This window comes from Clarias gariepinus, chromosome 14, assembly GCF_024256425.1.
Source record: "Clarias gariepinus isolate MV-2021 ecotype Netherlands chromosome 14, CGAR_prim_01v2, whole genome shotgun sequence".
Lineage (NCBI taxonomy): Eukaryota > Metazoa > Chordata > Actinopteri > Siluriformes > Clariidae > Clarias > Clarias gariepinus.
Window position 1 is genome coordinate 27,216,840 of NC_071113.1, and position 144,179 is coordinate 27,361,018.

The window sequence follows — 144,179 nt, forward strand, 5'->3', positions numbered from 1 at the left end:
TGCCCCTCCAGGGTCCTGGTATGTGTGCATGGACTTTGCATGTTCTCCCTGTGCTTGGTGGATTTCCTCCGGGTACTCTGGTTTCCTCGTACAGTCCAAAAGCATGCAGATTTGTCTAACTGGCGTTCCCAAATTGTGAATGTGCATGTATGTGTGTGCCCTGCAATAGAATGGCAGCTCGTCCAGGGTGTACCCCTACAACAGGCCCCCCACAACCCTGTATACAGGACAAAGTGGTATAGGTGATGAGATGAGCGAGGGAGTCCTGATGGTTCACTGATACAAGTAGAGTTCCTGATAATTCATTGATTCATTATGATCCAGATAGAAGCCCTAATGATCCATAGCTTCTTCTTTGGTTCAGTTGATAGTCCTAATGGTTTCACCAATTTTGATAGGATTCAAGTGATAGGTCAAATGAATAACGGATTTTGATTCAATTAGTGGTCCTGCTAATTCACTGATTAATTATGAATGATATCGGCTGTTCCCTTTAAGGGGTCGCCATAGCGAATCATCTGCCTCCATCCAACCCTCTCCTCCGCATCCTTGCCTTCCACACCAAATGACTTCCTGTCCTCTCTTACTACATCCATAAATCTTCTCTTTGGTCTTCTTCTAGACCTCCCGTCTGGCAGTTCCAAACTCAGCATCATTCTACCAATATATTCACTTCTCTGAACATGTATAAACCTCCTCAATCTGGTCTCTCTGACTTTATCTCCAAAACATCTAACATGGGTTTTCCCTCTGATGGACACATTTTTGATCCTATCCATCCTTGTCACTCCCAAAGAGAACCTGAACAACTTTATCGTTGCTACCTCTAGCTCTGCCTCCTGACTTTAATGATGTAAAGGTTTCTATGATTTACCAATTTTTAGTGATGTTACTATGACACAGAACAGAAGCTCCAAAGCTTGTACCGAGCAGAAAGGAGCCTCAAAATTGAGCCTTGCTTCGAGGCATGTATCAGTTCCCTGGAAGGCACGTGACCAACGAAATTTGAAGCAGCGCATTTGCCTGACTCACAGGACTGAATGATTATATTGAAGTTTTTTGTTCTTAAATTCATAAATCAAGATTCGTGAAAACTTTTTTTTTTTTTTGCTTTTACAATGAACTTTATAATAAATTATAACTATAGAATAAATTTACATTTACTTTTATAATATATGAAGAAGGAAAATTCACACAAAACCTTGCGGCTTATAATGTTACAATCTAGTGGCTAACAAAATGTGTCCTCTTGGTGAACCTTGAATGAAGCTTCATGAAATGGATCGTTTGGTGAAACTATTAGCTGGGAAGTCTCAACACCTAAATGAGGCTTCATCTGGAAATCACTACAAATTATTTATGCTTCAGGTAGAAATCATGATGACTGATTAATTTTTATTAAAGCAGAAGTGCCAAGGATTCTCAGGTTTTTGTATCACTAAGTCATGAAACATCATTAACCAGATGTCCTTTGAGTTGTGGATTAAAGTGAGTGAGTAAGCTGTTATCAAAGGAATCACAAGATATATGAATAAGTGCATTACTGTAGCCTTGCGCTTGAAGAGCTGAAGATTATAAACAATAATCAACGATTTATGACCAATCACAATCAAGCATTTAACAGCACTATGGTAAACCAAATTTTAAACAGCAACACATAAAGGAACACAGATGCAGATTTGCCTTATGGTGACATTTATTCATGCCATTAATCTCCCCGAAACATCAGAGATGTTTAAAATTGATTTTTATAAAATTACAAATGTATACAAATTCATACATTTAGTACATTTACCATGCTGTGAAAAACAGTCGATCATGTCATTCGTTCACAGCACAAATTTCTTTTCTCTTTATTTGTATCTGCATTAAACTGGGAGAGAAATAGGCACAGTTTACACATCCTGTCTGTGTTTTTTTTTTCTTTTCTTTAATTGATTATAAATACTTAAGCATGATCCCAATTTAGCAGCTGTTTGCTTTAATTTATGAACAAGGAGTTAAAAGGTCACATTTGAAAGCATGCCTCTTTGTTCAGTAGCTCAAAAGCAGCCTTAAAGACCCAGAAAGTCCACTTTCACCTGTTTTATGTTCTGGAAACTATGGTTATAAAATGAGACACCACAGCAAGGGAACAAGATTGCTCAGAGCAACTCTGCCTATACATGTTCTTCTCCAGACCGGACCCCGGGGCGAGGTGGACGCTGTGCCGTCAGTCAGTCTGAGCCAATGAGATTGTTCATTGTTGAAGGTCGGAAATTTTCTGAATGACTTGCTGCACCACATCCAGGCCTCGGGCCCAGCTCACCACCTCGTCTGTGTACAGATTTACAGGAGCACAAAGCGCCTGCTTCTTCAGCTCTGTTACACGACAAGCCCCAATCACTGCCGCAGCGCTGATGATAACCAGGAGCAGAATCCTGAGGAGCAGAGAGAAGAGCCGAGAGCACGCAGACCGCCTGGTCTGAGGGGCGCCCCCAGTGGCCTTCTTTTTATCTGCAGGAAAAAGAAATGCGGGATTATTTCTATGGCCGGTGTCATGCCCAGGGACACTGTATCTGTTTGTTTCATATTCATCTCACACTCTACCTTCTCACATAAACGATGCGTGTCCTACCTTGATTTTGGCTGGCTTTCTTTTTCTTCTCCTCTTTCTTCTTCTTCTGTTGTTCCTGTGCGACCTGGGCAGCCATCTGTGCCTCGTATTCCTTCCTTTTCCTCTCCTTCTCCTCGGCCTTTTTCTTTTTTTGTGCTTCTCTCTCCCGGGCCTCTCTCTCTCTCTGCTTCGCTTCTCTCTTCTTTTCTTGTTCTGTAATACAGATAATAAAATGTTTATGCATATAAACATGTACCATATATTTGTAAAGAAGTGCCTCCTTATCTCTACCTTTCTCCTTCAGGAGCCGTCGTTCCCGCTCTTTATCTGCTTCTTCTTGGAGAAATCTCATGTGTTGGAGAACCTGGAGGAGAAGAACATGAAGGATGCTGTATAGTCAGTAAGTCACTCAGGAAGCACATAACAGCAGGGGTAAAAACAGCTTGAACTAAATATTGAATTAAAACAGGTCTCTCACCCTCCCTGCACACTGCCTGCACTGTTTCTCATTCAGACAGTCTCCTGCAGCTTTGGCCAGCGTTGGCTCCAAAGGGTTATCTTTAAGATCCAGCCATTTTAGACTCTACAAACACAAACATACATAAAAAAAATTACATAAATAACACTACTAACTGATGATTTATTGAATACTATACCAGTCAAAAGTTTGGACAACCCTTCTAATTCCATGGTCGTTCCTGACTTTCTTTTACAATGTAAAACAATGCTGAAGGCGTCCAAAATATGCAATAATCTCCTTTAAACAGTTATATACGTATATTGAGATGCGTCGGCTACTTATGCTCTGTAAATCCTTCATAACAACTCTAATCTGAGGTGCTGTTTGTTAATTGGTGATTTCTGTTAATTGGATGTTTTAGATTCAGTAGTATTTTACTTTATCGTGGATTACATGAGCGTTATATTCATGCTATGAAATGACACAAGCTCGTGAACTGACCTTGAGCTGGAAGAAGCTGAGAGGCAGCATGGTCAACTTGTTGTTGTACAGATCCAGATGTTGCAGGCTGTAGAGTTGCCCGATTTCCTCAGGCAGGCTCACCAGCTGATTCTTGCTCAGGTCGACTTTAATGAGATGAGTCAGCATACAGAATTCAGGCTGAAGAAAACGAGAAGAGTGTGAAGACAATGACGTATTACAGCTTCTTTAAATACCTGAATAGAAAACCTTGATCTTCTGAATAGGACACAGTTAACTAGTTACGGAGATAACATCGATTATATCGATTACGAACAAAGCATTGACACTGGAGACTCCTTCCAAAAATGTTAAATGACTGTCTCCTTACAGAAAGGTTCACAAAATGGAATCAAGAGTTAAACACTGTGCTGGTGTAATGGTGTGTAACTCAGGTATCCAAGCTTACAGTTAGAGTGGTAAGATTGTTACAGGAAAGGTCCAGGACTGTGGCTTTGGGAACAGCGGCCTGAAAAACACAATCATCAAAAAGAAATTTTACATTCAGGTAAGAAAAAACATTGTTGGAGCTAGATGCATTTTTCCTTACTAAACGACCACTTAGATGCATATTTTTTTACCGTGGTGACATTTGGACGCAGATTTCTTTCTCGGGGCGACGTAGATGCATTTTTCTTTACTACAGTGATGCTTAGACGCAGTTTTCTTTACTATGGTGGCGCTTACATGCATTTTTCTTGATAATGTGACGCTTAGATGCAATTTTCTTCATTTTGGTGAGACTTGCATTTTCCTTAATATAAAACCCACTTAAATGCATTTTTATTTACTACAGTGCTGCTTAGACACTTTTTTTTTACTACAGTGGCACTTAGACAAAGATGAATATTTCTTAATGACGTGACACTTTACAGGATTGACGTGTAGATACATTTTTCCTTACCGCGGTGATGCCTAGACACATTTTCCTTACTATAGTAATGCTTAGATGCAGCTTTCATTTACTACGGAGGTGTTTAGACGCATTTTTCTTTATTACGGTGATGCTTATATGCATTTTTCTTAATGCCGTGACACTAAGTTGCATTTTAATTTACAGTGGTGACACTTGGATACTTTTTTTTTTTTTTTACACTACAGTGAGACTTAGATGAATTGTTCTTTATTACAGTAAGACTTAGATGCATTTCCCTTATTTCAGTCAGGCTTCAATGCATTGGTCCCTTACTTTAGTGATGTTTTGCATGCATTTTCTTTACTATAATTATACTTCGATACGTTTTTCTTTTGATATAGTGTCTTTTCTTCTTTCTTTTTTTTTTTTACTATATCACAGTATTCCTATGTCTTTACTATCATGCACATTGTCACTCACCAGCTCCTTCACTGGGACCTCTGTGAGGTTACTCAGACTGAGATCCAGCTCATTTCCATCCACCTTGTCTCGAAGACTCTCACCCTTGGCTTTACTCATTCTGTGAGAATATAAATAAAATAGGAGAAAAGGTTAAAAAAGATTGATGTTCTCATAAACCTGAATAAATACAGCACCAAAGAGTTCAGCTAACATCCCCAGCTCTACAGCTCCAGTCACTCTCAACTGTCTCAATTACAAAGTTAGCAAACTAGCTCACTAAGCTAGTCAGTAAATCATGTTGATTAGCAGCACTACGTCCTGAAACTTACATGTTGTTGCTGAGACAGCACACTACTAATGCAGTACAGAGAGCAGCACTCCCACCAGCGTACAAGTCAAAGCTGAAACGTAAAGTGACTGGAAATCCACGTCATTCATTCACTGTGATACGAGTTGGGCTATCAGAGAAAGCCGTCCAACACGGCCGCGTACCAAAAACTTGTATATACCCTACACTGGGATACTACATTACAGTGACACGGGATGGCGCATGCACTCTGATGTAGTGCACTCCGTAAGCAGTAGCAAGCTGTTTGGATTTCAGCCTGAGTCACTGCGCGAACTCGCATTTTACTGCGCATGCGCAACTACTTTTACTGTCCCGCTGTCAGTGACACGCTACTGAAATGCACTATACCGCCATCTTTCGGGTAGGAGAAGACTAGTAAATACTCCTTTGTTTTTTCCCCCCTACATCACAAATAACTTAGAAATAATAATGCAAAACACATTTTGTATATTGCAAAATATGCACTAATCTTCTCTGAAAAGTTGATATTGAGGTGTGTCTGCTACTGTAAAGTCTTCATAAAGGCTTTAATCTGAGGTGCTGTTTATTAATTGGTGATTTCTGAGGCTGGTGACTCTAAATGAAATTCTCCTCTGCAGCTGAGCTAAGTTTTTGTCTTGCTTTCCTGGGAAGGTCATCATGGAGCTTAATGGGTTTTACAAATGCACTTGACAATATTGGTTTTGCAGTTACTGTTGTTACTTAATTACCTAATGCCATATGTTATTTCATTTTTTTTTTTTTTTTAATCCAGTATTGTTTGTTTTAGAATGTAGAAAATAAATCAAAACTTGTGTCCAAACCTTTGACTGGTAGTGTGTATTTACTTTTGATTGTATTATAGGCAGAATTACAGAAAATCAGACAACTCTTTGAATTTGAATCGACTCACCTGCAGGAAATGAACCAGACATGCCAAACCTGTTGCAGTTTTTTTTTAGTTTTTTTTTTTAACTGCAGATGTAAGCTTCTAAACCAATAGCCCCGTAAGAAAAAAATACATCCTGCAGTGTACGCCGAAATGTTTATATAAATGATTTTTATAATGATCCAACTCAACGCAATTTTTTTTCCCATGCTCAGGTTATTTTTGGGAAAGCGTATTTATCTTTTTTATATTAATAATCAGTGAATGAAATAGTTTTATGCTTACAGTCCTCTTGCACGCATTCTTATTTGTTTCATTTTGTTCACTGTGCAACCAAATAGCAAGTAAATCAAAATAATAGGTGTAGAACTGCTCTTAGATGTCCCCTTCTTCTAAGAAGACATGCAGCAGTAGGAAAAGCTATGAAGAATGATTGCAGTAACACACTGATATTATATGAAGGAAGAACAAGAGAGCACCTAGGGCTAAACCCTGAGGAACTCCTATGGTTCTAAAACTGAACCTGATTTACTTCCACACAATCAAAAAGACATCAGTGAGTTATATTTGTTAGAAAGACATGTTTATTGTTGTTAAAAAAGTGATCAGTGTATGGACTCAGTTCAGTGTGGATTCGGTGCATCACAGTCATTGTTACAATGGATGCAAAGTGACAAGAAGACAGAACAAAAGTCTAGAGCAGAAAGTGAACCTTTGTTAGTATGAAGCTGTTTCTAATGTGATGCAGCATCTGAAAAGAGTTTCTCTTCTATTCGACAGATATCTTTTTACTTCATATCTACATGTCTATTGCATTTAAGGACAAATTCGGCTAAACCTGTAGACCTATGTCATCTGTGAGAGCCTCTGCGTTGATCTCAAGGGGCTTCTGTAAACTGTAAATATCTACCACAAACATACACTTCTTTAAATAACACATGTAGGCTAGTGTTACATGCAACACAGATTCATGGTCTAATAAAAACAAACATATTTTGTAGAAATTATTCTTTATGTACATTAAGTAACAACAGTAACTGTCTGTTGTTATTAATATTTCATCAAATACATACAGCACAACTGGGTTGCTAGTTTTTTAGCTAATTAAATTGGTATCACTAATAAACTAGCGACCTAGCTTTTCACAACTAAATAAAAATTCTAAACTGGACAGTTTTTTTGAGATCACAATTAATTCAAATTAGAAATCCCGATCCAGATTTGTTGGCCATGAATCTTGCCTCAGATTATGTCGATTATTATTTTATTTTAGTTTTTTTTAAGTTTGTCACTAAGCTATGCAGGTTATCTGGCTGACACTAGCACTTCAAGAGAGCAATCTGATATAATTCAGCAGGAATTTTAGTTGTCAAAAAGGTTTGATGATGTTAATTTAGCGACTTTGGGACAACTTTGATATTAAGTCGTTTTTGAAAGTTTTGAACGACTTTAATAAAATGACGTGAGAACAGCGTTAAATACATGATGATGGGATAATGTTAAACAAATGTGACAAACAAATGTGTAACAAAATGATGCAAAAATGACATTAAAAAAGCATTAATACCAAACCGATGGCCTGAACTGGACCCAAACTCAACAAGCTTACCACTGGACGTACTGTTGATGTTAGTAATTGAGTATTGAGAATTCAATTATGAGTCAAAAACATAATTTTGAGTACCACAACAAAATAATTTTAAAAAAGGCCAACAATAATTAACTTCAATATTAAATTAAACAGCAACAAGTTGTGTTTGGGTGGTTCAATCAATATTATCTCAGCAATAAAGATTTATCAAAGTCATTAAATTTTAAAAACAACATTGTCCCAAAGGTGAATGTCATTACAACATCGTCTTAGGTATATTAAAACGCTCAGTCGGCATAAGTGTTCTTGCTGGGACAACATTTGTTAATGGGAAATTGATTAATAATCATGCATTTAATGCAGTTTAAATTAGGCTTCTAGTTCAATTTAATCTATCCATCCATCTAGGAACCATTGTAGTTTAGTTTGGGACGGGGAGGCCAATGGTTATTCACTATTATATTTATTTTTAATTTATGACCGTGGCAGGTCATAAATTAATTTGCATGTCTTTGGATTGTGGGAGGAAACCAGAGTACCTGAAGGAAACCCACCAAGCACGGGGAGAACATGCAAACTCCATGCACACAGACCCGAGGCGGGAATCGAATCTGCCCCCCCAACCACTAAGCCATTGTGCCGCCGTTTCAACATTAAATATAAAAAAGTCACAATCAGTTACAAAAATGGTCCTATGCAAAACTGCATTTTGAAAACCATTTAGAAAAGATGGCAGAAATAATCTTTTGGTTTAGGCCGCACAGATTTTAGGTTTAAATCCGAATACAGATACAGATATTTTATAAGCACTAAATAGATAGTGGCATTTTCTGTTGTAAAATGTTTGTAATCTTCAAGGGCTGATTTATGTTTTATCAGCATTTGGTTCTTTATGTGTAAAAACCTAAAGCAGCCAAACACACGTTCCAACACTATGGAAGACTGTTATGTTGTACAATCTACATCCCAAACCTCACTATCATCCTATATACAAACTAACAACCTGTGGTGTAATTATGCCAAACAGAGATTGAGCCTGTACTATATCTAGCCTCTACTTTGGCAAGACGGGGAACCATATTTAGTCATGGAGACTGAAAAAAGTAAGACCTGTTACAGAATTGCTACTGTAAATAAGTTTTGAGATTTAAACTCACAACCTTTCAGCAGTCATACAATTGTTTACTTTAGAATTAAGATGACACGAACACAAAAAAATGCCAGATTTGTTAGGGGTTACTGAGCAACACATTGCTAAATCAGGAAAAAAAAAAAAGGTTAAGCCACTTTCAAGTTAAAATTTTTGGTCTAATACTGAAAAGCATGTGGCACATTTTTATTTTCCGAATCAGTAAACATGTCTTTAGGATCTTATAGTGTATAGTGCACAGTGGACCCATTGTCATGTAGAAGAAAAAGAAGAAGGAAAATTAAAATATCGTATGACCTGGCATGCCAAAGTCACACTGGCGCTTTTGCCCGGCAAATCCGTCCTGCCGTTTCCTACCATCTGCTCCCCGCATTACGCGAAATGCAGCTATCCGTAAACAAGCTAAAATGTAATCAGTAAACAGATATGATTGTACTGTTCTGGTTTTAAAGGTGTTATGAGACTGTTATAATGACGTGATGGAGGATTTCTTCTTCATTAGCACTGATTTGGCCAGTCGGATATGGACGTCAGGTGAGGCAGCTTTGTAGCTTTAGGTGATTTTGTGGCTTTGTAACATGCACGATGATAAGAGCAGCTCAGTGACGATGTCTTATTGCTCTAAAGTCCAGTTTGTGACGTCAACGAGCAGGCGGAAGGAAAAAAATCGCCTCGTAAAATCCACCTTATGTTTGTTTCACCTGTCAGAGTGATACAGGAAGTGCAACATGTTGATACTGACATTCAGACACAGACAATTCTGAAGTGCATGTGGATTCAGAAAGGATTGGCTGAGCATGCAAACGTTTTGTTAATTTATGTGTGTGTGTGTGTGTGTGTTTGTGTGTGTGTGTGTAATTTCTAACAAGATCTAGCCATAGATCTTCCAGGTGGTTTTGGATATAGACAGTGTAAGTGACATTAGACGCATTTCCACTGACTACAGAAACAACAACGTTACTCATTAGCATTAAAACAGTAGTTTGTAATTTTTTTGCAGACGTCCCCTGAATGGAAGGTGTATTGCTTTTACAGTGACAGCACTCGTGCTAATGAAAATATGTTGAGTTGCCTTTTGAGGAAAAGAGGGGTATACCTGAGCAGCTGTGTTGCAGCTAGGAATGGAGCTTATTTCTGGGCTGGAAAAATGCTAACAGTAAATATTATTATTATTATTATTATTATTATTAATAATAATAATAATAATAATAATAATAATAAATTACATTTTTCATTGTATGGAAATATTTTTTTTACATTTTTTTGGTATGTGCGTCATTGAAATTATGTAAATATTATAGGGATAGGAACTCTTACTAAAATTCCAGACAGCACCTTTAAGGTACAAAATACTATATATGACTGTAATTCCTTAAAATTTGTTGCTTGTTAATCTCTCGAGTGTTTTGGGTGAATGTGAAGTTTGTGTTTTATTAAAACCAAAGTAAGGGCTGAATGGACATTCATCTTAACAATACTAATCCCCTTCTAGACTACTGAAGCTTTTTAGTTCCAGTATGGATATAGTTCCATAAACTAAAAAGGTTCTGGGAACTAAAGTCCAGCCCAGGAATTATTCTTCCTCTAGTGGAAATGCGCCTAAAGTAACTGAGTTCCTGTGGTTTAAATACTTCTAATTAACACTTAACTGCAAAGTCAGGACTCTAGTTTGATCAGATGTTCCTGAAGCTTTTCATTTTAATCAAATCCACCATCATGTTTTTCTCCACATGCATTGGTAAAGGAGCAGGGTGAGGTCAGAAGACAAAGCCGTTGCTGTGCACCACTACTCTAATTTAAAGTTTGAGGAACAAGTTGTTCTGCTTTTAAGATCTGAGGGTGCGATGATGAGTCGATACGGGGGTCAGATGCTGGAGGGACGCCTTTTACACAGGTAGCGGTCCGTGGCGTGTTTTTGGTGTGTTTTTCGGGCTCGTCCCCGTGTTGGTGACACTCTGCTCGTCCAGATTGATGTTGCTGTTGCAGGCATGATGAAGCAGAGACTCCTGGGAACGCCAGCTGGCTTCCAGGTACAGCAGCTCTGTGGATCACACAGATCAGATATGAGTGCTGGAACGTTAATGCTGTGCAAAGAAAAGGCAGAAAATGGATCAAAACATTCCTTAAATTTGGCGTCCTGATTTTCATCTGATATTGGTCAGAAATGCTGAAGCAGATATGACATGTCTTACAGTACAATAAGGTTTATAGTGTTCATAAACATGATACCTGAATCTACTGTATGAGGGGCATTCAAGTCAATTTTCATGATGATGGTGTAAAACCATTGACATTTACAAAACACTTCAGGCACAGGACAGTGATGAGACTTTTAACTGCAATCGGGCATTTGAACCGTGCAAACATTTCAAAGAAAGCTGTACGTCTGGGAATTAAGATCCTGGGTGAGGTGAATCAGAGCCCGCTGCAGTCATTCCCGTGAACATTCAGCAAGTGGAACGCCTGATTTTTGAAAATCGCTGGATAATTTATGGAAGACACGCATCTGTCATACACATCATGCACCAACACCACTTGCACCATATGGGGAACTCAGCTGGGAGTCATTGCCACATCCCCCGCGCAATCCTGACCTCGCTTAAGCCATTTCCACATGTCTGGGTCATTAAAGGAGTTCCTGGGAGGCTAGCGTTTCAGACGTAAAGCAGTCAGTCCGATCATGTCTCCGGCGTACTGAGACAACTTTCTACCTTGATGGTTTCCAAGCACTAGTGATACACTGGGATAAGTGCACTGGGATAAGTGTAGCAGAGGATTATATAAAGAAATACTGTGAGTTTTAACTCTCATACCTACTTGAACCCCTTAGCTACTGTCTATAAACCCAACAGGACAACTTTCAGAAAGTATAAATAGGTGACAAATTAAAGGAAAAACCAACATGACGTGTGTTAGTAGGGTCCTGTGCCACCACAAGCCTCCTAAACATCTCCAATGGAACCAGTTTTGGAAGTGTATTGAGGCATTTAACATCATTCATCCAAATTAATTTCCCTCAGTTGCTGTTTTGATGATAATGGTGGAGAGTGCTATCTGGAACATCACTTTCTGCTACAACTAAGGTGAGATATAGTGAATTTGAAGTGCATGATGTATAAAACACGTCATTTTTTTATCCCCAGTATAATTTCCAGTAATGATTCATGCTAAGAGACAAGTGGAACCAAAACATGGTGGCAAAACAAATAAGTCCCCTCACAGCATACCCCCTTAGAATGACTTTTTTTTTCTTTTCCTTTACTTTGTCACTGTCTCTGAAACATGCTCTTAGGTAACACATAATCAGAACTTTCTATGCAGGAAAGTTCTACTTTTAATGCAAAGGAACCCATTATTTTCATTGTAAGCCCATCATGTAAATGGTGAAAGACTTTTTTAGAGGACTTAAAAAAGCTAAATATTGGTTCAGTATAAGGGATCAGCCCATACTCCGGGCTTTTTCCCAGTATTTTAAACTTCAAAAATAATAATAACAGCCTTAATACATTCCTAAAAGGCTGAAAAAAGCAATGTCTTACAGTGTTTTTGTTACACTGAAAATCTTATGAAATCCAGATCGTTTAGACCTCCAAGGTTTTCTTGACCTTTGTCTCTTTTTAAACTCATGTAATACATACATTTCTGTGCAAAAGTTTTGAGTTCCTGCTCATTTCTTGAAATTAAAGTTATATAAAGTAACAGCAGCAACCTCTTGTCTGTCTTAGCCACTCATCATTCAGCATCACCAGTAAACTAATCACCGGCCTGATTATCTGTCAGCATCTGCACCTGTTTCTCACTGATTCATTCCGTATGTTAGATTTTTTTTATGCTTGAGTGATTCATAGGTCACTGTGTGGCTTAACAAACAACTAAAAAATTATTCCTCTGAAACTGTTTAGGTACAGGGACCGGACCGAAAAAGAAAGACAAAAACGTCCTTTAGAAAGCCTGGAAGCCTTAAACGATTTCTCAAGACTACATTAAAAGGGTCTTCAAGTAAATTTGCCTCTTTGGAAGCCAAATAAAGAAAAATGCGAGGCTCAAGACTTTTGCACAGTACTGTATAGTGTATCTATTTCAACTAGTATGTCTAATGTGATCATTTTTGCAAACTAGGTCCTTTGCCGTGCACCCATACCTAATCCTCAACAGGAACAGGGTACGAGTCCTCATCTGTCCATTCCACAGACATCCAGGGAGAGAAAAAGAAAGAGAGAGAGAAAGAGAGAGAGAAAGAGAGAAAGAGAGAGAGAGAGGGAGATGGGGTGATGAAAGGAAAAATGCAAACACACGAAGAAAGAACAAACACATTTACAGCACAACAAGCATTTCAATCAGGCATTCACACACAATAAAAAAGAAGTTGGACTAAGAGAGAGAGGCTGAGATGTACAGAGATGACTAAAGACAGGGATGTGCACAGGGTGGACTGTAAGCGATATAAATATATAAAGCTATTTCCAAAATGGAAAGAAATATTAAGACATCAAATGTGACTTAAACCACAGATCTGTTGAAATCTTGAGTGATCTGAAGGTGTTGATTAAATACCACTACTTTCTATAGTGTTAATTCATAGGGACCTGTATGGTGGACGCACCACATAATCAGGTTAGCTAACCATGGGTAGTTCTTGATCTGGTGACGTCTTATGTAAGGAGTCTCCAGTGTCACAGCTGGATTAAGTGCTCTCAACAAGAAAAGTTTTTTTTTTCTTTCTTTTCTTTTTTTAATAATTACTTTTATCTTAGCTTCCAGACAGACCAAAAAGAGAGGCTGGTGAGGGAACGACTGTAAATAGTTGTAAAAACTAAATGAAACCATAAATTATATGGTTATAAATAACCCTTACAGGTTACATAATCAGAAAAGATTTTGTGTTAGTTCATAATACAGCACTTGCACAATTTTACTTTGGAAATCCACTTTGTTTCCACTGCTAGTTATTATTTAATTCATATTAATGTCTTACAAAAGTGATAGTTTTTAACATAAATCTGGCTTACTGTCCTGTACTGTATGAAGCTGTTTGTGTGTCATCTTTTGTGAGGGGTGCTAATACTTTTGCAGTTGCCCAAATAGACCACAATCGCACCGTTTTTTCTTTTTTTTGGTTGTTGTTGATCTTTTTTTTTTCAGTAAAATATATTATGACATTTCAGTAAAAGATCACAAATATTTCTTAATTCTTTGAATCTTAATATTTCTTAATTAGGTTAAATGAGCTCACAATTGTTTTTTATTTGTATTTTTTTGCTCAGCAGTGTGTTAGTAGTTTCGTACTGAATGATGATGAGGTAAGCAAGAGACTGATGAAATAAAGAAATGAAATGCAAAGCACATAGGAACTGGCACATGATGGAGAAATGATCTCCTGGCTCTCCTTTTAAAATCGTCATGTTCAGTTAAAAGAGCTCACTCCAGCCTGTCCTGTCACAAACGTTGCCACTCACCAGCGAATTGGCCATCAGGAGCCTGTTCATTGTCCAGGCCTGTCACACAGTGGGTGTCAGACCGCCCCTGATTGTTATTGTCAAACTCTGGACAAGGCACCTCACTCCTCCTGCGCCCACCTGCAAGCGAGGTCAGAGGTCAAACAGAGCAGCCAGAGGCACAGTGGAGCACGGCAGAGTGTAGGTTGGGGATGGTGATGGGGATACAGCGACAACATGCAGGATCCTAGCATGTGATAACAGATGCATTCATGGGTCTCTGTTTGTAGTATCATAAAATTAGACATGATCTAAGAATATACTAAGAATTTACATCATATTATATACTCTGTTTCCTTCTTTAGCCTGCATTGTCTGTTCATTGTGAATTCATCTTACAGACATGTCTATTTAAGGAAAATCTGGGAGATGTGAACTACACGCAGCTCACAAGTTGTCAAGTCTATAAATCCACTTATATATTATAGTTAAAAAATAATATTACGTAGTATTATTACGTATTACATGATCAGAAAAGATTTTGTGTTTGTTGGTTAATGCATCACTTGCAACAATTTTACTTTGGGTATCTTGTAATTAATTGTATTTATGTACATTACACTTCTAGTTAAAAGTTTTTTGTATCCATATTAATGTATTACAAAAGACATTTTTTTTATGTACAACCTCATATTTAGCACCATAGTTACTGTTTATAAATTTGACGAACTGTGTTTACTTTAAATAGTCCTTAGGGGTGTTATTAGTTTGATCTTTTTTATTTTAAACTGTGCCAAAAAATCTGGCACCATATAAGATGTGAGCTACATGCATTCGGAAAAGTGTCATGCCTATAAAATCTACTTAAGTGCCCAACATTGAATATGAGAAATATATACATATTGCATGCCGTTTTTGGAAATATCTGAATCTAACCGCTGGAAACAGCAGTGAAAATTTTGAGCCTTAAGGGTAGATGGGGATATACTGTAAAATGATCCAAAACAGATACTGAAAACAAGTTGAGAACAAGCTTTCAGGACTATAGTACCAAGGGGAGAGTATTTGTATAGTATGCAAGCACAAAACAATAGGGTACAATGTAAGAGCATAATATTTCCTTTGTATGTTAACGACTAAAAGCAAAAATGATAAACTTGCAAAGAGGATAAGAATTATAAAAATGCACAAGGATAAAACGAATACAGTAAGAGACATTTATGCTTGTGACACTTTTCCTCACAGTAAAGCATGGTGATGGTAGCATCGGTTTCTGGTTGAAATAACGGTCTTAATGGTTTTGATATTAACATTCAGCATCTGAACAAGTTATTTGCTCTCACTTGGACTAATAACACAAGTTGTCCATTTTATGTCAAACCGGGGTGATGAATGGGACGTGGCATTTGAACGGCCATGGATCTTTTTGGTAATATAGTATGTGGGCTCAGCCTCATTATAATAAGTATAGGGTGATTAATTATGTAGTAATACTGGGTGGATGAAACGTATCTAGGCATTATAAATTTTTATAAATTCTATATTTCTAATACAAATTTATTGAAGCAACTTATACATGTACTTTATTACATAAGAAAATAAAAGCAAATTTTTTTTATTTCAACGTAGGCACTCATGACATCAACCAGTTTCCTTAAATGGCTGGGGATGGATTGCACAATCTGGCAATTTTTTATTGTCTCTGGACACAGTGTTGCATTTCATACGATGGAATTCCACACTTCATAGCATGCTGCAATCTTAGCTCACTCCTGCCTGTACCATCGGCACAGGAAATATTGGGAAATGTCTATTTGGATACTGTTTTTATCATGACTCCTGTAATAATACAAGCTCTATAGCCATTAATTATTGCCTAGTTCATTTTCACCCATGCTGTTTATAGAAAATGTATAAATATATAAAAATTTTGGGGGAAAAATCCCCACATGCTGTACATTTATGATTAGGGATGGGAATCACCAGAGCAATGACAAGCTGCAATAAATTGGAAAATGTAGCAGGAAAATGATGGTATTGAAGCACATGCAGCCTTAAGGGTTCACATATCAATACAGAAATCCATATTAAGTTTTTTTTATCATAAACATAGGCATGCAATAACAGAACAGCCACACATTTAAGAGTTAGAAAGCGGGCGGACTAATAAATAAGGGCACATCATGCAATTCTGTCTGGTCTGGGTTGGTGTGGGGTTAACTGGGCTCTCAACTGGTGCAACAGTCTCAGTGTTTGCCTTACAGTTGAGAGACTGTGACCTCAAGTCTGTGATGTCACTGCTGTTTGTGGCCAGCAAGCCAAAAGAGCAAAGCTGTCCAAGCTGCCCGTGTGAGAGGGACAGGGTTATTCCATTACAGTCAATAAGTGCTCCAGGTGGTGCGATTAAAATGTCATGACGCTTTCCACAACTACAGAAAGGACACGGAAATGTTTATGTCACAGCTCTCTGGAAACTTGTACATGTGTCACATCAGACTGGTTTTTAAAAGGGGGACAATTCCGAGTTTTCAAGTGTGGATCTGTTTTGACTGTTTATCCCTCTGTCTCTTAAAAGCTATGATTAATGGCTAACTGCTAAAGCTTTCTTAGTTGTTTTTGAACTTTTATGTCGCTGAACAATTGTCAATTGTCAAATGTCATTGTGACTTGTATTTATGTGAACGTAGCCATAAAGAAAAGCAGGATTTGAGTTGTATTTCAGCTGGAAAATTAATAGACACATTTTGGAGACATCTAAGACGAATATTGTTTAAACATATATAAAATATAAATGGTGAGCTATAAAAAGATATTTGCCATAATATACTGTAATTCATATATACAACATAATTTTTTACAAGACAACAAACTATATAGCTTCCATTAATATACAGTACAATAACAGTTGTGTTTGTATCTCAGCTATGCACTGGATCCATTATGCAATTATTATCTGTAAATCTCAAAATCTGTGCAACACACACACCTTTTGCATGCATCATTTGTAGTACCTAACACCAATTAACGCAATAGTGTGTAACAATTAAGATCTTTCAGCACATGCTTGAGTGATGAACACATGCAACACATGCAGTGAATCACACAGAGGGGTGATTAAGCTCTTATCTCAGGTCACACCTATACATTTTTGAATGGGTATACAAAAAACTGTGTTTTATGAAGAATGGGCTAGCAATATGATGCTCGCTCTCTCTCTCTCTCTCTTTCTCTTTCTCTCTCTGTCTCTCAATCATTATGCACAACTGGATCTTGATTCATGAATATAAAATCGGTTTCAAGCAGTGTTTAGGTTTACCCTGGTCTTTAGTAGGGGATGCACAGTCCTCCTCAGTGACATCATTTCCCTACGAAAGATAAACACACTGTTAAGTCCAGAGCTGATATCCTATAAACTTTATATCACTGCATAATGAGAGTCAATTTGGACCTCACCTCTGAATCTTGCTCTTCAACCACCGCTACCATAAAGCTGTGGTCATGCGATTCACTTGGGGTTTTCTGCCCATAAAATGGAAATAGAATAATTTCTGTTTAACAGACAATTGTTTTCAAGGCCCCTCCCTTTATGTTTACAGGTAGTCCCCGATGTACGAACAAGTTCTGCTCTGGGAGCATGTGCTTAAGTCAGATTTGTTCTTTAGTCCAATAAAGTGAGACTTATAGGCCTTTGACACAAATATACAATGTAAAACATACCAATCCACTTAACTAAATCTCTTTCCCCTCATCATGTGGCCAAAAACAAGGAAATGAATCTCAACGTCAAATGCGACTGTGTCTCTGCACCTTTAAATCCCAGACGTGTCAAAGGTGTTTTGCACTGTATTGGACTGTGAACTCACTGTCTGAACATGCACATACAATATACCAGACTTTAGACATTTTATATATTTACTTATATATTACTATTTACTGAAAATATTGTACTGTATATAATTGTAAATATTAGTATCTTGTGCGCTGCAGTTATTTTTTGTTCGCATCTACGAATGTTCATAGAAACCACTGTGGATCATATCTGTGGATCAGTCAGGGACTACCTGTATACCTTAAAAAATTAATATGAGACGATAGATGAGAATTTCAGTTCTCATTTCCTGATAAATTTATATTGTGTTTTAACACATCTATCGGTAGTTAAACCACACAGGACTAAACCATTTTTAAACATGCACAATTATAACATTGTCTATTTGCACTTATCCTGCACATTCATGCACACTTACATATTTATATTTCATTTCTTAGATCACTGCACAGTCGCTTTAATAAGACATCATGCATATTTGCACCCCTTAGTCAGTTTTTTATTTACACTAAAATTTCTATATTTTCTATATTGTACAGAATATTTCAATTTGGATTCTAATGAACTTATTTTCTATTGTATTTCTTTTTTTATTCATATTTATTTCCTATTAATAAGATTTTGTTCTTAGGGTCATGGGCGGTTGAATAAGCATTTCATTGCATATTGTACTGTGTATGATTGTGTATGTGACAAATCAAATTCGAATTTAAATTTGAAACTTTCTCCCCACATTTTTTAATGGATCAAAAATACTGGAACAAAAATTACACCTGTTAGGTGTTACTTCTTGCCCAGATGTGCCCTGTTAGTGTGATTGTTTAAACAATTAACAGCCCTCTTCTTGTTTTAGCCTTGAGTTTTGCCTGTGAAGACTGCATTTGTGTTTAGTGAGGATAAACCATTTAGAAGACCAGAGAGCTATCTGTAAAGAAAACAATCAATGCCACTGCAAAAGCACTAATGAAGAATGGCCAATAGAACAATCAGGAATGTATCTAAGATAGATGGTGTACTAGAAACACCATGAAAGCAGTGAAGAAAAAAAAAAAAAAAACCCGGCCCCTGGAGGTGCAAGGTGACAGTGCTAACCACTAACCCACTGTCCCGCCTCCAAATGTTATCAGGGTGCGGCAAAAACAAAAGAATTGCTCTTATAAATCCAGTACTTTTGGTCTTGACTTGATGTGCCCTCTTGAAAGAACATCGAGTCTCACCTCGCTCTCCTGCTGGGAGCATGGCCGGCTCTCAGGCGTGTTCTGGTGGTGTTCATCCCCCTCTGCACCCAGCAGGTAGGAGCCAGACATGGAGGAAAGTGTGTCGGTGCTGATGCGAGAGTTCTGACTCTGTGAAGACGCCATGGACATGACAGACTGGGCCAAACTGCTGCTCACTGGGTCTGTTGGAGAAAGCAGAGATGGTGTTAGGGTAAAGGGGGTTAGTGTGTGTGTGTATGTGTTTAACATTATTTATTCTGTGATATTTCTGAGCTGTGTTTGGTTCAACCTTCAGGTGAGGTGATGGTCGAAGACAGCGGCGTGCCGCTACATGAGGACTGCTCTATCGCTCCACATGAGGACAGGGTGAGATTGTCGCTATCAGGGGTCATGCCACACTAAAGTAATAAAAATAACACAGCTAAAGCGCACAAACATCACGTCCGTGTTCGCAAGGAAAAAGAAAAGATATGAAATATTTTTATTCCTCTTGTGCACCACTTCAGTTCAGTACCTCCTGCTGGTCCACCGGCAGTTTCCTCCTGCACACCTGAGCCTCTGACTCACTGCACGATTTCTCATCCTCCTCCTCAGGCAGCACTGAGGAGTTCTGGGAATTCTGGGAGAGAGACCTAGAGGAGACACAGATCGATGATTTTAGAAAAAGATTGACAGGCAGACGGACAGACAGACAGACAGACAGACAGGCAGAAACACATAGAAAATTAACAGAATCACATACATAGATACATAAAAATAGATCAGGAAGCTGATAGGCATATGGACATGACATATACAGAAGATAGATAGATAGATAGATAGATAGATAGATAGATAGATAGATAGATAGATAGATAGATAGATAGATAGAGAGAGAGACTTAAATAGGGAGACAGCCAGAGATAGCAGAGGGTAGAAAAATAGATGGAGGGCGCTCTCATGGCATGGTCACTCACTTGGAGCTGCTCTTCTTGACCTTGAGGCCTTGGCTGGAGGTTATGGAGTGCTCTAAGTGAGAAAGCGAGTGTGTGGCCGTGTGATGGCTCGAAGTGCCGTACGCAGGCAGAGTTCCAGAGATGTGAGCTTTTGTCACGCCGTGCAGTGCAGGAGCGCGTGGTGAAGGATTGAATGGGCCGTTTAGAGCCTCTAAAAGAGACACTGCCTCGAATCCCTGGGGAACGTTTTCAGCTGCCTGAAACAGAGGAACATCAGCAGCAGCTGTAACATACACATACTCTCACCTCACCTACCCTACGTACTGTTTATTGTAATCGATGCCTCTTGGACCAGAAGAGTATTTTAGATTTATAGTTAGCGATACAGGTTTGAAATGTGTTTTTAAATATACTATCTTTATTATTAGCATTATTAGATGAAGACGTTTTCATGCATGATAGTTCTCCTGATTTAAGCACCACATGCATGTCATTTTAGCCACAAAATGTGTCTACTGTAAATATTGAGTCTACTCCAGAATTATTGGCACTCATCATGAAAATGAGCAAAAGAAATAATATTCTGTGTTTATAAATTATTTGAATCTTTTTTTTTTTGTGTTCATAAAATTAGCATCTTGTGTTTCCTGAGTGCTGTTTCATCTACCGAGCAGATGTTAAAGAAGTATCGACATGCTATAGTGTTAATATTTGATGATGTCTCTCTTCTGGAAAGTAACACAACACTGAGAGTATTCCTGGAATGTCCAGCAAGGTTACTCGCTTCTCCATACACATTACAAGCTCCTTTAGTCACGCCTGATCAGAATACATAAATAATTCGTTTAAATTATAGATACACAGTTACAATCATGCTTGGTGATTCTTGCTTTAGATCATGTTTTATTGTGCATTGCTGCTCTCAGGTTTGCATCTATTCTAAGAAACAGCTTGTTATAGAATAACAGGCGTCCCCTTTTCATGGTGGATTATTCCTTCAGATTCTCTTGGGTGCTAAAAATTCTGGAGCTGACTGACCTTGTGTAACAGACTGCTGTAGAATAAGATTGAGTCTCCGAGCATGCCACAATGAGTCAGTGAGAGTATTTAGGTAACAGCATTAACTGGGGTTTGAAATGTAAGGTATTTTTTGATGCAGTGCTTTCAGAGATGCAGTACAGGTTTGCTCGAGTACCGAATGCTCCTCAGAGTCTGAGGACTGGGAAGTGATGGCTGGATTGAAGCCGGTAGTGGAGACGGGGCTTAACTTCCTCCTCAAAGCCCGGATCTGAAGCAGAGCTCGAAATGCTGTGGAAAGCAGCGAATAACAAAAGGTTAAGGTTTTATGTTATATTTGCATAAAAAAGAGCTAGTTTAGAAGTTTGTCTTAAGTGTTACATGAATTAGACTGAATACACTGTAATTGTGTGATGAAAATGTGTCTTTACGCAGTCGGCAGATCGGGCAGCAATTGGCTTGGTAGCGCAGGGTGTCTGCGCAGGCGTTGCACAAGCACAGGTGTCTGCATGGAAGGATGAGCGTGTCGCGTACATCAGACAGACACACCACACACTCCGCACTGTTATCGCTGATCTCATCATCAGCTGCCTGGTGGACCACAGACCAATTTTCACATTGTAACAGGTAGTGATAGTATACAAATAAAATCAATAGGCAGAAAAACTTACATTTTGTACGTATTACTGTATGTATTGGAAACAACAATGTACTAGAAACTTTCACAAAATGATCAATTTCCAAAAGAATGACTTACTTTAGCTTCCTGGCTGTTGTATTTGTTTTCTATGCCATAAATCTCCTGAAGTAGGTAACTAACACCATCCACCTGAAACACCATCAAAACATTACTATCAGAACGTAAAAACATGCCTAGCATGCCTGTTTTCTAATAGTAACAACAAAAATATGCACTATATAGACTAAAGTATTTGGCCAAATCTTGTTAATTATAGGAATCTTGTGCTTCAATCAGACCCCTTGTCCCCAATAAAGGGTAATCTAATGATTCAAGAAATCAAGACATCTTGGACAATGCTATGCTTCCAAATTTGTGGCAACAACATGCAGAAGACCCTTTTTATATTTTAACATGACTCCGCCCCAGTGCACAAAGCAGGACTATAAAGACATGGTTTGATAAGTTTAGTGTGGAAGAACTTGACTGGTCCGCACATAGAGCCCTGACCTCAACCCCACCGAGCACCTTTGGGATGAACTGGAATGGATATTGTGAGCCAGGCCTTCTCGTCTAATATCAGTTAATATTAGTATAATATATAAATATATAAATATATAGTATAATGTATAATATAAATGCTCTACAGAATGAAAGAGCACGCGGACAAACTGATAATTATAGTTTATACATATTTCTTCACTCCATTCGTACTTAATTCCATAATTCTGTAAAGCACACTTTGTAACAATGACCATTTTTAAATGCGCTTTATAAATATATTAAATAGAATTAATAAATCATGACTCTGTACATACACTATATGGCTGAACATTTGACACCTGACCAGCTTACAGTACTTATGTGCTTATTGAACTTCCCATTCCAGCCTTGTCTTCCTTTGCTGTTTTACCAACCCCCACTCTTCTGGAAAGGCATTCCAATAGATTTCAAAGTATGGCTGTGAGGATTTGTGTTCGTTTAGCTACAAGAGCGCTAGTGAGATCAGGCACTGATGCTGGGTGGCGAAGATCCAATTCTGTGTTCCATATCCCTAAGGTGTACAGTGAGGTTGATTTCAGTCAGGGCTCTATGCAGGACACTAGAGTTCTTCCACTCCAACTTTAACACACCATGTCTTTATAGAGCTTGCTAAGAAGTTTGGGCATCTAAGTTCCAGTGAGGGAAGACTGTAAGTTCCTTAAGGTGAAGAACCACAGGAAAATGGGTGTGATGGTCTGGGATTCATATTTATTTTTGCCCATAAAGTGTAGTTTATTACCCTAATATAAAACTGTCCAAACCAATATTATTATTTATTGCAGTCCAATTATTATGTCGTTTTTTTAAATCATATCTTAAATATTGAAATAAACATGGCTTAGAGTGGGACCGTATATAGGACCTTTCCACAGTGATATTAAGTCATCATTTTAATAACTGTTTTAAGTCATTTGGAGATACGCAACCAACAAAACGAAAACCTAATGAACAGTGAAATAGGGCCTCTAATTTTTGTACTTGGTAATATTTAGTAGACTGGTGACTGCTGTATTTCTGGTTTTGCATTCCTTCCAATTGTTGAAGCGCATCATTTTTAAAACATCTATTAGCAGTTAGACAGCAAAACGTTATAAACATCATTTTTCTGACTTGGCAAATTATTATTCTCTGACACATAAGGTTGTCTATAACAAAACGTTTAATTTTTAGAAGCTTTACACTTCCACATTTTGAGCAAAGCATGATACTTTCTGTGAAGAAAAAAGAACACAGCAGCTGCTACAAGTCATTTAAATGTGTTCCAAGGCTTGCAAAAGCTAATTTAAGAAGAGACATGCCTGTAAGAAGATAAGTTAAGCCTTTATTTGTTACATATACATTACTGCACAGTGAAATTCTTTCTTTGCATATCCCAGTGTAACTTGGGTCAGAGCACAGGGTCAGCCATGATACAGTGCCGCTGGAGTAGACAGGGTTAAACGCCTTCCTCAAGGGCCCAACACCGGCAACCTGATGGAAGTGGGGCTCGAACCACCAACCTTCCGATCAGTAGCTCAGTGCCTTAGCCCTCTGTGCTAACATTGCCCCCAATAACAATAACAAGATAACAAGCTATCATTAACTACTGATGTGAAACTAAAACTGGAAGTGAAACAGGCTGATGATGTAAACTGAAGTAATTCTTATAATGTTTATCATGATCTTCCACAATCTTTGTAATTAAAAAGGTTTTGTGTACAGCAAAACTCAACAATTTGTTTCTTCATCTTATTTGCTGCCACTACTTTGATTAGTTTGATTAGTGATTGCCACTACTAAAAGATTTTTTATTAAACCTCAACCAACATATCACTGGTACTAAAGTGTATTCTTAAATAACCACAAACACAACCATACACTGATTTATCTAGTGTGCCAAAACTGTGGGTGGTTGAGTTGTCTTTTTTGAAAGATCACAAAAAATTCATGCTTACTGTATGAAACTTTTTTTTTTTTTGACATTTTTTGGCATTTGTGCTTTTTAACACACTATGACTGAAAGCCAAAAAGCACAAAATATTCTCTATCACTTTGCAATACTTCTTGCTTCATTTGAAAAAATAAATGTTATTCTCAAAGGTACAAAAATCAAGTTATCTTGTTTTGCTGAAAAAATGTTTAAAAAAATTTTTGCATTAGGCCAGTGAACAAAAATCACAATGTATATATTACCTGCTGTACAAAACAGTGTAGATGTGTATATTACATGTATAATTATATGTAATGACATATATAATTAAAATAATTACATAGTCAGGGCTCTTACCACTTGCTTCTGCTTCAGAGGTTTGACACAGTAGGTGCCATCCATGTGCTATTTAAAGCGGAAAAATACAAGTCATTGCACTTAACTTATTTTATTTTGTTGACACTAACGTTACTGTGAACTATAAATTACACGTACCTTCTCAAAGGTGGCAAGAAGAATGTGAGCATGTCCTAGATGTTCTGTAGAAACATAAACGAACAAACTAAAAAAGTAATGTGTGTGCAAAAGAGATTCAATAATATAAAGATAATTGGAAACGACTCGACTCACCGTCTCCCTCATCCACCACGGCCTGAATCACCATGGGAAAAACTTCTTTATCCATGTCGAATAAGAGCTGAAAGATAACACTCTCGTGTCACTACACACTCTTTGTGTGCATTTTTGAGTGTATTAAAAAGCTCTGTGCTTGGATTGGATTCCACAAAATGAATAAATATTGTAATACTGTACTTTGAATTTAAAAGCCAGAGAACATGCACGCCTTAGCAATCACACTGACTTGTTTTAAATTGACTCTTCTGATAGTTTAGCAAGTTTGGCCATCTTAAAAAAAGAAAATTAATTGGAAAACCGCATAGTGAACCGTATTAAAATAGCACTGAATGCCGTTGCTGGGGCTCGAACCCCCAACCTTCTAATCAGTAACTTAGGAACTAACTGCTTTAAGCATTTATCACTGCCCTCATGACTCAAATCAATATGAAATTAATGCTCCTTGGATGATTATTGAGGATGATCCACATAAACTAATACTACTAATGTTCACATTCTTCTGTTTAGTCATCATTTGTGGAAGTGTGCCAGCCGGTAAATTTTCCATTGATTTAACAATGGCAATTTGAAAGCATTTGTACATTATAATGTATTTTTACAGCATTCCAAACTTAATGTAATCAAGTCAGTCCAAATGGACGCAGACCCAAGTGTGAAAACGATCTTTACACATAGACACACCTAAGCAAAAGTATTTTTGATAAAAACCTCACCTCCTCGTCTGACCACTCGGACAAATTGACAGAATGCGAGGGCAAGCAGAACTGCTGGCAGACGCCTCTCTTAAAATGCACCGTCTCCGATTTCAGAGAGCTGTCCTGTGGCAGGTATCTGTCAATATACAGTACAACAAGCAGAGAGCCTCAACCCAAAGCACCAAACATCAGACTATTATTATACCCGATCCATCTGACAGCTAAGCATCAGTGAACAGTCCTTACATGTCACAACCAGGTTTTCCCTTTTTTTGGGGGGTAAATACAGTATATTTTAATTTTTTACCCTCTATTCATTTCACTCACACTGGTACACCATTGTGGAACTCCTCAATGGCTTGGTAGTAAATAGTGATGGCGACTGGTGTATCAGCATCGAAGGTAAACTCAATGTTGTAGCAACTGCGGCTCTTTCCGACCTCGTGCCCGGGCAGCTTCATGTCTTCGCTACATCTGGAAATAGAATCTCAGTGTTTTGGACTCGCCAAAAGAGGTTAACTTTACAACTGCATAAAATGTGTTGTCTGGATGGGGGTCCCACCTGACCAGTCGAAGAGTATCTTTTCGGATGTTGACAAGACTTCGGAGGGTCTTCACCGGCTCGTGAGGTGGTGGGGCGGTATAAGGGAACTAAAGACGAGTCGAAAAAGAAATATTAAAACAGGATAGGACCTGCTTAGGTATCCTAACAGAATTAAAGAAAAGCTAGTATACTACTATCACAGAGTATTCAACAATACATTCACTTGTCACCACCATTGAGTTTAATAAATGTAAATAACCAGTAAATATAGCTCCTTTAAGCTCACTTCTTTACGTTCCCAAAGTCAGTACACTGTACAGAACTCTACGTTCCCAGTAGTGTACAGTTATTTTTATTGTCCGTCAGTACATTCAGATCATCAGCTGACCTGAGCAACTAACCCCAGATCATAACACTGCCTCCAGAGGCTTGTACAGTGGACAATCTGCATGATGTGACCCTGACACACCCATCGCTCTGGAACAGGCTCAATCTGGACTCGTCTGGTCACATTACCTGTTCATTTTTCCTTCAGCCTCTGCTCTAGTTCTGTCTTGGAGAGTTGGATTTTTTGCCTAAACCCTTTTTTGTCCTGTTATAGTGTTAGCACAGTTAGTATACAGTAATTGTCGCTTTGCTTTTAATGTTCCTTTACAGTCTTGCTTCTGTTAAACCTGCAATCATAAGGTTTCATTCTCATGTTCCTCACTTTTATGGCACGTAAAAGTACAGAATGTACAGACTTTTTGGAAAAGCACTGGGTTTACATCCTGTATCCTGTAGTTTAAAATACACATATTATATTGTGCGTTATATTAATGCACATTTTCATCCATCTACCCTGTTTAAACAGAAGAATTGACTAATAAAAACACGAATAATGAATTATACATTTGTTTTGCACAATGGATTTATGTCATATTTTAATATGATTTATGACTAACCCTATCTATGACTGTGTTTGTAGTTTGTTGTAGAAAAACGCATTTGAGAAATTTAATTGTAAGGCAGTGAACTTGTGAACTTTTAGGTCAGGACCTGTCCTGTCTCACTGCCTGTCGTAATTCATTTTTGCATGATATACTGCATCCATAAGTAGCTTCCTCGGTATTAGAAAACTGTAGTGCAAATAGGTTATTATATTGGACGTCTCCAACATTATACTATATTAATATCCACTGTATTTAATATAGGCGGCACGATGGTGTAGTGGTTAGCCCTGTCGCCATGCACCTCCAGGGTCTGGGTTTGATTCCTGGCCAGGCTGAATTCCTGGTCCCGCTACCCTGAATACAGGATGAAGCGATATAGAAGATGAGTAAGTGAGTGTATTTAATATAAGGTAGCTGGTATTGTGCAAATCAGTTATTATAGTGCCGTTATCCCATATTATATTAATACATTTCATATATCAGTAATAACATAAAATATATACCAATTAGCAATAACACTTATAAGACATAAGGCGGCTAAGGCTCTATGTTGTTGGTTTAAGGATCTGAAGATCTGGGTTCAAGATCAGGTCAAATTACAGAGAAAAGTCTCAAAAAAATCACTGGAAAAGTCTACGCTACCAGAACACCCAGTGCACCACAGCCCATTGCACACAGGGCACAGCGGACAAAGAGCCCAAGGCTGCCAACTCAGCCTCCAAACTTCCTAAATCCCAGTCCGATTAGGCTCCCAAGGAATGTGCGGACAAACAAGTCTGATCTCCGGAGGCCCTTCCCCACATTCCACAGCACCCAAAGGATCCACTGCCAGCGTCCTGGTAAGACAGCCCTGAGGGCCCGGAGCCACATAAAGAGAACCAAAAACCTAGGTGGTTTTAATGTTAATGGTTTTAATGTTATGGCTGATCGGGGTATACCAAAAGCCTCCATGAGATAATAAGCACTTACTGTAATGATGTTAACTTTGATTATATCAGTAATACCTAAAAGGTATCAAAAGAAAGACAGGGCTTTATTTAAAATATGCTGCCCTTTTTTAATTAATTGACTAATCATATAGCCCTCATTTTTCTTTGTAAGCTCATATTCCCTTTAACTTTATCTCCACCTAATTATCTACAAATTACTGTGATATAACTGTGAAAAAAGACACATATAAAAATAACTATGTTTGAATATTACATCATTAATTAAGAATTTCGTAAAATCAGCAATACTTTTCCTGCTGTATATAATCCAAGAAAGCATTTTAAAAATATACATTTTCTGCATGTTCAGATGTCGTTAAAATGCTTTGTATTAACCATCATCAGGAGCGGGTTTTCCACAAAATGAAGCAACCAAAAAAAAAAGAAATTTAAATAGTGAGTTAGTAGTGCCAAATTAATTTAAGTGTAATTTTAATCCCCGTCCAGGAATGTGCACCAGAGCTGCAGATATTTGCAGACCTGGCATGTGGGACTGATTAAATTATCACTTACTCATAACATTTGGCATGGTCTATAATAGATCCTTTCCTACTTAAAATTGCACTGGTAGTTACAGTAGCTTTGAATATTAGAAATACATAATATATGTTAATTAGTGCAAATGTTTTTTTGTAATATTAAGTTAGAGTAGTGTACATTTGAAATAAATTGATTATTTTATACATATATAAATAAATGATAGATTATTTATTGATAATTTACAGAGTGTAACTATAAACCACATAATTATTGTTATCATAGCCGAGAAATTATTAGCTGCATTTTTCCAACTTGCTCCTCCCAGGTAACTGTGTTGTAGTTAATCGTGTAGAACTGTACAGGATAATGGAACTGACATAAACAGAAAGCTAAGTAGTCGAGGCTAGATCATATTACTGAAGCCATTATCTTTGTAATCAGTACTGATTCACATTTTTATCTTTATTTACTGACTTAAATAATAAAACACTGAAGCAAGATTGTGCAGAAAAACAGGTGATAAAATCCATGGTGAATGGAATGTTTCTGCCCACATGATAGTGAAATACTGCAATGTATATCCACCTTTTTATTCTTATTAAACTGTATTGCAGTCTTCCTCCTGTCTATTATTACTGTGCTGTCTTGTTTATGTCATTATTAAACATCTTACTGTAACTGGTCTGGTTCCCAGGAAATTGAGATCTGTGTTCTCTCCAAACAAGTAACCCTCAGGATGGGTCGAATCAAACTTTTCTCCTCCCATGATGAAATGGCTGGCGAAGTAACTTCCTGAACAACAATAACAAAAAAACATCAGACTCATGAAAAATACTAACAGGCCAAAATTAAGCAAGTGATTTATTTTTGAAATATAATTTTAATAAGGTTAATTTGAACACAAGCATAACACTGTCGCAACGACACACTTTCCCGAAAAAAATATTATTTGATGTAATTTGTAAAAAAAAAAAAGTATTGTAATTTTATTTTAATATAAAAAACTCCATCTTTTCCTTTAACTAGTTCAATATTATTTAATAAATTACAAACTAAATACAGTTTTTATAGTTAAAACAACCTCAGGGACGTCAAAATGTCTGAGTATGTTGTATACTAGTTAGTGTACTACAACTCTACATTAGTGCTGCACAATTAATCACAAAAAAATGGAACTGCGCAATTATTCAACTGCAAAAGTCGGCAATTTATTACAGGTAACATATGCAGAGCTGGGAATTTATGTAGAGTTTGTCAATAATTTAAGTATTTATATTATTTTGAGGTGCCAAATAAATACTGGCAAAAATGATGTGCTAGTTGCTAATAAAATAGCAAGTTATTTTTTACTTATTTTCTTTATATAACAGTACTATATTCTAGTTACTATCTAACACATTAATGTTGCATTAGTTTTACTTAAGTAGGCTATAGCTAGCAGACATAATTAAATTTTACATTAATGTTTTTTCTGTCATTAGTAATTCGTTTAAAGAATTGTGTGCACACAAATTCTTTAAACGAACTTCGACTTTCCATTTGTAATTAGTCATTATTAAATACTACTCTAAGCCAAATTGGAAAAAAATAACTACGTGTGACGATGTCACCATAGAGTAGACAAAAAGTGCATATATATCTTAAGAAATGTCTATGATAGAGTGACTTTGATCATGCTATAAAATTTAAAATGAAACAGTCTGCTTTCAACAGGATGCACCAAAATGCAGAGGCTTGATCCACGACTTCCCGAATATTAACACAAAATTTATGGACATTTGCGCTACTTATTATTTATGTTAATATTATATTACTAATTACTAACATTACTATTGCTGCACTCCTATATTAAAAAAGTTATGAGTTATTTTACTAATTACTAATAAAATATTACGATAACATATTATTCCCATCACTTGAGGCAAGTGCATGTTTATTAGGGGTGAATTCACTGATCATAACAGCAGGAGTCAAAATACAGACAATCAGTGTTAAATGAGGGTAGTCTATTATGTGTCTCAAAATAGTAAAGGCAAGATGTTTAATGGCACAAAATTGTGAAAAATTAAAGCTTAGACATAAGCAAATAAACTGCATGTTATTCGTAGACAAACTAGTCAAAGAGTAATGGGGCTTTCCATCATTACAGACATTAGCTTTCTGCTTGAGCATGCCAAACTGAATTGGCCATGCATTAGCTACGATATAGTCTGATGTACTAATAGTTGTAACCACCTATGATTCGCACTAAACCCATGCCGAACTGTCAAGAAACATCAATAAACCTTCAAAGAACCAGCTATACCTTATAATTTGCTATGCATTCTAAATGTCAAAAATTGCTATGATTTCTCACCTGTATCTGGATGTCTGGTTTTAAATACCTTAAACTTAAGTTTTGAAACTGCCCTTCACTTCTATGATTACAGCATACTATTAAGTAGTTACTATTCTAGTTACTAGTTTAGTTTTCAGGGTTGGATAGTGTGGAAAAGAGTTAAAGAGGCGTCTGCAGGCAGGTTGGAACGTGTGGAGAAAAGTATCCGGGGTGTTGTGTGATAAAAGAGTATCAGTGAGAGTGAAAGGACTGGTGTTCAAGACAGTGGTGAGACCAGCAATGCTCTATGGCTTAGAGACATTGGCACTGAAGAAAAGCCAGGAGGCAGAGTTGAAGGTAGCAGAGCTGAAGATGTTGAGGTTTTATCTGGGAGTGACAAGGATAGATAGGATCAAGAATGAGTCCATCAGAGGGACAACCCATGTTAGATGTTTTGGAGATTCAGTGATTCAGAGGTGGTTTGGGCTTGTTTAGTGGAGAGATGGTAAATATATCGGTAGAAGGATGCTGAGGTTGGAACTGCCTGGCAGGAGGTCTAGAGGAAGACCAAAGAGGAGATGTATGGATGTAGTGAGAGAGGACATGAAGTTAGTTGGTGTGAGAGAAGAGGATGCAGAGGATAGGGTTAGATTATTCGCTGTGGCTACCCCTGAAAGGAAACAGCTGAAAGACTAAGATGAAGTTTGCAGGGTTAGATTTAGCCATAGATTTAGTATCTACAGTATAAGGACACACTAGTCAGTACTGCACAGGAGTAAATTTAGCCATTGTCCACATCATGACTAAACAAGAAATTAGAGATGTTTTTGGACTCTACAATCCTACAATCGTGTTCTTAAAACTAATCCAATCCACTTTCAAATACCATACAAGCTGCTACAATGGTTTTTAGTCCCTCAAGTTCAAATTTGACCATGGTCAATGTTTTTGGTGTTGCTTAGGATTTCTCCCAAACTGGTATATGACAAAAAAGTCATAAAAGTTTGCGACGATCTCTCTAAAAAATCGGCATCATACCACTTTGGGATCATATTCGGAAAATTGGGAAAGCCCCTATCACCCTATACAGAACGGGTGATCACAAATTCAATTTAATTCAATTAAAATCAATTCAATTCATTTCTATTTGTATAGCACTTTTAAAATAGTCACTGTTGCAAAGCAGCTTTACAAATAGGAAAAGGATAGAAAACAAATCAATGAGAGGACACTGGCACAGACAGAACAAGGACAAAAATAACCTACTATAAATAAATTTTAGGAAATAAGATACAGAAAAACAAATCCGGTTGAAAATAGTATGCAGTGCTAAAATGACAAGTGATACTCAACTTGAAATCAGTGTCAAAACTTACTCTTACTGCATTTGACAGTTAACTCCTCTGACTAAACATTTATCTATATATTGGAAGTGAAGGAAGTGCATAACAATGAGATACAAGAACAATACATGTGAACAAATTTATTGACACTGCATGCTATGCTTATGACAAGCCTTAATCACTGTGCGCTAAGATTTCTTGAAAAAACAAAACCATGTGCAGGAAAACAAAAGATAATATGCTGATAGGATTATTCGGAGTAGGTATTCCTGTTTCGCCATCTGCTAATTCTCATGCTTTTATTCTAGTACATCTGTTGAGATAGCAGTGACTTTTGCAAAGTAAAAATGTTCCCCCGGGAATATTACTGCAAACTGACGTGTGCTTAATACTAAATGAATAAAGCACACGTCAGTTTGCAGTAATACTATTACAGATATTTTGTACCATAGTTAGAATGTGATTTATAGGTTTAGCAGCACTATCCTGGGGGGAAACAATTTGTTGTTTAATCAGCCACAGAGAAGCTGAAGTGGGAATTGAGTCATAGGACAGCACAGATAGAGGATAAAGAATGAACTGTCATGGAGAAGAACAAAGAGACGGATGAACGAGCAGGTAAAATGGATCACGCCCCAATGGAGCAAGGCTGGTAGTTTAATACACACTATTGCCCTGACATCCCATTTAAGATCATGTCTGAGCGAATTAATTGCTTCTGAAAATAGTTAACAAAATACAGGACAAAACCTTTTATTTCGTTTATGTAAATTAGTAATCTGCAGTCCGGTACAGTATGCAGTATCCATGCAATCTCTCACACAGTGTGTGAGCTAATAGTCTATGAGTCACACACATTCACACTGACATGTGACATGACAGCACACTGCTGTCACAACAACGAATAACAGTAATTACATGAAATCAGTATTGTAGTGACACTAGCGTTTAGATGCTCTGATGTACAGTTGAAGGTAAAGTGGTAAAACACACCACCACTGCGCTGACTGTTACTTCTGAATATTTGAACCGTTTCCAAGTCAGGGAATGATTCCCGTCAAAAGCAGCTGGTACAGAGCAGTCCGCTTCAATTGTGACAACCTGACTAAGTGTGGTGTGGTGTGGTGTGGTGCGGTGCGGTGCAGTGTGGCGAGGGGGTGGCATATGGTGGGGAGTAACTTCCATCTGATTAGTTCTGGTGGATTATCAGAGTAAGAATTGAACCAAATATATACTGGCGTCATTCCTTTGTTTGTTTTTTATTATATCTACAATAATAATAATAATAAAGATTGTGTTACGATAATCAATTATGTAATAATTAGTTCAGCCACATATGACAGAAAATAGCAATAAAAATCACTGATGCTAATAATTCAACAATATTAATAATGATTTTAAATGACACTGCATTTTAAAAATAAAAAAAATCCATTTACGATTACAAGTTCACTGCCACTAATACTAACATGTATTTTATTTACTTTCCTTTATTTATTTTTTGTTTTAAATATTTTATAATCATCGAAATTAGTTTTAAAAATGAAGTCTATCATATAATAATTATTATATTTATGTAGTTATATCATTATTAATAATTAATATTACTCTTACTAATTAATAATAATAATAATAATACATGTATTGCTTTTCAATTTTTTTATTATATTGTTCTGTAGGTTTATTTTTATTTAAATTATTTTTTGCATACATATAATTATTAATAATATAAGATGATTACTACTACTAGGTATTATTAGTAGTAGTAGTAGTAGTAGTATTAAAAAAGAGTATCCAGTATCTGTGTGGGTATATGTCTATATGTAAGGTTTATATGTTATAATAATAGATTTAAATGTATGAATAAGTAACAGTCATGGTCTTTTCTTTACCGCTCTTGGGTGGGTATCTGTACACTGAGTTGGATGGGATGTCCAGCTCCTCCACTCCAGCGTTCTGTCTGCTGGTTAAAGCTCCCATTATCTCTGCTGCAGATGAACATTCAGGTGGAAGCCAAAACGCAGTCTGGTGCTCTCTTCTCCCTTCAGAACCGAACCCCTGATTGCGCACGGCTTCTGAGATGTCCTCGGTCCTGAGCGCGTCCTCGGAGACCTCCGGCTCCTTGTTCAGCTCCTGTCCCTAAACCCCTGCTCTGCTCCTCTCTCTCTCTCTCTCTCTCTCTCCTGTCTCTCTGCTCCTTTATAGCTACCTCTTGGCTCGCAGCGGCATGCTTCAGTCCGCCTGCTGCTGCGGAACAAAGCCGCTTCTCGGTAACAGAGACGGGGTTCCGCGGATCAGCCCGTTCTCTTGTTCATCGTGTCCGGTCCGGACTGCGCGCGCTGATGCTCGGGCTTTTTACGCGCTGCTTCCGAACCCTAATGGCCGCTTCTCCTCCTGACGTCACACCGTGGAGCCGACCTTCCCAAATCTGTAGAGCACTGCAGTGCAGCCAAGCCACCACCACCACCACGATCACACACACACACACACGCACACACATACATATACACATCATCCCTTCATTATTACACATCACCAGTCATACTGTATTTCCTCAGTTCTCACAGCTGTAAAGACTCCGATATTCTCTGATATATTTATTTATTCCAGACTTCATTCCTTTCACTGCAAAACGAATTAAATCAATTCTGTTAAAGAATAAAACACTAGTACAAACTGATAAATAACATTTTAGGCATGGTTTCCTTAAGTCAAATGTTTCCTATAAAACCACAAATATTATATAACAATATATGTAAGAGTATCAGTATGATTTTTTATGCATCATTTTTGCAATATGCTATAAATCCATCTCCCACAGTTTGGCTACAATTAATAAAGCAGCCTGCAGCTGGGCGGCACGGTGGTGTAGTGGTTAGCACTGTCGCCTTGCACCTCTGGGGTCCGGGTTCAATTCCCAGCCAGGTTCGATTCCCATGGAGTTTGCATGTTCTCCCCGTGCTTGGTGGGTTTCCTCCGGGTACTTCAACTTCCTCCCACAGTCCAAAGATATGCAGGTTAGGCTAATTGGATCCTAAAATTTCCAAATTGTGTGTGAGTATGTGTGTGTGCATCCTGCGATGGATTGGCACTCTGTCCAGATTGTACCCCGCCTTGTGCCCTAAATCTCCTGGTATAGGCTCCAGGTCCCTGAGACCCTGAATACAGGATAAAGCGGTATAAAAGATGAGTGAGTGAGTCAGAGCCTGCACCTGTGTTTGTGGCATCTATATTCATAAACGAATGATATTGTCTGTACTGTACATTGGTCAGAATTTGATCTTGATGTCCTAATGATGTCCTAACGTTTCATACATTGGAGGACAGTCTCAGAAAAAAATTCTGTCTGTCCAGCCAGATTTTGTCACAGTGTCACAGATAACTGGCTGGTCAGAATTTAATGACAGTCCTAAGGTATTTTAATTTTCAATTAAAATTTTGAGTAGAAAGGATATTATGAACAGTTATGTGCCAGATTATTAACCTCAAGTTTTGACAGCATACTGCACATGTGTCAATCTGTGTCATAAATCGACCGCTGGATAGAATGTAATGAAACTTTTGCAGTACTTACATATTTGACTGAAATTTAACCTAACCCATAAGTGAAATTAGAATGGTGAGTAAAAGTCTACTTTAAAATAAGCTATTAATGAGCTACTTGTACAATGTAAACAAATGCACCAATAGATATTAATTAGAAATCTAAACTACATATTTTTACTGGAATAACTTAATATTTTTACTGATGAAATAACAGTGCTGAAGTGTGTTAATCATGGCAGTGTTATAATGTTAGTTATTTACTGTAATCTAAAACAAAACTTAATCTTTATCTGATTTACTTTTTCGATTTCTCAACTGTGATTTTCTCTCCGATTACCAAACAGGGTCACCATCTGAGTCTTCTCTCCTTCCACACCTCTTCATTCTTCTGGTCAATTGTCGTTGTTGCATGTTGGAGGGCAGGCCTCCCTCAGTCTGTTCAGACCATGTTCAGTCTGTTCAGCCCATTTCCATAACTTTCCATGACTTCGGCTTGATGTCAAAAGCCACATGTCGCCCTCGTGGATATCATGGTAATGGCATGCTGGTCTGTTGACATTTCAAGAACCAACAGGCAGTTACATCATTTGGGAAGTGATCATTTTCCATCCTGTTGATATGTTCTTTGTAAACAGCAGCTCTCTAATCAGAATTTTCATCTCTTTAGCCTTTATTTAAAAGTTAAACAGCTCTCCACTGCTTCTTCCATTGCTGGGGAGTCTTGAAATGACAAGAAAGTTGGAGCCAGTTCATAGCTCTGCTTAACTCCACTGTTCATTTATAAGAGATCAATGTTGATTTTTTGGGGGATAGACAGTGCCGTTCATACAGTATCTTGACAGATATTATGTTTAGCAATCACTACTATATGTTTTAGTACTGGGCTCTTTTTAGCTAGGAGCCTGCTTGGTCCTGTGAACTAAAAAGGGTTTAATCCTGACTTGAGACACTCAAATGTTCTCTTGGTGAAAAAAAAAAGAATAGAAACTTTTAGGGCTTAAAAAAAAACTAATTTAAATAATGATCATGAAATAAATCTGCACTGACATCTGAGTTTATTTTACGGTTTAAAAGTTCTATTACTATAAAAGGTTTACGAATGCATGTTATGGAGAACCCAGCTGAAATAAATCCAGCTTGAGCTAACCAGCTGCCAACCAGGTGCCAAATCTCATAGTAACCTAGTCAAAGATCATCTTTGCCAGCTGGTAAATTATTTTCCAACCACCTTATAACTTCACTAAAGTAATCAGTAACTGTTCGAGATGTTCTATTCAACTTATAATTGGTATTCTCCTAACAACAATTTGTCTGTGAAAATTAAATATATTAATCTTTCAAGCAGTGCAGCACATCATAGTCACAAAAAAACCCCTCATCTCCTCTTCATTACACCATCACAAGTTTTCACATCATGCATTCACATATAATTTCTTAAATTATTATTATTATGATTATTTTTTACTTTTTTAATTCTAATTAACCTAAATTTAGCCTGTACAACTGCATAGGGGACCTCTAGAGTAAATTAAAATCCATGACAGAAATCAAAACTTGGCTGGCTCAGGCTTACTGGGGAGCTAAAAAAAACCCCTGCACTGCAGGGTTTGTCAGTAACTATAACAAAACCAAGAGCCAAATAAAATGAAGCCTGCTGTGCTGCATCACTGTAATCATATTCATAATTTAAACCCAACAAAGCACGCTTTTGCATAGTAATACAGCAAAAATCGTATTGGGCACAAAGCTCAACGGGGCAGTGAGGTGTAATAGGTGATGCCTAGTTTGCGCTACAGTTATCATTAGCCATAATATCAACTTATTATGAAATAATATTTGCCTAGGCATCTCACATTTCAGTAAACTTTAAAGAAAAAGTGAATGTGTGCATCTAATTTATTCAGATCAGAAATACAATTTAATGTCTATAAGAGTTTTGGTTAGGCATGAGAATACAAGGTCAGCTTTAATCATGGCAGCAATGAACAGAACTAATATTTAACCACCATGTAAGTGGAAAAATGCATGGGGCAACCTGGGCAAAGCAGGGTAACTCTAACATACAATTCGCAAATATCCAGCCTTTTATACCACATGAATTTGCCAATGATTTATTTTCTGTCTGTCTGTCTGTCTGTCTACATTCACAAGCACATACTCATTGCTGCCACAACACAATTTAAATAAGTTTAGAATTACTTTTAATGTTGTAGAATATGTGTGATTCAAGTTACTTCCTTTGATCTTTTTTACTTTCATGAAAAAAGCATTTTTTAAGGATTGATACTTACAACTTTTTTTATGATTACAGTTCAATATATCATATCAGTTACATCCAATATTTTTTAAGAAAGTCAAAATGTAAAACCATACAGGAAATTGGTTAAACGAAATGGAAAATTATGAAAGAAGAGAGTTATTTTTCTAATATTCAAAACAGCAATATTAAAAAAATATGAACATAAAGTGTGAACTGATATTTATTTAAATCTGATTATGCATGTGCAGGCTTTGAATTATTTTGATTCTTATCTCATAGGATCATAAAAAATCTGCAGATAACAAAAGGTATAGTCTACACTGTAAAATTAATATTGGGTGAATATGCAGGTTATATATTTGTATCATACTGTTGTGCTACCATTATGTGGATATTATACGTATTTAGATATTATAATTATGTACCGTGCCAAGTGTCAGACGTAAATAATTAAAATCGTCAAACAATTTTTTATGTTACACAAAGATAGATACAAATACAGTTTGTAAATAATGATTTCATTTATTAATGAGAAAAAAGCTGTCCAAACCTGCCTGATCCTATGCAAAAATACAAACCCTAAAACTAATATCTGGGTGTCCCCACCCTTGTTGACAACAACTGCAATCAAAAGATTGTGATAACTGGCAATAAGTTGCTCACATCGCTGTGGAGGAATTTGGGCCCACTCTTCTTTACAGAATTGTTTTTTAACAACTAAGCCATACTCTAGTGTTTTTGAGCATGAACAGTCTGTTTTATGGTCATCTCAATCAGATTCATGTCCAGACTTTAATTAAGCCACTCCAAAACCTTTTTTTTTTTTTTTTTTTTTTTTTTATCATTCAGAGGTGCACTTTACTTGCAGGTGTGTTTCGGATTATTGTCCTGCTGAATAACCCAAGTGCGCTTGAGCTTGAGGTCAGAAACCAATGTCCGGACATTCTCTTGCAGGATTGTCTGGTAGACTGAAGGACTTATGGTTCCTGAAAAGCAACCCCAGATACTTTTTTCCTTTAATAAATAAAACAATCACTTAAAAATTGCATTTTGTATTTAATCTGATTATCTTTGTGCAATATTCAAATTTCTTTAATGATTTGAAATATTTAAGTGTGAACAATATGCAAGAAAAAAAATCAGGAAGTGGCAAATACTTTTGCCACTGGGTATACACCAATCAGCCATAAAATTAAAACCTCTTTTTTATTTATCACAAAAAAATTACAATACAAAACTCAAAATATGATGCCCAGTAAGTCTGACATACCGACATGCCCCCCCCCCCCCCCCCCCCGACTTCCGTTTGCTGTAATAGACCCGCCCCGGATGTCTGTTTGCCGCCATTTTAGGTTTAGGCGCGCAGCGTGTTCGTTTGTGTGTCTCGAGCAGGCTGACCGTGTTTGTCTACTACGTGGTTTTTCATTCGATGATATTTACGCTTTGTCAGTTTTAAAAGGTGAGTAAAGAGCTGAAAAGCAGAGATGAGTTACGGTAGGCCTCCGCCCGACGTCGAGGGCATGACCTCGCTGAAAGTGGACAACCTGACTTATCGGACTTCGCCCGAGACGCTTCGGCGCGTTTTCGAGAAGTACGGTCGCGTCGGAGACGTGTACATCCCGAGAGACCGGTACACGAAGGAAAGCCGCGGGTTCGCCTTTGTGCGCTTTCACGACAAGCGGGACGCCGAGGACGCGATGGACGCCATGGACGGCGCGCTGCTGGACGGGCGCGAGCTGCGCGTGCAAATGGCGCGCTACGGAAGACCGCCGGACTCGCACTATGGCCGCCGCGGGGGACCGCCTCGCAGATACGGCGGATACGGACGGAGGAGCCGCAGGTCGGTAGCTTAATGACAAACATGTGGCCGCAAACACGAGGGGCTTTTTTTTGTGTAGAACGGTTAACTAGAGAAAGGCCAAAATCCAAATGGCCGCCTGTTGAACATGGCGTGGTCATAATATAAGTATTCATTCTTATGCTTCATTGTTATTCGTGTTATTGAATTAAATGTAGCTTTCTAGCATTATTTTCATTATAGTAATTATTTCGGAGACATTTAATGCAGGTTTGGCCCAGTAAACAATTTCGATCCTCGGGGTTTCCTGAGCGGGCGACCAAACCGGAGCGCCATTGAGGCGGTTTCCTGGAAACTACCAGCGCGGTGCGAATGCGGCCTACAAGGCCGAGTCGTACTTAAGATTATCCACAAAAACACTTGTCATGAACCGATCTAGGGGTAACACAGCATGTCAGGAGCAGTGTCTCCTTGTGGTATTTTTTTGAAACGTTGTTTTTCTCCTATTCCGATTATTATTTTTTTCTTTTAGCAAATAATGCTAACTAGACAGCTTCGAATGCATTGTGTCGCGCGCTATAGTTTAACCACAGGGCTAGTTTTAGTTTTATTTCATTGTTGTACTGAGTGTATTTGTGTGTTTTCCAGTCGCAGTCCCCGGCGTAAGAGAGGACACAGCCGATCCCGAAGCAGGAGCCGCTCTCGATCCCGAAGCAGGTCTCGTTACAGCCGGTCCAGATCCAGGTCCTACTCTCGGTCTCGCTCCCACTCCAAGAGCCGCACTCCCCGCAGGAGGAAGTCTAAGTCCCCTTCCAGGTCCCGATCCAGATCTAAGTCCAAGTCTCCGTCTAGGAGTCGCAGTCCCCGCTCGAACAGAGCGTCCAAATCCAAGTCGAGGTCCCGGTCCAGGAGCAGACCCAAATCTCCCGAGGCCAACGGAACCGCACAGGAGTCGTGAGCCCGAGTTCAGGTAAACGCACATCTGTAGGAAAGTGAATTCGGGGTCTTAAATTGCACAGGTTTAAATTTATGGGTTTATTGGAGTATTCTTAATCCAAAACCATATATCGAAGTAGTAAGCTAAACGTTGTCATTAAATTCCCCCAACCAGAAGAACATTCCCAGTTGCCTTCAAAGGATTATGGCTTAGTTTACTGATTTGCCTTTTAGTCCAATTAGGGTTCTTGTTCTGGTCAAAGAAATTAATCTGTAAACTGGAAAAATACTGAAACATAGAATATAACTAATAATATTCCCTGTTTCTGCAAAAAAAAACAAAAGAAAGGCCAAGAACCCAGACAAATTTCTCAGCAATAATGAGCTATTTTAGGGAGGAAAGGGAATGTGTAGGAATGATTAAGGTTTACTTTGGGGTAGTGCTTTGTGCCTTGGCAATGCACTAGTAAAAAGCGTTAAAATGTGTATATATATATATATATATATATAAAAAAGCACAACTGGAACCTGGTTTCAGAGCCATGGCAGGTAAACCCGTAAGTATTTTTTTTGTTTTGTTTTTTTATTTGCAATAGATTGTGGGTGGTAAACGTTTTTACCTTAATGTGGAATTCTTTCCTCCAAGCTGCTGATTCCTGTATGCAAAAGAGGAGTTTGGGGGCAGTTTGAGAGCAGTTAGTGTGTGGTCCGACCATTGGCTGCCTGCTGCTGCTTGGCGGTTGCTATGGAGCAGGTCGGTCTCATTGAGTGTTGAGGTGGTGTTGAGGTACGTTTGAAGGACGACGGACCGAGGCCTTTTTCCATCTTCCTTGTTCCTAGACGGAAGCAGGACAGACCAAAAAAAAAAAAAAAGCTGGATGCTTTCTCAAAGCCCGTGCAAAGGAGTCAGCAAAGTAACACACGTATGACACTTCTACAGTAATTTCATTTATTTTCAGCATTTGCTGACGTCTTAGAGTTGCTTTCAGAAACGCATCCCCTACCCCCCAGGTTTTTCTCATTTTGTTGGTTACTCAACGCCATTTAGGGTTAACCCATTAAGTTGAGCAACTTTACAACACAACTCGTTGTTCACTAGACGAGTGTAAAAGGTTTTTTTTTTTTTTTTTACCTTTCTCTCCTTTTTTTAAATATACATTTGAAGGTGGGCAAAAGTGAATGCAACTAATGCTGCTTTTATGGAAGTATTGGAAATACACAAGCTATGAGCCTTAAATAATGCCCTAAATTCTTTAAAACTCACTGACTCTTTTCTTTCCTAGATGTCAGATGAATGAGTCTTCATTCCGAGGATCACACCGAAAGGAAAAGTCCATCTGAGGATTAATAAATTCACCTTATCAGACCAAAAGGTTGTTGCAAACTCGGTCTACATCTTTTTTTAAAAAAAACCTTTTTTTTCCCCTTTTTTTGCATTTCTTCAGTTGACCAGAATTTTCTGTACCGTGTTTTGAAGTGTGTGATCATATTGAATTGAATGTTTGCGCTTAAGTGAGATTCTTAGGTGGATTTTTTTTTTCTCTCTCCTTTATGATTTTTAATTTTTTTCTTGCTAGTTTGTGCATTTGTTTAGTACTTCATGTAAGTAATCTCTCAGCCAATAAAGTAAGTTCATTTTATTCAATCCATTACGTCTTTTCTTTAATGCAGTGTGTACTCAAATGTGTAATGTAATAAAGCTGATATATTTTTTTTTTCATGTCTGTATGAAGACTCTGGTCAGGTGTTTAGCCCTAACACATGCAAGTAACTCAAAATTTGGACAAATGCTTTTCATGTGAAATCTCATTCCCCGCCTCTTGAGTCTGGATTTTTTTTTTCTGTGTAACTGCTAATTTGACATATGTCATTTTCTAATGCTCTCCCTTGTGTATCTTTTGTGCACTAGGCGCAGTTGCGCAGCAGTTGAGTATTGCTGGTTAGCTGTTAAGGTGGCGTGTTGCAGTGCAGAGTGCTTGGCTGTTTCCAGTATTCTCCTGATTGCTCCCGTGTAACGCCTTGATTTGACGGTTTTTAAAGCTGCAGCAGAATGACCTGCGCGGGTCCTTCCTGCAAACCTTTCGTTCGATTAATTTACGCATTGGGAGGTAGTGCACCAACATGATCACGCTTTCAATTGCAGCGTTTGTACTCTGTGGAAACGTATCAGCTGTAAGCTCCGTGAATGCTAATAAACCTTTTTTTTGTGCTAATGCTTCAGTGTGCTTGTGGTTCTTACAATAATGATTTAGCACAGGAAAAATTCCACTTTGGTGTATTGCGTGGACAGATGGCACATTTTGGTATTTATGGTAAGTTTGTAATGTGAGACTTATTTTTATAGATGTGTTGGGTAAGATGAGTACACCATAACCATAGATTTCTGGGTTTGTTTGCAGCCCCCCACAAGAGTATAAGTAGTGTCTATAAAGTGCGTTATGTGACTTTTTTGAAGCCACAGCTTAGAAGCCATGATCGTTTTGTGGAACTAGTAATCCCCACCCCCCCAAATGATGTAAATCTTGACCTTTTAATGGCCCATGTTACTATAAGACCAAGAAGTTACAAAGTTTCATTTTGCTATAAAGTATATTGATGTGTATATAGTTCCACCCAGCTTTTTACATAAAGGTCTATAAATTCTACCAAATAATGAAAAACATGTTCATGGATGTATGTGCTTTTTTCCTCTTGTGAAACTGATTTGTGACTTTGATCTCAGTTTTTTGCCCTACATAACTTGCACTATTGTGAGCATGCAAGTTACAGGTTCATGATTAAATTTTTTTTTTTTTTTTGGTCAATTATCAGAATTAAAGCAAAAGTCCTCTACTTGAAGTGACTTTACATGACAAAACATTTATTAGCTGTATATTGTATAACTTTTAGCTAAATACTTAAGTCTTTAAGTAAAGCTTTTTGAATACTTGCTAGGTACTAGTACATAAAATAGTTTTAATGTCCTAAGATAAGATTCGATTTTTGTGAAGCTGCTTTGAAACAATGACTATTGTTAAAAGCACTCAATAAATAAAATTGAATCGTCATACCTTACAGCACAGGGAAATTTTTTTTTTTGTCCCCCCCCCCCACATATTCCAGCTAGAAAGTCGGGGTCAGAGTCCAGGGTCAGCCATGATAAAGTGCCCCTTGAGCATATAGGGTTAAGGGCCCAATATTGCACATTTGACAGTGCTGGGGCTAGAACCCCTGACCTTACGATCACATATTTTTGGGAAAATGTGCTGGAATTTAAATCTACATTTACTTCATCTTTCTATAACGCTTTATCCTGTATAAGGGGTTCATGGGGGACACCTTGAACGGGAAGAAGAATCCTAAGATCATTTTCAGAACAGGTGGACTTATGGCCTGCGCAGTGATAGGCTGTGGCTGCGCAAACGCAGCGCGTTAATGACGCGCACAAACGCATTGTAGGATTAGGCTTTGATCCCGAAAGCTACACTTCATGCTTTTGTTGTAGGTAACGGGTAAAACAAAAAAACATGCAACATCATTAACGTCACTTCTTTTATCGCTTATAAAGGCATGCTTATAGGCTTTTAAATCTTAAATCACATATTTGCAATTTATAAGCATAAACATCACGTTCGAAAGCTCGAGATACAACCTAGCCAGCTCTCTCCGTCTGTAGCGGTAAAAGTTTAATGGACGCCTGGGTGGACATGTGGGTCATCCTGCTTTCTCTGCTTTTCACCGTCCTCGCTGGATTTCTCACAGCTCATTTATTCGCAAGAAATAAAACAGTTCCTGGAAAGACAGATTCAAACCCAGCATCCTTCACAGAGCAAAGCTCCAAGGTACAGTGTGTGTGTGTGTGTGTGTGTGTGTTTGTGTGTGTGCGCGCGCATGCAGCTTGACCACTGCTTATCTACAGTAGTGTTTATAAAAAAAAGTGCTTAGTCAGACTCATATTGTGAGTTTGACTTTTTCTTGTATTAATTGTATTTATTGTAAGTGTGTAATTTGTAACTAACACTCTTGATGTATGCAAGGAAAAAAGAAAGAGAAAACAAAACCCTCCTGGTTAATAATAAAACTCACTTCCTCTCTCCCCCCCCCCCCCCCATGAGTGTCAGTCAAGCCTAACAACTCTTACAAATAAAACCTGATCTTTGAAATCCAATTTTTAAATACGGCATCAAAGAAAAGTTATTCATCTTTGATGCGTCATTAATGGATGAGTTTAATGTTACTTCTTTCTTTGATCTCTTAACTTAAAACAAAATGATATTCATGTTAAAGATGTGACTCGTGGGACACCGGTGGCACTTCTTCCAGGGTTAGGTGTTCAAACCTCACCTCCAGTCTGTGTGTGTGTGTGTGTGTGGATTATGCATGTTCCACAAGTTTTCCCTTTAGGTAGTTTGGTTCGTAGACACTCCAAAGACACTTTAAATAAATAAATAAATAATATCCCAGCCTGGTTAATAACAAAACTTGCTTCCTTTTTTCCTCCTGAGTGCCAGCCATGCTTATAACCTAATTTTAATGCCTAACTTTAAACATCGATTTGAAGAAAAAAAATCATTAGAAATGCACTTGTGTATTCTCATTAAAATATCCCATCTCAAAAAGAAGTAAAGTAACATTAAAATCCATCAATAATGACACTTCAGCAAATGCATGAGCATGACATACTTTTCCCTAAGATGCCACCTGTGCCACCCCTACGGTTGATTTTGAACATCCTACACTATGGCACTGTTGGGGGTTCAAACATCATCTCCAGTCTATGTGTGTGTGTGTGTGGAGTATGCATGTTCTGTTTTTTCTTCTTCTTTTTTTTTCCTTCTACAGTCTAAAGACTGTTAGCTTACATGCCTTAAGCTTAATATTGTGTCACAATATTCAGTAAGTAGGTAACAGCACTGAGCGAATTAACTACAGATTTTTAAAAATCTATTTTAACAATTACATTTTGATCTAACGTGTAGTTATGATCAGCAGGCCAGGTAGATTTCAATGAATCCTCTTCTTTAAACATAAACATTTTATGTGGATCAGGAAGCACTCTCAGGACTTGGGGAACCCCAGACTGAGTCTGAACATACGCCACAGACTATCGAAGAACTTCCGGACAAGCAGTGGGCAGCAAACCAACAAGAGGTAGCTGGCGATTGGTGCGAGAAAGGCAAATCAGAGCACGACTTTTCTTCTTCACACTGTCCCTCAGGTAAATATATCAGGTGTATATATATATATATATATATATATATATATGCAATGTATATATAAACTCATGGTCTAGAAGTGGAAGCGCTATAAAGAAGGAGTTTAAATTAGCAGAGATGGGAATTGCCGATATAATATTATCACAATACCGAGGTGCCGATGCAAAAAGCATTTGCAAGCTGTGGTATCTGCCAGAGGAGGTGTTACTAGGTACTTATTATGTAGGGTGCACTAATAGTAATAATAACTATTATTAGTGGTTATTTATGTTTGATTACTTTTATTCTATACATGTGTGTGCAACTAGAGATTTGGGAGGAAAATCATTTCAGTTACATAAAGTGGCAATTCATGTTTCCCCAAACTGATTCCACAATTGATTTTTATATATGTTTGCCGTTGTGTAATCCCACTGATCGAGTGCTTTTAAACTGTTCACATGGCTCAGCATCTTGTGTGGTAGTAGGAAATTAATTATTATTTTAGAATTGTAGCACAATCTGAAAAGGAAAAAAATCATCAAATCATGATATTATATAAAATCGTGATACTTCTAAATCATATTGGCAACCAGGTGTCATGATCATATTGTATCAGGTCGTCCCTGGACCCATGCACAGGGAACACTACACATACTGTAAATGTTTTTTTCTTTGTTAATTGTGCTACTGAATAATCGTGGATTAAAATATATATATAGGTAAGTAAAAAAAACATTGGTTGTTATCATTAGAAAGAGAACAAAATGCTGATCTTAGAAAAAAAAAAAGTCTAATTTTATTTTTTTGGCATGGCATGATTAAAAAAAAAAACTGGTTATCTCCTGGGATTTTCTTGCACAACAATTCACTAGAGGTGTTAAAAGCAAAAACAAAACACACACAAGAACATCCTGCAAGTAGGAGTTGTGTGTGTATGTGTGAGAGAATGAGGCTTGTTAACGAGTGTGATCAAAAGTGAATAGCCAGACTGATCCAAGCTGACATGAAGGCTATGGTAACACACTGCTTGTTACGGGTAATATGAAGTGAAAAGGATTTTAGAACACACAACAAATCAAGCCTTAATTGTTTATGTAGTGGATGCTAAGAAGGAAAAGTTTAATGTAAAGTCAGTACAGTAGTTGCTATGGTGATAAATCCGCTGTGGTTTTCTTCCTGGGAACATTTTCACACCTGAGGAACGTTTCTCACCATTTGTGAGCCCTACTGATTTAAATAAAACCTTGTCCTTATTAGTTATTTCCCTGAAACTGGATCGACTCTCTTTACTACCACGTTGTCACTGATTTTTCTCATGTGTTGTGCCTTCTCGGTAATCATAACTGGCAGACATATAAATGCACTTTTAGTGTGTCCTTTTCATTTTCATCAACATGGCATGGACCAACATTCAGTCTCCACTGCAGCGTGATGGTGTTTTTTTTTTGACCAGTAAATACTGTGACATTGTAAAGGAATATTATTATCTGCCAACTGTATGAGACCTTTCCTGTTCTTTCAGGTTGGCTAAACAGACAAAAATGGAGTGAGATGCCATTCATTTTTATTTGTACTAATGAAGTGTACTTTCTATAAGTCTTTAAAATGATCGCATAAGATTTGGCTGATATTACCCTGGGGGTTAGCCTCTTCAAGGTGGCACGATGGCTTAGTGCTTAGCACTGTTGCACTGGGTTCGATTCCCACCTGAGGTCTATGTATGTGCATGGAGTTTGCATGTTCTTTCACATGCAGATGAAGCGTTTCTAAATTGGCAGTAGTATGTAAGTAAATGAGTATGGATGGGTTGACACCCTGTCCATTGTGTACCTCGCCTCTGGGATAGGCTCCAGGACCCCAGCCACACTGTATGCATGATAAAGCAGTATAGACGATGGGGGTGAGTGAGTAGCCTCTTCAAAACTCATGTAGAGCTCCATGGGAGGGATGATCAGATGATTTTGTTTGGGTGGATTCTTTTTAACTATGGTTTAAGTATGTTGTCACAAAGCAACTTTACAGATTTTGAATATTTATGTAATATTTGGGATGATCGTGTGGGACCATTCTGAAGATGCAGTTACATTGTGTTGAAAGTAGATGGAGCTGACAGCTTAACAACACACTCGGCACACACACATACTGTACACTCTTACTTGTGACTTAACACTTGTTTGTATTGGGGGGAATCTTCAGCCCTCTACACTACATGATGCGATTTTGATCTTTAAAGCAACGATTTGATATGTTAAGGATACATGATGGCACCTTTCAATACTTTGTTTAGTATATATTTAATTGTATGTGAATTTGACATAGCCTTCTCAAATGATGATGTACAGAAGGACTAGTTATGGCCAAAACTATATATATATGTGTGTATATATGTATGTATGTGTATATATATTAATTACATTATTTTTTTTGCTATGGTAGATCAAACTTTAAGCACTAGTTATTGATTTATAAATGTTGCCTTGATTAAATTCAGTTACTGCCCTTTCCATTAATGCTTCCATCCAAATCTAAATACGGAATCCATCCATACAAATTTAATATGTAAAATTGCATGTTTTATTACTATGCTTGTTCTATGCGCACACACACAAGAGATATTAAAGTTTCTAAGAGAGAAGTCAGGGACAGGTCAGTGCTTAAGGCATTGGACTACGGTTTGGAAGGTCCCACGTTCAAATCCCACAACCATTAAGTTGTCCCGGTTGTGCCCTTAACCCTCAACTGCTTAGATGTATAATGAGATAAAAATTAAAGTTGCTCTGGATACGGGAATCTGCCAAATGCCTAAATAGGTATGAAGTCTGATACATTACAAAGTCATTCAGGATTATTTAGGGCAATTTACATGTTCCTTCTCCTGTTAAATTCCCTACTCAGATATTTATCTCAGCTTTTTTTGTCTTTGTTATAATGAAGTTTCGGTGTATAGTATAACGACTGTCCTTTTTTTTTTTGTTCTCAAGTACGTACATTCAGGCCTTTTCTCTGATCGATGACTGTCATTTAGCTTCCTGGAAACAAATGCAAACGTAGCACCAGAGGTGTGGACCTTGTTCTTTGTCGTTATGGAGATTTAATTGTTGTGTGTAACAGCTCATTCAGCTTGAGAGACATGAAGTGTGAACTGTCCAGGAACACACCTATGATTGGTGACAAAACCACACGACCAGATGTGGTTAGAGCCACAGAAACACCCTAAAAAAAACATCCCATGCCCTGTTACAATGCAAAGTAAATGCATCGGAAAATCTCTGCAGTGGTTTCTGTCCTCTGTTTCTCTAAGAATTAAATGTTCAAAGTGATGGAACTTTAGGATTACAGCAGAAGATCATCTTGGGACATTTACTTATAATCTGCTTTTACTTAACATAGCGCAAACTAATGTAAACCATTTTTACTGATCTTTGCAGACGTGTGAATGGCAGACGTGTGAATGTCCCATGACGTCTGTCACATCAACGGATATCTCATTAATAAGTAACTAAATATTCTGTGGTTAAAGCCCAAACAGCCTAAAATGGTGTGTTAAATCTCTTGTTCCACAAACCAAGTAGTACCCTCATTCAGGGGTTAGAGAGGGATTTGGGATTGAACTTTGTGTCAGAATCTAGTTAGATTTGGAGCGTGCGCTTGCCATGACGCACAACACTGATGGTTCAGAGGCAATAGAGAAGCCATGACAAAGTGGTGTTTTGCGTTATCAGATGTGTTCTCTCGCTAAAAGGGCTACAGTAATGTTTTTTGTATGTTCTTTATATGGTAAATAATGTCTCTTTTGACATCCAAAAGTGGGCGGGATATAGGCATTTATGTCAGCTGTGAAAGAGCAATAGAATATTTACACTCTTAGATGAGCAAATATTTACAATCATTAAAACTATTGGAAAACTTCTAAGCAACAGTTGCCTGGTTAAACAGGAGCTACCTTGTTAAACATAACTTTGAATGTCACATCCAGTAAAATATTTAAATTTCAAGTTCAAATTTTATTTTTCACACACAGTCATACATAGTACGATATGCAGTGAAATGCTTATACGACCGCCCGTGACCTTAAAAAAAAAAAAAAAAAACAATTAACAAGAAATGAGAAATAAATAGCTAAAACTATATTTAAAAAAAAAAAAAAAAAAAATATATATATATATATATATATATATATATATATATATATATATATTTTTTTTTAAGTTGCTATAAATATATATATGTTTAAATAAGATTAATGCCTGGATTCTAAATGCTGTGTGCACACAAAGTGCTTTGAAGTTTCCATCACTGGATAAATACTAGCACTGGGTTACTAAGTTACTAACTTATATACAGTATTATCCTATACTAATATTGTGTGCCATTATATTTTTGCCATCTTCTTCCAAAATACATACATTCTTTTGAACATGTTCTTAGACTTTAATAATAGTTTTAGCTATAGTATTTTTTTAATTTTAGCATTAAACAGTATTACAACATATAAAAATGTTGCAGTATTCAATATTTAAAAAGCATTTGAACAAGGATGAGGCTCTCATTGCTTACATGTTTGATCAGGTTTACATTTAAATAATAAAAATAAAGAAAAATTAATCTGTGATTTGAAAAAATCTGGGGTCAGAGCACAGGGTCTGTCCCTAAAGCAGATAGGATTGTTAAGGGGCTTGCTGAAGGGTTTGACAGTGGCAGCTTGGAGGTGCTGGGGCTCGAACCCCCAGCCTTCCAATCAGTAACCTGTTAACTCACAGTCTTAACCAATTGAGCCACCATTGCCCTTAATAAATGCAGGTTAGGTTAATTGGGCGTTCCCAAATTGGTTGGTGTGTGTGTATGTCCTGCGATGGATCCAGGGTGTACCCCGGCGTATACATAATACATTTTTTAAATATATAAACAAAGTCTTAATAAAATCTTACCCTCTCTTTATGCAGTCATACCGCATTTGTTGGCTTTTCAAACTTTGCCCTATATTTTTGCAGAAATTATATTTTCAGCAGAAGCACTCAATCAATAAGGCAATGGTGCGTTAATGCATCCAGCATGCATGTATGGCAATAATGCATAAACTGGATGATTACACTATTTTAGCTGATTCCCTTTAAGGGGTCAACAGAGCACATCGTCCAGGTTCGCATATTTGATTCGATATAGAGTTTACAATTTTTAGATCTTGAGACCGGCACTTGACTAGGGTTCCATGTCTTCTGTAAGAAAGCTAGAGATACTCTCTTTATACTTTCCCAGGCAAAATTCATCAGATAAGTACAGTTATAAATATGTAAAGTATGTTTTCCTGTAAACAAGTCAGCTGTAAGCAGCATTTCTGCCAGGTTCTAAATATTCGCACTCAAGTTTTTCCAGTCAATAAATGTTAAACAAGTCAAACAGGATGTATGAGTACAGTGGAACACAAAAACCACAATTAGCAAATAGATCTTGTATGGTTGAAGGAAATTCTGTATTTCGATCGTCATTAGGCGGTTATGAAAGACGGATGACTGAGGCTTTGTTTACACACAGATATCTCTCTCCTTTATACACACACACACACACACACACACACATACACTTTACCGCTCAAAAGTTTTGGATCACTTTCGAACTTTATAGTTGTTTCCTGATTTTTTTTTATTTTCTTTTATTTTTTTATTTTTATTTATTTGATCAGGGACAATGCACAAACAACATTAGTCTAAAATGAGAAGAGATGTCATGTGCCAGGTTATAGCAAAAATGCTAATTTCCACCCGCAGTCCCTGGACAGGTTGTTGTTACACTTACAAAAGCTTATTAAATGTATACAGAAAAATACATAGAAACTCATAAAAGCACTTTCTATCATCATTCAATTCACTCACTCACAATTTACAGCATTCATATCACAATCATTTAGTGCATACAAATTTGCTTTGATAATAACCACTGTTTGGTCAGGCGTGTAAAAGTACAATAATTTGTGCATGAAATAATTTCATTTGGAAGAGTGTTCCAAAGGCTCACTGCTTTATAGGAGAAAGATTGTTGACCATATGCAGTTTTGCATCTTGTAACGCTGCACTCTCCTCTAACTGTCGACCGTGTAATTCTAGAAATTCTCTCCGAATTTAGTGTGAAAAAGTTTTTCAAAGGGGGAGCAGCAATGTTATGGATTATTTTAAACAAAGCAGAAATTTGATTATATTTAATAAGATTTTCGAAGCTCAAAAAATTATATTTACTTTGTACTTTACAATGATGATATAATCGAGATTTTTTATCATGAATTTTTATGGCCCTTTTATATAATGATTCAAGTGGTTTTAACGATGTTTTACACGCCTGAGACCAACTAGACATGCAATACAAAAAATGTGGAACAATCATAGTGTTAAGATAGGTATTTGACGCCTCTGTACTTAATGAATTTCTAATATGTTTATAATTCATCAAATTAAATTTCACTTTATTACCAAGGTTTTTTATATGACTTTTAAAACCAAAGTTCGAATCAAGTATTAGACCTAAATATTCTATTTCGTTTACATTTTTAATTTTTTGTCCATTTACTTGAATTTCTAGAGTTTGTTATAATTTATGTTTATTTGAAAATAACATTGAAACTGTTTTATCAACATTTAAAGTAAGACATGACATCTGCAACCATTCTGCAACTTTTTCCATCTCTTTTGATAATTTATCAGCAACCTCCAGCTCGTTTTCCCCAAAAGTAAAGATAACCGTATCATCGGCGTACATAATTTCTTTCTACATTGTAAAACAATACTAAAGGCATCCAAATATGCAATGATCTCTTTTTGAACAGTTAATATTGAGATTTTTCTCATTATCTGTAAATCCTTCATAACGGCTTTAATCTGAGGTGCTGTTTGTTAATTGGTGATTCCTGAGGCTGGTGACTCTAAATGAACGTCTCCTCTGCAGCAGAGGTAATTTTTGGTCGTACTTTCCTGGGAAGGTCTTCATGAGAGACAGTTTCATCATGGAGCTTAATGGGTTTTGCAAATGCACTTGACACAATACTGTTCTTGCAAGAACTATTCCAGAACAGCTGATCTCTGTGTTTTATAATAACAACTGTTGCTGTTGTTGTTATATAATTACCTAATTCCATATGTGTTATTTCATAGTTTTGAAATTCCCAGTATTGTTGTAGAATGTAGAAAATAAATCACCAAACAAAAACAGAAATTTGCGAATGACCTCAAACTTTTGAGCAGTTATGTATGCAAGTTAAAATAAATTTTACCCTAATAAGCAATTGAGGTCTTGATATACGAGTAGTACGCATGCATTTGGCTGCCGAGCATTACGTGGTCACAACTGAGCTAATGGTTTTCTCTCTCTCTTGCTACGGGATTGTGGGTTATCATCTCCAATTGGCTTAGTCTCGGTGTGCATGCGTTACTTATATAGTCAACATCTGAGTGCGTGTTTGATGTTTACTATAACATTGTGACCATGTCTGTGTCAACATCTGAGTGCGTGTGTGACCAAGGTCAATCCATGCGATGCTCAGACAAATACAAAAAGAGTGATGGAAGTGGAAGTGTGACTGAGGTTCACAAACCTGCATCTGATAAAGCATTTATAAAGCTTTATGCTTTAGGTGAATGTGTATGAATCAAAATTATAAGATTGTTTCTGATGAGCAAGCCGAGGCCGACGGGGACATTAGCAAGGAAAAAAAGCTTTAAGATGGCAGTAGGGAGAAATCTTGAGAGGAACCAGACTCAACTCGGAACCCATCCTCATCTAAGTGATAACGGATAGCGGGTATTGATCTGCAGTCATACTATGTACTATGGCTGGAAGTTCAGTATAACAGAAGATTTAAGTTAATATGGAGTCCAGGTCGTTATTCAAGGCTCAGGTAGACTGTAGGAAACTGCAGTCCTGAACTATTGAGAACAGAGAACCTCAGAGAACAGCTGTCAGCATCAGCCAAGGCCAGGCCTGTCTTCGTGGAAAAGTAGAACCACATGCATCCCAGGCAGACCATACGGGGCATCCATGCGACGAGATCTCCAACCAGAAGCGGGACACCAGGACGAGTCAGACAGGTCTAAAGGAGCAGACGGGGTCTGGATCACTGGCCGCTCAGGAGCGACATGTATAGCTTTTAGAGAGAGAGAGACAGGTAGAGGGGGAAAAAGAGAGAGAGGGAGAGATGTCCAATAGATGAGACCAAAGTGCCAAAAACCAAACAGCATTCAGCAGAAACATATACCATGTCAAGCATGGGGGAGAGGGGTGATGATTTGGGCTTGTCTTTGCAGCCACTGAGCCGACCATGAACTCCTGTGTATACCAGAGTATTCTAGCTTAATGTAAAGCCATCTTTCCAACAGCTAAAACTTGGTTGAAATTGGGTCATGCAACAGGACAATGATCTGAAAGACTAGTAAATGTAAACCAGTAAAAAAGGCGGAAAAGAGATAAGAGAGCTGTGCATAAGCGAATGTCAAAACCTATATGTAAAATACAGAACTTACTTGTGTACAAGTAGAAAAGGACAAATATTAAAGATCAGTGTCAGCGAAAGTTTTCTTCATGTGTGTGTGTTTGTGTGTGTCTATGTGAACAGTAAACAGGATGTATGATGCGGATCAAGCACTAAAGTACATGCCTGGCGTGTTGCGGACAAGCCAGCTTGAGAAGATGATGAGTAAAGAAGAGCTTGAGGAGGAGCAGAGGTAACTATATTCCTGTTTCTCTCTCTCTTTCTATCATGTGAATTTGATGAAAATGATAACCTTATTCTGTGCACACAAAAGATTAATGTAGCTTACTATGAAGGTGTGTGCATAGTAGAACTGTCAGAACCAGTTTTACTGTGCGAGTGCATATAAAATTTTCATAAATGTTTATAAATATTCAAGAATTTTTTTTAAATAATAATTATATAACACTTTCCATTTTTCTTCCTTATACACTTGACCTTAAGTAAACTTCCTTCAATGTTGAAGGTGGCTGGGTGGGAATATTTGAATAAATAAACTTTTTGTTTAATTTGAATTTTTGTTTTTATTTGAATAAATAAACTTTTTTGTTTATTTTGTGCAGTCTCTTGGTACGTAGTGCTTTTTATTCATTTATTTATTTATTTATTTATTATTTTTTATAGTTATTTATTACTTTTTCTTTCTACCAGGTAACAACTGGGAGCAACTGTAACCAAGAATAAGCAATTTTTCCTTTGAGATTAATAAAGTTCTTTGAATCTTGCATCTTGAATTGGAGCTTGGAACAGGTTGAAAATACAAACCCAATATCTGGAGAAGTTAGGATATTTTCTAAAATGCAATAAAACAATCTATGATTTATTTATTTATTTATTTTTAAATTCTTTTAGACCTTTATTCAACGGACAGAAGTGCAAAGAAAAGCTGTACAGTGTTGTTAATAGAAACAACAATTAGAATTTTTGCACGGACAATACTAATTGTTGCAATTTTACAGGTGTTATTTTTGCTCATTCTTGCTTGATACTTGAAGACTTCAGCATTTCAGCCGTCCATGCCGAGGCTGCTGATGCCCCCCTGTAGCATTATACCCTCAGCAGTCACTTCGTTAGGTACAACTTGCTAGAGTGTACCTAATAAGCTGCCTTAATTCAGTGTGGCATAGATTCAACAAGGTGCTGGAAAATTCCTTAGAGACTTTTTGTTTCCATATTGACATGATAGCATCACGTATTACCTGCTGATTTATTTGATGATGAGGGTACACTCTCACCCTCTCTCACACTAATGGCAATATAGAGATGCCTAACCTGCATGTTTTTGGACTGTGTGAGGAAACCAGACTACTTGGGGAGAACATGCAAACTCCATACATTTATCGATTCTATAAATTAATACAATTATGTGTTAAGATGTTTATTTAAGGGGAAAGGAAGATCTATATCTATCTCATTTAACAATACAATAATAGTAGTTGATTACCAACTGTACATCAGCTAACTGTTGACAGGATCAAGGGCTTCCACGGCCCACACATGCCTGTGGGGATCAAAGGCCAGCCTGTCTGGTCTGATCCAGCTGAAAAGCCAATAGTGACCATGAAAGAAAAGTATCAGAACACACCCCGTGCACCATAGCTGGCACTAGGGCATAGCAAATAAAAAGTAGACAAAGAGGCCAAGGCCACAGACCTGTTCTCCAAACTCCCCAGATCCCAATCTAATCGATCACCCATGGGATGCACCTTTCAAATAAGTGAAATTTACACCCCACCCCGTAACCCACAGCGCCCAAAGGATCTGCTCCCAATGTCATTGTGTCAGACACCACAGCCCCAGAGGACCTAAGGTGCCACACCCCCAAGGGGCCAGAGTTGCCTCTGTGTCACAAAGAGAATCCAAAACCTAGTTGGTTTTAATGTTCATGTTTTAGCTGGTTAAGGATAATGTTATAGCTGATAGGTGTACCATTTAGTACCATTTTACTAAATTGAAGATGGATAATAAGGATGGTTTAGATATAGTTTACCTAAATGCCATCATCCTAAGGCACTGAAAACTCCAGCATCTTCCAGGAGGTGTTTCAATCTGAACATGTTGGCCCATTGCTGCTTCGTGTTCAGCTAGGAACTCTTCCCATACGGTACATCTCTGTAAGGTTAAAAGGTTAAAATGGCATTTAGGATCTCTGGGATAAAAAGTGCAAAACATGCATTTAATATTAAGAACACTGCATGAAGGTAGTGCATACATGAAACACTAATTACAATCAGTTACACTAGTACAGCTAGTATTCAAAACAAGGTACATTGTAAAATAATATTTGGAATAATTTTCGAAATTATGCCATAAGCAGTTGTGGTAAGGTGAGCTCTCTATAAAGCTGTCAGACAGACCCATGAGGAACTGTGTTTAACGAGCTAGTGGCTTCTATCTCTAGTGCTGTGAAACCTCCTGCCAGTTCGCAGCGGGATGGAGAAGTGGGTGTGGCTGGTGTTTGGCATTAAAAATATCAACCGTGGTGAAATGTTTCAATGAAAGGTCGGGAGACTCTTCTTAGAATAAAGGATAGATCCTGGACTGATTCACTGAACGGGTGAGACTGATTCTCCAGTACCCCCACACGAACACACGTACAAAAGCAAGCACCTAGGCATGCAGACCACTTTCACAAACATTTGGATCGCTCTCAGGAGCTTAGTGAACTCCAGCATGGTACTGTTATAGGATGCCGCCTGTGCAAGTTTCCTCTCTACTAAATATTCCACAGTCAACTGTCAATGGTATTATAACAAATTGTGAGCAATAGGGAATGACAGCAACTCAGTCACAAAGTTGTAGGACATGTAAAATCACAGAGTGGGGTCAGCAGATGCTGAGACACATAGTGCACACAGCTTGCCACTTTCTGCAGTTAGTACCTTCTGCAGTTAGTAGCTACAGGCCTCCAAACTTCAGATTAGCTCACGAACAACGCGTAGAGAGCTTCGTAGAATGGGTTTCCATGGCCGAGCAGCTGCATCCAAGCCTTACATCACCAAGTGCAATGCAAAGCATCAGGTGAAGGGGTTGGTGGGTTGTTTTTCAGGAGTTAAACTCGGCCCCTTACTTCCAGTGAAAGGAACTCTTAATGCTTCAGCCTACCATGGCATTTTGGTTAATATGCCCACAACTTTGTGTGAACAGTTTAGGGATGGCCCTTTCTGTTTCAACATGACTGCACACCAGTGTACAATCCAAGGTCCATAAAGACATGGATGAGTGAGTTTGGTGTGGAAGATCTTGACTGTCCTGACCTCGACCCGATAGAAGGCTCTTCCAGTCCTGTGAGTCAGTCCTTCTCGTCCAATATCAGTGTCTGACCTCACAAATGTGTTTTTGGAAGAATGGTCACAAATTTCCATAAACACACTCTCAAACCTTGTGTAAAGCCTTCCCAGAAGAGTTGAAGCTGTTATAGCTGCAAAGGGGGTGGGACCAGCATCATATTAAACCCCATGGATTAAGAACTGGATGTCACTTAGGTTCTGAAGGCAGGCAAGCGAATACTTTTGGAAATATGGTCTATAGTTCTATGTGTTCATTGCATCTTCCGTAGATTGGTTGAGGGAGTAAACAAACTGGATTGGATCCAGAGGCATGGGGAGTCTGACTGCTGTGAGCACCTTGACAAGGGCAAAAGGATGTTGAACATTCGAACATCCTGCTACTGGTTTCTGTGGTACTGGGTTATTGTGTGTAAACAGCCACATTTAATGAGCACGTACCGTGAGATGGTTGGCATTTGGCAACGAAAAGGCCTTCAAGCAATGAGCAAGGCTTAGCAGCTACAATAGAATTTAAACAATTTTGTTGACTTAAGTGACCAAGATGTTATCACGAGATTCCTGTTAAGACAATCCCTTATCTCCCATTGTGTTTTTCTCAGCAAACAAAAGTTACTTGTTTTTGCCAAGTTAGACACATTCTACTAAAATTTTTAATTCATACTTTGTGACGTACACAACCATATGACATGCAGTTTAATGCTGCCTGTCTGTGACTTAAATGGAAATAGAATAGAATATAAAGATTTCAGTACAATAAATAGAAAATTGCATTAAAAGAATATAATTGAACTGAAGATAGAATTTCCAGATATTTTAAATAAAAACTTAGGAAAATAGATATGGAATATACAAATTTACAAAAATAAAATAAAAAGGTGCTTGGTCTAGCACCAATGGCTGTAAATTAGGTGCAGGTGAGGGAGCTCGTTGCATGTAGCTGATCGCACCACCCTCTGTAGAGATCATCTGTCTTGCATAGTGATGTTCCCACCTTCAACAGCAGTCTAAAGTCTTTGAGTCATCTAAGGTGGCAGAGGCGCTGCCTGGCCTTCTTCACCATGTGACGGGACCATGACATCCTGTGAACGCCAGTCAGATCTGTATCTTTTGATCATTGCCATACTTTTAAACCTTTACATATCATTCAGAAGGCCAACCATCCTTAAATGTGTTTGTTTTTTTAATGGAGCAGACCTGTAAAATAAAATAAAATTTAGCACATGCACATCTTCCACGTGTTTCTTAGCTTCAGCTAACATTAGCCATATAAAACATAAGCGAAGAAAGAGACCCAGTTGAAACTTATCTTGGTGCATTTGTTTGCAGAGGGCAGAGTGTCAACAGTGCCAGCAGAATATGGACCACTAAATAATCTCATGATAACTTTACTGTCCACATTTGTACACAACTGTTTTTATTGCTCTCACATAGATCCTGATGTCTAAATCACTCATACACTCTGTATTTCTCATGTTTCTTATAGTTATACTTTATTCTTGAACCTTTTTTTCATTTCAGAGTTCAGCGGGAGCAGCTCACCGCAATCTTCAAGCTGCTTCAAGAAAACCAGGACACATTTGGGGAGGTGACGGAGAAAGACATGGAGGAACAGCTCAAGCTTTACTCTATCTAATAGATAAAAAATGTGGTTTGTCATCATGGATCTGGAACGTTAACACTAATACATGCTGTTGCTATGGTTTAGAAGTAGGGAACACAACAACTCCCAAATTTTGGAAAGGTATGATAAACAATTGGGTCTGTCATGATGTGAGGAAAATCCTGAGTCATTAATAAAGCTTAATGTGGTTTTGATTTGAACTGAACATAAGTCACAAACTTGTGTCTCTAAATGTAGTAATGATCTATTCATATTTCTGTGTTTGAATAGGGTGGCCCAATAGTCTGGGTCCTATGTTATCTTCCTTATCTTATCTTATTGATTTCAGACCAAAGATTGCTAAAAAACTTATATTAGATGATGGAACAGAACCAGACCCAGTACCAGTCGTCTTTTTTTTTTTTAGGCTCCTCTGAATCGGAAAATCCCAAAACAATCAAAATCTCTCTTTTTTTTTTTTTTTTGGTTTTTTTCAATTTTCTCCCCTAATTTAGTCGTAGCCATTTCCTCCCCGTCACTAGGGGGCTCCCACATTAAGGCTACTACTACCACTCAGCCGGGAGGGCCGAAGACTATGGCGTGTTTCCTCCGAACCGCGTGACGCCAGCCGACCACATCTTTTTCGAACTACTTGCTCACGCACCATTAGGGGCGGAGTAACACACTCGGAGAAAAGCGCTAGTCGCTCCTTCCGCGTGCGCAAGCTCACAGACGGCCCTGATTGGCTGTAGAGCCGTAATTAATGTGGGAGCGCGAGTACCTCTCATCCCTCCCCCCTAAGAGAGCTCGGCCAATCAGCTCTCTCTAGACCTCCGCCTGAAAGAGGAAAACGGCATTACCCTGAGTTCGAACCAGCGCTCCCCGGATGATAGGGCGAGCACTTTACCACTGCGCCACTTGGAGGCCCTCAATCAGAATTACTTTTGATAATTTAATAAATGTCCAACTTTCTTGTATTAAGCCATGGTGGCACCAAGTCAGAGACTGTAAGTTTGATCATTTGCCCTACTTGATATTGAATTTTTTATTTTGACCCCAAGGGTCAAGACTGTATATACCCACGACCTCCCTGAGTATGTGGGTATATACAGTAGTCTACAGTATATTAAATATGACATCAGCATGAGAGTTGTGTGACAGGAGCTTCATAAACTTGTTTTGGCCAAGCAGCTACCACACAATTCCAATCGTGAGCCGGAGCCTTTAGTGTACTCTGGGACACTGGACACATGTTCTCTAGAGTAAGGAATCACACATCACTGATGGACACATCTTGGATTGGAGTATGTCAGGAATAGTAACTGTCTGGGGGTATTTTTTATGCTCTATTCTTCTTATCTACAGTTTGTAGATCTTGTGCAAATGTATAAAAAATAAATAAATAAATTGCCTATCTTGTCATGCAAAATAAATATTAGACGATGCTAACTGTTAACACGTCAAACTTGTTTCCTGTAGTAATCTTATGTCTGGAAGTTGTATTTGTCTAACAACAGCAAGGTTTTAAAGGTTTACAATTCATCCATTCACAAATCAGACATTTTATTTATTTAAAGGTACATATGATATTGTGGATTAAGCAAGTTTCTGTTGTAATTTATATACCAACTGCTGTAACCAGTCTTTTCCTCACTAGCTTTGTGTCTTGTCATCTGTTCTTGATGTTTTCGTATTAGGATAAGAGAACATGGAATATCTGCCAAACAAATCCCTACAGTATGTATGTTGTTATTGTATTAGACCTGGGGTAGTAATACCATATATACATGTGATTTATCTTGTAATCTAAACTGCGTTCCTTGTTTCTTGTTTTATTGTGGTTGGCATCCAATGAGTTGCATTACCGGCAAACTTACTCACTCACTCACTCATCATCGATACTGCTTTATATTGTATTAAGAGTCGGGGAGGCCTGGAGCCTATCCTAGGAGACATAGGGCACAAGGTGGTGTATACCCTGGATAGGTGTACCCCATTCATCGCAGAGCGCACACAGACCAAGGAATTTGGGAACGTCTAATCTGCAGGTTTTTGGACTGTGGGAGGAAACCCACCAAACACAGGGATAACATGCAAACTCCATGCACACAGAGAAGGGAATCGAACCCGGACCCTCGAGGTGCAAGGCTACAGTGCTAACAAATAGCAATCGCTTTCATAGAAATTTTTTTTTTAATAAAAACTAAGAATACATAAAATGAATGTGTGTATTTATGTATTGGTTAAAAAGCTATCACTGATGTGTATGTCAACTTTGCAGCTTTGTTATATTAAGAAAAGAGGGGGGGGGGTTGAGGTGGTAAAATGTTGAGGTTCCTCTATGATCTTGCAGGTGGTGCGCTGTAATTAAAAGCAAACGCATTAGCAAGCAGCACAGCGTTCTGTGTGGTAAGAGAAGTTTGTTTAGACTTGGTTCCCATCCATAGTGTACTGCATAACAGTGCTGAAGTGCATGGGTTATTCATGTTAATTAATGTAAATCGTTGCTAACATATTCTTCCATTTCTGTCACATTTAGGTTGGTCCAGAAAAGAAAACATACTAGGTATATCAGTTCAGTTTGTTTTACACAGACATGTAAGGGATAAAGTAAATTTTTAAAAATAGCTTTTAATCATTTTTGTATATGTTTTTTTGCATGTCAGTGTGTGGTTCATTTATTCGGTATTTATATATGAATAAAACATGTTTAAATAAGATATATTTGTGTTTTTTATGATGCTAAACAGTATTACAATACACATGTTAAATGCCTTTGAAGAATGGGCGGGGCCAGTATTTTATAACAATGTAACGTCTCTTTTTACAAATTTCCTGTGGTGTCGTAAACTCTTGTCCTCGTATCAAGACCGTATTGAAGCCACTCATTGTCACACACCCTCATGATCAAACAAGCTTCATGTCAAGACAAACCTGAACGATGCAGAGCCAAGTGATTTCTCTTTTTGTATTTCTGCTTTGCTGTAGTTTAATTTACGTCGTAATTTGGATCATGATCCCAGTTAAAGGGCCAAGGTATGTCCATGGATGTGTTTTTGTATATATTGTGATTTATAATACCTGATTAAAGATAAAGATTGATATTTATAAAGGAAGTATCTTACAGATATATCTACCAGAAACACTCATGTTTTTCTCTTTTTTTCCATTCAAAGATACCAATTAATTCAGTTGGATTTTTTTTGGAGTGATGAAGTCAAAGTAATGCTAAGAAACATTTCTGGAACATCTTCATTAAATTTGTCTTCAGGAAAACCCACAGAGGGAAAGTCAAAGCATCGTGTGACTTTAGAAACATCACAGCTTAAACCTCAAACAGAAATAACTCCTATTCCCATCCTTTTTAAAAAAAATTTCACTAAGCTCCCCGAATGGGATTTCGAGGATGTTTATATGAAAACCAGTGAAGTACAACGGCCGGTGTGATTTTTTGTTTTTTTTTATTAAACAGAATCTGTGGTTTACGGCTGTCTTGTGATGTGTGACACATCATTACTGTCTGTAGGTCTGTTCAAAGTCTCTCCAGAAGTCCAAAGACGAAGAGTTTCAACATGCAGTGATGTGGAACATCCAGCTTTGGCTCCACAATGGTCACCTGAATATGAGCGAATGGAACCGTCTCGCGCACTTTAACAACCCGTTTGGGTTTATGGAATATAAATATACTGGTGAGTAGTTTGATATATATATTTAAAAAAAAAAGATTCAGGATGTATCGTAAAATATTCACTGGCTGCAGTAAGTGTGTGTTCTGCCTTGTAAACATCATCAGGGTATAGTATCATGCATATTATGGTCTAGTTTATGGTTCTGATAATGTCAAAAAAAAGTTCTGGATTATTGAATTTTTCTTTCCTTAGAAAAAAATCTTAAGCACTAAGCCTAATTTGATAAAGATTACTTATTTTTCGTCCTTTAATAAAAAGGTTTCTTTAAAGAAATGTTAAAATGACCCTCGATTTCTGTGACAGTACAATTTTAATATTTTGGCTTTTTCAAAATTAACTAATGCATACCTATATCGGTATTTGTAATTTTTATCTGTATCTGAGTCAGCGTGTCTTTAGGTAAATTTCTGCAATTTATAATAATACATGCCCTCTCTAATGTACTTTCTGCACCACCATATGGTTATGTTCAATCGGACTATTAAAAGTTCTACTAATTCAGATTAATTTTTTTTTAAACAACTGCATTTTTTAATATGTATATACTGTATATAGTCAGTCTACACACTGCAGGAAAATAAAAACTTATATAAATATTTTAAAACAAAATAATAATTTGATATACTGTATATAGACAGTGTATTATATACATCATATATCATTATGATTATAATATGGTAATATTAATATGATTTCAAAATAATATACATCATACATATTTTTCTTTTCCTAAATTTTTTTTTTGTGTTACTGTGCGTCTGTGTGTGTGTGTATATATATATATATATATATATATATATATATATATATATATAAAATTAAATTTTTTATTCATTTGAGTTTCTCTAAAGACATCAAAAAGTCAGTCGATTTGATCCCGAAACCCAAGCACTACCAGCTTTTACCAGTTCCCACTGGTTCAGTGGATGGATGTATTCGCTGCGCTGTAGTCGGCACCAGTGGCATCCTCAACGGCTCCAGAATGGGCAAAGAGATCGACTCTCATGATTACGTCTTTCGGTCAGAGAAGTACCCTCAGCACCTGATTTTCTTACTGAAATGATTTGCTACCTGTAAAAAGATTCCAAAGTACACCACTAGTGAGGGCTGGTATACTGGGCTGATCTTTATCTATTGTTTTTATCAGAATAAATGGAGCAGTCACTAACGGGTTTGAGGAAGATGTCGGAAATAAAACCTCAGTATATGTACACACATCATTCTCTTTAACCCAGTCACTTATAATCTTGAGAAAGTATGGTTTCAAACGCATTCCACATGATGAGGTAGGTACTGGATTCTTTTTTTCCAGCAATATTAACATCTGATTAAATTTTTTTTTCATTTGTGTTTGTTAACAACCATTGACGTTAACAATTTATTAAGCAGTGATATATATGTGAGATTAATTTTAATATTAAAATCCGACTATTTTTTTGTCGTACACACAGGGAAGTAAAACAAAACCAAATTGAACAGAAGAGCAGTGTTTACTTTTAGCTTTATGTTTAGTGTTGGAAAAGTATTTCTTCTTTCCGACATTTTGTCATCTGCTATAGAAACTCTTAAGCCACTTAAAAGACCTCCTCTCTACGTTAACATTTTTTTACTTTAGGAGCCTGTTTTTAGGGCTAAGATGTTTCGTGAATCATTTTTATCTTTACTAAAATTTACTCCTAAATGTAAGGGAAAATTCTAAGAAAATGTCATAATTCTAAGAAATTCCTTAGAAATGGTGCCAGATACCACAGAAGACCTTCTGAGGTCTTGTGAAATCCTCTATGGCTCAGGGCTGGTTTATTGGCACCAGGGGATGCTACTCAATCCAGTCAGATATTTTTACTTAATATCTTAATATGCAGTATTTTTTCAGTTTTCTCTTTTCGCTCTCTACCAGAGCACCGCTCCACAACCTGGTGCTTCCTAACTCGGACATCTACTGCTTTGTCTTGGGAACCTATATAGCCATGCATCCAGGTCTCAGTGCAATTGTCCTTAATTTCCATCCACATGTAAGCGTTGCCTAGTGACAGCTTGAGAGGGTGGCACTGGTCCTGCCTGACTGGAAACCCGTGGCGCAGCTGACTGTGGGTTTGCCTGTCGCGAGACCTGCAGCAATACAACATTATTTGACAGATGATCTGTTTGTGAAAATGGAACAACACGCACATGAAACATAAACTGTCTTTATATAAACAAAACTCTTTTATTGACTTAAAAATAAAAAGGGATTAAAAGTGGTTTAACTTAACTGTCTATGTCAAGCTTAAACTAATCATGGATGTTTGTTTAAATGTGTTCCTGTAATAAAATCAACAGTGATTAAACTAAATGATTTTCATTTATTTCCAAAGGGGATTATATATCTGATGATTCCAGAGGGGATGAGAGATTTCGTGTGGCTTGAACACCTCCTGAACGAAGCGAAAAAGATAAACGGATCCTACAAAGGACAAAGGTAAGATCCTGTTCCTAAGTCACTGAGTTCACACAGTGGCACCCAAAAGTATTGAGACAGAAATTTTGAATTAAAATTCAATGTTTTAATGACATAAAATAATGACAATCAAGAGATTACATTGATTGACAAGATCTTGAATCTTGATTGCTGTCCACTCCAGAAGCGGAACACCTTAGCCACGGAGCCAGTTTTCAGCCACATTAGCTCAAACTAATCACCTGTTTTTTTACTCAGACCATGGACGTACTACAGCAACCGCTTCCAAGAGGATAAATTTTATGTGCTTCATCCTGACTTTCTAAGATACGTCCGGAACAGGTTTGAAATGATGACTTTGATGCACTTCTCATTGTTTATAACAATTTAAAGACTAGTAGGAAGAAAGCAGTTCTTTCTCTTAATAGTAATATTGCATTAATATAGATTTATTTACTGTTTATTTAAGGTTTATGCCATCTGAAACTCTAAAGAGATCATCCTGGTATTTCTACAGACCCACCAATGGAGCATTTGCATTGTTCTTAGCTCTTCACGCCTGTGATATAGTCAGCATTTATTTATTTATTTATTTTAAATTTGATCTCTAATCAATGATCAATCAATCAATTGTATAATCATAAACTAATCATTACTGTCTTTATTTCCATTCTTTTTCTACTTGATAATACTGATATTACTATATATTACTGATATTACTATATTGGTTATTTTATTATATATCCTATTATTATTATTATTATTATTATTATTATTATTATGAGAAGAAGAATGATGTACTTTTAATTGTTCTGACTTTTATTTTATTTATTACTATCAAAATAATTATTATTTAGTCTTTTATGTACCATATTATATTTTTTAATGTATGACATTATTATTCTTTTGAACATGTCACATTACAGTTCTTATGATTATTCTTCTTCTTCCTATGTAATTATTAATTATTAATTGTTATTCTTGGCCTACCATATAGCTAATTTCTCTTCTTGTTGTAATTCAGGTTGACGTGTATGGATTCATCACTGAAGACCACAGAAAATACCCTAACTATTACTATGACAGAACCACAAAAACTCGGGTTATTTTTTATGTCAATCATGACTATAATGTGGAGATAAAAACCTGGAAAAAATTGCATGATGCCGGGATAATCAACCTTTACCAAAGACATGAAGACCTAAACCAGACTTCAGGACCTCTTTAGTTTATGTATTAATAAATATTTAGTATATACACTTAGGTATTTGTATAATATGTTAAATTCAAATTCAAATTCAAATTTTATTTGTCACATACACAGTCATACACAGTACGATATGCAGTGAAATGCTTATATAATTTTTTTTATATTCAATTCAATTCAATTTTATTTATATAGCGCTTTTAACAATGGTCATTGTCTCAAAGCAGCTTCACAAAGATGAAAGAAAAAAAATTAATAATAATAAAAAAATATTGATAATAAATTGTGTATGTGTGAGAAAAATGTGTCTAGATAATAACGAGATGAATGAATGAAATTTCTCTGATGAGCAAGCCAAGGGTGACGGTGACGGTGACAAGGAAAAACTCCCTGAGATGGCAATAGGAAGAAACCTTGAGAGGAACCAGACTCAACAGGGAACCCATCCTTATTTGGGTGATAACAGATAGAGATGATATAACACCATGTGTGTTATGCAGCTGAGAGTACAATATAACAGAAATTCTTTAAATTAACATGAAGTCCAGTTCAGCACAGGGAGTCAGTAGGTGCAGAGGGCAGATGGGGTCTGGATCACTGGGAGCACAGGAGCAGGATGTGTAGCTCCAATCATAATAAGGCAGAATTCAGCTGGAGCTGGTCCTTCTCTGGATGCCTCAGGATCCTCACAGGGTTGGCCTTTATCTACTGAAGCTGGTACAATCTCCAGATGCCTCGGGATGGGTAGAAAAGTACAGAACAGATGGAGAGAATTAGCGTAGTTGCCATTCAGGATAGATGTACTAGAGTATGAGGTTATGGAATGAGTTACGCGTATGCCAGATTAAAGAGATGCGTCTTGAGTCTACTTTTAAACTGGGAAACTGTGTCTGAGCCCCGAACACTGTCTGGAAGGCCATTCCAAAGTTTTGGAGCTAAATATGAAAAAGCCCTACCCCCTTTTGTAGATTTTAAAATTCTGGGAATTACAAGAAGTCCAGAGTTTTGTGATCTTAAGGAGCGTGGTGGATTATAGCGTTTCAGAAGACTGGTTAGGTATGTGGGAGCTAAACCATTTAAAGCCTTGTATGTAAGTAATACTATTTTGTAATTAATTCTAAACTGAACAGGTAGCCAGTGCAGGGATGATAATATTGGGGTTATATGATTATATTTTCTGGATCTGGTGAGAACCCTGGCGGCTGCATTTTGGACTAACTGAAGCTTGTTTATTAAGGATGCAGGACAACCACCTAGTAATGCATTACAATAGTCCAGTCTGGAGGTCATGAATGCATGAACTAGCTTTTCTGCATCAGATACGGATAAGATGCTCCTAAGTTTGGCGATATTTCTAAGATGGAAAAAGGCTGTTTTTGTGATATTGGAAATATGATTTTCAAAGGACAAGTTACTGTCTAATATTACGCCCAGGTCTTTTACTGTTGAGCGAGTAGTAATAGTACATCCTTCTAAACGCAGGCTGAATTGTGAAAGCTGTTGTGTGCTGGTTTTTGGGCCGATGAGTAATATATCTGTCTTGTCTGAGTTTAGTAAAAGGAAGTTATTGGTCATTCAATCTTTTATGTCCTGGACACACTCGGTTAATCTAGACAATTTAGGTATTTCGTCTGGTTTTGTTGAGATATATAATTGGGTATCATCAGCATAACAATGAAAACTAATCCCATGTCTTCTAATGATGTTACCCAGGGGAAGCATGTATATTGAGAACAGCAGAGGTCCTAAAACTGACCCTTGTGGGACCCCATATTTCACTGACATTACACCAGACAGTTCTCCATTTAGGTCTACAAAATGGTATCGATCAGACAGGTATATATAGGTATATAGGACAGGTATATATACAGGTATATAATGATATGGCTTTAGTTACAGAATTAGTGGGTCAATGTGGAAAAGTTTTAACATGCTAATATAGTGCCCTATACACAGTAAATACACAACATTCATTAACTTGTTTCTGTGCAGAGGGGGTACAAGATTATGTTTCTTGGGTGTAAGGGGTCTGTAGACAGTGATGGATGTGCACAGGATAGACTCATTGACTGCAGTATAAAACTGCATCCACAGCCCCTGTGGCAGACCGGAGTTCCTCACTCGGCGCAGGAAGTGCTTTCTCTGCTTTTGAGGATGGAGTTGATGTTGGGTTCTCATTTCAGGTCATGGGAAATGGTAGTTCCCAAAAACTTGAAAGACTCCACAGTTGACACAGGGTTGTTTAATATTGTGAGGGGGAGTAGTGTTAAGGGCTGTTTCCTCAAGTCCACTGTCATCTCCACAGTTTTAAGCGTGTTCAGCTTCAGGTTGTTCTGACTGCACCAGATGATCCACCTCCTGCCGATAGGCAGATGAGTCCAATAAACGTATTATTGTTTGCACAGGAGGGCAGGACAGGTGGATAGGAGGGGGAAGACACGTCTGCGACTGATCTTCTGTCTCTGGAAAAACCATTCCACGTCTTCTTCACAGATTGTGAGTGGTGCTTGTTAAACGGTAATAGTGGGATTACCAGAGGTGTAATGTGGGCAGTCAGTCGGCTGAGGCTATTCTGGTGGGTCGCAGGTTAGATTTGTTCTGTTAAAGGCTCCAAGGATGATGATAAAGAAAGTCTGTATATTTTTGTTTCAGGCCCAACCTAATGTAATTAAAATGTTTTCAAAAATGTTTTTAAAAACAACATATCATTATTATATTATATTTACTTCAAAAAAAATCCAGAATAAATAAAATGACCATGTAAATATATAACTTTTATATAAAAAAAAATTATAAAACTTCCTACATTTGTGAAATACATGTTAAAGCATGCAATTAAGTTTGACCTGTTTAAGCAATAATAAACTTGGCGTTGGTTCATGTTGATATGATTGCACAGTGGATTATCATGCAAGTAGTAGCCTTTATGTGTAAATTGTGTCGCTCAAGAGAAGCACATGGTCAGTACCAATACTTAGATAGGCTGTGACATTGTGACAAGTCTGGAAAGGCATCACCTGCGATCAATTGGCACTGTTAGCAGAGCGCACACAAACAACACACAAAACACGTAGTACTTCAGCCACTGATTAGGTCACATGACATACAATTTGCCATGTGACTACCTGTCCCACAAAGTAACAGAAACAAGAATGGAAAAACAAAAACAAATAAATACAAATGAGAGCACAATATTAACACCCCCAATTGCTCTCACATTGTTATTTCATCATTTTTATCCAGGGTTTATACACGAAACATAAACATATCAAATTTCATTAACTTAAGCTTGGTTGCTGGTTTTGTTAGTATATCTGCACCCATATTGTCAGTTGGACAGTACTCCAGACTAATTCTTCCTTCATTTATTGCAGACCTTACAAAATGGTATTTAATGTCCACGTGTTTACGTCTTTGTCTATTCACAGGATTTTTTGCTAAGGCTATAGCACCCTGATTGTCTTCATAGACCTTAGACTCATACCTCAGACCATCAATGTTTTGCAGCAATTATAAGCACTCCTGTACAGTCGCAGCCAAAGCCATATATTCAGCCTCACAAGTGGACAGTGCAACAGTAGACTGTCTTTTGGTCTTCCATGAGACCAATGGACCATTTTTGTTTAGGCTAATGCAGTAACCTGTAATACTCCTTCTATCAGTTACATCAGCTGCCCAATTTGCATCACTGTATGCATGTATCAATTTCTCATTGTCACCTTTCCCATAGCACAGTTCTTTGTTTTGGGTGCCTTTTAAATATCTTAAGACATGTTTAACAGTATTCCATTGTTCTAAAGATGGCCTGTTAAAATACTGTGACAGTTTACTTACTACAAAACTCAGATCTGGTCTGGTACATGTTGCCAGGTATATTAAGCTACCTACTGCCTCTCTGTATTTTCTGACATCACTCATTACCTCAGCTTCATCAGTGTAGATTAGTTTTTGTTCACATGGCGTAGTTCTGGACTTACAATTGTGCATGTCAAATCTCTCTAGTATTTTCTTGACATACTGGTGTTGTGACATTTTATTACAATCAACACCCTTCTCAAAATCAATGCCAAGAAAATGTGTCAACTTCCCCAGATCCTTCATTCTAAATTTTGACATGAGCAGCTCTTTCACATCATTAAGCACATTCATATCACTGGCTGCAATAACCAAGTCATCAACCCATATGATTATAAAAACTTTCTCAGTTTCTGTAACCTTTATGTAAACACAATGATCAGCAGGATTTTGAACAAACTTGATTTCACATAAATACTCATGCAGCATTCTATTCCAGTTTCTACCCGACTGCTTCAGTCCATACAGTGATTTTTCCAGTTTATACACCAGTCTTTCATCGTTTTGAGATTTTACCTCATAACCCTCTGGCTGTTCAATATAAATTTCACATTCTATTGGTGCATGTAAATATGCAGTTTTCACATCCATTTGATGAACAATCAAATTCTCTTGTACCACTTTTTGAATCACCACTCTGATACTAGTTATACTGGCAGTTGGAGAAAAAGTCTCATCGTGGTTCACACCTCTCTCTTGACTGTAACCTTTGGCAACATATCATGCCTTGTATCTGTCTGCTCCATCACTATCCTTCTTCATTGCATAGACCCATTTACCCCCCACTACTTCTTTACCTACAAGTAGGTTGGTCAGGGTGAAGGTCCTATTTTCCTTTAGTGACTGCACCTCCTCATCCATAGCCTTAACCCACTCATTAGCATTCACCGATGTTACAGCTTCTTTGTATGTTTGGGGTACATTGCATACAAGTCTGTAACAATAATCAATGTTGATTACATCACTTTTAAAACCACAAACATAATCATCTAAATAACCTGGCCTTTTCCTCTCGCTGGCAGGATTTCTCCTTAGCTCAGGTTCGGGTTCATCCTCATCCTTTTGTTTTTGGTTACTACACACTACTGATTCTCTTACTGTGGCCTGTCTGTGAGTACTTTGCTGATCAACATCAGGGATTTTGCCAGATTCTCTGACCTTAAAATCATCATCATCACTTGGTGTTATATCAGTCTCAGCACTCATTTTGGATAAAAACTCCTCTAGTCTGTGTTTCTGTATTTTCTTGCTATTAGGATAGTAGATAATGTATGCTGGACTATTCTTATCATACCCCATGAAAATGCCTCTCTCACACCTTGAGTCCAACTTTCCTTTGTTATGTTTGTAAGCGTAACACGCTAACCCAAACTTTTGCATCCTAGAAATGTTAGGTTGTCTCCCTGTTAACATGAAGTAAGATGTCTGCTTAGTGCGAGTGTTGAAACATCTGTTTCTCACTATAGCAGCTGTCTGGACTGCATAGGTCCACAATGTTTTTGGTAACCCACTTTCTATTAACATGCACCTAGCCATGTCAAATAACGTCCTCCAGTTTCGTTCAGCAGTGCCGTTTTGGTGTGGAGAGTATGGGGCAAAGGTCTCATGTCTAATACCTCTTCTACTCAGTAATGCTTGGTACTCTCTACCGGTGAACTCTGTACCATTGTCAGATCGCATACACTTAACCATTCCATATGGAGCCATGTCAGCAAGGAATTTTTCTGTGGCGGTCACTGTGTCACTCTTATTTTTCAAAAAATATACAAATATCGCACTGGAATAATCATCCGTGAAAGATAATGTATACCTATGACCGTCTCTGGACACTGGGTCTACAGGCCCTGACAAATCTGTGTGTACCATTTCTAGAACTGCTTTGGCTCTTGCATCTGGCCTTCTATTCCTAGTCTGAACAAACTTTCCCTGCATGCAGACTTCACAACATGGAATAGGTTTATCTCCTCTATTCTTAATTTCCATACCATCAACAACATTCTGCAATTTAATTACATCTTCATAATTGCAATGACCTAATATCTCATGCCAGGTCTGCAAGTCATAACATTTCTTACATTTCTCAACACAATTATTGTCTATTGTGTGCAAATAGTACAGTTTGTTGTGCACATGTATGGGAAATTTGGTACCGTCTCTATGTAGCAGAACGTTCTTCCCCTCTCTGAATGTCACTGTTGCTCCGTTGGAGGTGGCTGCTTTCACAGAGAAAATGTCTTGTGGATATGTTGGGATGTATAGCGCGTTTCTTAGCATTGTTTTGAAGCTCCGTCCCTTGCTGTCAATCAAACATACCACTGCATCCCCTCGGTTCTTGGCGACCCCGTTGCACCTGGTGCCATCAGCCAATTCCACGCAGTGTGTGCTGGCCTTGAAACTGCTGTTGACCCTCTTGAACTTCGCAATGTCCGTGATGATGTGTGAAGTTGCACCTGCATCCACCATTAGGCCTCTCCTCTTGGCATGATGATCTCGCGTCTCAACGTCGCTTACCCGAAAAACATACTCCTTGTCACCCGTCCCCTATGACATTTTCCGTGCAGAATCTCGCTGCTTTCTTCGTCTGCAGTTTGCATCGCGGTGAGTGGTTTTTTTTACAGTAATTGCACCACTGTTTACGTTGACATGTTCTTGCTGTGTGGCCTTTTGTGCCACACCTGTAGCAAACAATGTCACTACTTCCAGCCCCGCGCTCAGCTATATTAGCTTTCGTCCTGAGCTGCGCTCTTGCTTGCATTACATTGTCCTCAGATGCAGTTGCTCGCATATTTTCAATGTCCTCATAACTTCTGAGCTTTGTTTTAAATTCAGCAAAAGTCATTTTATCATCGCTCTGAGTAACATGAATTGCAAATGGCTTAAATGTCTCTGAAAGTCCTTTCAAAACCATTGCTGTTAAAAGTTTGTCACTCAAATTCTCACCTGCATTTCTCAACGCAGTGATCGCAGTCTCCGCTCTAATGACATTTTGGGTAACACTCTCGCTGGGCGACTTTTGCAGTGAAGTTAATTCGGTATACAGGCTAATTACTCGGGGCTTCCCCTTGCCAGCATAGTATTCACGCAAAATCTTAAGGGCTGCTCGTCCGTCATCAGCTGCTTCCCTCATGACCAGCGATAAACTCTTGTCATCCAGGAATTGGATCAACTCCGCATAGGCTTCAGCATTTCTCGCCATATCTTCCTCATCCTCGTTAGAAGGCCCATTTAAAATAGTCTCTTTTAGTCCCTGTAGACAAAGGTGGCCCAAAAATTTTGTCTCCCATAACTCATAATTCTTCTCATCTCCGTCAAAGACTAGTCTTGACCAGCGGCTTATTGTTACAGCTTCCTTTACTTTTCTACTCATATTGTTGGTAGATTTTGTTTCATTCAAACTTGGGTACATGCAGTATCGGTTATGACTTTTACCCGCCTTAACTACACACAAACTGTTACGTTATCTGGGCCCATAACGTGTTAGCAGAGCACACACAAACAACACACGAAACACGTAGTACTTTTCCTTATCACCCAGTTGCTCTGCCTGGCATACTTTTAATTGAACAGGCATAGGCATTCATTCAGCCACTGATTAGGTCACATGACATACAATTTGCCATGTGACTACCTGTCCCACAAGAATGGAAAAACAAAAACAAATAAATACAAATGAGAGCACAATATTAACAGGCACCCTGTCCAGGGTGTACACAGCCTCGTGCCGTAAGCCTCCTGGGATAGGCTCCAGGCCCCCATGACCCTGAATACAGGATAAAGTGGTATAGAAGATGAGTGGGAAAGGCTTCATGGGAAATGCTCGATCATTAATAAAGCTTGGTGTGTTTTTGATTTAAACTGCATACAAGTCACAACCTCATATCTCTAGATGTAGAAATTATAGATTTATACATTTCTATGTGTGTGTAAATAGGGTGGCCCACTAGTGTGGGTCATAGGTACAGTATGTTTTTTTATGTGATTAATTTCAGACCAAAGATTAAAAACTAATATAAGATGATGGAAAAGAACCAGACCCAATACCAGTCGACTTTTTTCTTCATGCTTTCTGAAATCAGTTGTCTGTTAGATTTGTAAAACTTCAGAACAATCTCTCTACTTTGAAAGGATGAAATTATTTCTGCAGAAAACAACATCAGTTCTGATAGTTTAAGAAATGCATAACCTTCTTGTATTCAGCATGTGCACAAGTGCCACACAATGCCAGTCATGGGCCAAAGCCACTAGTGTTCTTTAGAGCAATGGATACATGTGGACTGATGGACAAATCCAGGATTGGAGGATGCCAGGAGAATGCTAGACTGCCTCACCCGAGATTATTCATTCATGTTTGTTGGGTACTCTTCCTGAAGCAACCTTTACATTTTTTTAAACCAGGCATGGAATTGGCACTGCCTACAGTGGCTGGGTTTGTATTAGGTGAATGTAGTTTTAAGACTTTACAATTAAGCCACCAGGGGTGGGGCTCAAACCCGGATCCTCTGATCAACAACCTAACTTCAGAAGTGGGGAAACACATCAAGTCTCAAAATATAAAAAGGCATGAAAATAATTCAGAATGTCACAATGTGAGGAAAATACTGGATCATACAAGTCACAACTTTGTATCACTAGATATCATAATTCTGTCTGTGTGTAAATAGGGTGGCATAATAATCTGGGTCCTATGTACATTTCCTTATATGATTGATTTCAGACCAATGATTAATTAAAACCTAACATTAAATGATGAAACCATACCAGACTTGTAGTCATTCAGACCAGAACAATCTTTCAACTAAAGGTTCAAAATGTTAGATTGAAAATTCCAGCAAGAAAAATTTATAAAGAAGGGAATAATAGTAATGGTCGGAGGTACTCTCTTAGTGTGTTTCCCACAGCACAAAATATTGTTAGTGCTTGTGCAAATTTACTTAGTTAAGGCTTTTCAAATCCTCCATAGGTACATATTGCTTGTTTTTATGGCACCTAAACCTCCTCCTACAAATAGTAAATTTTAACTATGAATTATTTTTATTACTGTGCTGATACACAGTAATAGTGACTTTAGTGCATACAGTACATTTCATTAATAAACTATGGGTGTCTATGTATATATGTCTTGCATGTCAGTGTGTATGATTATATGTTAATAAATACTTATATTAATTAAACATGTTTACATAAAATTCAGTTATTGCATCTGAATCAAAATCCTGTAAGTTAGCAGTGTGACATTTACATTTAGGTTTGTATAAGGGATTTGTCGGCTCCTGTCCACAGTGACTTACAAAAACGCTTAGTGCTCGATACAAGAGAGAAACTGTAACTTATGTTCTGCTATGATTGTTTTTTAAGTGTAGTTTCCATGTATTTACAAAAAAATTAACATGATGTCGTGTATTTTTGCTAAGCAGTTCATGGAATAGTATGCGTTAAGCTTATTTTGTTGTAGTATTTGTTTACATTTTATTTAACTATTGTTTATCAAAAGTAGTGATGTACCTCTTTCTTTGTGGTTTTTCATTTAAGGTTATCGACCACTCTAGTTGAATCCACTTTGAACAATTGTTGTGTAACCTGCTAAGCTGTCAAACACAAGAATTAAAAAGTGATTCCAGAGTTGATCCCTGTGTCCCCTGTAGTTGGCTAATGGCTTTTTTCGAGTTTGAAGCAGAAGTTCATGTGCAAATTTCCATATAACTTGACATACACTGGGTAACTAAGTTACCAGACAAATTTAAATACATTTGTTAAACAAATATTGTGATATTACATGCGTTAAAAAGTGGGCTTAAACAATATTTATAACAATGTGACGCCCCTTTTTACAAATTTGCATTGGTGTAATGTACTGTCAAGACAGTAGTAAAGCCACTCATCTTCAAACACCCTTATATTTAAACAAGCCTCATGCGAAGACAATTCTGAACCATGAGGAGCCAAGTGGTTTCTCTTTTTGTATTTATTTTTTGCTGTGCTTTCATTTACGTCGTAATTTGGAACAAGATCTCGGTACAATGGCCCAGGTACGTCAATGTATGTGTTTTGTATATGTTGTGAATTATGTTACCTGGTTTAAGATGATGTTTGATATTTATAAAGTAAGTATCTCCTATATATATCTATCAGTTCTTATCCCTGACTGTGCAGAGTTACTTTCAGAAAGACTCATGTAGCTCTCTCTCTCTCTGTCCTCTTCAAGTTACCACTCAACCAATATTCCTTTAAGGAAATTGAGATTATTTCTGAGACGGTATGAAGGTATCAACATTTCTGGAACACCTTCGTTGAATTTGTCTTCAGGAAAAGAGGAAATGTCAGAGCATCGTTTGACTTTAGGAACATCAGAGCTTAAACCTCAGACAGAAATAACCCCTATTCCCATCCTGTATGAGAAAAATTTCACCAAGCTCCCCAAATGGGATTTCGAGGATGTTTATATGCAAAGCAGTGAAGCACGACGGCCGGTGTGATTTTTATTTACTTTTACCAAGCCGAATCTGTGGTTTACTGCTGTTTTGGGATGTGTAACACATCATTACTGTCTGTAGGTCTGTTCAAAGTCTCTCCAGAAGTCCAAAGACGAAGAGTTTCAACATGCAGTGATGTGGAACATCCAGCTTTGGCTCCACAAAGGTCACCTGAATATGAGCGAATGGAACCGTCTCGCGCACTTCAACAACCCGTTTGGGTTCATGGAATATAAATATACTGGTGAGTAGTTTGATATATATATTAAAAAAAAAGATTCAGGATGTATCGTAAAATATTCACTGGCTGCAGTAAGTGTGTGTTCTGCCTTGTAAACATCATCAGGGTATAGTATCATGTATATTATGGTCTAGTTTATGGTTCTGATAATGTCAAAAAAAGTTCTGGATTATTTAATTGTTCTTTCCTTCTCAAGCACTAAGCCTAATTTGATAAAGATTACTTATTTTTCGTCGTTTATTAAAAAGGTTTCTTTAAAGAAATGTTAAAATGACCTTCGATTTCTGTGACAGTACAATTTTAATATTTTAGCTTTTTCAACATTAACTAATGCATACCTATATCGGTATTTGTAATTTTTATCTGTATCCAAGTCAGTCTTTAGGTAAATTTTTTTAATTTATAATAATACATGCCCTCTCTAATGTACTTTCTGCACCACCATATGGTCATGTTCAATTGGACTATTAAAAGTTCTACTAATTCAGATTAAAGAATTTTAAAGAACTGCATTTTTTAATCTGTATATACTGTATATAGTCAGTCTACACACTGCAGGAAAATAAAAACTTATATAAATATTTTAAAACAAAATAATAATTTGATATACTGTATATAGACAGTGTATTATATACATCATATATCATTATGATTATAATATGGTAATATTAATATGATTTTAAAATAATATACATCATACATATTTTTCTTTTCCTGATTTTTTTTGCATTACTGTGCGTGTGTGTGTGTGTGTGTGTGTATATATATATATATATATATATATATATAATTAAAATTTTTATTCATTTGAGTTTCTCTAAAGACATCAAAAAGGCAGTCGATTTGATCCCGAAACCCAAGCACTACCAGCTTTTACCAGTTCCCACTGGTTCAGTGGATGGATGTATTCGCTGCGCTGTAGTCGGCACCAGTGGCATCCTCAACGTCTCCAGAATGGGCAAAGAGATCGACTCCCATGATTACGTCTTTCGGTCAGAGAAGTACCCTCAGCACCTGCTTTTCTTACTGTCAATTAATTTGCAGGATTCCAAAATACACTGATAGTAAGTGTTCGTATATTGAGCTTATCTGAAATGTTTGTTTTGACCAGAGTGAACGGAGCAGTCACTAAAGGCTTTGAGGGGGATGTCGGAAATAAAACCTCAGTGTATGTACACACATCGTTCGCTTTAATCCAGTCGCTTAAAATCCTGGAAAAGTATGGCTTCAAAAGCATTCCACATGATGAGGTAAGCGCTTGATTATTTTTTTTACCAACAATATTAACATCTGATAAATTTTTTTTAATTGTATTTGATTGCTTCTTTTTTAAATTGAATCCTGAATATAGGATAAAGGGGTATAGATGGTGAGTGAGTATGTATGTATGATTTAATTCAATGTATTCTTCAACTTTTGCACATATTCCTTTAAATATTAATATCTAAATATTTCTTCATCAGTTTTTTTTATTTGTGTATTTAAATGCAAACTATTAAACCTGTACTACCATTAATCAAGTAAGCAAGTAAGATTGTTCTTAGATGGTTTCACGAGCCAGCCAGATCAACCCAGTACCTCCAGACCCTAAACTCCACTCCGGGTTTTTTCTCCCTGTGCGCTCACTTATTGCTCACACACACCTGAACTAGTGATAATAATAATTAGAACTTTATTAATCTTTATTAATTGCTTCTTCGCATATCCCAGCGTAACTGGGGTCATAGCGTAGGGTCAGCGATGATACGGCGCCCCTTGCTCAAGGGCCCAACAGTGGCAACCTGGTGGAGCTGGGGATCGAACCGCCGATCTTCTGATCAGTAACTCAATGCCTTAACCCTTTGAGTTACCACTGCCCCTTAATTTTCGCATATCCCAATTAGGAAACTGGGGTCAGAGCTTGCAGCGCCCCTGGAGCAGATAGGGTTAAGGGCCTTGCTCAAGGGCTCAACAGAGGCAGCTTGCCGATGTTGGGGCTCTAACCCCCGACCTTCCGATCAGTAACCCAGTAACCCACAGCCTTAACCGACTGAGCCACCACTGCCCTCAATGGGAAGCTTGGATTAATTTTGTGACTTAATTCTTTAAAATGGAGGAATTTTTCTCCATTAAAATGTACAAATCTTTTTTTTTTTTTTATCATTTAGGTAATTTCGTTGTTTTGATCAGAAATAAAATATAATGTTACATTTTCAATAAACAGAACCCCAACATGTCTACATGCACAGATTTTGGCTCTAGTTTCAGTAATGAAAATATTATAATGCAGCTAAGGACATATTAATAAACAGAATGAGCAGCTCACCTCTCATATCTTGTGGTCCGAATCGTTTATTCTTTTGTCACGTGACTCCCATAGACGCTATGCAATGCATTAAACAGGAAACAGAATTGAGCAGTTCTTCCCTTGAATCTTCTAGTTTGAGTTATTTGTTCTTTTGTATCTATTGCACTGCATAGCACGTGACAAAAGAACGCACCGCATCCCTAACCAACCTCAGGTCAGAGCCAGCACTTTCCCCACTCCAACAACTTCGGCCAGCTTCGGCCGAAGGGGCACCCCAAGCGCAGCTGCCTAGAGACTGTTTACTTCCCTCTGCCACTTACCTCCATGACCTCAGTAAAGTTCCCATTTGCCTGAACTGAACAGGGCATTTTGTAAACTAAAGAAATGATTTACCTTGGCCCCAATTCTCCTACAAGCTGACCCTTCCCTCAGAATCAGAGAGCTGCTCTCTCCCATCAGTTCTTTCCAGTCCAGGATCAAGCATCTGAGGCCATCATCTTGCCCCCGCAATGCCTCGTTGGGGCAGCACTACTGGACTTTGAGTCACAAGTCAGGACTGCACTCAATCTGGATCCCAACCCACCTGAGACAGCAACAAGCAAACCGGAGGGAGAACGACCCTGTGTCCTGGAATGGGGGCACGAATCGAGTTTCGAAAATTGGGGTATCATCCACAGATTAACGGCCAGATGGAGCGAGCCAACTCGGGCCTGGAAACAGCCATTTGATGGATGACCTCAAAGTAGGCCCATTCCTGCACCTGGATGCTCCCGTGGATTGAATACATATCGACCACCGGCCTCTCACCTTTTCATTGCCGTCTCGGATACCAGCCTCCCCTGTTCCTCTCTTAGGAGAAGGAGAACTTGGTCCCTTCTGCTCAAGCCGTCATTTTTTGATGCTGGAGAACGTGGCTGAACGCAAGATCAAAGATCCGCCAGACTGTCTTTGCCTTTAAACGACGAGCCGACCGGTGCCATTCTGGGACCCCACCCTAAGTGGGCCAAAGGGTCATGTTGTCCTGACACACTGCGCAAGTTTTTTCAAGACGGTTGGAGGTCTTGACTCGTTCTCCAGGACTTCCACTCAAAAGAGGCCCCATCTTAAAATTAAAAGTCTTGGTGCCAGATACCACAGCGTACCTTCTGAGGTCTTGTGAAATCTATATTCCATGGCTCAGAGCTGGCTTGTTGGCACAAGGGGGGGTTACTCAATACCAGGCAGGCAGTTTTAATTTGCTGGCTAATGGGTTTATATAAAGTTTTTTTCTTAATATCTTAATATATTTTGTTTGTTTGGCTAAATGCACAGATCTAATCCTCTTCCTTAGGTTAGCATCCAAAAATCCACTTAATTTATTTATTTGAATTGAATAATTACTTTTTTAATGGCATTTTAAAATAGAAGTTATTTTAATGTATTTTAGTATTAACATTTCGATTTACCATCTTTATGTATTTGTGTGTTCAATAAGTATGAACCCTGAATATCACTTTTAGAAATTTCTATATTACATTTGAATATACATTATTTGTCAAAATAATTATTTGTTTGTGAAAATGAAACGACATGCACTTGAAAAATAAACTGTGTCTTCATATAAACAAAAGTCTTTTATTGACTTGAAAAAAGTATTAGAAGAAGTTTAACTCAACACTTTATGACAAGCTTAAACTAATCATAGATGTTTAAATGTGTTCATATAATAAAATCTATTGTAATTAAACTAAATGATTTTCATTTAAACCCAAAGGGGATTATATATGTGCTGATTCCAGAGGGGCAGAGAGATTTTGAGTGGATCGAAGGCCTCTTGAAGAAAAAGAGAATGACAAACGGCTCCTACAAAGGATACAGGTAAGATATCAGTCTTACACACTGTACTATTTGTATTGTATAAAGTTTGCTGGCAAATATTTTACAGGCTTATAGCATTAATTATTTAGGCCTAATTGATCATTTCTGTTACTGAGTACACACAGTGGTGGCCAAAAGTATTGAGACAGAAAATTAGAATTAAAATTCAGCTTTTAATGACATAAAATAATGGTAATCAAAATAATATTTTGACAAGATAATCTTGATTGTTGCTGTCGTCTTCACCATTCTCCGCTCTAGAAGCTGAACACCATTCCCACGGAGCCGGTGTTTACCAGTTTTTCAGTTCATTAGCTCAACTCTTCAGTTAGCTTACATTTACATTTAGGCATTTGGCAGACGCTCTTATCCAGAGCGACTTACTTTAAAAAAAAAATCTCATTATACATCCGAGCAGTTGAGGGTTGAGGCAGTGGCAACTTGGTGGTTGTGGGATTTGAACCTGGGATCGTCCGAACCATAGGTGAGCTTCAGTTCCACATTAGCTTAAACTAATTAGTGACATCACCTGGTTTGTGTACTGGGAAAAATATAATGCATCTAGTCTTAATACTTTTGGCACCTACTGTACCTGTGAAATTCTCCTGCTGCTTTAATTACAAAATACTGTACATGGCCATAAATACCTAATAAATGGCCATGAAGTGTTCCTAAAGAAGCTTTTCTTACTCAGACCATGGACGTACTACAGCAACCGCTTCCAAAAGGATACATTTTATGTGCTTCATCCTGACTTTCTAAGATACATCCGGAACAGGTTTGAAGAAAAAGACTTTTATGCACTTCTCATTGTTTATAACGTTTTAAAGACTAGTAGGAACAAAGCAGTTCTTTCGGGAATAAAGAAAGCTTTTTCTTAATAGTAATATTACATTTATACAGATTATTTATCTATTTTTTTTATTTCAGGTTTATGCCATCTGAAACTCTGAATAGATCATCCTGGCATTTCTACAGACCCACCAATGGAGCGTTCGCATTGTTCTTAGCTCTTCACACCTGTGACGTAGTAAGCATTTATTTACTTTTTATTTTAGCTCTAATATTATTTCATTACAGATTAGGCAGATGACTGTTCTAAACTAGATCTCTCACTCTCACACATGCACAGACGCACACACACACACACACACACACAGTTGACATGACAAATATTTAGGGCCCAGGCCCCATAGTGTGTAAAGTCTGCACATTGTGTGGTGCAATGGCTATTTGTAGGTCTTAACACGCGCAAAAGTCATACAGGTAGTGTAGTGCGCCCTGGGGCAATGGTGCAGGGTGCTTGAGCCCACTCATCATTGCTTGCAACTATATTTATTACTACTACTACTACTACTACTACTACTACTATTACTATTATTATTATAAAGAAGAAGAATGAGAAAGAATGATGTACTTTTTATTGTGCTGACCTTTATGTCATTTATTAGAATGTCAAATGATTATTATTTTGTTTGTTATGTACCATATTATTTTAAAGCATGGTGTTATTATTCTTTTGAACATGTCTTCTAGAATATATTCCTTATTATAGTTCTTATGGTCATTCTAACACCATGCTTCTTCTTCTTCTGTAATGATCAATTATTGATTGCTATTCTTGGCCTATCATACAGCTCATTTCTCTCCTTGTTGTAATTCAGGTGGACGTGTATGGATTTATCACTGAAGACCACAGAAAATACCCCAACTATTACTATGACAGAACCACAAAAACACGGGTTATTTTTTATGTCAATCATGACTATAATGTGGAGATAAAAACTTGGAAAAAACTGCACGATGCTGGAATCATCAATCTTTACCAAAGAGATAAAGACCTAGACTAGACTGTGATCTCCGGACTTCTTTAGTTTATGTATTACTAAATATTCATTACATTCACTCAGGTACTTGTATAATGTGTTACATTTTTTGATATTATAATATGGCTTTAGAATTAATAGGTCAATGTGGAACAGTTTAAACATGTTACTTTAGTTAATTTTTTTCCCAGTTATTGCAGCTCTTGAAGTTGAATTAGAATCAGATTTTATTGCCAATGAGTTTAACTCCGGCTCTCAAAGTACAGACCCACATAAAACAATAAACATAAACATCAACTTACATTTATTGTAGACAAAGCACAATACACAGTTCAAAGAAAAAATTGCACCGCTAAAAAAAGATGGGGGGGGGGGTTGGGGGGGGTTAGGGATTTGGTGGTTGGCCGAGTAGCCCTGTGTGCGTCACATATACTATAATAAGTAGTGCAAAATAGCAAGTAGTAGTAGTAATGTGCCGTAGGATGTAGGAGGCATGGTGCTGCTTTTACACAATATACAGGACAGTACCAGATGTTCAATTTGTGCAAATAACAGTTATTTAGAAATAAGTATAAGAATTTAGTAACATGTTGGTGCTTTTTACAGCTGATACAGTATAAAACTGGAGGACTCCATGGTTGACACAGGGCTGTTTAATATTGTGATGGGGAGTAGTGTTGAAGGCTGTCTCCTCAAATCGACTGTCATCTCCACAGTTTTGAGAATGTTCAGCTCCAGGTTGTTCTGACTGCACCAGACGATCCACCTTCTGCCGATAGGCAGGCGCGTCGCCATCTTGGATGAGTCTAATAAGCATAGTGTTGTCTGTACAGGAGGACAGGACAGCTCGTTAGGAGGGGGAAGACTCGCCCTCGGTGAGGTGCTTTTTCTTTCTGTCTCTGGAAGATCTGTTTCACATCCTTTTTACAGGTTGTGAGTGGAGCTTAGATTTCTGGGTTACTCGAGGTGTGATGTGGGCAGTCAGTGGGCTGAGGTTTTTTTGGTAGGTTGCAGGTTAGATTTGTTCTATTAAAGGATCCAAGGATGATAATATGGAAAATCTGGATATTTTTGTTTCAGTTCCAACCTAATGTAATTAAAATGTTTTCAAAAATATCAACATATAATTATTATATTATATTTGTTTATGTAAAAATATATACTGTAACTTACTGTAATTTTTTTTAAACTTCCTATATTTGTGAAATGCATGTTAAAGCATGCAAATATGTTTGACCTGTTTAAGCAAATAATGAACTTGGTGTTGGTTCATGTTGATATGATTGCACAGCAGATTATCATGCGATAGTAGCCATTATGTGTATATTGTGTCGATCAAGAAAAGCACATGGTCAGTAACAATATTTAGATAGGCTGTGACAAGTCCCAAAGTCTGGAAAGGCATCGAAATAATTCGGCCTGTCGTGATGAGTGGGAAATACTGGATCATTAATAAAGTTTCAAAAATCAAAGATTGATTCAATAGTGATAAGTATTAGATAATAGAACACAACCAGACCCAACTCAAGTCGACTTTTTTCTTTGGGCTTCGTGAAATCGGCAGTCTGTCAGAATTAGAGAACTCTAGAACAAACTCTCTACTTTAAAATTTCTCATACTTAAATTAGTTTTTTTTATATATTTTTTATTTTAATGATAACATAATAACATTTAATGATAATGATAACAATTAAATGATTCAGATCATGAAACAAAATTTTATATTACACAAATATAATGAATAAATACAAAATGCATTTTTAAAATATTGATTTCATTTATTAAAGGAAAAAGCTATTTAAACCTGTCTGGCCCTATGTGAAAAGGTAATTGCTCCCATGCTAACTTATGAATTAAACGTGATTAACCACATTTACTGCGAAGTTGAGTAAAACTTCACTTGCCACACCCAGAGCTACGTACAACCTGAGTACAACCTGTCTAACAAAGAAAATCACACTTAAAGATCTCAAAAAGCAACACATTAAGATAAAAATCAAAAATAGACATAAAACAGAAAGTAACTGATATGTACTGTAGCACTCAGTTACCAAACCATTTCTAAGGCTTTGGGACTCCAGTGAACCATGGTGAGAACCATTATACACAAATGAAGAAAACCTGAAACAGTGGTGAACCTCCCCAGCAGTGGCCGGAGCAGAACAATCCAGGAGCTCATAAAAGAACACATAACAACATCTAAGGAACTGCCGACCACACTTGTCTCAGTTAAGTTTAGTGTCCATGATTCAACAATAAGGAAGAGACTTTGCAAAAACAGCATCCAAGAGTTCCAAGCTGAAAGCCATTTCTGACTAAAAAAATAATAAAGGCTTGTCAGTGGTTAGCCATTGGACTGTAAATTGAAATTTCTTTTTTGTATTATAACTTTTCAATTAAAAATCCAACAGTAAACCACTGAGCTACTCCTGTCCATTAAACTGTGTCACCACTATGTATTCCAGCTACAACTAAAATGCCTGAGAGAGGCAGTTAAAAGGTGGAGGTGGGACCTGGAGTCTCTCATTACCCTTCATACAGAAGTTCCATGTCAATACTTTTAAGACTTTTCAGCCACCAGCAGCGGGTCTCGAACCTGGATCCTTCGATCAACAAACTAGAGCCACCTTAATACCTGCAGTTGCAGTGGTTCAGAAGTGTGGAAACACACAAAGTACCAAAGTATGGAAAGGCATGAAAATAATTCAGGACGTCACAATTGGAGGAAAATACTGTTTTACACAAGTCACAACCAAAAATTTCCTGCAGCTGAACAGCTCTTAGACTGAGGCTTTTATTCTGAAGGCACCCCACACCAGGTTAGGACATCTAACATAACTAGTATTACCTTCTCTGGTCAGAATATCCCATTTGTTAACATCTGTTATTAACGTAGGGCTTAAACTGAACTCTTATTTGACGTATAAGGCTCATATCAACCATCTGTTTCAGACGTCTTACTTTCACCTCGGAACATTGCTAAATTGCGTCCAGCACTCACTTTTGCAGATCCCAAAGGTTTGTCCATGCGTCTGTCTCCTTCAGGCTGAACTTGTGCAATACACTCCTCATCGGGACTACTGGAAAAATCCTTCAAAAGCTGCAGTATCTTCAAAACAGTGCTGCTCAGATACTGGTGAGAGGGCGTAAATACAGTACAACCATATTACACCCAATCTTAAATCTCTTCATTGGATCCTTGATTCATTCAGAATTGAATACAAGGTTGGCCTTCTTACTTACCAGTGCATTTATCGGGATGCCCCTCCCTTTCTCAAAAAACAAATTACCTTACATACATCTATACGCAACCTCCGCTCTGTGTCAGTACATCTTTTAAAACCTTCTAAGACCAAGTTTCATACTATGGGAGATCAGTATGTGTGTGTGTAAATAGGGTGCCCTAATAGTCTGGGTCCTATAAATGTTTCCGTATATGATTTATATCAAACCAATGATTGATTAAAACCTAATATTAAATAATGCAATAGAACCAGACTAGTAGTCTATCAGACTTGGAGAACTTGTTTAAAATCATGCACCAGGAGAATGTTAGAATGAACATGCTAACAAATAAATTTTATGAAGAAGGGGATAATTGTAATGGTCTGGAGGTACTTTCTTAGTGTGTTTCCCACAGCTCAAAATGTTTGTAGAGTATGTGCAAATATGTTTAGTTAATGCTTTGAATCCTCTATAGATGCATACTGTTTGTTTTTAGGGCACCTAAACCTTCTCCAAGTCCACTTATTAAAAAAACTTCTCACTTTGCCTCATCTTAGTACTTACAATTATCTATTCTATTTTCTGACTGTATGATGGGTATATTTTAAAATTATTGGTGAAAAACACATAGGTACAGCATTATGCTTTGTTTTTTAAAACCAAACAGTGACATAATTTTGTAGCGGCACCAGGTGGAGGGGTATTAAATACTTTGAAACTTGTTTTACTTCGTCAGTCACAAACCGTCGGTATAAGAGTTTACCATGCACACATTACTCAACCCTTGGGTTGGTGCTAGCTCAGGTTAAGGCATTGGACTACAGTTTGGAAGGTCCCAGGTTCAAATGCCATGACCACCTGTTGGGCCCTTGAGCAAGGCCCTTAACCCTCAACTGTTCGATGTATAATCACATAAAAATGTAAGTGGTTTTGAAGAAGGTCGTCTGCTAAATGACTAAATTGTAATTGTAACCATTGCTCATTCATGCACTTGTTCAGGTGAAACATCAGGATGGCTTTGAACATGAAGGTTGCTTTCGACACATAGACTTATTTGAGTACGCTTTGCCTCACGAAGTGCAACAGATCTCCATCGCATAGAGTTGATCAGGTTGTTGATTGTAGGCAGTAAAATGTTGGTCCACTCCATAATGTGTTTGTTGTCCATAATATATCCCTACCCATGCCAGAACCCCACCGCCACCATAGGCTACTCGATCCATAACATTGACATTAGCAAACCACTCACCCACACGACGCCACACATGCTGTCTGCCATCTGCCTTGAACAGTGAAAACCAAGACTCATCCGTGAAGCCCCCTCAATCCATTGCCCTCTCAAGTCGGTTACGACGACGAACTGTAGTCAGGTCCAGACCTCAATGAGGATGACGAGCATGCAGCTGAGCTTCCCTGAGATGGTTTCTGACAGATTGTGCAGAAATTCCTTGGTTCTTTCGATTGTAGCTGTTGATGTTTGGGTGGCTGGTCTCAGACAATCATGGAGGTGAACATGCTGGATGTGAAGGTCCACGGTTGGTTACACGTGGCCTGCAGTTTGTAAGGCCGGTTGGATGTGGATGGAGACAGCTCTGGTAGACATTCCTGCGGTCAGAATGCCAATTGCACGCTCCCTCAAAGGTTGCGACATCTGTGGCATTGTGCTGTGTGATCACACTGTACATTTCAGAGTGGCCTTTTATTGTGTGCAATCTAAGGCACACCTGTGCAATATTCATGCTGTCTAATCAGCACCTTGATATGCCACACCTGTGAGTTGGGATGGATTATCTCGGCAACGTAGAAGTTAGCGCATTGCTGCCAGGCGCTGTTTTAATTGCTGCACAAGTCCTCAGGTTGTCTGTTTGTGTTGTCCAGATTCAATAAACAAGGACATGATGGCAAGAATGTCGGGTTATTGAGGTTTTTTCTCATGACACAACGCAGATTACACACCGCTACACTAACATATTGTTTGCTATAAAAGGAGTTACTGTTACCATCGCAATGTTGTTCAGTGTTCAGTAATCTTAAGATTATTTATCTTGTACCACAACCATGAATGACTTTATTCACAAACAAGACACATCTTACCTATTTATAGCCACTTTTAAGTGACTTACTGCAGTGAGTTACTGCTATTACCTTGTGTCTCGTCATCCATGTGGTCCGTTCTTGATGTAATTTTAGAATTAGAGAACACCATACAAATCCCTGTGTATGTTGTTACTGAAGAAATGTAATGGTATTGGAACTGGTGTAATAAAACCTGTTATTCAACTTAAAATCTGAAATATATTCTTAATTCCTTGTTTTTTATTTGATTTTAGGGCAGTTGGCATCCAGTAAGTTGCATTATTGGGAAACTACATTCCAGTTATAAATTTCCTTTTATAAAATAATAAATCAGTACCTTTTGACCAATCAGAATTGAGAATGTAACAGTCCCATGGGAAAAACCTGACATGAATGCATGCATCACTAGTGTATTATATAAAACGACTGAATTGTATGTTTATTAATGAAAATCATTGCCTATATTTTTTCAGTTTGTCAGATTTAGTCAGTCCGGAAAACGGAAATGGACTACACTAGGTATATCAGTTCAGTTTAGGGAAGACTATACTGTACATAGCCACATATGAGGCAGATAATTTTAACTCTTAATCTTTTTTAATACTGTTCTGACTTGCCAATAGTGACTTTAGATCATATAACTACATTTTATTATTAAATTATGGGTGTCTACGTACAGTATATACTTCTTGCATGTGTGTGGTTATGTTATTAAATACTTAATTAAACCTGTTTAAATAAAATCCAATTATAAGCTCTGAATATTAATCCTGCAAATTACTAAGTAACTAGTCAAATTTGCATACATTGACAAATTAAATATAATTACACGTTGTTAGAAAGCAATGCTTTATACCAACGTGACCTACTTTTTTACAAATATGCTTTGGTGTTCTTCTCATGTTGAGACAGTATTAAAGCCACTCATCATCACACACCCTTATATTCAAACAAACCTCATGTCAAGACAATCCTGAACTATGCAGACCCAAGTTACATCATAATTTGGAACAAGGTCTCGGTACAATGTACCAGGTAGTCAATGTATGTGTTTTTGTGAATTATGTTACTTGGTTAAAGATGAAGTTTGATATTTATAAAGGAATTATTTCAAAGATATATCTATCAGTTCTTATCTCTGACTGTTGAGTTACTTTCAGAAAAACTCATGTAGCTCTCTCGCTCTCTCCCCTGTTCAAGTTACCACTCATCCAATATTCCTCTTAGGAAATCTGCCTTATTTTAGAGAAGGGATGAAGGAATCAACATTTCTGGAACACGTTAGTTGAATTTGTCTTTAGGAAAACCCACACAGAGAGTGTCAGAGCATTGTGTGACTTTAGGAATATCAGAGCTTAAAGCTCAAACAAAAATAACTCCTATCCCAGCCTCTATGAGAAAAATGTCACCTAGCTCCCCAAATGGGATTTTGAGGATGTTTATATGCAAAGCAGTAAAGCCGGTGTGATTTTTCTTTTCTTTTACAAAACAGAATCTGTGGTTTACGGCTGTCTTGTGATGTGTAACACCATCATTACTGTCTGTAGGTCTGTTCAAAGTCTCTTCAGAGGACGAAAGACGAAGAGTTTCAACATGCAGCGATGTGGAACATTTAGTTTTAGCTCCACAAAGGTCACTTGAATATGAGCGAATGGAATCGTCTCGCACACTTCAACTACCCGTTTGGGAATAAAGATATACTGGTGAGTACTTTGATACTGTATACAAAAAAAATAAAGATGTAGAGAATCAGGATGTTTTATGAAAAATATTTACTGGAAGCAGTACTGCAGGTGTTTGAAGATTTTTTAGGTTATCATTAATATGATGGTCTAGTTGCTGATATTGTATAATGTTAAAGAAAAAGTGGTGGATTCTTGAACTTTTCATTTCTAATAGGAAAAGCTTAAGCACTAAGCCTAATTTGGAAAAGGTTACTTAAAAAAATATAGTTTAGCTTTTTCAACAATACCATCTTATATCAAAGCACTCTTATAGCAAAGCAGATTTCCCTATGTCAGTAATGATGGTGTTACACATCACAAGACAGCAGTAAACCACAGATTCTGTTTTGTAAAAGAAAAGAAAAATCACACCGGCTTTACTGCTTTGCATATAAACATCCTCAAAATCCCATAGGTTCTACTAATTCAGCTTAAAATTTACTTGTAGTTTTTTTTAAGCCAGGTGGCTTAAACAGGGGCCGGTACATGTACCTCTTAGCAGCCTTTTCCTCCAGCGGCTGGGTCACGAATTCCAGCTACATTTAAAAGTTGAAGAGCTGCAGAAGCAGAGTCCTTGCTGCTCAAAGGCACATTCCTTTCACCCCTTTGAAGTCCCTGGGGCTCGTTACATTGTCCTGCGCGCGTCGCACTCTTTACTTTAAAAATTCCGTGTCCCCTCCTCTTCGCACGCCTGCAGAAGGGGAGGCCGCCGACCCAGTGAGCTTCAGAGTGTTATTAGATTTGGGAGCATTCCCATCACAGACGCAAGCTGTGACAATAGCTAGTATACACTGTTTGGGAAAAGAAAAATTTATATTATACATATTTTTACCCTTAAGAAATGTATTGCGATAAATTATATGTTGATGTATATCATAGTATTAAGATAATAATATGATAATATACTTAATATTATATTAATGTAATATAAATTATAGTATTTTTATTTTCTTGAAGTGTGTATACCTTTTTTGGGCTGATTCTCTCTCTCTCTGTGTGTGTGTGTGTGTGTGTGTGTGTGTGTGTACATACAGAATCCAGAGTCAGCTGTAAATATTTATTTATTCATTTACTTCTTTATTTGTTTGTTTGTTTGTTTTATTTGTTTGTTTTATTTGTTTGTTTTTGTGTTACTTGTTATTTGAGTTTCTTGTTATTTGAAATATTTTTGATAAAGACATCAAAAAGTCAGTCGATTTGATCCTGAAACCCAAGCACTACCAGCTTTTACCAGTTCCCAATGCTTCAGTGGACGGATGTATACACTTCGCTGTAGTCAGCACCAGTGACATCCTCAATAGCTCCAGAATGGGCAAAGACACTACAGTATAAAGCTGCTCTTTTGCAAGCGAAACATGCTTTGTATAAGACGACAGGGTGCATCATATTTTTTGGGATACATAAAAATTTACAACACGTGTGTTGGCGATTAATTCTGTACTAAAATATGCTTATATATTCATAGACTGTTAAAGTAACATTATATGTACCATTAAAGTTGACATATAATCACACAAACATGAAAAAAAAACATTCTACACTCACTGCAAGGTTGTAGACTAACCGCAAGATCCCACTAGAAGCAGCATGGATTTATGGGTGTTCCACAAAATTAGAGAAGTTTTCAGTAAGAGAAGCGTTTTTTTTTCACAAATCTACTCAAGTAAAAGAAAAAAAGTATGGTGCAGTGAAACTACTCATAGAAGCAAATTTTTTCTAAAATATTTCTCAAGTAAATGTAACGAAGTAAATGTAACACATTACTACCCACCTCTGGTCGTAACATCAAAACCACAAACTAAAAGCAAGTAAACAGTTCTTAAAGTTAATGTGCTGGAAGCTGTGAGTGTTTCTGGTGTAAAGGTTTTAGTGCGTAAAAGAAGTGTCCAATGAATGACAACCAGTAAACCAGTGACAGGGTCATGGGCACACAAGGCTCACTGATGCATGTAGCAAGTGAATATTGTCTGATCCGAGCCCACAAAAGAGCTCCTGTAGTTCAAATTGCTGAAAAAGTGAATGCTAGCTCTGATAGAAAAGACACAACATCCAGTGCATCACAGCTCAATGTGTCACAGAGTATGGGGCTGCATAGCTGCAGTCCGGTCAGGGTGCCCATATTGACCCATTTCTACCACTGAAAGCTCCTAAAATGTTTATATAAGCATCAGAACTGGAGCATGGACCAGTGGAAAGAATGCAACCTGCAGAGGCGAAGATGCTCTGATCAATGTTCAGCTGGGAAACCTTGGGTTCTATTATTCATGTGAATGTTACTTTAAGACGTACCACCTACTTACATTGTTGCTGACTAAGTACACCTATTCATGGAAATGACGTTCCATAATGGCTGTTTTCGCTTTCAGCAAAATAATTCACCCTAACACACTGCAAGCATTTTTCAGAAACAGTTTAAGGCGTTGACTCGTCCTCCAGGTTTAGGTTTCCCACTTCATAGAGGCTCCATCTCATAATGACAGGAAGTAATATCCAATTAACTGCGATCATTTCCAGATACCACAGCACACCTTGTGAAACACAGTCTTATGAAATGCATCTTCCATGGCTCAGGACTGGTTCGTAGGAACAAGGGGGCGATTCTCAATACCAGGCAGGCAGTTTTAAAGTTTTTTAAAAAGTTAAAAAAAAAAAAAAAAATACACTATTAATTTATTCAAATTGTATAATTAATTTTTAATGCCATCGTTAAAACAGAAGTTGTTTTACCATCATATTAATATCTTGATTTGCCATCTTTATTTATTTGCACGTTGGTTTAAGTATTTTTTTCAAATATTTAATAAGCTTATAGCATTAATTATTTAGGCTTAATTGATATTTTCTATTAGTTTACATGCTGGTACCCAAAAGTATTAAGACAGAAAATTAGAAATGAAATTCAACGTTTTAATGACATAAAATAATGATAAGATAATATGTTGAAAAGATAATCTTGATTGCTGCTGTCGTCTACACCATTCTCCGCTCAAGAGGCTGAACACCATTGCCACAGAGCCAGTGTTTAGCAGGTTTTTAGTTCATTAGCTCAACTCTTCAGCCACTTTAGCTCAAACTAATTAGTGACATCACCTGGTTTTTGCACTGGGAGAAATATAAGACATGGCATGTTGTCTTAATACTTTTGGCACCTACTGTACCTGTAGAATTCTCCTGCTGCTTTAATTGCAAAATACAGTACATGGCCATAAATACAGTGAAACCTTGGATTATGAGCATAATTAAAAAATAAACAAGAAATCTCTCTAATGACACTCGATTGAGCGACACACTAACCTTCACACGATAGAGCAGGAAGAGGTTAAATTAGCATACATTGATGCTAATTACATTGACGGACTATGATGTCAAAATCCAAGATGGCAGCACGTTTGTAGCGCGTTTGTAGCATGAGCTACCTCATCTCGTCCTGTTTTCTGTTTTTGTCCTGTTTTTCGTTATGCTCATCTATAAGAAAGAAGGTTAAGAAATCGTAGCTCCGGAATCTCCAACTCCACTCTATTGCGTCAATAATCGGTTTAGCACTTTATATCTGCTCGCTTGCTTGGGGTGCCACATTCTGGAAGTTTCCATGTTTAAATGTTGAAAATCAAAATTTCCTTACCCCATTTCCAATTCCCTTTGCCCGAACACAATTCCCATATTTTCGCATAGGCTTACGGACAAAATATCCAGCTGATTGGCGTCGATTGTTTTGGACTCACCGCGGACAGTCTCCCAACAGTTTGTTTGTTATGGGTGCGCTACAGGTAATATGGTTATTTTGTCTTTTAACTTTAAAGACTTGTTGTATGGACTACAAGGCACCAGATGCTCCAAGGACATTATTTGTTGCTTTACATGCACCGTCAAAATGTACATTACACACACATGCTCCGATACGGAAGCCTTGCAAACTCTCTTTACATGGACTTAGAATTGATCTTTCTCTTGTCTACTTGTTTTTCGTTAGAGAAAAATTTTGTAACTTTAATGTGAAGTCATTTGACTCATTTAAATGTTTGTCTAAGGATGATACATTGAAACATGTGTGGCAACGTCGTCTCATATTGTTGATGTTACTTATGGCTGGAAACGTTCAATCAAACCCAGGTCCTGTACCTGAATGCCTGTATGTTCCTTCGGAGTTTTCAATCCGACCTGGTTTGAAAGTTGTTCATTTGAATGTCCGCAGTTTGATGCATAAAATTGATTTTGTTAGAATATGGGCGGTGTCTACGAAGGCAGATATTATTGCCATATCAGAAACGTGGTTGAAGAAAACTCTCGCAGATGATAATATCGCCATTGATGGTTATAATATATTTCGTGTAGATAGGAAGAGTAAAGGAGGGGGGGTTGTTATATATGTAAATTGTAGATTTAATGCTATTTTGATAAAGTCCATGACTGTCCCTAAGTGTTTTGAACTGTTGGCTATTGATTTAAAATTACAAAATACTAGTCTAACTGTTGCCTGCTGTTATAGACCTCCTTCAGCTATCAAAGAAGCCTTATCCATACTTTCAACTGAAATTGCAGATATTATGAATCGGAAAGAAATTATTATCCTTGGCGATTTGAACTGGAATTGGTTGACAGATGTGTCAAAGGATTTTAAAGATTATTGTAATTCTGTTAATTTAACTCAAATAATAAATGCTCCCACTCGTCCTAACACTAATGATTTAAGAAAATCCACATTAATTGATTTGATTTTAACTAATAATCCAGAAAAATGTACACAAATAGGTATTTTTTCAAATGATATAAGTGACCACTGTGCTATTGGGATGATTAGAAATTGTAAACTTAAAAAGACAGTGCCACGAATTGTGGAGAAAAGGCATTTTAAATCATTTGATCAACAAGCTTTTGTTCATGATATTTTTCATTTTGATTGGAAAAGGGTCTGTTTAATTCCTGATGTTGAACTGGCATGGTCATATTTTAAGGATTCATTCATGGGTATTTTAAATAAACATGCACCCCTGAGAAAGTTCAAAGTGAAGGGGAGGAATAATCCCTGGTTTTCTGACGCATTATCCACTCTCTTGCATGAACGGGATTTGGCCTGGGCAAAGGCAAGGAAATCAAAGCAAAACAATGATTGGTTAAATTTTAGACAATTAAGAAATAAATGCACTACACAAATACGTAAAGCTAAGTCACAGTTCTATCTTGATGAGACAACGAGAAATTTAAAAAACCCAGCTAAATTTTGGAAAATTATAAATTCTATGAAAACATTACAAAATTCTTCATTTTCAACTTTTCCTAAATTTGTAAATGTTAATAATGAGCAAATTACTGATAGAAAAGATATTGTTGATGTTTTTAATAACCATTTTGCCTCTGCCGGATTTCTTTTTAAGTCGGAAGTAGACCATCTTTCATCTCCAGGGTTATTTCACCCCAGTGCTTGCACGGACCTCTTCACTTTTGAGCCAATTTCACGGGAAAAGGTTTTATTTGGATTGCGAAATATAAATAGTAAAAAAGCTGCAGGACCTGATGGGCTTGACCCTTCTCTTCTGAAACTTGTAGCTCACATTATTGTTGATCCGATAACTTATATTTTTAATCTATCTCTGGAACAAAATATTATACCCCAATCTTGGAAGATAGCGCATGTAACACCACTTTTTAAAAATGGGGATCCATCTATTATGGACAATTATCATCCTATCTCAAAACTCTCAGTATTAGCCAAAATTTTTGAGTCATTGGTTAGTGATCAGCTAAAGGAATTTTTAACAGTACATAATATCCTCACTCCTTTTCAATCTGGTTTCAGGAAAGGGTACAGCACCACCATGGCAGCTATTAAGGTAGTTGATGATATTGTCAGTGCTATTGACTGTAAACATTTATGTGCAGCATTATTTGTTGATCTTTCGAAAGCTTTTGATACAGTTGATCATACTATTTTGCTACAATGTCTGTCTAAAATTGGGATATCTGCTAATGCTATCAAGTGGTTTAAAAATTATCTATCCAGCAGATATCAGTGTGTCACATGTGAAGGCATTATGTCAAGGGAGGCAGAATTAATAGTTGGAGTCCCCCAAGGTTCCATATTAGGGCCTCTATTATTTACAATCTACATAAATGATATTTGTACACATGTAGATGCAGCTGTACACCTTTATGCTGATGACACTATTATATACAGTACGGCTAGATCTCCTTATGAGGCATTAACAAAATTACAGGATGCTTTTGCAGCTTTACAAAAAAATCTACTTAAGTTAAAATTGGTATTAAATTCTAAAAAAACTAAATTTGTTATTTTCTCATTTTTTCAATGCCCAGGATTTGCCTCAAATTGTCACTATATATAATCAGGAAATTGAAAGAGTGCCGTATTATAATTATTTGGGTTTTTTATTAGATGAAAAGCTCTCTTTTAAACCCCATGTAGATAACTTGGTGAAAAAGCTGAGAGTTAAGTTACATTTTTATTATAGAAAAAGGCTTGTTTTAATTTAAAAATAAGAAAGGAACTTGTGGCTGCTACCTTTTTGTCTGTTTTAGACTATGGAGATATTCTTTATATGCATGCATCAAAGTCTGTTTTACGTTCACTGGATTCTGTTTACCATTCTGCCCTTCGTTTTGTCACAAAGGCTGAGTTTTCCACACATCATTGTAATTTATACAGTCTATCAGGTTGGCCGCCCCTTTCAGTTCGTAGACAGCATCACTGGCTTATCTTTGTTTATAAAGCTGTGATGAGATTGTTGCCTTCTTATTTATCAATATTCTCTTTTATAGAAAACAAGTACAATCTCAGGTCAAAAAATTGTATTCTTTTTACTACGCCTGCTGTAAAATCTGAATTTGGTAAAATTGCCTTCCGTTACAATGCCCCTTCAACCTGGAATGCTTTGCAGAAACAGTTGAAACTAAGCTCTTTTATTACACTTAATGATTTTAAATCATATCTCACAGAGACTTTCAGCTATGAATGTGACTGTATATAGTCTGTTCCGTGCTTGTGGTTGCTTATACTGCTTGTCGTGTGATGTCTTGGTTGTTTTTTTTTTTTTTTTAATCCTTTATTTTAGTGTTTTGCATTTTTACAAAACAAACAAGACAACAATAACAAAATAATAATAATAATAATAAAATATATATATAATAATAATAACAATAATAATAAAAAAAAAATGTAATAACCTATGACAGAACAACAGAACACAGAGGGAAAAATGCATACAAAGGCTAATTATAATTTAACTAGTCAGATAATGCATAAGCAGGATACAAATTCGTAAATGTTATAGAGTCACTTAGTCCTGTGTATGTACACTGAAATAAAATGAAAACAATTATTTACAGTACAAAAATAGAAAATAAAATAAAAATAATAAGCAATTATCCTGCATTATCTTGACTTATTGGCTGTCAAATAATACTTTAGGCACCATTCTAAATACATTGTTAATGGGTTCTGTTCTCACTCCATTATTAATAACTCGTCATCAACAAGGGTCATTGACTATACATGCATTACATCAATTACCTTCAGATATTCTAAAATCTGGCCCCATGTTTTGTCAAATACTTCAGATTTGTCATTATTATTATTATTATTGATGTACCTCAACCTCTCCAAAACAAGCATATTTACAAGATCTGTCCCCCACATTTCGAACTTGGGTGCAAATTCACTTTTCCACATTCTTAAAATCACCCTCTTGGCAATTGTCATACCGAATAATATAGCTCGTCTTTCATATTTATTAAGTATGTCTAAATTACTAAATATCCCTATTATAGCTAAAAGTGGACATGGTTTAATATTCTTTTTGAATGCTTTAGAGAAACAATCAAATATGTTTTCCCAATATTCCTGTAGTTTAGGGCACAACCATATTATGTGAGTTAGTGATCCCTCTGCTACTTTACACCTGTTACAAAATGGAGATACCTCTGGAAAAATGCTGTGCAACTTTACCTTAGATAAGTATAACCTATGCAAGGTTTGAAACTGAATTAAATTATGCCTTACGTTAATTGAACAAGTATGTATATTCTCAAGGCCTTCTTTCCAGCTGTCTGAATCAATCTCTACACCTAATTCTATCTCCCAGGCCTGCTTAATTTTGGCTTCATCTACTACTTCATGTTTTAACAGAATACTATAGAAATATGACACAGCCCCTCGATTTAAAGGATTAAACATATTAATTTGTTCAAGCACATTGTGTTCTGTCATCACATTAAAATTTGACATCTGTTTTTTTACAAAGTCTCTAACTTGTAAGTATCTAAAAAATTCAGAGATCTTAATGTTAAAGGTTTTTTTTAATTGCTCAAATGAGGCAAATGTCCCATCTATATACAGATCTTTTATTCTTTTAATGCCTTTCCTCTCCCATTGCGTAAAACCTGAGTCAAGAAAACCAGGGGTAAAGGCATGATTCTGACATATAGGACTATCTAAGTACATGTCGGGAGCCTTCAAATAGGCTTTAATCTGTTTCCAGATTTTCAGCTCATTTTTTATAACAAAATGATTATCATATAAGGTTGGGTCAATCCTAATAGGACTATTAAGAAGAGCAGCAAGAGATGTCCTATTGCAAAATTCTTGCTCCATTCTAAGCCAAGACGGATCTTTATCTGGATCAGAAGCCTTCTTTTTCCACCATGCAAAAATATTTAAGTTAGCTGCCCAGTAGTAATATTTGAACTGTGGCAGGCCAAACCCTCCCTCCTTTTTAGTTTTGCATAAATGCTTCTTTGATATTCTCACATTTTTATAATTCCACAAAAAGGGTACAATTATCATGTCCAGTTGCTTGAAAAAACTTTGTGGGATAAAACAAGGGAGTGACTGAAAGAAGTACAAAAATCGTGGAAGTACTATCATCTTTACTGAGTTAATTCTTCCTGCCATTGACATGGGCAGTGTTCTCCAAAATTCAATATTTTTTTTTAGCTGATCTAACATTCGTTGCCAATTTGTCGTAAGCAGATATTTGGGTTCTTTAGTAATTGTAACTCCAAGATATACAAATGAATTATATGCTATTTTAAAAGGTGTGGATTTCAGAAATTGTGGGTCAAATTTAGCTACAATGGGCATTAATTCACTCTTCTCCCAGTTAATTGTAAAGCCAGAGAATGTCCCAAATGTTTTAATTAAAGACAAAACCGCAGGAACCGACTTTTGAGGATTAGAAATATATAATAGGATGTCATCAGCATACAATGAAATATAATGAGGGAGACCCTTAATATTTACAGGATAAATCTCAGAATGTTGCCTAATACTTACTGCTAACGGTTCAATGAGGACTGCAAACAAAAAAGGCGATAGTGGACATCCTTGACGCGTTCCTCTACATATCTTAAAGGGAGAAGATACATCTTGGTTTGTGATTACAGATGCAACTGGATGAGCATATATAATATCAATCCAGCTCCTAAAGACTGGTCCAAAGCCAAACGCTTCTATGACAGACCTCATATACTTCCATTCCACTTGGTCAAAGGCACGCTGTGCATCAAGAGAGATAACGACTGTATCTGTGCTGTGCTTGGCGTATAAAATGTTAAAAAGACGACGCAAATTAAAATGCATATATCGCCCAGGCATAAACCCTGTTTGGTCCGGGTGTATAATAGAGCAAATATGACTTTTCAAACGATTCGCCAGTATTTTCCCGATAAGTTTTGTTTCTATTGGAATCAAAGAAATGGGACGGTAAGATGCCGCTGATTGAGGATCCCGCCCTGGTTTAGGAATTAAAGTTATATTGGCTCTATATAAAGTAGGAGGAAATTCAAAATGATCAGCACTATGTTTATACATGCGTAAAAGAAGGGGGGAAATTATGTCACTAAATTTCTTTAAAAATTCAATTGTAAATCCATCTGGACCAGGAGATTTATTATTTGGAAAAGAATAAATGGCTCCGTTTATCTCTTTAAGGCTTATGTCTGCATCTAAGTGTTTAACTGCATCTTCTTTTAATTTGGGAAGATTCAAGTTAGCTAAAAAATTTATTACAGTATTTGCAGTTGCATTGTCCTGAGAGCGGTATACGTCTTCATAAAATTTAGCAAAGCATTTATTTATATCTGTTGGATTACTTATGAGACTGCCACTATTGGATCTAATTGAATGAATAGCACGAGATGCTTGGGCCTGTCTCAGCTGACGAGCAAGCAACTTTTGCGGCTTATCTCCTAATTCAAAATATTTTTGTTTAACTTGATTGAGCATTTTTAAAACATTTTTAGACATAAGCACATTATATTCATATTTTAATTTTACAATTTTGTTAAGTGCTTCCGAATTTTGTGTATCTCTATATTCCTGCTCCAACTGTACTAACATGTCTTCAATTTTCTGCAATTGACCTTTTTCACGTTTTCTTTCTGCTGCCTCGTATGCTATTATGTTTCCTCTCAATACAGCTTTCATAGTTTCCCATAATGTTGCATCACCAACATCACCTTTGTCATTAGTAGAAATAAAAAATTCTATCTTCTCCCTAAGATAATCACAGAAGCGCGTATCTTTTAATAAATTGTTATTCATTCGCCATGTGTATTCTCCCTTAATTACGCCTAATTTTAAATCCAATGAATGTGGGGAATGATCCGATATTAACACATTATGGTACTTTGAAGCAACAGCCATAGATATTAATTTGGAGTCAATTAAAAAATAATCAATTCTTGAATAAGATTTATGCACAGATGAAAAAAAAGAGTAGTCTCTGTCAGAGGGATGAAGTACTCTCCAAATGTCTACTATACTGAGATTTTTTATATAATTATTAATAGTTGTACAAGACTTTGATATATTTAACTGACTTGGCTGTCTGTCTAGAATTGGATCTAAGACACAATTAAAGTCACCTCCAACAATTATATTTGTGTCTTGTAAATTTGGAATAGCTTCAATTACTTTAGTAAAAAATCCTGGATCGTCAAAATTTGGACCATATAGGTTAACAAGTGTAACTGGAATCTGGTTAATTATCCCTTGAACCATAATGTATCTTCCGTTTTGATCTGAAATCGTTTTTTCATGTATAAATGGAAAATTCTTTCTAATAAGGATGGCGACACCTCTAGCTTTTGTTGAAAAATTAGATTGATATACTTGGGAGGCCCAGGCTGGCCGAAGGCATCTTTGTGCGTTTTTCTTTAAATGTGTTTCCTGGAGAAAATGTATATCTGCTTTAAATGTCTTTAAATGTGCAAATACTTTCCCCCTTTTTAATGGGCTGTTTAACCCCCGTACATTCCAACTTAAGAATCTAACCAACCCCTCAGATGAGTTACTCATAGTTATAACCATTGAACAAATGCTTTTGATAAAGTGCCCTCAGAACAACTCAGATTATACAGCGACATAGTTTACGCTAGCCAACATAATAATTAATGCATAGTCCCTCTTAAAACTCCAACATTCCCCCGCACTCCCAACAAGTCCATGACTCCGCTCTTTTTCACTTAAACCTAACATTAAAGTACTATCAATGTAGGTTTCCATCTCGCGACGCTAATCCAACGAAGCAGAAACAACAAAAAATAAAAATAAAACATGCTTCTTCTAACCTCCCTCTGAACTATTTTTAAAATATCATATTGAAAAACATAAACTCTCACCCCAGTATCTGGAACAAATCAGTCTGATAATATGTAAAGGTTCAGTTTGTCATTCTTCTGCATTCTGCATCATCCAAAAAACTGAACCCATCAATGATTCAAAACTTCAAATTTTTAAGATTCTTGACTGCCGCCGGACCATTCCACCACCTTGTCGCTCAGAAACTCGTTTGCCGCATCTGGAGCCTCGAACGTTGCGGTGGTGTCACCCACGGTTACGATGAATCTTGCCGGAAAAAGAAAGCCACATCGTATCTTCATCGCTCTACATTTCTCTCTAATGTTGTTGAACACCTGCCGTTTTTTTAGGGTATCCGTTGTCAGGTCTGGGTAAATTGATACCCTCGCCCCCATGTAGATCAGCGGTTGGTTCTGCCTGGCTAAACGCAAGACGAGCTCTTTCGTTTGATAGTAATGAAGCCTGGCAATGATTGCTCTTGGTCTGCCATTAGTCGCCGGTTTTAAACTGCGGTGCGCCCGATCCACCCGTACCGGTGTTTGAAAATTCTCCTCTCCCAAAAGCTTTGGAAGCAGCGCCTCAACAAACCTGGTTGGCTGTCCCTGCTCCACTTTTTCTTTTATACCCACTATCCGAATGTTTTGGCGACGAGATCTTGATTCCAAGTCATCCAATTTTACGTACATTTGTGCCGACTCCGCAGTCAACTTTGAACACAACTGCTCCAAGGCCTCAATTCGCTTATCGTGTGCATTCACCGCTTGTTCGATTCCTTCCACTCGCACAACAACTTCTTCTACTTTATTTTTCAGTGTGGAAAGTGAAGTTGAAACATCATTAAACCTCTTGTCCATATTGGCGCTGAGAGTGTTGATAGCGCCCATGATATCCTCATTACTAACTAGTACCATGTGGGAGCTAATGCTAGCTACCCCTTTAGCGCCCTCGCTCGCTTTCGTCGTTGCTTCTTCCTCCTCTGCGACTTTATCGCCTTTTTTATTTTTATTTGGCTTTGTCATTGTCCACTGAACTATGCGCGACTGAATTCTTATTGTTTTTCACAAATAAAATGATATGGGTGAGAAAATTAGGATAGGTCAGATAGAGCTCAAGAGAATGCGTCTACTCCATATCGCGCCACCGGAAGTCCTCCGATGTCTTGGTTGTTATATTATTATTTTGTTTTATATTTTGTTTGATGTTGCATTTAATTTTTATTGTTGTCTGGTTGTGTGGTTATGATCTGTATTATGTGATGTTGTATGATATGTTTTGTGTATTGTAGATGAGGTTTCTCTATTTTTAGTATGTTTACTTAAACTTTAAAGTGTTGCCTTTCTTGGCCAGGGACCATTTGAAAAAGAGACTATAGTCTCAATATGATTTCCCCTGGTTAAATAAAGGAAAAATAAATAAATAACGGAATCACTGCTGTAAAGTAAAAATAAAACAAATTAACCAGCACTTTACTTTTAAAAAGAATCGCAACAGAGCAGTGTTTCTGTGTAGAGCAGAGAGAGTGCGTGTGTCTGTGAAGGCGAAAGTAGGAGGGTCTGTGTGTGTGTGTGTGTGTGTGTGTGTGTGTGTGTGTGTGTGTGTGTGAGACAAAAAGATCAGCCTTGAGCATAGAGAGAAAATTGGTGGTGATCTCACCAGGACATTTACAATGGTTCATGTTCTTTGTAGTAACATATGTCTATGGCACAGGCGTTTGGTCAAACATATATAAACCCAATCTTTTGCTGTTAATAAACAGAGACCTTTCTGACAGTGTGTGTGTTTGACTGAGTCTCTTCTGGCGCCAGAGAAGCTTACCGAAGCACAACGGACAGACCGAGCAACTCGCCTCTCCTACTACGTAACTTTAGAAAAACTTTACAATCTGGGGGCTCGTCTAACCTTTTCTCTCCAGGAAGGTAAGTTAAGCATTATTTTTGCTATTGTACTTCCTTCCTTGGTCAGAAAAGTTTTTGAACCAATAGTTCATTTTATGTAGTAAATTGGCGTATATTTGGGGTATATTTTGGAAAAAGAAACTTCATGCATGTTAATTTGTTTTTGGCTTACGTTGTTTTTGGCATTACTCGCGTTGATTTATTGATTAAAATTACAGCGGCTGTAGCGATTGTGGTTAATTGAAAGATATAGATAAAACTAGGTGTTTAACTGAAACTGAACCGGTGTTGTTAGCAATAAAAAGTGTGTTTTAAAAAGTTCTACGTTCGCTAACTTCTGTTGTTGACGTAATTTATGCATTACAATATTAGTAATTTAGTGAGGCATTTGTAGCGTGCACTTTGTGTATAAGCTGGCCCTGGCATAGAGGCGCGTGGTTAGAAAATAAATAAATTAATTGGTTATAGCTATATTCCTTAGAGTGTTCTTTGGAACAGGGAGCGGCGTGCAGTTGCAGTTATACACGTGGGAGGTGCATGAGTTTTATTGTCTCCCTGACGTAGAGGCGTGTGGACTCAGCCCGGCGCACCTGAGGTTCATTTTTCTGAGAGTGTTCTCAGAAACAGGGTAGATTGGCCAAATGCCTTATTAATTCACTATATTGGTATTTAATAAATGTGTGGATAATCTCCAAAGGTGTAGAGGCATGTGAGATTTGAAATAGAATCCATATTCCTGGTAGTGTTATCAGGAACGCGGAGATATTGCACATTTTGATAATACACTTATAAATTACAGTATTCTTCAGTTTTGAATAGATTCTGATACACTCTGTTTGAACGTCACACCACCCGTAATAAAAAAAAAAAAAAAAGCTTAAAGTGTCTGCTTAACTTCGATAAGCTTGGTTTGTTTACTAACTGTAACTTACTAACAAAATGGGTAATGGTCGTTCCAAACAGTCTTACTCCTAATGATTGGATGTATAATCAAGGATTTGGAATTTTTGTTCAACCTTTCATTAACAATTTGGTTGGCTGGATGGACGGAGGGTTCTTCTCAGTGGAGACATTATCCAGGAGAAGGTTCATTTCACAATGCTGACATTATCACATGCTAATCTTGTCTCTCATCTTTTACAGGCTAGTTTGCTTCCCTCACAATTGGCTATAGTGAAGGTCAAAGGTCATGCATCTGGTGACTCTGAAGAGGTTTTGGGTAACTGTTTAGCTGATGAAGTTGCCAAATGGACCTCTAAAGAAGCACCTTTGTCCCCATAGGTTGGTAGGGATACAGTATTCTCTCTGACGTCCCATGTCTCCGTCCCAAGTTTGTCATCTGACATTGACATAGCCTTCTTGCAAACTCATTCATCACCCGAAGATCTACATTTTTGGTTCTCCTGTAAGTGTTCACCTGGCAGCGATATGCTAATTCGGGATGAGACTGGCCGTATAGCTCTTCCAGCATCTGTCCTCCCGTTATTAGTGCGACATTTTCATGGTATTTCACATGTCGCAAAACGGGGGGTAATCCGTATGATCAAGGACAGATTCTGCATTCGCAATATCAAACAGGCTACACTTGTTCTATTAGATTCCTGTTTGATCTCTGCCCGCGCAAATACACAAGGACAACATGTTAAACATGATGCCTTGCCGATGCCTATTGCACCATTTCAATGTTTACAAATTGACTTTACACACATGCCACCTGTCAGAAATCTTAAATACATGCTTGTAATTGTGGACAGATTTTCTAAAAGGGTAGAAGCATTTCCATGCTCAAAAGAAAATGCAACAATAGTAGTTAAAATTCTGGCTAAAGAAATCATTCCTAGATATGGTATTCCAACATCTATTGACAGTGATAATGGCACGCCCTTCGTCTCCAAAGTGACACAAAAATTGTGTAAATTTTTAAGCATTGATTGGAAATTTCACATCCCCTACCATCCCTCAAAGTTCTGGTGTGGTAGAAAGGATGAACAGAACAATCAAAGATAGGTTGACCAAAGCCATGATGGATACAGGTAAGAACTGGGTTGACCTGTTACCGTCTGTGCTTTGTGAAATTAGAATGACACCCAACTCTACAACCAAACTTTCACCATTTGAGATTATAATGGGACGACCATTCCCCTCCCCCTGGGTAAAAGGTAACCCTGGTGTTTCCCTTACAGGTGATCTGGACGTGATTGTCGGCGATTACACGCAAGCACTCATTGAAAAACTGAACAGTGTTCATGGTAATGTCTCTGCTTCTCTCCCTCTGCCTACAGACAAGCCTACTCATTCTTTCATCCCAGGTGATACAGTGCTGGTGAAAAGTTTGAATCCCAGGAAGGTGGGGGACGCTGCCTACAGTACACCTACAACTGTAATTGCAGTGACTCGCACGGCTGATCTCACAGATTCACAGCCACAGTGGATTCACGCCAGCCGTGTGAAGAAGGCACCGCAGACGACTCTGACTGCTTGAGATAATCGACCACTTCTTCACAAGATCTCCTAGCCCGCACCGAGGGGCTAGTGGAGCGACACACGTCCTGAAGACACCTCAAAAGGGGGCTCTCGTCGCTTCTCACCTTTTTCACATACACATATAGGTTCAACTTTGTATTAGCTCTTTTTCCACATTTTATTTTATTTTGTGCCAACGCCTGATAACCTATGTACTGTTAATTTCATTTCTAATTGTGATTCTAGAAGTGATTTAATCCTGATCTTCTCTATAACTGTTCTATCTATTCTATCTATTCTCTTTATCATCCTTCTTATCATCTTTGCTGACTTTACTAATTATGAATCTCTGCTTCTTCACGTTAAAATCTCTTGCTATGTTAACTAATTGACATTCACAAATTCTTTTAGAATTTAAGGGGGCAACTGTTAGAATTATTTTATATATAAAGGAGTTATTTCTACTCTCTTCCTCTCTTCCTCATAGATCTGATATTAACGTGTTAAATCTTTCCTGTTGCTATCTCCCTGTCTCCTCTTGCATCTGCTCCTTAAGGTGTGAACGCTCCCACGCTCACCTTCCCATTCTCTCTTCATGTCTCTCTCCCCCTCTCTCTCTCTCCCCCCCTCTGTCTCCTTCCCCCTCTCCCCCTAACTCGAGCCAACATCTTGTGATCTGTCCCTGGACGGACACCTCTCTATCTTCCTCTCCTTTGATTCTTCAGGATCTCACCAGGACATTTACAGTGGTTCATGTTCTTTGTAGTAACATATGTCTATGGCACAGGCGTTTGGTCAAACATACATAAACCCCATCTTTTGCTGTTAATAAACAGAGACCTTTCTGACAGACAACGTGTGTGTGTGTTTGACTGAGTCTCTCCTGGCGCCAGAGAAGCTTACTGAAGCACAGCGCACAGACCGAGCAACTCGCCTCTCCTACTACGTAACTTTAGAAAAACTTTACACTTAATATCTAACTTTTTATATAAATGCATTGGCAATAAATTCATATTTTAAACAGTAAATCAATTGAAATTACTTTACTTTTACAGAAAAAGAAACATGATAGACCAACATAGCTGGTCACCAGCTTGACCAGCAATTATACCAGCATATGTTGTGTTTTGGTGCTGGTATGCTGGGGAGCAGCATCAGTAAGGTGACCAGCATGATACAGTAGCAACATGATGCTGGTGGCAGGGTACTGGTCACCAGGACCAGCTTTGAGCAGCTGACCACCAGCATATTTTGTGTTTTGGTGCTGGAATGCAGTATCATAATGCTGTGATGCTTGTGCTAGCATAAGGGGACCAGCCTACCAGCACCAAAACAGATGCTGGTTTATGATGTTTTTTCTAGAAAGGCTTTCTGTGTGTGTTTCCCACAGCTCAAAATATTTTAGTGGTTGTGCAAATTTGATTAGTTAAGGCTTTTCAAATCCTCCATATGTGCATATTGTTTGTTTTTATGACACCTAAACCTCCTCCAAGTCCTCCATTTTTTTAAAGACCTTCTCACTTTGCCTCATCTTATTATTCACTTGTCATTAATACTTACAGTTATCTATTCTATTTTCTGACTGTATGAGAGATGTACTTGAAAAGTATTGGTGAGAAACACATAGGTACAGCATTATGCTTTTGTTTTAAAACTAAACAGTGAGACGTTTCCAGTGGCACCAGACAGAGAGGTACAGTATTAACTATCTTAAAACTGGTTTTACCTTGTTAATCACTAACCGCCGATGTAAGAGTTTACAGTATGCACACATAACGCAACCCTTGCTCATTTATGCACTTCATGTGGCATCTTTAACGTCAGCTTTGGGATGAACTTTCACTTTGAACGTGAAGGTTGCTTGTGTCACACAGACTTATTTGCGTATGTCACTTCAACTGTAATTTGGTTCATCATACTAAATAAATACTAGACAAAGCTAACATATTGTTTGCTATAAAGGGAGTTACTGTACCTCAAAGTTGTTCAGTTTTTAGTTATCCTATGTCCAGTAGTGATTATTTATCTTGTACCAGAGCATTGAACAAATTTATTTACAAACAAGGCACATTTGATCTATTTATAGTTACATTTGATGAAGATCATGTGAGTCACTGGGGTTATTTTGTGTCTTGTCATTCATCACTGTGATCCATTCTTGATGTGATTTTAGGATTAGAAAACGCCATACAAATCATTGTGTATGTTGTTACTGTAGAAATGTTATGGAATTGGAACTGGCGTAATAAAACGTGTGATTCAACTTAAAATCTGAAATATATTCCTAATTCCTTTGTTTTTATTTCTTGTTTTTAGGGCGGTTGGCATCCAGCAAGTTGCATTACTGGCAAACTACATTCCAATTCAAAATTTCTTTGAAAATGGAAAATGATTCAGTACTATCTGACCAATCAGAATTGAGATTGTAACAGTGCCGTGTAGGACTGAATGTTTATTAATGAAAATCATTGCCCATATTTTTTCAATTTTGTCAGATTTCAGTCTGTCCAAAAAAAGGAAATGCACTACTCTAGGTACATGTATATCAGTTTAGGGAAGATTATACACAGCCACATAAGAGGCAGATAGTAAATTTTAACTATTAATCATTTTTTATACTGTTCTTACTTGCCTATAGCAACTTTAGTGCATACAGTACATTTATTATTAAACTTTGGATGTCTATGTATATATTTTTTGCATGTCAGTGTGTGTGGTTATGTTATTAAATATGCATATATTAATAAAACCTGTTTAAATAAAATCCAAGTATGAATCTTAATCCTGTAAGTCAGCAGTGTGACGTTTCAATTGACATTTAGGCAAAATCAGTAAATTTGGTTTTACGTTTATATTTACATACATCCAAAACGACTTAAAAAGTTACCATCATTGCCCTTGATTACGCTATTGATTACAAAGATACATTTGTTAAACAGGGCTTGAGCAATACTTTATACCAACGTGCCCTCCCTTTTTACAAATTTGCTTTGGTGTAGTTCTCATGTCAAGAGGGTTTTAAAGCCACTCACACACCCTTATATTCAAACAAGCCTCATGTCAAGACAATCCTGAACTATGCAGACCAAAGTTTCTCTTTATGTATTTTTTTTTTTCTGTGGTCTGAGTTATATTGTGATTTTGAACAAGATCTCGGTACAATGGCCCAGGTACGTCAATGTATGTGTTTTTCTATATATTTTAATTTATGTTACTTGGTTTAAGATGAAGTTTAATATTTATAAAAGAAGTATCTTACAAATATATCTATTAGTTCTTATCTCTGACTGTACAGAGTTAACTTCAGAAGGACTCATGTAGCTCTCTCTCTCTCTCTTGTTTAAGTTACCAACCAATCAATATTCCTCTAAGGAAATTTGCATTATTTTGGGAAAGGAATGAAGGAATAACTCCTATTCCCATCCTCTATAAGCATAATTTCACCAAGCTTCCCACATGGGATTTTGAGGATGTTTATATGAAAACCAGTAAAGCACAACGGCCGGTATGATTTTTATTTTCTTTTACTGAACAGAATCTGTGGTTTACTGCTGTCTTGTGATGTGTAACACCATCATTAATTTCTGTAGGTCTGTTCAAAGTCTCTCCAGAAGTCCAAAGACGAAGAGTTTCAACATGCAGCGATGTGGAACATCCAGCTTTGGCTCCACAAAGGTCACCTAAATATGAGTGAATGGAACCGTCTCGCGCACTTCAACAACCCGTTTGGGTTTATGGAATATAAATATACTGGTGAGCAGTTTGATATATATATATATATATATATATATATATATATATATATATATATATATATATACAGTGAGGTCAATAAGTATTAAAAGTAAAAAAAAGTTTCAGGATGTATCGTAAGATAATTACTGGGTGCAGTAATTATGCAAAAATCATTTACATCATCAGGTTATCTATATCATTCATATGTTGGTCTAGTTGCTGGTATTGTTTAATGTCAAAGAAAAAAGTGGTGGATCCTGGAACTTGAGAAAAAACTTAAGGACTAACTTATTTTTCTTGCTTTAGAGTTTAGAGTACAGTCTCCATATAAATGTCAAAAATCTATTTTGTTTTTTTCTAAAAGATAAAATTCTGCATCCTTCTCTTTTTATTTTAAGATAAGGTTTAATGTAAAAGGTCATTTAGCTTAAAGGCATTTAAACAAAGTTGCTTTAAGAAGTTTGTGTTATTCCTACTTTTAGCAATAAGATTTAAAAATTTTAAGTAAACGCATGCAGGTTTAAAAATCAATATGGATAGCGGCATTGGCCTGGCAAAAATCATATGGCTTGACCCCTAGTTTAAAAGTATATTTTTTAACATATTAACATCTGATTATAAATATATATTTAAAAAAATGTAACATGCTTATCTGTGTGCTTGTTACTTGAGTTTCTCTAAAGACATCAAAAAGTCAGTCAATTTGATCCCAAAACCCAAGCACTACCAGCTTTTACCAGTTCCCACTGGTTCAGTAGATGGATGTATTCGCTGCGCTGTAGTCGGCACCAGTGGCATCCTCAACGGCTCCAGAATGGGCAAAGAGATCGACTCCCATGATTACATATTTCGGTCAGAGAAGTACCCTCAGCACCTGCTTTTTTTCTGTCAAATGATTTGCTGCCTGTGAAGAAGATTCCAAAGTACACTGATAGTGAGGGCTCGTATACTGGGCTGATCTTTAATTATCATTTTGATTAGAGTAAACGGAGCAGTCACTAAAGGATTCGAGGAAGATGTCGGAAATAAAACCTCAGTGTATGTACACACATCGTTCGCCTTAACCGCATCGCTTGTAAACCTGGAACAGTATGGCTTCAAACACATTCTTCATGATGAGGTAGGTACTGGATTATTTTTTTCCTGACATATTAACATCTGATTTTTTTTTTTCTAACTTATGTGTTAATTTGCTTCTTAAGATTACTTCTGTAATATGTATATTCAAGTAAATCTCAATAAATTAGAAAATCATAAAAAAGTTGATTTAATTTAGTAATTCAATTCAAAGAGTGATACTCATATATGATATGGAATTAATTACACATATTAATTTGATTATGGCTTACAGCAAATGAAAACCCAAAATTCAGTAGAAAAAAAATTGGAATATTGTGACAGTCTTCAATATTGGAGGCTCATGGTGTCACACTATAATCAGCTAATTAACTCCAACACCTGCAAAGGTTTCCTGAGCCTTTAAATGGTATTTTAGTCTGGTTCAATAAGCTGGCTGTTGACAGAGTAAACATATAAAAACGTATATCAAAGCGATTTTTTTCCCATAAGAAATAATGGACACTCAGACGATTCGTTTCACAACCCAAAAATATCAATATAAACATTATATATATATATATATATATATATATATATATATATATATATATATATATACAAAATATAAAGTAAAAATATGTTTCAATGAAATTTTATTTGTATAGCCTTTTTAACAATTGTCATTGTTGCAATGCAGCCTTACACAATCAAAATAAGTATAGTTAGGTAAAACAGTTAGGTATGGTCGCAGTCATAATGACATAATGTATAATGTGAAGGTATATTTAGTGTAGAGTGCAAGCAGAGACTCCGGCAGGACTAAATATAACAGCATAACTAAAAGGAAGAGCCAGAAGGAAACACAGACATGATGTTGCCATGTAATGCCAATCCTTACCATTACCATCACTACTGCCATCTAGTGGATAGGTGGGTTTCCTATCCACACACACGAATCCTAGCACACACACACACCTCTACGCGAGTCTGGCGGTTTACTCGCTATCTGAGTTCCATTTTACATTAATGAAAAGTTGATTGGGAGGAAAAAAATTGGTAGAAAAATGTGCACAAGCAACAGGGATAACCACAGCCTTGAAGCCCATTCAAGAATTTGGGGGAGTGGACTGCAGCTGGAGTCAGTGCTTCAAGAGCCACCCAGGACATGGGCTCCAAAAACAACAAAAAAAGTACATTTTGCATTTAATTTGGAAATTAAGGTCCCAGAGTCTGGGGGAAGAGAGGAGAGATGCAGAATCTGCTTAAGGTCCAGTGTCAGTCAGTGGTGGTTTGGAGAGCCATATCATCTGCTGGTGTTAGTCTACTGTGCTTTATCAGGTCCAAGGTTATTGCAGCCATCTACTATGAAGTTTTAGAGCACTTTCCTCTGCTGACCAGCTTTATGAAGATGCTGATTTCATGGCACCTGCCCACACTGCCAAAAGTACTAATACCTGGTTTAAGGATTACTGAAGCACAAATTGGTAAAAAAAAAAGTAAATTCTTGGTCTGATAGAAGAGAAGACACAACACACAATGCATCATAATTTGATGAGTATAGCTGCAGTCCCTTTAGATTGACTCAGCTCCTTCAGTGTATGTATATCAGAATTGGCCACCGAGCAATAGAAAAAGGTGAACTTGTCTTCTGAATTAATTTTTTTATTAGATCAAATGGATGACTGTGTGTGTGTGTGTGCATCCGAAGAGATGGCACGAGGATGCACTGTGGGAAGAAGGCAACCTACGGAGGTGCTGTGGTGCTCTGAGCAATGTTCGGCTGGGAAACCTTAGGTCCTGCCATTCATGTGAATGTTACTTTGAGACTAACCACCTACCTAAACATTGTTGCTGACCAAGTACACCCCTTTCTGGAAACAGTATTCCGTAATAGCAAAGGCCTTTTTCAGCAGGATAACTCACCCTGACACATTGTTCAGGAACACGACAAAGAGTTTGCCAGGTCTCAACCTGATGGAATATCTATCTCCATGCTTCACTGTCTTCACAGTGTACTGTGGCTTGAATTCAGTGTTTGGGGGTCGTCTGACAAACTGTCAGCCTAAAAAGAACAATCTTGCCTTTATCAGTCAATGTGTTCTTTGGTGAACTGTAACCTCTTCAGCACATGTCTTTTTTCAACAGTGGGATTTTGCAGGGGCTTCTTGCTAATAGCTTTCTGGTTTTGGTCTCCATTTTAAAGCATTTTATATAATTTTAGCAGAGCAGTCTATCATTTTCTGGACTTCTTTGTATGTTTTTCCATCTCTAATCAACTTTTGAATCAAAGTACACTGTTCTTCTGAACAATATCTGGAACGACCCATTTTATTTTCAGAGAGAAATGCACAGGACAACCTTTTCTGCATTTATCCTTGAATTTTTTTATCCTTGAACTTGTTTGACACCAGTTTTTCACAGAATAATTTAGCTCTCTAATTGAACGCTTCTATTATTTTGAACACGCCCCTTTTCAATTAATAATTCAATTACACAGAATCAGGTGCATCCAATCATGACTGTTGGGTCTGTTGGTTTTCTATTACTCCACTACACCTACAAGTAAAATATTTACCATGAAGAAATATAATTTCTCCCAAAAACAATTATTGATCTGTTTACTCAATAATTATTATTTTGAACACTATACCGTATTCAGTATTTATTTAAAAATATCACATTAACATCTGAATAATTATGATTTATTTTCTTGCTTTATTTTTCATTTTTTGCTTTTTGTTTTATTTATTTAGTTATTTACTTGCTTATTTAAAAATGTATAATAAATATATTGGAAAACATCTTAAAATGTTTCTGTAATTTTGTTTGTTTGGTTAAATAATCAAGTCTAACCATCCCCTTAGCATTAACATTAAAAAAATACACTTCATTCATTTATTTGAATTGTTTAATTGCTTTTGTAATGCCATCTTAAAAAAAAAAAAAATTAAGAATTATTTTTATAAGAATTATTTTTTTGAATTTAATTATTTATTTTAATGTATTTCAGATTTAAAATGTTATTTTGTCATCTTTACTTATTTGTGTGTTGGTTCAGGTGAATGATGACTGAATGATACAATTTTTATATTTATCATAAATGTATATTACAAAATATACATTATTTAACAAATTATTTTTTGTGAACATGGAATAACACACACAAAACCTAACTAAGTGTATATTTTTGGACATACTTCTTTATTCGTGTAATACAATCAACGCTAATAAAGCTAACTGGTTTTCATTTATACTCCAAGGGGATTATATATGTGATGATTCCAGAGGGGCAGAGAGATTTCGAATGGATTGAAAGCCTCTTGGAAAAAAAGAGAATTACAACCGGATACTATAAAGGTTACAGGTAAGATGTCAGTCTTACACACTGTGATATTTGTGTTTCATGAAGCATGCTGGCAAATATTTAACAGCCTGGTAACAATAATTATGTAAGCTTATTTAACAGTTATTATTTAACATGTTATTGACTCATTGAGTGTACACAGTGATGGCCAGAAGTATTGAGACAAAAGTGAAATTCAGTGTTTTAATCAATTTGAAAAAGTCATTTAAAAAAAAAAAATACTGTAATGATGACAATCAGGATAATAAGAATAAAGAATCTGTCATTTTATTCAAGTAAATTACTATATGACAATTAATATTTAGTTTGAAGTCTTATTTTTCAAAAACCTGCTAGAGCCAGCTAAGCATAGAGTCAAAAAGACGTCTGCAGCACTCCGCTGTCACTCGCTTAATCCATGCTTAATCGCTTTCTGAAGATCATGTACACATTGACGGTTGCTGCCGCCTTCTTCACCCTTATCCAACAATTTTCTACTAGGTTTAAGTCAGTCGATAACCCAGGCCATGGCACAGAGCCAGTTTTTTACTAGATTTTTAGTTTCTTCAGTCAGATAGACTTAAACTAATTAGAAACGTCACCTGTTTTGTGCACTTGAAGAACTGAAATATATGGCAATACTTTTGGCCACCCCTGTACATGTGAAATTTCACTTTCTTACTCAGACCACGGACGTACTACAGCAACCGCTTCCAAGAGGATAAGTTTTATTTGCTTCATCCTGACTTTCTAAGATACGTCCGGAACAGGTTTGAAGAGGATGATACACTTTTCATAGTTTATAACATTTTAATGACTAGTAGAAACAAAATGGGTATTTGGGTGTTAATGCTTTATTAATTAATTAATTAATTTATTTATTTATTTTCAGGTTCATGCCATCTGAAACTCTGAGTAGATCATCCTGGCATTTCTACAGACCCACCAATGGAGCGTTCACATTGTTCTTAGCTCTTCACACCTGTGATATAGTGAGCAAATATCTTACATGACTGTCATTACAGATCTGGAAATCTTTTTTAATCTAGATACCTCTAGATAGATTTTACCTTTTGTAGTGGTCAATCAATTTTATAATTATGAACTAATCATTACTTTTCATTTTCCAAAATTTTTTTATTGAACAATTGTCATATATAAACATTACAGAAGCAACTAATTAAATGTATTATTATTATTATCAAATAAAAAGAAAAATAAAACAACTCCCCACCCACCCAACCCACACACACACACACACATACATCCTGGCATTCTTCGGCTCAAACTAATCTGTGTGAATTAGATTGGTCATACATCCAGTCCGATGCTTGACCCAGTCCAGATAATTATTCAGGCAGTACCTGTAAGCTTGCGAAATAAGCAATAAATCGTTGCCATTTGTGAAAAAACATATTATTAGAACCTCTCAGTGTATATTTGATCTTTTCTAGCTTAAGAAAAAATAATAAATCTTTAATCCACTAAGAGATTGAGGGACAATTAACGGACTTCCAGTGTAAAAGTATTGTACGTCTGGCCAACAAAGATGAGAAGGTGACGACGTCTTTTTGTGCAGAACTTAATGGAACTAAAACATCTGTAATGCCAAATATAGCAGTTAATGGACATGGCCTCAACTGTACCCTAAGTATAGTGGACATGAGATTAAAAAAACATGTCCAAAAGTTGTGCAGGTTTGGGCACAAAAAGAACATGTGACTTAAGGTACAGGGAGAGGCGTGGCACCTGTCACATCTGTCCTTAACATCAGGGAATATTTCAGCCAGCCTTGATTTGGAATGAACTAATCATTACTGTCCCTATTACGATTCTTCTTTTTTTTCTTTTTGATTAAACTGATATTACTGCAGTATATGATTCTATAATAATATATCCTATTATCCTATTATTATTATTATATATAAAAAGAATAATGATGTCCTTTTAAGTGACATGCAATTAATTGTCATTAAAACAATCATGATTTTGTTTAATACACCATATCATCTTTGTTCATGCATGACATTATTTCCTTAAATATGTATAAATGGAACAATATATTCCTTATGGCAGTTCTTATGATCATTTCTCTTCTTCTGTAATTATTCATTATTTAACTATAATTTTATTCCAAATTATTATTATTATTATTATTATTATTATTATTATTATGAACGATATAGATTTAGTCATTTTATTTTTGGGCTAACATACAGCTCATGTCTATCCTTGTTGTAATTCAGGTGGACGTGTATGGATTCATCACTGCAGAGTACAGAAAATACCCCAACTATTACTATGATAGAAGCACAAAAGATTTAATTTTTTATGTCAATCATGACTACGGCCTGGAGATAAAAACCTGGAAAAAGCTGCATGATGCCGGAATAATCAACCTTTACCAAAGACACGAAGACTAAACCAGACTGTGACTTCATGAACTTTTTAGCTTATGTATTACAAAATATTTAGTACATACAGTACACTCAGGTATTCGTATGATGTGTTACATTTTTTATATCAGCTTTAGTTACAGAATTAGTGGGTTAATGTGAAACAGTTTTAACATGTTTACTTTGTTTGTGTTTGTGTTTTCCTAGTTAAAGACCGTAAGTTTAACCTAATGTAATTAAAATATGTTTTATTAAAAAAAACTCAAAACCATCCTCAATTACTACCTTTTTCCCTGTTCTAAGCAATTACAATTATTGTACATGTTTATTATGTAGATATGACGTTTACATTTATATGAAATTAAGTTTGTAAACGTTTTTGAAACATTTGTTAAATTGAGTAATTGTGGCTTTCCGCTCAAATTATAGTATCTTTGTTGATGGATTTCACCACTACGTAAAACAGGATGTGCAGAAAAATGCAAATATGTTTGGTCTGTTTGAGCAAATAATGAACTTGGCATTGGTTCATGTTGAAATGTTTGCACAGTGGATTATCATGCATTTATGTGTAAATTGTGTCCATAACGAGGAACACATGGGCCGTCCTAAAGTCTGGAAAGGCATTAAATAATACATTTGTCATAATGTGTGGAAAATACTGGATCATTAATTGAAATTAATGTAGTTTTTTATTTTAACTGCCCACAAGTCATCAACACCAGTTACCTCTTTTCTTTAGGCTCATCTGAAGTCAGTAGTCTATCAGGATTGGAGAACTCCATAACAATTTCTCTTTGCAGAGAACATCATAATGTATAATAACATAGTGTCATTAAGTCAAGTCAGTTTGATCATTTGCCTATTATTTTATAGTTGGAAAAACATTTTTGACTATACTGTAGATCGAGACATTTGAACCACCCCGTGTATGTGGGGATGAGGATGTATCTAATAATAGAAATTTCATACCACTTATGTAAGTTTATATACCGTATTTCCCATATATGACATCAGCACAAGAGCTGTGTGTTATCTTTGTCCAAGCACCTGCACACGATGGCAGTCATGTAGCCACCAGTGTATTCTAGAGCAACAGATTCATGAACTGATCTGGGATTGGAAGATGTCAGGAGAACACTAGAATTCACAATGTCAACAATAAAATGTAATGAAGAAGGGCATAATAGTAGGGGTGTGGGGGTATTTTACAGTTTGTTCTCTATTCTTTTTTTTTTTTGTTTTTTGGAAATAAAATTTAATATCATTTAGCTGGGCCATTTTATAAAATGGTAGAAAGTGCTGTTACTTAGTTTTGCTGATGCCAAAAGACTTAAATTAACATAACAGACACCTTACTTGTATATGTTAATAATTTATTTAGCAATTTTATACAAAGCTTTTAAGTTCGTTATTAATCATCATTTTATAATTAGAACAGCTGGACAGAAAAACCAATAACAATAATAATTATATACAAAGAATTAATTGATGTTGACATAACTTGTACATGCTCTATTTTATTAATAGTTTAGATTTTTCTCGAAATTATTATTGGTGTTACCAGGAAGAGGAGTAACACCAATTACAATGCTTGTTCCTGTAAATAGATAGCAGATCTATTAATGCCACAGATAAGAGTCACAGGTTTGGTGTTTTTTACTATTTTAAAACTGGTTTAACTACGACAACCACAAACAGCCACTGTAGTTTGCCGTACAAAAACCCTGAACACATGCTCTTTTATGCAAATGTTTAAGCAGCCAATCATGCGGAAGCTTTCATATCAAACATCATAATAATTTTGAATGGGACATGTTTGCTTGTGTCACACGGGTGTGTTTGAGCAAGTCATTGTGTTGTACTTTCTGATATCATCATAAATAAATACCAGCCTATGCTACGTATTGTTTTTTGCTAACCCTCATGTTGTGTCCGGCTCACACTCATTATGTTCCCGGTCACTTTTGGCCGGATCATTTATAAACTGTTGAATAAAATAACAACTTTTGTGTTCCGGTATGATGAAAACAAAAGCCCAAATGTACACAACTATATTACAAATATAATACTTGACCCACACACTGTAAGACCATATTTACAATTACAAAGTAGCTCTAATTAATAAACACAGATTCACGTGCAGTATACAGTATGTCTTGGCCATCATGCTGCAAAAAAGTTGTATGATTAAAAATTTTGCAGTTTGGTTTTTAAACAGGTGTGCTAAAAATTATGTTGTCGAGAGATTTCCATGTACTGTAGGTTGCCATGAAAACCAAAAAGGGACATAAGAAGTGTATGTGTGTGTGTGTGTGTGTGTGTGTGTATGTGTGTCTGCTCAAGGACATTTGCATGTTTAAGTGGGGGAGAGGAGTGTAAAAATGTTCTTGAACTTGTTAGTTTTTTTGTAATTGTACCCAATCATTTCCAATTTTTTAATGAGTCATTTTTGAGTGAGTGTATAAAAGTTCCATGTGTTTAAATGCCATGTGTGAACTAAGTCATTGAACCTCACGAGAAATTAATAAAAATTTACTACACTTTTTTAGAGAGGAAACATGTAAATCAATCAGATTTGACCGGAACACAGCATGAGGGTTAAGAAAAGTTACTGTTACCTCAAATGTATTAAATTTTTAGTAATCTTACTGTATGTCCACAAGTGGTTGTTTGTCCTATAACTTTATTTGAATTTATTTAAAAATGAGCCATTTATAGTCACATTTGATGTTGTGGATCAAGTGAGTTCCAACTGTTACTTATGTTACTTACTTTTTCACCCAGCTTCCCACTCTTTGTGTTTTGTTATCCTGGAACTATAAAAAAAACTTTGTTCTGGATATATGTTTTTTTTTTTTTTAGAATTTACATCCCTGTGTATGGTGTTACTACAAACATAATAATCTATTAGAACTGGTGTATTATTAATCTGCGTACGTGTGATTCACCTTGTAATCTAAACAACATTCCAACAATAGAAGACTATTCTTTTCTTCTATATTATGACTAATTAGAATGGAGAATGCAGCACTGCAGTGGTATGATGTGTATTTAGTATTTGATGTGTATGAAGCCTGGTTGTGTATTTAGTTGGCTTTAGTTGACCCATTAATGCATATGTCAACTTTGCAACTTTTTCTGGTAATGTATGTTGTATATCGTAACAGTATTGAAGTGTATATAGGTTATTCATGTTCATTTATTTAAATCATTTATTTATGTATTGTGACATTTATTTTTCAGTTTTGTCAGATTTTTGTCAGTCCAGAAAATAGAAAATGCACTACTCTGTCAGTTTAGTTTAGAGAAAACCATACACACCCAGCTCACAGGCTAAGGTTAAGCTTTTGTTAAAGAGCACTAAATTAAGCATACAGTAAGACAAAACATCGTTCTTCTCAACAGACGAAGTTGAGTTGGAGTTTGGCCTTACTCCAAAAATGAACAAAAACAATGGGAAAATATGGGATTTCAAGTTTCCGAGCTGTTTCTGGTAAGTCCTCCTTTAGATTAAGCAATAATCTGACATTTAAAAAAAATGCCTGGAATTTCTTAAGAATTTTGACTTGTGAATGCTTATATATGAGTATATACCAAACAATAGGTGTCTACGTATATAGTTCCAGCATGCCTGTGTATGTGGTCCCATTAACAAATATGTATAATAAATCATAATAACAACTATGTTAACAAAATCTAATTTCTGTGTCATAATCTTACGTCTGTAAATGACCAGTGTGACAAATTTGCATATATATAGTTTTTAATTATGTTAAACATTACTATAATACATGTACTAATTGCCTTAAAAAAGTGGGCTGGAGCAATACTTAATAAGAACGTCACATGCCTTTTTAAAATTTGCTTTGGTGTAGCCAACGCTTATCCTCATATCAAGACAGTTTTAAAGCCACCCACTGTCACACACCCTTATATTCAAACAAGGCTCATGCCAAGAAAATTCTAAACTATGCGGAGCCAAGTGATTTCTCTTTCTGTATTTTTGCTTTGCTGTGCTTTGATTTACATCGTAATTTGGAAGAAGATCCCGGAAAAATGGTCCAGGTATGTCAGCGTGTGTGTGTTTTTGTATACCGTATATTGTTTATTGATTTATGTTACCTGGTTAAAAATAAAGTTTGATATTTATAAAGGAGGTAGGTCAGAGAAATATCTACCAGTTCTTATTTCTGACTGTACACTTTCAGGAACACTCATGTTTTTTTTCTCTCTTTCCTGCTCAAGTTATCAAGCAGTCAATATTCCTCTAAGGAAATTGGAATTATTTTGGAGAAGTAATGAAGTAATCAAAGTAAAGCTTATAGACATTTCTGGAACACCATTGAGTTTGTCTTCTGGAAAACCCACAGAGAGAGTGTCAGAGCATCATGTGACTTTAGGAACTTCAGAGCCTATACCTTCGATGGAAATAACCCCTATTCCCATCCTCTATAAGAACAATTTCACCAAGCTCCCCAAATGGGATTTTGAGGATGTTTATATAAAAACCAGTGAAGCACAACGACCGGTGTGATTTTTTTTTCTTTAAATAAATAAAATCTGTGGTTTACTACTGTCTTGTGATGTGTAACACCATCATTACTGTCTGTAGGTCTGTTCAAAGTCTCTCCAGAAGTCCAAACACGAAGAGTTTCAACAGGCAGCAATATGGAACATCCAGCTTTGGCTCCACAAAGGTCACCTGAATATGAGCGAATGGAACCGTCTCGCGCACTTCAACAACCCGTTTGGGTTCATGGAATATAAATATACTGGTAAGTAGTTTAATATAAAAAATTTAAAGAATGTAAATGTAAAAATAAAACGTTTATAATTTTTTATCATAAGTGCATGGTAAAGAATAGAAACAGAATATCAACAAAAATTCTAGAAAAAGTCGATGATTTTAAGTTTGTAAGTTGAGTTGGATTTTTTAAGAGCTTTCCATTGCATACAAATTATAACAGTTCCATGAGACATATCCTGTGGTCGTGGCAAAGATGTTACTCAATGCAAAGGGAACTTGGAATTGAAAATCCAATTTCAGATTGGTAAGGAAAACACTTATCAGTGAGGCTTATCAAAAAAAAAGCATCAATTTACAAGTGAACATAAACAATGATGGTAAAAAAATCATGTGATCTGATGAGTCCAGATTTTCCCAGTAATTTTTTAACATGCCTGCTTGTTTGCTTGCTATTTTAATTTCTCTAAAGACATCAAAAAGTCAGTCGATTTAATCCCGAAACCCAAGCATTATCAGCTTTTACCAGTTCCCACTGGTTCAGTAGATGGATGTATTCGCTGCGCTGTAGTCGGCACCAGTGGCATCCTCAACGGCTCCAGAATGGGCAAAGAGATCGACTCCCATGATTACGTTTTTCGGTCAGAGAAGTACCCTCAGCACCTGCTTTTCTTTCTGTCAAATTACTTGTTATCTGTAAGGAGGATTTCAATGTACAGTACACTGATAGTATACTGGGCTGATCCTTAACTATTGTTTTTATTAGAGTGAACGGTGCAGTCACTAAAGGCTTCGAGGAAGACGTCGGAAATAAAACCTCAGTGTATGTACACACATCGTTCGCCTTAACCGCATCACTTGTAAACCTGGAACAGTATGGCTTCAAACACATTCCACATGATGAGGTAGGTACTGGATTATTTTAATCCATCAATATAATTCTTTTGTGTGAGTGTGTGTGTGTTTTTTAAAGATAAGGCTAATACCTATATATATTTTCAGCATATATATAATATATATTATACAGTATATATATATATAATATATATTATACAGTATATATATATATATATATATATATATATATATATATACACACACTGTATAATATATATTATATATATGCTGAAAATTGTAGACCCCTCCATGATTTCTAAGTAAGATAACTTGCAAAATTACAGGATGATCAAATACGAACGGCCACACACTCGCAAATTGCGCATGCCGCATGCTGGTGGACCAGTGCTGGTATTATTTGTTTGGACGAGAGAAGGAGAGATTGCTGTGGATCATTTTCTTTCCAAGATTTTTTAACCGGATTATCTTTGACTGGACATATTCCCCGGACTTCTCACCCTCCGCTCACCGGCCTTTTAACACAACACCAACACAAAGATAAAAGACCTCTCGATTTTTTTAGCCAAAGTTTAGCTGGTCGTTAAAAAACCGACGCCATCTTTTCTATGTATAGTTAGTTATGGTAATGGGCGTTTAGTTTTCCGACACACGCTGTAGCGGTAGACCAGTCAGGGAAAGAAGGGGTTTGGAGAGACTGAATCTTCGAACTGCTTCACACGAGTCATTTACGAATCATTTAGAAATGGGGTAAAATTAAATCTATTTTTGGAGAAAACTAAAGTGTTTTTTGACCTTGCATAAATGTAAACCTGTTTTTAGAGACTCATTAAGCAATATTAGCAACCTTTAAAATGGCATAATGGGGCACTTTAAATAAGCAGATCTAATCTTTTCCTCAGGGTTAGCCTCCAAAAATATGCTTTATTTATTTACCTTTTATTTATTTGAATTGTATACAGTATTTGCTTTTTAATGCCATCTTAAAACATAAGTTATTTTAATGTATTTCAGTATTACCCAGAGGTGGGTAGTAATGTGTTACATTTACTCCGTTACATTTACTTGAGTAAAAAAAGTTACATTAAAATATATAATTAGCAAATAAGCTAGAGGCCAAAAAATATAAGTTTCTTACAATATTGTACACATGTTCTAATGTTATTTTTTATCCGTTGAGCCATTTGTTGGGCAACTGAATATACAGTATATCTTACACTGGAAATAGTTCACACTGTGTTTAAACATACATATTTTACTTAGAGTAGGTATATGTTTCAAAAGCTTTATGTTGTGAAAAAAGTGAGATTAGAAAATTTGTGTTTCTTATTTCTTAAATTGCTATTTTGTAAAGATACAAATTGTATCCATTTATTTTATAACATTTATTTCATTAATTTTATTTGAAATTTTCAGAATTTGTACATTATTTTATCATTTTGTCTGGCTGATTACATAATTAAAAAAAAAATCAGACATTACGATTGAAACAGTTACTCAATACTTGAATAGTTTTTCACTGAATACTTTTTAACTCTAACTTAAATAATATTCTGAAAGATTACTTTTTACTTCTACTTGTGTAATATTTTGAAGTACAGCTACGCTTACTTGAAATTATTATTTTTTTGCCTTCTCTACCCATGTGTGCTATTAACATCATAATTTGCTGTCTTTAATTGAGTGTTGGTTCAAGTACAAACCCTGAATGATATAATTTTTGGAAATGTCTTATGTTACATCTTAATATACATAATTTAACAAATAATTTGTTTAAGGACATGAAAAGACACATGAAACATAAACAGTGTTTCTTAAAACAAAACTATATTTGATTATACTAGTAGATGCAAAAGTTTAACTCAATTTTTTTGTATGACAGGCTTAAAACTAAATATAGATGTTTTTTTAAATGTTTTCATGTAATAAAATCAACAGTAATCAAACTAAATTATTTTTATTTTAACCCAAAGGGAATTATATATGTGATGATTCCAGAAGGGCAGAGAGATTTTGAGTGGATTGAAGGCCTCTTGGAGAAAAAAAAAATGACAAATGGATACTACAAAGGATACAGGTAAGATGTCAGTCTTACAAGCTGTACTATGTGTGTTTTATAAAGTTTGCTAGAAACCATTGGAACAACATTGTCATAGAGTTCATTTTCACATCTTCAGTTTATTAGCACAACTCTCTAGAAAGATTTAAATTAAATAGTGACATCACCAGTGTCAAAAATGGGTGCAAATAGTTGGGACCTAAATGAAGGACACAACAGATCTGAAGGTAAATTTTAATAAAAGTTGCAATCAGCACAGATTATGGCAATGACCATAAAACTGAGGAGGTACATTGACAGCCGTATTAATGGTTGCTGGCAGGTTCCATACTTGGATCTTTGGGTCAGGTTTATAAGTGGACTGTACTATGAAGTACTACACGCTGATTGTTTTGTGAATGGAAGCTCCTGCCGATTGATGCGGAGGCACGGTGTGAGCCTCGAGGAGAGAATGCGGAGGTGAAGAGCCAGCGCACACGGAATGCAGATCTGATCCATGGGAAATAATCGAGGTTGTGGGTGTGCGTGGTTTAAAGCCGTGAAGGCAAAGAAAGTTCGTAAAACCAGAAAACAATAATCCAAAATCTGCTAAGCGAGACGCGTGAAACAAAGCATGGATCAAGATCTGAAGGTTAAGCCAGAAATAAACGCTGGTATAAACTGGGCATGAGAGCACACAATAATTTGGAATAAAGTAGTGGTTGTATGGTGGAGAGTTATATAGAGTGAAGTAATAAATGGAGATGAACAGGTGTGCTCGAGCCAGTAAATATGGCGGCAAAATGGAAGCACAGAAACGGAGTATATCATTATAATAGATAATCATAGTGTGTTTTGACAGTTGGGCGTGACCTGCCATGCAGTGACAGTGGCCTTCTGAAGTCTGAGGAAGACTAAAGCTCATCAAAGTGTTAGCATATAAACAGGGGATTAAGGAGTGGGTAGCTTAATCAATATATACAAAACTCTTTGGTTTCAAACATGAAGCAGTGCCAGGGGTAGTGGTGAGCTTGTAGCTGAGGGAGGGGCAGTGTCATGGTGTGCACCTGTGATGGGCGTGAGCCCCAAGCTGTTGCCGCTCCTTGTTAATTCTGTAGGCTCCCCACGTAGGTGCTCATTAACGGTCGGGCCGACCGGTGTTAATTAACAGTAATGGATCTCGGGCTTTCTCCGCATTATAAAAACAAGGCATGAGTTTAGTCCTTGGAGACTGTGGTCTGTGGTGCCACCCATGCAAGAAGGTCGAACCCGTTGGAACTGAAAGAACTATAATACATGTTGTGAAGTCTTAGTACTTTTGGTCAACCTGTACCTATGAAATACCTTTTCGGCTTTAAATACAGTGAAGCAAAAAAGTATTTAGTCTGCCACCAATTGTGCACATTCTCCCACTTAAACAGATGAGAGAAGCCTGTAATTTTCATCATAGGTATAACTATATATCTAAAGCTTATAATAATAAATAAATATGAATAAAAGAAATACAATAGAAAAATTACATTTTACCTAGTTCAATTTAATTTTTCTATCGTATTTTTTTTATTCATATTTATTTCTTATTATAAGCTTTAATTCTCTTTTAAGGTCATCAGCCAGTCCCACTGACAGGTAACTTATGCAGTCCCAATGACAGCAGTTGAGACCCTAGAGAGAAGAATCAGCAGCTTTCTTTGAAAGTAGCTGGGCCTTCCTCGCAGCCCTTTCCAGTGCTGCCCTGTATGGAACAAGCAACATTCTGCAGCTGCCTCTTAGTGGCCTCAAAGAAGAGTTTATGGTGGCACGCACCAGGGAAGCCCTACAGTACAGGGACTCAAAGGACTGCAAGGTGTCAGCAGCTGGTATCGAGGTGAGGACAGGAAGGAAGTGGAGGGCTGGGGAAGCAGTGGAGCTGGCAGAGTCGGCGCCTAAGACAGAAGGCACTGCTGGGCACTGTGGCAACAGATAGAGCAGGTTTCGGCTACTTCCCAAAGACCCTCATCAGCCAGACCCGAGGAAAGGAAAGACACCACCTGATCCAGGAAGAAGTTAGAGCGGGTGTGGAGGAAGAGCGAGTGAGTAGGGCAATGGGACTACGGCAACAGGGAGCGTGGACGAGGTGGGAGAGTGTACTGCAGCGAAGGATAACCTGGGCAAACATATTGCTGCCAGACTTCCAGCGGGTCCACTTCCTGGTGCAGTCAGTCTATGATGCCCTACCAAGCCCAGCGAATCGGCAGATCGGCAGATCCGTGGGCTGCTACTGGGACGCAAGTTGGGGCCTGATCACCCCCGGTTGGGTCGACTGGGTAAGGGTGTATGATGTTGCGAGACCCGAAACACTTAATGACCTCAGGAAAACATCACTGATGATGCTTCTTAGTGCATCCAGGAGATGTTTCTAAAATAGAAGGTCACTGGCGGTCGTATAAGCATTTCACTACATTTCGTACTGTGTATGACTGTGTATGTGACAAATAAAATTTGAATTTGATTTTAGTTGAGGTATACCTATGATAAAAATTACAGGTCTCTTTCAAAGTGGGAGAACTTGCACAATTGGTGGCTAACTAAATATTTTTTGCACCATTGTACATAAATGACCATAGTATGTTTCTAACGAAGCTTTTTTACTTACTTAGACCAAAGACGTACTACAGCAACCACTTCCAAGAGGATAAATTTTATGTGCTTCATCCTGACTTTCTAAGATACATCCGGAACAGGTTTGAAGAGGATGACTTTGATGCATTTCTTACTGTTTTAAACATTTTAAGGACTAGTAGAAACAAACTGGTTCTTCAGGTAGTTAAGGTAGTTTTCTCTTAATAGTATTATTTAATTGATATTTATTTATTTATTTTATTTCAGGTTTATGCCATCTGAAACTCTGAAAAGGTCCTTCTGGCATATGTACAGACCCACAAATGGAGCCATCACATTGTTCTTAGCTCTTCACTCCTGTGATATAGTGAGAAAATATCATACATTACTTTCATAGAACACTGTTTTAGTCTAAATACTTTTTGTAGTGTTCATAGTGATAAAACAATCAATCAATCAATCATTCAATCGTATAATCATAAATGAATCATAACTGTCTTTCTTACCATTCTTCTTTTTCTTGATGAAACTGATTTTACTGATTACCTGATTTTATGCCTCGCTTATTATTATTATTACTGTTGTTATTATTATGAGAAGAAGAACTTCATAAATAAATAACAAGTATTTAAGAAACAGATACGTCTTAAAGATTGTCAAAGACTCTGCTATATAGACATCTAGAGGAAGTTTGTTCCACCACCTTGGTGCCAGAACAGATTTCGCGAACTGATTTCGCTTTATATACCATATCATGTTGGTTACCTCAGCCATTGAAGTTGCACAACCCAGTGTAGTCTTAGTGTAGTTCGTTTCTGGTTATTTGGTTGCTCCTGGCAAGGGGGCGCCACAGCAGACCATCCGGTCCAAACATACAATCTTGGCACAGGTTTTAGGCCGGATGCCCTTCCTGACGAAACCCTTCCATTTTACCTGGGCTTGGGACCGGCACTGCATCCAGTGGCTGGTGTTTGGGCACTGTCTGGGAATTGGACCCAGGCCTTCCACATGGCAGGTGAAACACCCATCACTGAGCCACCAGTGGCTTGTAGTCTTAATGTAGGCCAAGCCTGAAAATTTTGTTCTGTTACTTCTGTAAGGGCATCCAATGTAAATGTGCCAACCAAAATGCGGATCATAAAAAAATTTTTTATACTTGATTAGTCAAGGCCCAGGTTAACAGCTACTGCCTCAGATATTGTTGAAAATTGGACAACTGTTGACTGAAGAAAGAAGATAAAGCGAGGGGGCAGAGGTGTCCAAAGAGAGAGGACAATAAGGAAGTATAGAGGTTAAAAAATTAACTTTGAATGTAGGCTCTGTAACTGGTAAAGAAAGAAAGAAAGCTAACTGAGATGATGGAGTGGAGAAAGGTAGATATACTGTGTGTACAAAAGACCAAGTGGAATTGAAGCAAGTTTAGGAAACAATAGAGGTGGGTTTAAAATGCTTTCCTATGATGTAGATAACTTGTGTACAGTAGGTGTAATACTGAGGGATGAGTATGCCAAGAGTGTAGTGAAAGTGAGGAGGGTGTTTGATGGAGTGATTAGTTGTTTAATGGGGTATTGATAAATGTCATTAGTGCATAGGTATATGTAATGAAAAGAAGATAACCGACAGACTCCTTTTTGCTACGGTTGATCTGACTGGGGCTGGGCTCATCCACACCGATAGTGCCAGCTGTTGTCCGCAAGCTGTCAAACACGGTGCCTTCCTCTGCTTTTAAGTTTATTCCGAGTGCCCTCAAATGTTTCATTAGATTTGATGTGTTTTTGATGTGTAAAATATAGCCACACTTTCGACCATTTAGTTTTAGGCATTTTAACGAAATGTTAAACATTGTTTAATTTAGCAAGCTAAGCTAGCGGTAGCACTATGTTAAGCACATGTTGAGACACATGCTTAAGGACAAAACACAGACTTAAGCTAAGCATGGAGCTGACAGTACGTCCAAACGTTCAATGCCCGACTCAGTTTCCCAGACTAATCAGCTTTTTATTGAAGATTTAATGATCTACCTCGGTTCAGGTGTGCTCCCGCATCACCTGACCGAGGTGCCTTCTGGGAAACTGAGTCTGCAAAATAAAAACTACAAAAGACAAAACAGTGCCCTCTAGTGGCGATTCCTTACAACTCCATGAATGCAGTATTTACATTTTACTTGCGATCATGTGTGTTGATGAATCTGATGCTTATATAACTGTGTCATCATAGCCCCAGAGAACAAATATTTCAATCGACAGTCCAGGCATTTAAGTGGCACCGTAATGAGGCACCGAAATTCACATTCTGTTTCGGTCCGGTACCTAAAGGTTATATGGGTAACGGTGCCGTATTGTCACCGGTTTTCGGTACCCAACCCTAGTGGTAATACATAATTTACAAAGAAATGGGAACACAGGGTGACATACTGTATAAGAGTGGTGTAACAATAAGGTGGAGGATTAGAGACTGTAAAGTGGTTGCAGGGAATAGTGTAGCTGGACAACATCAGATGGTGGTCTCCAGAATGACTTTGGATTTAGAGAAGAAGAAAATGAGAGCAAGGACTAAATGGTGGAAGTTGGAGAAGCAGGATTTTTGTGTAAAATTTAGAGAGGATATGATTCAGGTACTGGGTAAAGATGCTGAATGACTGGTCAGCTACTGCAGAAATGGTAAGGGAGACAGCTAGGAAGGCATTTGGCATGACATCGGGTCAGAAATTAGAAGATAAGGAAACTTGGGGGTGGAATGAGAAAGTACACGAAAGTCTCAAGAGAAACAGGCTTGCAAAAATGAATTAGGGTAGTAAGACAGATAAGGATAGTAGACAGGAGTATAAGGACATGCAATGTACAGTAAGTTGAGGAGGCAATGGCCAGACAGAGAGACTGAGCAGCGAAGATGTACTACAGGTTGGGATGATAAAAGATACTAGTTTATACTTTAACTTTTAATATATACAGTATATATCTATTTTGTATTTTGTTTTATTTTAACATGTATACTGTATGTATGTTATATTCATAGATTTTATATTTAACACTCTTTTTTGTACTTGAAAAGTATGTAAAATGTAAAATCTACAAATATTTAATATACAGTACAATTACAATAATATAAAATAGAGATATATGGAGTGTCAAATGAGGTGATGTGTGTGTGACAGCAGTAGTAGTATTATCCATGTTTTAAAGTACATAGTTAATTCTCATTTATGTATAAATAAGAAGCAGTGTGCATAATATGCATTATGGGCAAATGTGCAATGTAGTTGCTAGTGCAGTGTGCTACAATACAAGTGTGAAGGAAACAATGTCAGATCAGTGAGTCCTACGTGTTCTGGCTGAGCATCCAAATAGACTGCAGGAAGAAGCTCCTCCTTGTGTTGGCCTTCAGGGAGCAGAAGCGCTTTTCTGGCTACAACAGAGAGGACAGTCCATTTTCTGGGGCTGGGTGAGCTCTTTCACCCTCTTACTGGGATTGGTCCAGCACTGCTTGCTGTTGATTGAGTGCAGGTTAACTGTGAGCCCGGTGGTCAGCTGATCGCAGTCCTGTGGGTCTCATCTGTCCTGCATGGTTCCGTTCTTCGTCGGGATGCTCTTTATGGAGCAGTCGGGATGCTCTTCACAGTATGTTACTCAGGCTTCTAAGGTTGTGGAAATGTTGTAGGGCCTTCTTCATCATAGTGCTGATGTGACAGGTCCTGTATGATGTGAACGCCAAGGTACTGGAAGCTATCCACTATCTCACTCTCTGAAGCTCCCTCACCACTCTCATGGTGTTGTCAGTAAACTTGGAGGTGCAGTTGGTAGTGGCCACATAGTCGTAAGTGTACAGTGGGGGGCTCAGGACACAACCCTGGGGTGGAGGTTCTCTAGTGATAACCCTAACCCTACTCCCAGGTGCTTCAGATTGGTGGAGAGTGTGGAGGGAATTACAGTATTTAATGCTAAACTGTAGTCAACAAACAGCATTTAAATTGTACTAGAAAAGTATGTAAAATCTACAAATATTCAATATATTGTTTGTATATTGTATTGTCTGTATATTGTATTGTGGTTGTTTCTTTTTGCAGATTTTTTTCAGATTTTATTTAGATTTATTCTATTTTATTTACTTTTATCTAATATTGTTTTTGTGTCTCTGTGTCTTTGTGTGTTATGGAAGTCATCACATAAGCAATTTTCTGCGGGATCAATAAGGTTTTCTGATTCTGATTCTATATAGTACATAATCCCTCTTCTTAGTGTTCGGATGGGTTAGTGTTGTGGGAAGAAGATGTGACATGGCATCATCTGTTGATCCGTCATGACGATATGCAAACTGTAATGGGTCCAGTGTGTCATTAAGATGCTTTCAAAGCATTTTATCACTACTGAAGTCAGGGTTACAGGGCGATAGTTGTTGAGGGAAGGAGGATGTGGTTTCTTCGAAACACGAATAATAATGTACTGGTGCTTTTTAAAGCATATAGGGACTACCGATTGAGGAGAGCCCAGAGGAGATTCATGGATGTGGTGCGGTAGGTTGGAGTGAAAACGAAAGATATGGAAGACACAGTTAGAATGAGACAAATGGTCTGCTCTGGCGACGCCCAATGGGAGCAGCTGAAGGAAGAAGATCATGTTTGTTAACGCATGACATTATTATTTTATTTAATATAAAAAATATGACTTTGTATTTGGATTGCATTTATATATAGGATGATTCTTGTTCTTCTTCGTCTTTTGTTATTATTAATTATTGAACTATAGTTACAGCTCATTTCTCTCCTTGTTGTCAGGTGGACGTGTATGGATTTATCACTGCCAACCACAGCAAGTACCCTAACTATTACTTTGAAAGAACCAGAAAAACTCCAGTTATTTTTTATATCAATCATGACTATAATGTGGAGATAAAAACTTGGAAAAAGCTGCACGATGCTGGAATCATCAACCTTTACCAAAGACACAAAGACCTAAACTGACTGTGACTTCAAGAAATGTTTTGTTCCAAATTTATTTTATTTCTAAATTTCCAGTACATTCATTTAAATATTTGTATAATGCATTAATTTTTTTTTATATTATTATATGGGTTTTGTTACATAATTAGTGGGTCATGAAAGATTTTTCCACAATGTGGGACAATTTTAACGTGTTACTTTAGTTGTGATTTTTTTCCAGTAGAAGACCTAGGAGGTCTAATGTAAAAAAAATATATATATATATTTTAATTGAGAAAGTCTTTGCATTATGTGATTTTATCCAAAAGACTAACATTTTGGGCACAAGAGATCACATAATAGGAATTCTTAATTACTGTTTGATTTTATTTTTCTGTTTTAAGCACTTATTTTACATATTTATATAGAAATCAGAATAAATAAAATTATCATATAAATATGACTTATTTTTTTAAAAGCCTGTGAAACTTCCTACAGTTGAGTAATTGTGGCTTTCTGCCAGCAGAGGGCAGTAATATTTTTTTTCTATAAATAACAAGATGTGTGGAAGCATGTAAATATGTTTGACCTGTTTAAGGAAATAATGAACTTGTTGATTCATGTCGATATGCCATTACATGTAAATTATGTCCATAAGGAGAAGCACATAAACAGTATCAATAATTAGATAGGTTGTGACAAGTCTGAAAAGGCATGAAAATAATACTGGGACATTATTAAAGCTCCATTTGTTTTGGATTAAAACTGCACAAGTTACAACCTTGTATCTCTTGATGCATCTATCTATCTATCTATCTATCTATCTATCTATCTATCTATCTATCTATCTATCTATCTATCTATCTATCTATCTATCTATCTATCTATCTATCTATCTATCTATCTGTGCGGGTGTGTGTGTGTGTAAATAGGGTGGCCTATTAGTCTGGGTCCTGTGTGTTCTTCCTTATATGATTGATTTTAGACCAAAAATTGATTAAAAGATGATGAAACTGAACCAGACCCAACACCAGTAGATCTTTTTCTTCAAGTTTACACTGTATATGTGGGTGCATACGCTATGTCACATACTGTATATTACATTAGCATGTACAGTATAGATATTATGATGTTAAACATGACAGCTGTGTGTTAGAAGCTTCACAAAATTAGTTTTCTGTGTCCAAGCGGCTGCAAGCAATGGCAGGTATTGGCTGGAGCCACTGGAGCAATTTAAGTTAATTCGATTTTATTTGTATAGCAATTTAAATATTTGTCATTTTCTCAGATTTACACAATCATTTTTCGATTTCACAATCAGAATTATGAAAGTTCGTATGAAATGCATATGTGTATGAATAAAAATGAATGAATTTTGCAATGAATTAATGTGGACTGATGGACGAATCTAGGGTTGGAGGATGCCAGGAGAAAGCTAGAATGCAGAATGCCGTCAAGAAAATTGAATGAAGAAGGGGATAATAGTAACATCTGGGAGTATTTTTATGGTTTGTTCCCCTTAACTTTTAAATAGTTGTGCAAATTTGTTGAAAAAAAAAAAGGTAATTTTGCTAGGCTTTGGTTAGACCATTGGTTAAGGCTTTTTATATTCACCTTATAGGCATCTTAAACAAACTAGATGTCAACTTTTGTGAAGATATTGTTACTTTGTCTCCTCTCTTCTGACTGTATGAACCTTCATAAGACTCGATGGTTAGGTAGACACATGGCTGAGAAGCTTTTGTTTTACAACCAAGCAAAGCTGGCAGTTTGCCCTGGGTCCGGTAAGAGATACAGTACGTTTATAACTATTCCAAAAAACTGGTTTAACCTTGTTACCCACAGCCACTATGAGCTTACCAAACACACATACCTGAAGCTGTGCTCATGTTAAGCGATCAATCATGTGCCATCACATGAACCATCAGGATGACTTAAACCAACCAGATGACAATGTGACACGTGTCAAAACGTTCGCTTGTGTCATATGGGCTTGTTTGAGCATGTCAGGGTGGTGTACATTCTGGTGCATTGTGCTTTTCTTCTCACCTGTGACAAGCGTTTATTTGTTTTATCATCATAAAAAAAACACTAGACTATTCTAATGTATTATTTGTTGTAAGGGAATGTTACTTGTAATACCTCATGGTTGCTCAATTCTTAGCAATCTTATGTCCAGAAGTGTTTGTTTATCCTTTACCACAGCTAGGTTGTGAATGATCACAACTTATCTATTCAAAATTGAGGTACATTTTATACATTTACAGTATAGTAACACTTAACCCTGGAAAACCCAGACCACCTTATCTTAATAGGAAATCTATCTCCTTTGGCTGAAATAATGATACAGACCCAGTGAATCCTAAAACAGGTGTTTTTTTTAATTAACCCTTTCCTACTACATGTAATGACATGGTCAATATATGACCCCTTGGGATGTCCAGTATGTTTTACCAACTGGTTACGTTCACTCATGACATAAATTTTCTCATTTCAAAATATATTTATTGATTTTAACTTTTCATCAATCACTATGCACATAAAATTTTGCTCTAGGGCAGGAACTAAAAACACTGGCATCAAACATGCCAACCTATCAAAAAACATGTAAAATGAACAGACCTGAAAAAAGGTTTACCACGGTAGCAGCCATGATTGATGTGAAAAAAAATCAGGTTAGTTCAGTCAGTTACCACAAAATGTCAGTGTTATGGGTTCACATAGGGCACACTGGGTTGTAATGCAAAAAGAAATCGTTACTTTGGTGAGTGGGTTGAATATAACGGTGAAGTAAATGTCTGGGTCAAATATGACCCCAGGGGTGCTCCAGGGTTAACGTGGATCAAGTGGGTTCCTGCTATTAATTATTACTAATGTAATTTTATTCCCAGTTTTGTCAGATCTTATATATTTCTTAACATATCAGTTAAGAAATATATACATTTTAAAATAAGAATTTTGACTTATTTAACTAATATATGGGAAAATTACAAGCAATTAGTGTCTAGATACATGTCGGTGTATGTGGTCCTATTATTAAATATTCCTATTATTATATATTTATAACATCTGTCTTAACAAAATCTAATTTCTATGTCTTAATCATAGGTTAGGTCTGTATATTAGTATATGACAAATTTGTATAGATATTATGATGTTACACAGGTATATAATATACTTGTTAAATGCCTTGAAAGAGTGAGCCTGAGCAATACTTTTTAAGAACGTCACGTGCCTGTTTATAATTAGCTTTGGTGTAGTCAACTCCTTTCCTCATATCAAGACAGTTTTAAAGCTACTCAGCGTCACACACCCTTGTGTTTAAACAAGACTTATGCCAAGACAAACCTGAACTATGCGGAGCCAAATTATTTCTTCTTCTTTATTTCTGTTTTGTTTTGCTGTGATTTACATCGTAATTTGGAACAAGATCCCAGTAAAATGGGTCAGGTACGTAAATGTCTTTGTGTTTTTGTGTGTATTAAGATTTATGGTACCTGGTTAAAGATAAAGCTCATAGATACACATACCAGTTCTTATCTCTGACTGTACAGAGTTACTTACGGGAAGAATCATGTTTTTTTTCTTCTCTCTTTCCTGTTCAAGATACCAAGCAGCCGATGTTCCTCTAAGCCAAGTGAAATTATTTTGGAGATGTAATGAAGAAATCAAAAGAAAACTTATAACCGTTTCTGGAACACCTTCATTAAATTTGTCTTCAGTAAAAACCACAAACAGAGTGCCAGCGCATCATGTGACTTTAGGAACATCAAAGATTAAACCTCAGACAGAAATAACCCCTATTCCCATCCTCTATAAGGACAAGTTCACCAAGCTCCCCAAATGGGATTTCGAGGATGTTTATATGCAAAGCAGTGAAACACAACGACCGGTGTGATTTTTATTTTCTTTTACTAAACAGAATCTGTGGTTTACTGCTATTTTGTGATGTGTAACACATCATTACTGTCTGTAGGTCTGTTCAAAGTCTCTCCAGAAGTCCAAAAAACAAATGTTTCAACATGCCGCAATGTGGAACATCCAGCTTTGGCTCCACAGAGGTCACCTAAATATGAGCGAATGGAACCGTCTCGCGCACTTCAACAACCCGTTTGGGTTTATGGAATTCAATCATACAGGTATAAAATATCAAATATCAAGTTTGTGGCTATGCCACTTCCTTCTTTTCATTTAAGACAAAACACAAATCCTTTCTTTTCTTTTGAACACTTCATTTCAGTTATCTTTAAATGCAACAACTTTGCCCTCTCTTTTCTTTACACACCCTTTTTTTTTTCTTTTTACAAATTGTTTTTTCTTTTCTCTTTCACACTCTTTCCTCTTTGGAGAGTATTTTTTCCAGTGGGTAAAATCATTATTTGATCCCCTGCAGATTTTGCAGGTTTGCCCACTTACAAACAAATAAAGGGTCTATAATTTTTATCATATATTTCATTTGATGCAATGCAATTTATAACCTTTATATAAAGTATTTTATCTGGATTTTTTTGTTGATAGTAACATAAAAAAATTGGAATTCTGCCAACATTCAAGAACAACTTACAAAAGTGCTTTGAAGTTGGAAGTGCTTTTGAAGATCCTTACACTAGTTACTAGACATTTACATTTACATTTAAGCATTTGGCAGACGCTCTTATCCAGAGCGACTAACATTTTTATCTCATTACACATCTGAGCAGTTGAGGGTTAAGGGCCTTGCTCAAGGGCCCAACAGTGGCAACTTGGTGGTTGTGGGGTTTGAACCTGGGATCTTCCGAACCGTAGTCCAATGCCTTAAACACTGAGCTACCCCTGGCTACTAGGTACCCCTGGCTACTAGGTAGCTAACTAAGTCCGGTACTATCAGTCGAACACTGTTGGGAAGATTAACTCAAATATTTACAAAACAAATGGATCTTTAGTCGTTGTTTAATGATTGCTAGAGACTCAGCTGTATGGACATCTAAAGAAAGTTCCAGAAAACACTCAACTATAGATGTATGCCTCCCTTGATCTGAAAGATGGTGTGACCAGCCAAGCAGTGCTGGAGGATCGGAGTAAACGCAATGTGGTGTTATAAAGAAGAACGCGACAAGAGTGAGTAAGGTTAGACATGTTTGGGGAAAATGACAGTTGATCTAGATGTCAGTTGTCCAGAGTTACCCCAAGATTGCGGGCCATGACTGAAGAGTGATCCGATTGTTGCCCATGGAGATCACAATCAGATCTCCCATGGTCCTGACATGGGAATAAATCACCTGGGATGAACAGCAGTTTATTTTTACTGTGATTGAGTTTCAGCTGATGAGCTGTCATCCAGGATGAGATGTCTACCAGAGGTCCAGGTTGAGACATGAGTATGACAATGGTATGAAAAGCTGTGCAAGCATATTAGCATAAGCTTACCAAGAGACCAGGTACAGAGGGAGAACAGAAGAGGACCAAGTACTGAGCCCTGTGGGACACCAGTAGAGAGTATGTGTGGGGCAGATGTCGATCCCCCCTTGAAACAGATTTTAAGACTTATAAGAATAGACAAGAGAATATTGTATTTGACCATCTGTCTTTATTCTTTAAAATATTTAAAATATAATTTTTTTTAATAAGCTTGTTTGTTTGCTTATTATTTGCATTTCTCTAAAGACATCAAAAAGTCAGTCGATTTGATCCCGAAGCCTAAGCACTACCAGCTTTTACCAGTTCCCAATAGTTCAGTGGACGGATGTATTCGCTGCGCTGTAGTCGGCACCAGTGGCATCCTCAACGGCTCCAGAATGGGCAAAGAGATCGACTCCCATGATTACGTCTTTCGGTCAGAGAAGTACCCTCAGCACCTGCTTTTCTTACTGTCAAATGATTTGCGACCTGTGAACAGGATTTGTATACTGAGCTGATCTTTAACTATTGTTTTGATTAGAGTGAATGGAGCAGTCACTAAAGGCTTCGAGGAAGATGTTGGAAATAAAACCTCAGTGTATGTACACACATCATTCGCTTTAACAGAATCACTTCTAGTCCTGGGAAAGTATGGCTTTAAAAGCATTCCACAAGATGAGGTGGGTACTTCATAATTTCCTCCCAACAATATTAATTAATACTGTAGATTGATTATCTCATTACAATGGCCCCTGTAAATGGGGTAAGATATATTACTCAACAAGTAAACATTTCTTAAAGTTGATATAATGGAAGCTGGAAAGTGGGCATCCGTAAGAATCTGAGCAACTTTTGTCAGATTGTGATGTTTAGACGACTGGTCTCGTTGGTGATCCTGGTGTGTATGAAAACTGTCTCTAAGAAATGACAACCAGTAAACCAGTGAGAGGATCATGGGGACACAAGGCTCACTGATGTATGTAGTGAGTGACTATGTCAAGCCTGTTGATCTACAGTATGCCCATGAAGGAGCTATTGTAGTGAGCTGTACTGCATTGAAAATGTGAATGTAAGCTTGATAGAAAACAGACAGAACATATAGTCCATCACAGCTTCATGGGTATACAGTAGGGCTGCACAGCTGCTGTCTGGTCAGAGTGCCCATGCTGACCTGTGTCCACCACTGAAAGATCCCACAATGAGTATGTGAGCATCAGAACTGGACCATGGAGCAGTGAAAGAAGATGGCTGATGAATCACATTTTCTTTCACATAAAGTGATGACTGGGTGTGTGTGGCGAACTCTTAACTGGCTTACCTGGGGAAGAGATGGCCCCAGGATTATAAGAAGAAGGCAACCCATGGAGGTGCATGGTGTGGTGCTCTGGACAATGTTCTACTGGGAAATCTTGGTTCCTGGCATTCATGTGAATGTTCCTTTAACATGTACCACCTATTTAAACATTGTTGCTGACCAAGTACACCCCTTCATGGAAATGGTATTCTGTAATGGTAGTGTTCTCTTTCAACAGAATAATTCGCCCTGACACACTGCACACATTGTTCAGGAATGGTTTAAAGTGTTGACTTGGTCTCCAGATTTCCCAGATCTCAGTCTGATGAAGTTTCTGTGTGACCACTTTACTCCATAAAGGCTCCATCTCATAATTACAGGAAGTCTTGGTGCCAGATACCACAGCACAACTTCTCCTGAGATCTTGTGAAATCCATCCTCCATGGTTGATTTGCAGGCACAAGGGGGCGCTACTCAATACTGGGCGGGCATTTTTAATGTGATGTGATGGGTATATACAATTTTAATAACATTTGAATAGGCATGATTTATTTATTTGTTTGTTTGATGATGATGATGATTTTTGCGTGCATGCTTATTTTAAAAAAAAACATTAACTATTTCAAAAAAGATATCACCAACACCTTAAGATGGTTTATGTCATTTTTTTGTTTGGTTAAATAATAGGATCTTACCTTTCCCTCAGTGTTTCCATTTAAAAATACACTTTATTTATTTATACATTTTTCATTTATACTTTTTTAATGCCATCGTTTACACTTTTATTAAGTTATCTTAATAATTTTTCTATTAACGTATATAATAATATATAACGAATAACGTATTTGTGTACATGGAAGAACACACATGAAACAACAAACTGTATATCTTATAAATTAAACTTTTATTCTCTTTTTCCAATTTTTTAATATATATATAATAGTGTATGACAAGCTTATTAAACCACTGTAATCATAGATGTTCATGTAAATGTGATCATGTAATACAATCAACGCTAATCAAACTAACTGGTTTTCATTTAAACCCAAAGGGGATTAAATATGTGATGATTCCAGAGGGGCAGCGAGATTTCGAGTGGATTGAAGGCATCCTGAAGAAAATGAGAATGACAACCGGATACTATAAAGGATACAGGTAGGATGTCAGTGTTACACACAGAACTATTTCACTAGTTTCATAAAGCATGCAGGAAAATATTTAACAGCCTTATAACATTAATAATGTAGGCTTAATTAACAATTTGTGTTACTGACTCACTGAGCATACATAGTGGTGGACAAAAGGAAAATGTAATGTTTTAATGGCATTCTGAATTTCTTTTTTAATAATGACAATTAAAATAAGATCAATTCATCATTTTATGCAATGAAATTGCTGTATAACAATCAACATTTAGTTTAAAGTCCTTTATTCTGCAAAACCTGCTTGATCAGGCATCCAGTCAAAAAGACATCTGCAGTACTGTAGGGCTGGAGATGACCCAGACTGTGGCCCAAGAAACTAAGCACCATTGAGCCGTGTTTTGTCACTTTTTCCAGTTCATTAGCCAAACTCTTTAGCCACATTAGCATAAACTAGTTAGTGACATCACCTATTTTATGCACTGGGTGAGCTACAATACATGGCATGAAGTCTTAATACTTTTGGTCACTACTGTACCTGTGAATTTCTCATGCTGCTTTAATTACATAAATGGCCATAAAGTGTTTCTAAAGAAGCTTTTCTTACTCAGACCACGGACGTACTACAGCAACCGCTTCCAAGAGGATAAGTTTTATGTGCTTCATCCTGACTTTCTAAGATACATCCGGAACAGGTTTGAAGAAAATGACTTTGATGCACTTCTCATTGTTTATAACGTTTTAAAGACTAGTAGGAACAAAACAGTTCTTCAGGTAGTTAAGGCTTTCTCTTAATAGTAATATTACATTGATACAAATTTTAATTAACGAATGTATTTATGTATTTATTTTTTAGGTTCCTGCCATCTGAAACTCTGAATGATTCATTATGGCATTTCTACAGACCCACCAATGGAGCGTTCACATTGTTCTTAGCTCTTCACACCTGTGATATAGTGAGCATTTATTTATCTTTTATTTTATCTCTAATATTATGTTTATTTCAGACAGGCAAATGACTGTTTTGGACTAAATATTTTTTGTAGTGAGTGTAGAATTCAATCCATCAATTAGTCATTGTCAAATTCAAAGTCCCATCCCGAAGCTCTTTAGGGTGTTGGGGATCAGCTGTGGTTAGCCTCTGGAGCTAAACCGCAGAACAAGATCTCAAACCATTCATGATTGACAGTGGACCAAACATCAAAGAAGGACTTCATGTTTGTTATTTAAACATCAAAATAGAAGTCAAGCCGAACCTGACATCCCAGGCAACTGAGGCCTGGGAGAGTGGAACGAAACTGGAGATTGTTCAGTTTTGCCAGAAATGGATCAAGCAACCAAAACAGTGCCTCAATACCTTGCTAACACTAGATGGTATCCTTAGGAACAAAATTGACTACATCCTAAGGAGACAAAATTAAGAAAAGCACTATTCTTTGCTGGGAAATTGTTCCCCAGAGCTGATAGTAACTGAAATGACATTGCATCCAATATTATTTTACCACACAACAGCACGTTCCTATGTGAAGGCTACAAAACAGAACAATTGGCTGACAGAAGATACCATTGAAGTAGCCAAAATGAGGAGGCAGGCCGAAGCAAGTGGGGACAGAGACAAGGCCAGAAGACCTAAATGTGGAATTTCATCTTCTGACAAGGAGTAACAAGGAAGAGTTTTGGACTGAGCATTGCAAAGAAATAAAAGAGGACAACAAGAAAGGCACACCTGCATTCTCTTTGCCCAAATAAAATGGATCCAGATGCTGTTTACTGCCTGGCAAGAAACAGTGGAGAAGAATTGCATGACCAACAATGGAGAACAGTAAAGAAAAGGTGGAAAGAGTACACGGAGGGTCTGTACATGAATCCCAACCATATTGTGGAGAGCATCATTGTGCCAAATTTGAACCTGACATCCTGGAGGAAGAAGTTGCATTGGCACTCGGACAATGGCTAAAGAGGAAAGCTTTTGTAATAGACGGAATACCATCAGGGACGCTGCAGACGTTGCTGTTCCAAGTACTAACTGCACTGTGCTAAGTCATCTGGAAATGGCCAAAAGAATGGAACGATAGGAGACATAAGCAATTGCTTTAATTACTGCACCCTAAAGCCGCACATCAGTAAGACTTCATTAAAAATTATCCTGCAGCGGCTAGGGAAATTTATTGGGATGGAATTACCCGGTGTCCAGGCAGGGTTCAGGAAGGGGAGAGGCACCCGTGATCACATTGACAATCACAGAATGATCATGGGGAAGTACCAGAAGTATGTATACATGTGCTTCATTGATTACACCAAAGCGTTCGACTGTGTTGAACATGACAAACCGTGGACTGCACTGCACTGTGGCTGACCAGGAGGAACTGTCTGAACAGCGTATGATAGAGCTGCATCTTATCCCCGCTTCTTTTTACCCGTCATAAGAAAGCTCGATCTGGACAAATCAATTATCATAGTTAAAATTGGAGGACAGAACAACAACAATCTAAGATACGAATCTCCCTGCTCGCGGAAAGTGCCCAGGATTTGGAATAACTGATCCACAGAGTGAAGGAGGAAAGTGACTGGATGGGCCTGAATTAGAATGTCAAGACAGTGAAGTTCATGACAACAGCGAGCAACAGGAAACAAAGTCCATGTTGTGATAGACGGAAAGAAAATCGAGTCAGCCCAAGATTACATCTCCCTTGGATCAATAATTAACTGGAACACTGACTGAAACTAAGCAGAGAATTGCACTGGATTTCACAGCTGGACAGGGAAAATTCCCAACAGAAGACTCATTTGAACTCAGGTGTTGGAGGAATACCAATGTGGGAGTCGTAAATAGAATCATACTGGATATGATGCTCAAATCTACTGTAATATCACCAGACAATGTTTCATCAATGGAAAAATCTATCATGCTGGAAATGATGTCATAAACACTGACATTAAAATGCGTGACCTCAAGAAGCGGTCCAAGAGAGAAAGACATGGAGAATGAGGGCCTGTGAAGTAGCTAAGAGTCAGACACGACTCAACAAGCACTAACTAAATTAATTATTACTGTCCTTATTGTCATTCTTCTTCTTCTTGATTACATTTTTACTATATACTTACTACTACTACTATTATTATTATTATTATTATTATTATTATTAAAAGAAGAAGGATGTACTTTTCACTGTTAAGACCATTTATTGGCCTCTTATTATTATTATTATTATTATTATTAATAATAATAATAATAATACAAATAAAAATAATAATAATAACGCTATTCATTTACTTATTTTATTCTTGGATAAACACACATCTCATTTCTCTCCTTGTCGTCAGGTGGACGTGTATGGATTCATCACTGCAGACCACAAGAAATACTCCAACTATTACGTTGAAAGAAGTACAAAAACTCCAGTTATTTTTTATGTCAATCATGACTACGACCTGGAGATAGAAACCTGGAAAAAGCTGCACGATGCCGGAATTATCAACCTTTACCAAAGACATGAAGACCTAAACTAGACTGTGACTGCTTTAGTTTATGCATTACTAAATATTTAGTACATACACTTAGGTATTTGTATAATGTGTTAATTTATTATTTATTTATATCATAATATGGCTTAACTTACAGAATTAGTTGGTCATGAAGGATTTGTTCCACAATGTGGAACAATTTTAACATATTATCATATCATATCATACTTTGAACAATTGATTTTGAGATGTGTCTGCTACTTACAGCTCCATCCCATCCATGATAAAACTGGCTCTCATGAAGACCTTCCCAGGAGAGCAAGACCAAAACTTACCTCTGCAAGTTCATTTAGAGTGACCAGCTCTGTTAAGCCTTTATAACGGCTCTAATCTGAGGTGCTGTTTGTTTATTGATGATTTCTGAGGCTGGTGACTCTAAATGAACTTGCAGTGGTTTCATCATGGATGGGATGGAGCTGTATGGGTTTTGCAAATGCACTTGATAATATTGTTCTTGCCAGAACTGTTCTAGAACACCTGACCTTTATGTATTAAAATACCAACGGACTGTTGTTGTTGGTGTTGCTGGTTTTATTTAATTATCTTATGCCAAATGTGTTATTTCATAGTTTTGAAAAAAAAAAAAAATTCTAGAAAAAAAGAAAAAGTTGTTCTAGTAAATGCAGTAAATAAATGCAAACTTGTGTCCAAATGTTTGACTGGTACTGTAAATATATCTATATAATATTCACAGAATAAACAAAATAAAGTTGTACATATAACTATCTAAAAGTCTGTGAAACTTCCCACATTTGTGAAATTGAGTAATTGTGGATTTCTGCCAGCAGAGGGCGCTCAGGTTGTAGTATCAAAAATGGTGGCTCTTTATTTATTTACT

General features: G+C 37.1%; 8 protein-coding genes across 11 annotated transcripts; 6 read left to right on the forward strand and 2 right to left on the reverse strand.

Moving 5' to 3' along the window:
- Positions 1–1,678: 1,678 nt before the first annotated feature.
- lrrc59 (leucine rich repeat containing 59) lies at positions 1,679–5,375 on the reverse strand. The gene is made up of 8 exons (XM_053511006.1): positions 5,223–5,375; positions 4,912–5,011; positions 3,985–4,044; positions 3,558–3,716; positions 3,075–3,179; positions 2,888–2,960; positions 2,618–2,809; positions 1,679–2,496 (listed from the first exon to the last, which is right to left on the reverse strand). The coding sequence occupies exons 2-8, from the start codon at positions 5,008–5,010 to the stop codon at positions 2,240–2,242; spliced, it is 945 nt and encodes a 314-aa protein (XP_053366981.1). The 5' UTR covers position 5,011; positions 5,223–5,375; the 3' UTR covers positions 1,679–2,239.
- A 1,296-nt stretch (positions 5,376–6,671) lies between these two features.
- On the reverse strand, positions 6,672–34,730 carry rnf157 (ring finger protein 157). Of its 2 annotated transcripts, XM_053511001.1 has the most exons (20): positions 34,244–34,730; positions 29,365–29,483; positions 26,309–26,397; positions 26,074–26,220; positions 25,765–25,882; positions 25,046–25,112; positions 24,911–24,954; positions 24,773–24,820; positions 22,042–22,113; positions 21,716–21,875; positions 21,463–21,575; positions 20,289–20,524; positions 19,847–19,964; positions 19,622–19,730; positions 19,333–19,514; positions 17,740–17,805; positions 17,603–17,651; positions 14,308–14,427; positions 12,993–13,027; positions 10,807–10,892 (listed from the first exon to the last, which is right to left on the reverse strand). In XM_053511001.1, the coding sequence occupies exons 1-19, from the start codon at positions 34,329–34,331 to the stop codon at positions 12,993–12,995; spliced, it is 1,980 nt and encodes a 659-aa protein (XP_053366976.1). In that variant the 5' UTR covers positions 34,332–34,730; the 3' UTR covers positions 10,807–10,892. The 2 variants fall into 2 exon arrangements, with proteins under 2 accessions (XP_053366975.1, XP_053366976.1); XM_053511000.1 differs by lacking the exon at positions 12,993–13,027 and having other exon boundaries at positions 6,672–10,892.
- Positions 34,731–39,494: 4,764 nt separating this feature from the next.
- srsf2a (serine and arginine rich splicing factor 2a) lies at positions 39,495–43,104 on the forward strand. 3 transcript variants are annotated; one of them, XR_008365608.1, is made up of 4 exons: positions 39,495–39,997; positions 40,604–40,925; positions 42,175–42,264; positions 42,801–43,104. XR_008365608.1 is itself a non-coding variant. In XM_053511009.1 (3 exons), the coding sequence occupies exons 1-2, from the start codon at positions 39,642–39,644 to the stop codon at positions 40,911–40,913; spliced, it is 666 nt and encodes a 221-aa protein (XP_053366984.1). In that variant the 5' UTR covers positions 39,495–39,641; the 3' UTR covers positions 40,914–40,925; positions 42,175–42,536. The 3 variants fall into 3 exon arrangements, 2 of the variants coding, with proteins under 2 accessions (XP_053366984.1, XP_053366983.1); XM_053511009.1 differs by lacking the exon at positions 42,801–43,104 and having other exon boundaries at positions 42,175–42,536; XM_053511008.1 differs by lacking the exon at positions 42,801–43,104 and having other exon boundaries at positions 40,604–42,536.
- A 1,232-nt stretch (positions 43,105–44,336) lies between these two features.
- On the forward strand, positions 44,337–61,656 carry LOC128540921 (matrix-remodeling-associated protein 7-like). Its single transcript, XM_053510918.1, has 4 exons — positions 44,337–44,712; positions 45,920–46,088; positions 54,665–54,773; positions 59,389–61,656. The coding sequence occupies exons 1-4, from the start codon at positions 44,560–44,562 to the stop codon at positions 59,501–59,503; spliced, it is 546 nt and encodes a 181-aa protein (XP_053366893.1). The 5' UTR covers positions 44,337–44,559; the 3' UTR covers positions 59,504–61,656.
- Positions 61,657–62,384: 728 nt separating this feature from the next.
- LOC128540851 (alpha-N-acetylgalactosaminide alpha-2,6-sialyltransferase 1-like) lies at positions 62,385–83,363 on the forward strand. The gene is made up of 9 exons (XM_053510842.1): positions 62,385–62,506; positions 62,647–62,911; positions 62,997–63,159; positions 78,193–78,361; positions 78,481–78,619; positions 81,410–81,513; positions 82,208–82,291; positions 82,444–82,543; positions 83,178–83,363. The coding sequence occupies exons 1-9, from the start codon at positions 62,412–62,414 to the stop codon at positions 83,361–83,363; spliced, it is 1,305 nt and encodes a 434-aa protein (XP_053366817.1). The 5' UTR covers positions 62,385–62,411.
- A 26,030-nt stretch (positions 83,364–109,393) lies between these two features.
- Positions 109,394–117,463, forward strand: LOC128540852 (alpha-N-acetylgalactosaminide alpha-2,6-sialyltransferase 1-like). Its single transcript, XM_053510843.1, has 9 exons — positions 109,394–109,485; positions 109,661–109,820; positions 109,906–110,068; positions 110,734–110,902; positions 111,032–111,170; positions 114,370–114,473; positions 115,139–115,222; positions 115,345–115,444; positions 116,699–117,463. The coding sequence occupies exons 1-9, from the start codon at positions 109,394–109,396 to the stop codon at positions 116,873–116,875; spliced, it is 1,188 nt and encodes a 395-aa protein (XP_053366818.1). The 3' UTR covers positions 116,876–117,463.
- Positions 117,464–121,466: 4,003 nt separating this feature from the next.
- Positions 121,467–132,821, forward strand: LOC128540853 (alpha-N-acetylgalactosaminide alpha-2,6-sialyltransferase 1-like; the record flags this gene model as incomplete). Its single annotated transcript, XM_053510844.1, has 7 exons — positions 121,467–121,626; positions 122,068–122,236; positions 122,362–122,500; positions 124,424–124,527; positions 127,128–127,211; positions 127,357–127,456; positions 131,861–132,821. Coding segments are annotated over 7 exons (942 nt in total), but the record flags the coding sequence as incomplete, so codon positions are not given.
- Positions 132,822–135,160: 2,339 nt separating this feature from the next.
- LOC128540905 (alpha-N-acetylgalactosaminide alpha-2,6-sialyltransferase 1-like) lies at positions 135,161–143,853 on the forward strand. The gene is made up of 9 exons (XM_053510898.1): positions 135,161–135,454; positions 135,611–135,896; positions 135,981–136,143; positions 137,648–137,816; positions 137,922–138,060; positions 139,726–139,829; positions 140,428–140,511; positions 140,673–140,772; positions 143,141–143,853. The coding sequence occupies exons 1-9, from the start codon at positions 135,360–135,362 to the stop codon at positions 143,324–143,326; spliced, it is 1,326 nt and encodes a 441-aa protein (XP_053366873.1). The 5' UTR covers positions 135,161–135,359; the 3' UTR covers positions 143,327–143,853.
- Positions 143,854–144,179: the final 326 nt, after the last annotated feature.

Coding starts and splice junctions, on each gene's coding strand:
- lrrc59 (XM_053511006.1), bottom strand. CDS start 5,010: ATGAGTAAAGCCAAGGGTGAGAGTCTTCGAGACAAGGTGGATGGAAAT. Junction 2,961..3,074: donor GCAGGCAGTGTGCAGGGAGG/GTGAGAGACCTG, acceptor CTTCTCCTCCAG/GTTCTCCAACACATGAGATT. Junction 2,810..2,887: donor ACGGCTCCTGAAGGAGAAAG/GTAGAGATAAGG, acceptor TCTGTATTACAG/AACAAGAAAAGAAGAGAGAA.
- rnf157 (XM_053511000.1), bottom strand. CDS start 34,331: ATGGGAGCTTTAACCAGCAGACAGAACGCTGGAGTGGAGGAGCTGGAC. Junction 22,114..24,772: donor CTCTGAAGCAGAAGCAAGTG/GTAAGAGCCCTG, acceptor ATGGTGTTTCAG/GTGGATGGTGTTAGTTACCT. Junction 10,893..14,307: donor TCCTGATGGCCAATTCGCTG/GTGAGTGGCAAC, acceptor TGTGATCCACAG/AGCTGCTGTACCTGGAAGCC.
- srsf2a (XM_053511008.1), top strand. CDS start 39,642: ATGAGTTACGGTAGGCCTCCGCCCGACGTCGAGGGCATGACCTCGCTG. Junction 39,998..40,603: donor TACGGACGGAGGAGCCGCAG/GTCGGTAGCTTA, acceptor TGTGTTTTCCAG/TCGCAGTCCCCGGCGTAAGA.
- LOC128540921 (XM_053510918.1), top strand. CDS start 44,560: ATGGACGCCTGGGTGGACATGTGGGTCATCCTGCTTTCTCTGCTTTTC. Junction 46,089..54,664: donor TTCTTCACACTGTCCCTCAG/GTAAATATATCA, acceptor CTATGTGAACAG/TAAACAGGATGTATGATGCG. Junction 54,774..59,388: donor GAGCTTGAGGAGGAGCAGAG/GTAACTATATTC, acceptor TTTTCATTTCAG/AGTTCAGCGGGAGCAGCTCA.
- LOC128540851 (XM_053510842.1), top strand. CDS start 62,412: ATGCAGAGCCAAGTGATTTCTCTTTTTGTATTTCTGCTTTGCTGTAGT. Junction 62,507..62,646: donor ATCCCAGTTAAAGGGCCAAG/GTATGTCCATGG, acceptor TTCCATTCAAAG/ATACCAATTAATTCAGTTGG. Junction 78,620..81,409: donor AAAGCATTCCACATGATGAG/GTAAGCGCTTGA, acceptor TTAAACCCAAAG/GGGATTATATATGTGCTGAT.
- LOC128540852 (XM_053510843.1), top strand. CDS start 109,394: ATGCAGACCAAAGTTTCTCTTTATGTATTTTTTTTTTTCTGTGGTCTG. Junction 114,474..115,138: donor GGATACTATAAAGGTTACAG/GTAAGATGTCAG, acceptor TTTCTTACTCAG/ACCACGGACGTACTACAGCA. Junction 115,445..116,698: donor CTCTTCACACCTGTGATATA/GTGAGCAAATAT, acceptor GTTGTAATTCAG/GTGGACGTGTATGGATTCAT.
- LOC128540905 (XM_053510898.1), top strand. CDS start 135,360: ATGCGGAGCCAAATTATTTCTTCTTCTTTATTTCTGTTTTGTTTTGCT. Junction 137,817..137,921: donor TCCCATGATTACGTCTTTCG/GTCAGAGAAGTA, acceptor TGTTTTGATTAG/AGTGAATGGAGCAGTCACTA. Junction 140,773..143,140: donor CTCTTCACACCTGTGATATA/GTGAGCATTTAT, acceptor CCTTGTCGTCAG/GTGGACGTGTATGGATTCAT.